The 144,179-nt window shown below is 39.1% G+C and overlaps 2 protein-coding genes and 1 long non-coding RNA gene across 10 annotated transcripts in view; all 3 read left to right on the top strand.

Annotated features, from left to right (window-relative positions):
* The first annotated feature begins 5,258 nt into the window (after positions 1-5,258).
* RGS12 (regulator of G protein signaling 12) lies at positions 5,259-91,219 on the top strand. 7 transcript variants are annotated; one of them, XM_064710247.1, is made up of 18 exons: positions 5,261-5,408; positions 10,987-12,935; positions 27,692-27,811; positions 47,987-48,008; positions 56,237-56,406; positions 59,448-59,540; positions 60,654-60,797; positions 64,400-64,579; positions 65,806-65,959; positions 67,232-67,308; positions 69,040-69,240; positions 70,056-70,129; positions 72,287-72,413; positions 73,358-73,454; positions 74,939-75,003; positions 75,528-75,681; positions 78,277-78,888; positions 90,587-91,219. In XM_064710247.1, the coding sequence occupies exons 2-18, from the start codon at positions 11,079-11,081 to the stop codon at positions 90,946-90,948; spliced, it is 4,509 nt and encodes a 1,502-aa protein (XP_064566317.1). In that variant the 5' UTR covers positions 5,261-5,408; positions 10,987-11,078; the 3' UTR covers positions 90,949-91,219. The 7 variants fall into 7 exon arrangements, with proteins under 7 accessions (XP_064566312.1, XP_064566313.1, XP_064566314.1 ...); XM_064710242.1 differs by lacking the exons at positions 78,277-78,888; positions 90,587-91,219 and adding an exon at positions 76,767-78,130 and having other exon boundaries at positions 5,259-5,408; XM_064710241.1 differs by lacking the exon at positions 90,587-91,219 and having other exon boundaries at positions 5,262-5,408; positions 78,277-80,416.
* A 1,144-nt stretch (positions 91,220-92,363) lies between these two features.
* LOC135447240 (uncharacterized) lies at positions 92,364-98,297 on the top strand. 2 transcript variants are annotated; one of them, XR_010440029.1, is made up of 3 exons: positions 92,364-92,575; positions 96,424-96,467; positions 97,760-98,297. It is a non-coding gene; the product is annotated as an uncharacterized LOC135447240 (long non-coding RNA). The 2 variants fall into 2 exon arrangements; XR_010440030.1 differs by lacking the exon at positions 97,760-98,297 and adding an exon at positions 97,535-97,655 and having other exon boundaries at positions 92,393-92,575.
* Positions 98,298-106,181: 7,884 nt separating this feature from the next.
* Positions 106,182-144,179, top strand: part of HGFAC (HGF activator) — a 39,619-nt gene continuing 1,621 nt past the window's right edge. The window contains exons 1-13 of the mRNA XM_064712161.1: positions 106,182-106,349; positions 107,904-107,958; positions 109,771-109,867; positions 114,841-115,106; positions 119,458-119,583; positions 120,231-120,362; positions 121,689-121,799; positions 133,390-133,564; positions 135,887-135,972; positions 136,423-136,663; positions 139,137-139,276; positions 141,395-141,535; positions 142,551-142,699. Of these exons, the coding sequence (XP_064568231.1) occupies positions 106,284-106,349; positions 107,904-107,958; positions 109,771-109,867; positions 114,841-115,106; positions 119,458-119,583; positions 120,231-120,362; positions 121,689-121,799; positions 133,390-133,564; positions 135,887-135,972; positions 136,423-136,663; positions 139,137-139,276; positions 141,395-141,535; positions 142,551-142,699 (1,785 nt within the window). The 5' untranslated portion in view covers positions 106,182-106,283. The remainder of the gene's footprint in view (positions 106,350-107,903; positions 107,959-109,770; positions 109,868-114,840; positions 115,107-119,457; positions 119,584-120,230; positions 120,363-121,688; positions 121,800-133,389; positions 133,565-135,886; positions 135,973-136,422; positions 136,664-139,136; positions 139,277-141,394; positions 141,536-142,550; positions 142,700-144,179) is intronic.

Below are 144,179 nucleotides of genomic sequence, written 5' to 3' on the forward strand. Positions count from 1 at the left end.
GTGCTGAGATCCCACAGTGGTGGTGGAAGTCAGTCTGAGCTAAAGCAGATTTGAGTGCCAGAGCAGAATCCTGTCATTCTGTGTTGTTAGGAACGGCCGCTGTTTGTGCCAAAAGCACCTTGGTGGCACTGCAGCCATGCCATGCCCTGTCAGCTGAACTTCAGGAGAAGAGATAACCACAAGCACAGCTGCATCTCTGGCAGGTATCATACAGACAGACTGAACTTGGTCCAACAAGACTTTCTGTCCTCTCCAAAGTTTGGAGGTAAAGAGCTTAGATGAGGAAATGGAAAAATGTTTGGACTTAACTTTGCCACATACTGACTAGAGCAAGGTAAAATGATTCTTGGGTTAGCTGCTGAGAGTAGAGGATTCCTTCTCCTCACTTTAATGCTACATAGTCTGTTCTACAGCTAGGGTCCTTTATGTTAAATGTGGAGGAATTATGTTAAATAGGAACATGCAAAGTTGATTTCTCTATCACTCGTGTCTCCTCTGCAGTGCCTCAGGCTCTTGTTTTCCCTCAGTTTATTTTCCTGTAGTCATATATCACTATGGAGAACTCTCAGCATGTTTTTCCCGAGGTTTAGGGATACGAGGGGCATTTTTGTACTGGCATTTGTCCCTCATCATTAGGACATGAGCTTAGTGATACCTCAGCCAGCAGAGTCCTGATGTATCACCCTTGCATGGTGCATGAACCTGTGAGTCACACTGGAAATGGCTCCAAAGAGAAAAAAAGAGGGAGACAGGAGCAGAACACTGCAGGATATCATGCATGATCCCAATTTAACTTGCTGTTTAGGTGCCAGGATAGAGCTTGCTTCCTCTGTGAGTATTGCAGAATAAGACAACAATGACTTTTTTTGCATGGTACTTAGAACCACGAGGAATAACTCCCTGAGATATCCCTTTCCCTCACAGAACCAAAAATACACAGTAGTTCTTCAGAACATGTGAATTCAGCTGCTGGATGATATACATTTTTAAGCCCAATGGAACTGAAGACACTCAGTTTACATGAGCTCAAAGGGACAAGAGACACAGCTTTAATGGAGCCACAAAGCCAGGTTAATTAGGCAATTTTGAATTAAACCATTAAAGCTTCAAGGCTTAAAGATCAAATAAACAAACAAAACAAACAATCCCTTTAAAGAAAAAAACACCACCAGAATTTTTTTTACATTTTGGTGTATGTGTTTTAACAATATTAGAAGGTGTCCATGACACATTATGAAATGAAAAATGTACACTCATTTAGACTCAGCAAGGCATTTATCAGGAACTGAGGAATTTTGGGCATAAACTCATTGCCCACAAGAAATAGTGGTGTAGAAGTTTCTGTGCTTTCACTGATACCAAGTAAGGTCAAACTCAATTCTTGGGTTTCCAGTTCTTGACAGAAGTGCATTAAGTGTTCTTGTGTCCTTGAAGTTGATATTTTAGCAGATGTTTTGGTTCTATATATTAGGGTTGCTCATCTCAGCACTGCAGGTTTAACATGACATCACCTTTAACAACATGTAGCTATACTTAAGGAAAGAAAAATTGACATCAGTGAGCACTACTCTGTGCTTTCAGTTTTTGACTACAGCAAAATGTTTCATTTGAACTCTGTTAGTGACTTTGGGAAAATAAATACAGCACATTCTATTGTAGGGGAATTAATTTACTTAGGCTATTAAAAATTATATTTATATTGTGGTGCTTTCCAAAGGCACAGTCAGGACCAGGGCCTGGCTGTGCCTATTTTCAGACACAAAAAATTGTTCCAGACAGTTTACCATTTGAACCTTCAATTTTGCCAGTGGCACCATTCATATATTTAAATGCACAAAAGAACCTTTCCACACAAAATCTATTTAACGATATTTTAATGTTTAATTAAGTATCATAGTAGGTAAGGACACAAGTACAAAGCCAAGTAGATGCACAAGGACCAATCCTTTTAACATTAAATAGAATTTGGGAGGACATGTCCTCTATTGGCCAGTCAAGATTCAACAGGAGCAGTATCCATCCCCCTTTATTCCTACTATTTCACAGCTCCCTGTAGTAAGTGTTTTTGTACATCAGCATGCATGGATGGGAAACACTATCATCCAAACCAAAATACATTTATACAAAAATATTTTCTTCCATTTCCCACTGCCAGGAGCGTCTCATACCAGGTAGAAAACTATGTTCAAAATAAAAGGAAAAGTTAGATGAACTAGTAGACCAAGGTAGATCCTGATGGCTGTGTGTTCATACAGTCCTCAATGTACAAAACATGATCTTTGCTTTGGAATTTAAAAAATAAGTTCTTTAACAATGACTTTGCTCCCAGCTGTGTATTAACTGGCCAAGCTAACTACACTGTATATGACACATAGTCTTCCCTGCTGTTCAGAACAAAATCAAGCTAGGAAAGTTGGAATCACATTTGTAAACTGAACAAGCATTTGACACTGATCATGTACATTTTTATTATTTTAAAAAGGTTGAAAACATTAAATGATAAAAGTGATATTTATGTGAGGATTTTTCTGTATATCCAAAAACCTTTTTGGAACAACCAACACTTCCATTCCTTTAACTAAGGTAATTAAACAATGGTAATTCAAACCACAGACTTTGTGTCAGATGCTGGACTATGTTTATTTTCTGCCTTCTCATCTGGTGCTTGTGACAGCAATGATCACAGTCCATTACAGGATGCATTGTAAACCTCTCCAGATGAAGCCTGACAGGCTGTTTGGTGACAGCCACCCCTGGTGTGATTGAGATGTCTCTATGCCCAACATTAAGCTACTTAGCCTCACAAGCCAAAGCTTTTCCAGCCCCAAAGCCACAAATCCTTATCACTTTGTTTCACACTTGCTTCCTTTATTGTCTCCAACAGTGGAGAAAACAGTAAGTTACAGCTGAGACCTTGTGTGGATTTCTGAGGGGCCATTAATCACCTTGTTCCAGATTATAACATGAAGTCTTAATCACCATTTCCAAAAGTACTGAAGCAAAGCACCAAATTCGTTCTGGATGAGTTGGATTTTTCTGACTGCAAGCAGGGTGTGTGAGCACACCTGTGGGCACGTCAGCCCTCAGCTCTCACTGCTTCCTTCCTGAGTATGACTTAAATAGGAAATTCTGCTGTGGTACAAAACGACCTTGTGTGAGGCCAGACTAATTACATGCTCCTGTGCTATTACAAAGTGCAAACAATTCTGTTAATTATCACAAATACAACAGGTTCAGGTATTTGGAAGGAGTAATCTGACACGGACATGGAGTAATTAGTTTAGAGTTAGCAGATTCTGATGACACATTTTAGCATCCCTCCTCTTCGAAAGGATACCTGTGTATCAACTCCATAAAGATTCAGTGGGAGACCTGCAGTTACCTCTGTGGGATACTTACCATTCCACTTGTCACTTTCCAAAAGATTTCCTTCAGTTTCTTCAGCTGTTTACAAGGTCAGACTGAAATACATTGATCAATTTCCCATTCTATAGGCAAGGAGGTTGTGCAAGCCAGTCCTAGATCGGTTGGGGTAACACAGCAACAGAGACAGTGGCAAAAGATATAAAGTCTTGACAACCTCCTGTGGCAGCTGGAAATAATTGGGCTCTTAAGGGATGGCAACCCAAACCAACACCTTGGATTTGTGGAACACAATTCTCTACCTGTGACATCTTCCCAGCCAAAAGGATAAAGGATTATAGCTTCTTTGGGCCAACTTAAATCACTGGAGTATTTTTAAAAATTACTGTACCTCACCTGAAAGAATCAACTGTGAGGTTTAAAGTCAACACTCAACTTTCTTCCTTGAGTTTTGAATTTTTAGCCTCCCTAAGGACTTAATAATTACTTATATGAGACAGAGTACATCTGAAGAAGTTTGGAAATCTGTTACACTGATCTGCCAGGATATCTTCTGTGAGGATGAGAAAAAGACGTAACGCTTATTTGATTATTTTTTCTTTTCAGAAGCTTTTCGCATAAAACTGGATAAGAGAGATAACAAAACTGGTATCTAGGTCGATCTGAAATGTCTCAGATTGGTAGAAACCTCCTTGGGATGGACTGACAAAGAAAAAAACCAGCAGAATGAGAAGGTGAAGGCCAGAGTAGAGGAGCAGGATCCTCTGTTTTTCCAAAGAGCCTTTTCCTTTGCCCTGTGTTTTTGTTTTTCCTGAAGACTCTGGTATCCTGTAAGCACTTCAGCTCAGGATGGAATTATTAAGAAACAATTTCCTAGACTGGGTAAGAATTAGACAAATGACTGAAGTTAAACCATTAAGCCACAGTATTCCAATTTAGATGCTATCTTACAGACATAATGGCTGTGGGATAGATATACAGCTCTGGAGACTGGGGAAAAAAACCAAAAATCCCCAGAAAAAGGTAAGAATTCTCCTTGAACTTGTGCCTGGTAAGTTCAGTGTCAGGTTTCCTGTGCATAGAGAAAAAAAATTAAATACCCCACATACAAAGGATTGCTACAAGTACATGTTAACAATGAAAGATTACATTCTTCTGCTAAGATCACAAAATGCTTTCAGGTTCTGCGGGAAAGTCAAAGAGATTTGGTTAATTCTACCCTTTCTCTGACTCTTACATTCTTTACGAGTTTCTTAACTGACGTTAACTTTTTTCCCCCCCTCTTCCTATTTCTCCTATTTAAAATAAGAGCTGTCCCCGGTGTATTTTGAGCACCTGCTGCCTGTGCCCAGCTCCACCGGGCGGTGAAGCTCCCCCCTGGCACACACCTTTGTCCTTTAGGCGTTAGTGACCCCTCAGTGCCCGCTCCGCCTCAGGCTGCCGGTGCAGGCAGCGCCCGCCGCTCCCTCACCCCGCGCTCCGTCTCGCTTTATTCCCGCCCTTCAAAGGCGCGGCACACCTGGCTGAGGCGGCTCCCAGCCCCACCTGCGCTCCGAGCCGCGGGCTGTCGGTCCCTCCCCTCACACGGTCCGGAGCACGGGCTGCGCTCTGTGTCTCGGGTCCGCCGCGCCCGAGGTGCGAGTGCGAGCCTGAGCCCGGCTCCCGCTCCCGGCCCCGTTCGAACGGCCGCCGCCAGCCCGCGCCTGCGCACTGCCTGCCCCGCCGGAGCCCAGGGCGAGGCGAGGCGGCTCGGGGAGACCAGAGAACTACGCGCCCCGTCATGCCCCGCGCGGCCAGCTCCCCACAGCCGGAGCGAGCGGGCCGCTCGCAAGGCACGCCGGGAGCTGTAGTCCTCCGGCGCGGGGTATTGTCTCTCCCCTTTCTCTGTCCGGGAACCCGACCGCCACCCCGCCGGGCGAGCGCGGTGACTGACAGCGCCGGACAGCCAGTCGCCGCAGCGCCGTGCGGCCGAGCCCGGCGCCGTCTCCCCGGTGACCGGGACAGCCGCTGCCTCGACGGAGTAGCCGGAGTCCCGGGGGACAGAGGTGAGTGGGTCCGAGCGGGGCAGCGCCCACCGCAGCCCGCCCGGCTCTCCCATCCCCCTCGCCGCCGAGCGCCCGGCCCGGGACCCCGCTGGGATGCGGCGGGAGGAGCGGGGACGGCAGATGGACGGCGGGAGGGGGGACGGGGGGAGGGGAGCGCGGCGGCGGGGGCCGAGGGGAGGCAGGGGGCAGCCGGGAGCCTTGGCCGCCCCTGTGCGCGCCCCTCGGGCAGCGGCGCTGCCCGCGACCCCCGGAGCGCAGCGCGGAGGGGGCGCCGGTTCCCCCGCCGTGGGGGGGGGGGGGGGGCGCGGGTGCTCCGTGCCCTCCTGTCTTTTACCGCTTGATTTTTCAAATCGTCCCTGCGGGCTCAGGTGCCGCTTCTCCCCTCCCCGCAGCTCCACCCCCCGGGAAGCGGCTGCCCCGGGAGCCGGGCAGTTAATGGGTAACCCGCGGGGCGCTGCTCCGGACCCGGACCCGCCGCCCGCTCCGCCGTCCCCCGGGTCGCCACCGGTGCCCGCGGGACGGCCCCGCACCCGCCGAGGGCAGCGCCGGGAGCGTCGCCGGGAGCGGGGCAGCGGCGGCGGGGCCGTGCGAGCGGCTGTGCAGAGCCCGCCGGGCCCGTCCCGGTGTCCCCGTCCCGCCCAGGTGTCGCTGCTGCCGCCCCCAGTGCCGCCCCTCTGAGCGGCGTCCCAACAGTTCTGGAACGAATTTGCAAGAAAAGCAGCGGGGAAAATGCCTAACTGCGAACAAAACCTTTCCACCTTCTTGAATACGGCAGATAAATTAGTCTGAGTTGTCGGCGCATGACTGTCTCTGCTTTAGGAAACTGGGTCCTTGCTCACATGAGTCTTGTCAGACAAAACAGCGAATGTCCTGTTTGTGTTCCTTACACTTCGTACACTGTCTGCAGTGGGAGAAGAGTTTTTATTATCAACAACTTTTTAGCCTGCTGTTACTAACTGCAGTCAGTGTTTTTTGAATTATCACACTTAGATACACCTAAAGGAAACATAATGGTCTGTCTTGCCAATTGTGGAATGCTGATGAGATTTTTTTATTAAAACATTGTCCTGCCCAAGTTTTCAAACAACTGGTAGCTGTCTTCTACAGGTTGTGCTGTTACATTTCTTGTGTAACTTGTCTATAAACATGTACCACATTTGAATAGTTAGTGGAATTCAAATGTGACAGCTTCATTTGAAGTTTGTAGGGACTTGGCATCAGCTCTGCCTCAACAACTGGCACCCATGCTGAAGAGTCTTTTGCATTACTTCAAGACCTGTGTGAGAGATGAGGGAACAGTCCCTCTCCTCTGTGCACTTCCACTTTGCATACTTTATTCTCTTGCAGTCCTACTATGAAAAACAAAATAAAGCCAGACAGAATGAAGCCAGACAGTGTCTCTGCACATTAACATGGATCCTGCAGTGCTGAGCAGCAGCTCATTTCCAGAGGCTTTTTGGGAGGTGGTGGTGGTCAGTCATGTACTCCTGATCTCCAGGGGCTGCCCCGTGCCCTCTGCGCTGCTCAGTTACAGTTTAACATGGGCTGCAGCAGGAGCGTGCCTCCTGTTTCTGTTCTCTTTGTTGCTATGAGATAACAAGAGCAGGAGCAGGAAACAAACCACCTCTCTCCCTTGGAAGTAAGCAAATACATGTTATTTTCTTTGGAGCAGAGGGTTTGAAAATGACATGAAAAGCTAACATGGATATGTAGCAGCGTTCCATACAGAAATGCAGTGTTTGTGGGATGCAGTACTTTTCAACTAACTGGTATTTTTGCTGTATTATACCCCACAAAGAATTGATCCAAATGGTAGACCAGAATGCTGAAATCTTGAATGCTTTGTTTTGTTTTGCAGTTTTGTGTCAAAGCTGACGTGTATGGACAAATTATGTTATTTCAGATACTTGAACAACTCTTAATGTGCACATATTAGTGTTTTTGCCAGAAATGTTCTGTGTAATATTTTGTAGTTATAAAGCTACAAAGCTTTATATCAGTGCAAGTGAATTGGTGTTTTTGTTTCACTGGATATGCTATATGTTTTATAATTTATTACAGGAAAAAAATATTCAGACAAGTTTACTTTAGAATTGTGGAAGTTTGTGCCACTTCTGTGACATATCTCTTCAGCTCCAGGTTTCAAGTCTGCAGAGAAATTAGGAGAAAAGTTAGCAATTAGATAACTTGATAATTTAGTTTTGAACTAGTCTGTTAACAATTTGACAATCAACTAATCTCTGCTTAGGGAAAACATTATTTTCATAATTGTTCTATTTGCCTGTCATGCCATTATTGCAGTAAAACATACTTGAAATGCTGAGGGTTCTTGCAGAAGAGATATATTTGTCCTTCGTCTTGAAGTTTCCTAGATTAAATTTAATGAGATGTTGTTTGTCCTGGGTGTAATTAGCATAAAAATTGCACAGTAATATTCAGGTACTGAGGGAGGGAAGAGGTGATCTAGTGAAGTAATACATTTTGTCTTTGGTTGGTATATTTTTGTTTTGGGTTTTTTAGATTCTAGACACATTAATAGCAAAAACCCTGTAATGCTGAATTAGTTCCTAATTTTGCACCTACAAAATTTCACAAATATATTAATAGCTGAAAGTCTTCATATCTCTGGAACATCAGTATTAGAGGAAAGTAACATGTTAGCAGCCTGCTGTTTTGTTTTTATAATTGTCAGGTTTTTGAATGACATTTCATTGTCAGTAGTTATCATCTACAATAAATGCTGGATGTGTAAGGGTCATAGGTTAGGAAGGAAAATGGGTAAATTGACTTGTGAACAGAGTTGAAAGGAAAACCTCTCTTAGCAAATGCAGAATTGTGATGTAAGACAATGTTGGGGTTTGCCTCTTCCCAAGAGCAGCCTAACTCTATTTTCATTGTGTGTTTTTATAGTGGCATTTAAGATATTTTTTATAGATTGGAGAGCTGTATAGATTAGCTGTAAAAAAACCTGTTTTTCTTATCAACCACTTCAACATTATATATTGAATCTCAAGTTTTTTAGTAACAACTGTTTTTTATTATATTTTTAAAAGGAGATTATTTATAATCTCATGCTCTCTTAATGGTTTCCTTTGCTCTTGGAAGCTAGTAGCACAGTTTTAGGTGCCAGATACTACTGGGCTTTGTGGTGACCAGGTTAACAGCACAGATTCAGAGGGTACCCAGGGGTCACATTAGGCTATTCTCCACACAGCTGAAAACAGAAATATTCACTGTAAGGCAAATTGGAACATTGAACATCGGAACATATGTATTCATGCTCCTAGATAGAAGGTTTCTATTTACCGTTGGGCATTTGTTAGTTCTGTGTTTATTTTTTTTGAAAACTATATTTTGAAATATTTAATGGCCATTCTCAAAAAGTAATAGACCTAATTAGAGATAGCTGAATGAACAGTGACCTCTTGATTCCCAAGTTTAGCTCCATCAGGAAAGGGTCAAACAACATTTAAGAAATGAGACAGGATGCCAATTGATGGGGCTTTCTTACAGCAATGTAAGAGTTAAGTTTGGTAAAATGTTTGCAAAGCACTTCTTATGTTATAGTTTCCATTTAAAGGTTAGGTGTGAAGTTTCATTACTTCTTAAAGCCAGAGTGGGTTTTTTTTGTCTCAAATTATAGGAAAAGTATTGTTAATGAAGCTGGATAATTACTATATTAAAACAATTTGCAAAAATCATTCTACAGTGAATAGTCACAGCTGCACCATGGAGACATAAAACCCTGATGTCTCTTTGTTAAAAAGAACCCCAAAAAAGTAAACCTCAAAAAGTGTATCTTGAAATCTATCCTATTTTAGGTTTGGAAGGATCCTGTAGAATTACATCCTTCAGTTGAGTATCTAGCACAATATTTGAGAAACAGCAGTGGTTTCTTAAATTTGGTAATCAAGGAGTTCAAATGTAGATAAGTAATTAAGACTATAATTCTACATTGTATTTAAGGTTTGGTTTGGTTTTTAATTGGTAAAACTTGTGAAGTAATTGCCTTGTTTGTTCTAAGCCAGGCAGAAATACAGTGAAAGTAGTGTGCTGTGGATCTAATCACATTCTGAGTGTGGGTTTTTTATTTTTTCTGTAGCTGAGAGCAATGTCAGTAGGATTTCTTGGTCATTTTGACCATGCAAGTAGTGAGTGGGACACCACTAATTTACCACTTTAGATATCATAAAGAAATGTGTTGTCTCTGAGTGTATGTGTATTTATATCTTTCTGTGAATGTATTTATCTAAAATGTTGCCTGCATTTTGCCCAAATATGCAAGATTCTTGCTTTCAAGTATGTTATACACTTTAAGTATGTTACGATGTGACTGAGTAAAGGATAAGCCTGTGGACCAACTCAGAGTAATTACTGTCAGATTAGTTCTCACTTGCTCAGATGGAGTTTATTGCAATTTCATGTAGCTGTAGTCCCATGGGTTTTTCTGTCAGTCATCCTCCAGACCCTGGAAATGAGGATTCATATAGTGCAACAAGGAGATAGTTTCAAAAGTTGAACAAGTTGTCATTTCTTTTATTTGTATTAGTCATTTTAACCTGCTTAGTGGAGGAAACCTCTCCAAAACAATGGAATTTGCTCAAGTATATTTAGAACAAGACATCCAGACTTCAGTGCTGACACTCAAATGTAGTGAAATATTCTACTTCTTGCTGTTCATACAAAGCTGTTATATGTTAATTGCAAAGTCATGTCTAGATTAATGCTGGCAGCATGTGTCTTTTTCACTCTTTTTTTTTTTCTTTTATTTTTGAATGTTTAAGCTAAACTAAAACACATGGGTGTTGGAATGATGGCCTGAAGTGCATTTTTACAGTGTTTGCTATCTGACAAATTGTTTTGAGTAGATTAATTGATGGGTGTAACAGTAAATCTGATCTTGGATCCCTTTGGTCTGATACATGAGTGAATGCCCACTTGTCATTGCATATGTAAGTGAAATGTATGTAAGGAAGTTGGTCAGATACTTATTTTGAGCTGCCTTTACAGTCAGTGGAGAGATACAGGCAACTCTAGGGGTAATTAATCCCTTTTACATGATACATGTGGTACCTGTTTCTGTATGCTGCGTAAAGGGGGTGAGGTACAGCTGAGTAGATGAGCATGAGCTCTCATTTTTGTTTTGCTGGGAAAGGATGTATGAGCTTAAATAAGGATTTTCTCTATGCTGTAAAATGCAGTGGTAGTATAATGGTGCAGTAAGCCAGAAGGAAATTGAATAATAAGCAATGGGGGGGAGTTGGGGAAGACATAACATGCTTAGTATAAAAAACACTGACTGTACATCAAAAGACTTGGATCCTGTTCTTTGCCATTCTGTCATGTTGTCATCTTGGACAGCCACTTTATTTACATTTGCAACTCCTTTCTTATCACTAAAATGAGCACCGTGGTACCTGTTCTTTTCAAACTGTTCTGAGTGTTTTGTTAATTCTCTGGCAATAGTTTTTGGTTAGTTCACTAGCAATCTTTTCTCAACAGTAAAAGAAATACTTGGTGCTAAAAAACCTGAAATATGATGAGAATTAAAATGTCTTCTCTTTCTTTCTTTCTTTAGATCTTCATCAGATGGAGTGGTACTCTTGAAACATGACAAAAAACTGGACTAAATAAAAGTTTTCCTATTTTAGGAAAAAAAAAAAGTCCAAAATGTACAGACCAGGAGAGACGGTCAAACGTCGGCTCAACATGCATGCTCCTCCACGGATAAGAAGCGTGGAAGTTGCTCGAGGAAGAGCAGGTTATGGCTTTACCCTTTCTGGACAAGCCCCTTGTGTTCTTAGTTGTGTGATGAAAGGAAGCCCTGCAGATTATGTTGGACTTAAAGCAGGAGACCAGATATTTGCAGTTAATGAAATCAATGTGAAAAAAGCCTCTCATGAAGATGTAGTGAAACTTATAGGGAAATGTTCTGGAGTCCTACACATGGTCATTGCTGAAGGGATGAGTCATTTGGATTCATGTTCAAGCGATGAAGAAGTTGGTTTTTATGATGGGAAGGGGTGGCTGAAACCCAAACCTGACTCCAAAGCTCTGGGTATAAACAGAGCTGAGAAAGTTGTCGAAGAAATGCAGTCTGGTGGCATTTTCAACATGATTTTTGAGAATCCTGCTCTTTGTGCTGGAAACTCAGATAATTCTGCACCAAAACAAAGATCATTTCCAGTTTCTGCTGCTATGAAATTTGAAACTGGCAATGAGAATGTAAGCAATCCAAATATACTGTCAAAGGAAGAAATAGCCAAAGTTCTGAATGATGATTCAGTTTTTAGAATCGGACTGGAGAGTGCAGAAGACTTTGGGTTAGATGCAAGCATTTTGAATGTTGCCATGATTGTAGGTTACTTAGGCTCCATCGAACTTCCTTCGACAACTGCAAATTTGGAAACAGAGAGTTTGCAGGCCATTCGTGGGTGCATGAGACGCCTGCGGGCAGAGCAGAAAATCCATTCCCTGGTGATGATGAAGATAATGCATGACTGTATTCAGCTCTGCAGTGACAAATCAGGTGTTGTGGCAGAATATCCTGCAGAGAAACTGGCATTCAGTGCTGTTTGCCCGGATGATAGAAGATTCTTTGGCCTAGTTACAATGCAGACAAATGATGATGCAAGCTTGGCTCAGGAGGATGAAGGGGTCCTGAGGACATCTTGCCATGTTTTTATGGTGGATCCTGAATTATTTCATCACAAAATTCACCAGGGTATAGCGAGACGTTTTGGACTGGAATGTACAGCAGATCCAGATACCAATGGCTGTCTGGAGTTTCCAACATCCTCTCTCCCTGTCCTGCAGTTTATTTCTGTCCTGTACAGGGATATGGGGGAGCTGATAGAGGGAATGCGTGCAAGGGCTTTCCTCGATGGTGATGCAGATGCTCATCAGAATAATAGTACCAGCAGTAACAGTGACAGTGGGATTGGAAATTTCAACCAAGAAGAAAAGAATAATAGAGTTCTGGTGGTTGATTTAGGAACCAATCCAAGTAAACACATTCCTAGCAGCATATGGGAGAATCCAGTAGGAAGGGGACAAAATCAGCCTGCTTCCCATTGGAATGGCTTCTACCACGAGCAGGAGGGAAACATCCCTTTGGAAGTAATTCAGAACGATAAGTCCCAAAATGTAAGCAAGCACTTGAGCCCTTCTGCTCGTATTGAAGTTCCATTGGTTTCCTCCCGAAATTCAGTGCCCCCGTCCAAGAAAAACGCTGCAGGCCTGGGCAATCAGAGGTGGCTGCCTGTGCACGTTTTGCAGGAGTGGCAGCATGGCAATGCCAGCGACCAGGAGTCCTACACCGACTCCACAGATGGCTGGTCCAGTGTGAACTGTGGCACCCTTCCTCCCCCAATGAGTAAGATTCCAGCTGACAGATACAGGGTCGATGGCAGCTTTGGTCAGCCACAGCTAAAATCTCACAAAAGTGAATGGTCCAAGAAGATGTTCTGCATTCAGAACAAATTTGGCCCTCCACACAGTATCAGGAAATCTAAAGAAGATAAAAAGGTAAGAACATGCTGGTGTTGGTTCTTAACAGTATCAAAAAACCCCACACCCAAACCCATCTGCCTATGGTACTTTTGCACAGTAATATTTGCATATTAAAATTGAAAGGTGTATTATATAATTTACAAAATTTCAGATGAAGAAAATAGTACATTCTGCTCTCGTCTGCAGAGGCGTTTCATATTCCTCTTAAATTGAGTGCAGCTCTGGAATTGTACTTCTGCTGGAAGTGTTGTCTGTTAGGGCTTTCTCACTTTTCTTCTTGCCTCTTCATTGTTTCCAAATGTCTCAGTGGCACTGAAATGAAAAGGAGACATGACATTTTAGCAACTTCAGTTTCTTCTGACCTTCAAGCTGCAAAAGAATGGAAAGAGTCTGCATCTTTAGTCTGGTTCCTTTTTGTAGAAGGCTGGCTTGCAACTGTTGTTATTTTACTGCCATCTATTTTTATAGAAATGTAGTCTAATCATTAGTCAGAAACCTGGATTATATACTTTTAAGTGAATAAGACTGTTTTATTACAAACTTCAGTCCAGCAAACCTCTCAATACAAGTAGCATTAAAAACCGACATAAAAAATGGGTAGTGGTAGGTGACAAATCTAACATTCTGCCAGCAAGCCTCTAATTCAAATTTTATTCCAAAATACTGTTTCTTCTTGTTTTGTCTACTATTAGACAAAATGAGGAGACTTAAAAAACAAAACAAGGTGTGGGAAGAGTATTCAGGATGATTACATACCCTTTGTGACACACACATTTTGCTGCTGAGGGAGCTAATCTCAGGGGAGTCTGTTGTTGATAACTGGAATTCTGGTAAAGTGGAGGCCATTGTTCTGATACTGAAAGGATCAGCAGCAGTTTTGTATCTGAAATGTTTGCTGACTCCAGGGAAATACAGAATCTTATACTCCAAATTAGCCTTCAGGAAGCTTTGTCATTCCAGGCTTAGTGTTCACCTTAACAACACACCAGTGTATAACTATTATATCTACTAGTTTGTTTGTTTTTATTTTCAGCACAAAAAGCATAAAAAAGAGTGTATGTGAAAGTTTTGTGTATTGCTGGTATTATTGTTTCAGATGTCCATTATGCTATCCAAATCTGTTTTGAAAAAAAATGTGGTTTTTCCTCACTTCATTAAAAATATACAACCACTGATCAAGTGGATGACAGTGGAGGTTCATTAGTTGTTTCATACTGTAAGAAACAAAACCTTTCTGGGGATTAGGTTGCAGAATTTAGAAGCATTTTGAGTTTGGTGTGGAAAGAGAGAATATTTTTTATTGCTTTTCCTGCACTGTAAAGCAGGCAGCTTTTGTGTATGTTCTATTGTATGCTTTTTGTGCTGAAAAGAAAAAGAAATAAATTAGTATGTATAATAGTTATACACTAGTGTATTGTTAAGGTAAATGCTGCTACAGGCAGCAATGTTTTCCAGAGCCACAATAAAATTAAATTTCAAGTGTTCTTAAATTCAAGGTGATTCACACTTTCAAAAAGTGTGAATCAAAAGCTAAACAGAAACACTAAATTTGTAAACACTGCCCACCCAAACCACTTAAGACTTAATTCTATCTGCTGCCCTGAAGTCTTTGCTGATGGACCAAGGAAAAGTCCTCTTTATGTGCAGCCCCTGGTGCAGGTGCATGGTGGATGTTGGTCCCAAGTGCTGCATTGGATGCTGCTGAAATTCCTTCAAGGTCTCTGTAAAAAGTTTGTGTCTGCAGTGTTGTCCACTACAGTAATATGGATTAGATGTTTTTCAGAAACACTTATTTCATGGAAGTCAAGATTATACTAATTAAAATCTCATAGCAAATTTTACGCTTTGAGATGAAAGATGCTCTACATGTGGCTAAAGAGTAATAATATTTCACCTACTGTATCATTCAGATCATCATAAACCAATACTAAGTATGTCAGTCTTCCCTTTTGAGTCTATCTGATAATAAAATAGGCATTCTGTTCTTTGATTAATGACAAATTTTTTTGCAAGACACATTTAAAATGTTCCTACATGGCTTTAGCATTTAATCTCTTCATTAAAGTTACAGACCCTCTTTTGCATTTTAATTTTATTTTTCAGTATTATTGAAGGCTGTTGAAACTGATGAGAAAAGCTCATAAAGAATATTTGGAGTAATTCACAGAGATGAAGTTGTACAATGTTCTCATCTTAAATCTTTCATGTAAATAATCAGAGGATGTTATTACTGATTATCATACCTCTGTTCTTCAGGTGCTGCAGAAATAGGGAAAATCTGTATTTGCATCTTAGAGCCCTAGTTCATTTTCATAAGAGAGAAATTCAGACTTTTTTATTATTCTGTGTCAAGGGATGAGGTGAAACTGCCCATTCCAAACCTTTATTCAGGTGGGTTAGCTCCTGTGTTCCAGAAAATTACATGTTCTCAACTTCCTGTGACCTTTTTAAGTGGTAAGGATTTATTTTACACAGCTTGCTCAGACTCATTCCAGTCACAGAATAAAGTGTATAAAGTGGCCACATAGGATTACATTAATGTTTTTACAACCTGGTGGCTGAGTCTAAGTCTTCATTTGGCAGAACAGCACTTTAATTGCTTTTGTCTTTTACATCAATACTGAAGGTAAAACATCCTATGACTGGGAATGTAGGAGCCACTAGAGGGAGAAAAGGTTAGCAGAGGTAGAGATTCTTGTGATGGACTCTGATTCCATATGAAACACTGTCTTCTTCGGAATTTTCATCACACATGAGTTGCTGGATGCAATTCTGCTCTAGCAGAGCTGCTGTGCAGGTAAACAGTGATGATCACAGCATGTAATTCTGAAAAATATGCTGCACTGTACAATGCTAGTGGGGGGTAAGATGGGCATAAACTGCTTCCAGATTTTATGGCTGCACTTACAAAACATTTGTGAATTGTACAGCACGCAAGAGCAGATGTGAGAAAGTGTAAGTGAACATATCTATTTAAAATTGCACTTTCAGAACTGAGCCTGGGAAGTGCTTCTTGTGAGTAGGAATAGAAATGGCATTTCAGACCTCTGTTGCAAGCAAGTAAGCACATTCTTTGAGCTGTGTTTCCCCTCTAGTGATGATGTTTTCAGCTCACAGACTAGAATTGTGATTAATTTTATGATAATTGGCAAACCCACTTTTAAAATACTAATTTTCTCTATATGGCATTTTAAAATTCAATATAAGTGTGAATCGTAGAAAATAGTTAAAAAGTCCTAATTTTGTTGTTAGTGGACAGCATGAGGTTTCTTGTTTTCTTTAAAATGTTGTAATTATGAATTATCGCCAAGTTACTGAACACATGCTTTCACAATTGCTGTATTTAGTTTTTTTTTCTAAAACCTTTTAAAAAGGTTTCTGTGCATGGCAAGAGAAGAACTAAACCAGGGATATTTGGTTCTAGTCCACCTCTTTTGACTGAGACCTACCAGAAGATATCTCTGGCCCTGTGCACCTCTCATATTGTTCCCTGTACTGAACTTCACGTTTCTTGAAAGTGTCATGTGAACAGATTTCTGTTGAAGAAATTAGACAAGGAGAATTTCTGTTGAAGAAATGAGACCATCAGTATTCTAATGAGAATTTTTTGGTGGCGTCCATGTCTTCTGTAGGTCTTAGATGAAACAAGCAAGGAGAGGCCTGATGATGTTGCTGAAAAGGCAAATCATGGAAGGCAAGGTGTCTTTTAATCTGAGAACAATTGAGGAAGATTTCTGGTGACAATGAGCTTCTAAATTGCTCTAAGATTGATGCTGGGTAGGGGCTGGGTATGCTCTGCTGAGGTCTGTGAGACAATATGAGCAGCCTGGTTATGGTTTAAATTGAAATGGAATAATTCCTGCTTTTTTGTTTGCAATTCCAGCTGCACTGTCCTGCCTTTGCTGTTGCATTGCTCTTTGCACCTTCTTTAGCATCCCACTAAGTTCCAGTCACTCACCTACTCGCTCCTGTGCATGATTTTTGGGTGACACAAGTGAAAAGCACCATAAGCAATCTGAAAACATCAGGGGATGTTGGAATTGGCAGGGGACTTGAGAAATTGCTGAGCAGGGAAGCATTCCTTTCCCTCTAGACTAAATTAATATAAATATGTTTGATTTTGTTCAACCCTCACTCTCTGTTTTCAGGCTAGTGCCTGGCCAAAAATATGTCTACCCATTACTGTTTTAAATTAAGTTCTACTGGGAAAATACTCCCTTTTCCACTGGAAAGCTTTATAACAGTCAGTTTAGTCCTTGAGTTCTCTCTCCATAAGGGCAGAATCCTAGGCATTGACCTCTCACCATTCTCTTTTTAAAAAAACAAAGTCTGTTTTAATAGTGTGGAGTGAGTATAACATTGAGATCAAAAGAGGTTTTACAACTTGAGCCTGATAACTGGCATTTGGGTCCTAGGTTTATTCCAAGTGAATTTAACAAATGTATTGAAATGTAATTAAAAAGCTTTTTAAAATTTTGGTTATTAGGTATTTGGGTATTGGGTATTGGCTTTTAGAAATCCTTTACTGTTTCACACTTACTATACTTCTGTCTCAATCACATTATTGTTTGTGCTGATGAAAAGTGTGAATTTGTAGTTGGAGCCTATTTGTAGGTCTTAGAAGAAGACAATATAGAAAATCTTATTTCATGAGACTCACTGGACAATAGTATTGCAGATGTGTGGGGTTTTTTAAAGTTGATACATATATATATATAAAATATTTCAAGTGCTTGGTAACCTTCATAATTTCAGCTCCTGAAAATATTGTTAAAATGTAGAAGAGAGAAGATAGGCAAGCTGTACTATGGAGTTCACTAAGGCATCTTTCCCTGCTAATCTAGTTCATGGGCAACTATTTTTATTCCTCTGTTCTGTTCAGAAGTTTAACTGTAACTACTTTAGAGTTGTCTTTGTTTCCAAAGCAAGTGTTACTGAAAAAGATATGCTGTTCAAGTTAAAAATGATTTTTCTTTTTGGTGATGAAAATCTGTAATTTGCTTCAGGTCCAAGAGTTGCAGTTTTTTACTGTTGGTAACTGGTTGGTGAACTGACTGCAAAGCAGATATTTTAGATGCAGAGACAATGTTGGCAAAGCTTTGTGGTTCCCATATTTGTTTTTTTGTTGTATAATTACATGTTTTTTTCTCTTTCCTTTAGAATTCTGTTTGCTCACTAGCTTAAATTGTTCCACCACAGCTGTTTTTGAAGCAGAATTAATGGCAGCTGGATTGCTATTCTTATGCAGTACAATTTAATGTTAACTTTTGGATTTATAGGCTTTGATCTGATTTGAGATCTACCTCTATACCTTAAAGAGAACTCAAGAAAAATCCCAAACAGCAAGCTAGATCTGAGAATGTGCTCATGTGAATTAATCTGCAAAGAGGCATCTGTAGGAAATAGGTCCTCTGCATTTTGCTTAGAGAAAATGAAAAACAATTAAATATTTAGTAATTCCATGCTGCCTTTTCATATGAATTGTAATATTCTAAAATGATTTTAAAAATGGTTCTAGGATTTTCAAAGTGTATTAAAAACCCAAATAATGCTGGCTGTGTTTCTTTGAAAAAGAAATTAGATAAAATCTGGACAGTAAATATCAGAGCGATGCTGACTTTTGTGAAATGTCCTCATTTCAAATTTATGCACTAGAAATAAAATGGCATGTAAAATAACATTTAGCACAGAATAAATTCAAATAATGAAAAATGGCTTAATATCTGTGTTTTAAACATAAAAGCTTTGAGATGGGAAATTATTAAGTTATTGTCTGTACTAAGAAGGATCTGAATTCCTTGCAGTTGAGAAGATTTAGAGGAGACAAGGAGTTGCAAAATACCTGTTTTTCACTAGACAAGAAATGGGGCCATATAGAATAAAGATCTTTAATTAATAAATATAAATATGGAATTGCTAAAACTTATGTGAACTTGTACTTTTGGCATTCTTGGTATCACTTGACTTATATATTCTGCAGTTTAATTAGTGTGGAAAGAAAACACCACATAATTGTACTTTCTGTGTAGTTTCATTTCATACCTGCTAATATTTATCCTGAGAAATACTAGCAGTCTTTCTCTCTACTTTCTCTTAGTGATATCATTTTTGTTTTAAGACTTAATCATCAGTTCCTTACTTTCCAATCAGAAGTCAGCTCAGTCTTATCCTTTCCAAAAGTTTTTTCATAATTTTAATATAATTGGTTGCTGTAATTTTATTTTTGAGATGGGTTACCAGAGTTATAAGCAGTTTAAAAAATGTGTGGACAGACTATGTATTCATAAGGCTTATTTCTTGTTTGTTTGATCTTTAATTTTTTTTTCTTTTATGGTGATTCCTGGTCAGAATTTTGATTGTTAATGATTATTTGGCTATACTGAATTAATGTTCCCAGCTAATGGCTACCTAATGTTCAAGATTATTTGAAACTAGTTGTTATGTCCTTTTTGTGTATTTTTCTTCTCATTTTCCCCTAGTATAGTAAGGTCTTTCTGTGCTTCCGCAATTTCCAACTACCAACTTCCAACTTCTTGAAGATACTTTTATCTAGTTTTACTGAGAAAATGATCTTACTTTTTCATATGCCTAAATAACATCAACATTTGTGGGTTTTTTTTTTTGTTTTTTTTTGTTTTTTTTTTATTGAAAAGGGATGAGGATGGTACTGAAGTGTAGATGGGTCAATGTTTTATGCCTAATATCCTTAGTACAGGAGACAAGCATTCAATTTCATTTACTTGGATGTTCATGTCAGGACAGTCTCTTTTCCGTGTCTTCCTGGAGTCCCTATAGATCTTATTTGAAATCTTGCAACATTCTTCATTGTATCATGGGCCTAACTGGCATTTAAAATGCCACTGTAATGATTAGAAGGGAGTGAAATGTGTTATTATCATCTGATCAGCAAAGAAGTATTCTTAAAAGTAATCAAATCTGTTGATCAGCACTGGAGAATGTGGCATTGGAATTCTTTGTCGTCCTGGTGTACCGCAATCGAAAAAAAAAAAAAGGTAATTAGAGTGTAATTAAAGCCTGCAGAAAAGCTGACACTAAAGTTTGAATGATGATAGATCCATTTAATTAACCCTCTGTCATCTAACTGGGTTTTGTGAGGTGCTGTCCCTCCGTGATGGTGACACAAGTGCAGGGCAGCCTGAAGGGTGTCCCTTCATTCTGGCTTTGTCCACAGCACCTGGAGCCCTCTCTGTGAGCACAGACACACCTGGAGCTCTGTGTGTGAGCACAGACACACCTGGAGCTCTGTGTGTGTGAGCACAGACACACCTGGGGCCCTCTGTGTGAGCACAGACACACCTGGAGCTCTGTGTGTGTGAGCACAGACACACCTGGAGCCCTCTGTGTGAGCACAGACACACCTGGAGCCCTCTGTGTGAGCACAGACACACCTAGAGCCCTGTGTGTGAGCACAGACACACCTGGGGCCCTGTGTGTGAGCACAGACACACCTGGAGCTCTGTGTGTGAGCACAGACACACCTGGAGCTCTCTCTGTGAGCACAGACACACCTGGGGCCCTGTGTGTGAGCACAGACACACCTGGAGCCCTCTCTGTGAGCACAGACACACCTGGGGCCCTGTGTGTGAGCACAGACACACCTGGAGCTCTCTGTGTGAGCACAGACACACCTGGAGCTCTCTCTGTGAGCACAGACACACCTGGAGCCCTCTGTGTGAGCACAGACACACCTGGAGCTCTGTGTGTGACCACTGACACACCTGGGGCCCTGTGTGTGAGCACAGACACACCTGGAGCTCTGTGTGTGAGCACAGACACACCTGGAGCTCTGTGTGTGAGCACAGACACACCTGGGGCCCTGTGTGTGAGAGCACAGACACACCTGGAGCCCTCTGTGTGAGCACAGACACACCTGGAGCTCTCTCTGTGAGCACAGACACACCTGGAGCTCTCTGTGTGTGAGCACAGACACACCTGGAGCTCTGTGTGAGAGCACAGACACACCTGGGGCCCTGTGTGTGAGCACAGACACACCTGGAGCTCTCTGTGTGAGCACAGACACACCTGGAGCCCTGTGTGTGAGCACAGACACACCTGGAGCCCTGTGCTCACCGCTTGTTGCTTCCTGGAGAGCCCAGGGGATGGGGTCACAGCCAGCTCTGTTCCCAGCTCCCCCCAGATTCCTTTATCTCTTTCAGAACCCAAGAAATCCTTACCCAGCATCTCCCATATTTCAGTCTCTCCTGTTCTCAGACCCTCCTTTTACAGAACTCTGAGTTTCAGTGTCAGTTTGGGTGGGGGGCACGTGGTGCTGCCAGATTAGGGGCAAGGGGGGGTCAGGGCCTGCTCTGCTCCAGAGGGACACTCAGTCAGGGGAGTGGATGCTGAGGATGGGAATGGACAGGAGAGGAGCACAATGCCACACAGTCCAGATCAGCATTGGAGACTACTACAGATGGCAGAATAATATTTATATCAGCTGCTTTTTTTTTTTTTCCCTGTGATCCTGTCATTAATTTTTGCAATTTTGTGTGCATCCCTGTTTCCCATCCCTTTTCAGAAAGGTCTAAATCAGGAACTTTCTTTCTGAACTCTTAAACCTGCATTCTTTATAAAGATGAACTGCCAGTCCAGACTGACCTTCTGCTGAGGGGCTCAACAGCCAGGATTAAATTCAGTAAATTTTGAATATCCATAGAAGTTTCAAATTATATGGTCAGTGTATCTGGGCTCCAAACTGTTATGCACTTCACCACACAAAGTCACAGAATCAAACCTAAAAACAGTGGCAGTTTTTAAAAGCTTCAAGAGCTGGAAATAGGACACATTAAAATTTGGTGATTTTATGGTTAGTATGATTAAGTTCTGTGACACATAGAACATACCAAATTCTGTTGAGCTCCTTAAATTGAGGCAAGCAGTTCTGTGTGACCATTCTAGCATGTGCATGGTCCTTTGTATTCTCTTAAATGGCCAGGACATAGGGTAGTGTACTTATTCTACCTGAACTGGAGGAAAAACATTTTCCATGAAAAGTAGTGCACACTGGTAATGATGCTTTTGTCTTAGAGCTCCCAGAACTTTCTTCATCACATTAAATTACTTTCTTATGTTTTTTTAAATAATTTAAACTTTTATAACTATTTTGCTCAATCTTGTGAGATTAACTTTTTGTTGTGAAACAGTTTTGAAAGCATAGTTCTATAAATGTAGATGATCAGGCTTTTTACACTTTTTTGATTAGCTTCCCTTCTTATATTTTACCTTTCCTTCTTGCTGCTCTTCCATTGAGCAGGCAAAACCTCTGTCCCATCAGATTTAGTCCCTTTTAGTTTCCTAAACTTAAATTTAGTTTCCTCTCACGATCACAGAGCATAATGTGTTTTCCATGAAAAGCTGTAAATTTGCTGGAAGCTGGCCTAAAGCCTCACAGTTTTTCTTTCTCCTTTTCTCCCCTTTCTGGATTCCTGCTGCCAGCTCACTGTATTTTTTTGTTGTCAGGGATGCCAGAACTCCTAACAAAAATTCCCCCCTTCCTGAGTCTCTTGTACTCCAATAGCTGCCTGTATCCTCCCTTGCTAACCCTTCCTGCACCTCCAGCTTTAGAACTGGTACCAGAGGAGAGGAAATCTATTAGTGATACCCTGGCAATAACTGCAGAGAGGCACAAAGATTATTTAGCACAAAATGGAAATTTCAGATTCTTGCATTTGTTGCAAAGTTATAATACTGGATAAATGCATTTGCTGGGAGATGAAGGAGCACAGCACAGCTTGTGCTATAGCTGGTAATTCCTTTAAGCTAATTGAAGATGTTTTCTGAAGGGGTTTTTGGTTTCTTTGTGTTCTGAATAATTGATCAAGTTTCATCAACTTTCTTCTGTGCACTCAGGCTCCAGGTTACGGCCACATACTGGCTGTCATAGTTTCACGTTGCATTTCTTTGGTAGTTCCAGCTTGAAAGAGTTCCTGTGGTGCTCAGGCCAGAGTTGGCAGTGAATATCATGAGTTATGCTGGCATGACTGTCTGTGGATCTGCCTTAGGAACAGGATTATTTAATCTTGTAAACTCTAGTTTACTGTTAGTGGAGATGAGGGCACAGCCTGCTGAATTTGTGAGCTTGCAGGAGAGGTCAGGGGTGCATGCAAAACCCTTAAGCTGCCAAAAATCTTATATGGAACTGCTGCCTAACTTGTTTATCTGTTAAAAATACTTTTAAGAGCCTATCCTTTTTTTTGTTCTATCTTTAAATAATTAGAGTTGTGCAAATCATCTTATATTGGAACCTTTTTATTCTTTCTGTCCGTCTGTTTGCAGTCACACGAGTCACATCCTTCTTCACTCCCTCTGCCTTGCTAATAATGAAGTACAATGTTTTCTCTTTTTTCATTTGTACTTTTCTTGTACACCATTCTTGTTCTCAGAAAGAAACCATTCTCACTTGGACACTTCACAAAATGCTGCTATATCAGTCCTCCCCTGGTGACCTGTTTTCAGTGCTCTCCTTGTCCTATTTGCACTTGCCATTTCCTGTTTTCCTAAAAAAAGAGTAATCTAGTAATTTATTAGAAAAAAATAAAGGACTCAGACACCATTTAATTGTCCTTATTTTCTTATGATTGTACATTTCACTGGTATTTCAATCCATTCTAGTTTTTACTTTTTTATAAGAGTAGAAAAAGGAATGTATTTTTTTAGAGCATCAGTACCTTAATTCCTTTAATCCTTTGTTGTTTTTCCTCTCCATCTGCCAAATGATAACAGGATAAAGGCTTTTAGAGATATGTTCTTTTATACTTTCACCATGATGGATAGTAGTGGCAGGGTGGCAAGTATCTGCATTGCAAATAGGAGAGGATGTATTGCTGTAGCACATGCTTTTCACTGATCAACTTGTTTTCACAAATTTCTGTGCTTTTTGGTTGGCTTCTGGATTTCTGAAAGTTCTAAGGTGAAGGCACTTAGTAAAATGTCAGGTGAACTTCAGTTTCTAATTCTGTTCTCTGATAGAATTTCTTAGGTTTTCTTGACTATTTAGATATGTTTAGAGTTTCACAGATTTAGCAACACTGTTTTTGGAAGAGAATATTTAAGGTAGCATAATAAACAGTTCTAGGGCTTATAGTCAGTCTCTGTTAAAAAAAAAAAAAACCCAAACAACCCTGCAGCCTAATGTTCATGCAGCAAATGTCAGTGTTTTATCTTGGCAGCTAACAGAGAATGTAGGAGCATATTTTTCATAGAGTGGTTTGGGTTGGGAGGGACCTTAAGATCATCATGTTCCAAGCCCCATGCCACAGCCAGGGACACCTTTCACTGGACCAGGTTGCTCCAAACTGGCCGTGTTTTTGGTCATACATGTATTGTTCTGAAATGATTGTGAATAATTTAGTGGGTTTTAATATCTGTTTAATAGTGTAATAAAGGCTTTTAGAAGTACAAAGATTTCTTTATGTCTAACAGACTGCAGAAATGACATTAATATCAGTCATTGCACTAACAATCTCTCTGTGCTCAAATACAGTGGATTTCTTTAGCTGTGCTGGTTAGTACATTCTAGAAGTTTCAATGGCTGTTTTCTGTTCAAGTCATGGATGCTTTTATTTCCAGCTCTTCACAGTCCCATGATGGTGCCAAAATGGTGCTGTTTGCTTAAGATACGTGATTCTTTCCTTCTTTGTGTACATGTGTGTATGCACAGTCATTCTTTTAATTGATCTGGAGAAGGAGGTCAGCCTTCATAGTCTGAGTGTCTGGAATAGAGTCAAGAAAAGATGAAAAGAGAGACTTCCCAGGAAATTAAATACTTGTGAATTGCAGTCTTTTTTGGTTTTTTAGTAATGCCCTCCTTAATTTCTTAGATGATTAATTTGATTTTTCAGAGCAAGGAAGAGTTTTTTGTCAGTTGAAAATATTTTCTTAATTGCAATTCTTATCCAGATGGGTTGGGGAAATAGTTAGCTCAGTGCATTTTTCTATTTTGTAATCATTGCTTAAGCATTGTTTTATTCCCAGGGTCTCTTTTTTTCTTAACCTGTTGTTATCTTTACTGTTCCACCCAGGGCTCGATAGTCAGTTTTGCATAACAATATAAAAAAACCATTAATAAAAAATTTGATTGGATACTAATTTACTCTCTCTTTTCTAATATCACACAATTTACAAGTTGGTTTTTTTTGCTCTCTCTCTTTCTCTTTGTTATGCTTCTGACCACAAATAGGTAAGCAGCATTTATTTCCAAAATGGGACATCTGGTGATAATTAATCTTATCTAGAATCTGCTTCTAAAGTGGAATCTTTAGGCAGTTGGTTCCTGTTCCTTCAGTTTGTAGTGTTAATGTTTCAAAAAATTTTTGAGTGCATGTTCTTAATCTCCCAGCATCACATATGGCAGTGTCTATATTTAAATAAATACTGGACAATTTATATTCTTTTTTGGGGATGAAACAGAATGAATAGTGAAAGTGTATTTGTTATTCTGAATAGATATGTCTGCTACTGATAGTTTTTCCATATTTTTCCTTTCACCCTTTCATTTTCAATGAAAGCTGAAGTTCTCTCAGGGCATCCATCTACTTTTTAAGAAACACATCAAAGACCATTAAGCATCCTTACCATGTAACTGTTTCATTAGTTTCCAAGTACCAATTAATGATACCATTAATTTGCTGAGTTGTTGGTAGTCTGATAGTTTTATCACTAATTCTCAGATTAAAAATGAAAAAAAATTAAAAAATCACAGAACTAGTGTCGTCACACTTGACTAGCGGTGAAATTGAGTAGATGTAGATGTACACTCATGTTGTTCTAACAGAAAAATTTATGCAGGAGGAGCCTTGTTGATGTTTTGATCAGCAGTGCAGCAGCAGTAATGGATACAGCAGAATTTAGTCAGGGGTTGGGGTGAAGTTCAGTGTGTGGCACAGATTAGGTGTAAGCTTTCCGTCCACACAGGAAGGGCTGGTGTGGCTGTAGGGGATGAGGCAGGTGTGAACCACCTCAGCAGCACCTGCCTGGATGAGCAGATGATTTTAAAAGTTGCTCAAAAAGATGCTCAAAAAGACAGGAACTGTCTTCATTCCACTGGGTGTTGCTTGTTAACATTTACAGAGAGCAATTTTCTTCTCTTCACATTTATTTGATCATTTAGCAAAAGCCACCTAAGCTTGTTTATACTGCACATGTAAATGCTCTCTTAAAACCTTGGAAGCTAATATCCAGCTGCTAGATTTCCAGGCTGCTGTGGCAGAACCTACCCAATTTACTTCTCAGCCAATAAAAAAAACCAACCAAACCAAACCCTTAGTAAATAGAAAATTGGGAGGGAAAGAGAGTTCATAGAAAAAGGGATCACTTTTAATACTGAATGAAGTTGATCTCTCAAGCTTGTTGAGGGGATGAACCCTGCTGCATACTTTGGATCCAGCAAAGTTTTGTCTTGACAATTCTTTGAGCTCATAAACAGAGTCTGTTGAGAGCACTGGTGATGGCCAGAGCCCATTGCTGTAAAACAGTGATGTCTCCATGGGAATTAGCAAACAGGCAGACACCTCTGAGGCTGTACAATGCTCTGGATGCTCTTCTCTGCTTTGTATGAGTGGTTGTTGGCATGAGGCTGTGAGGATGTGAAATGTGTGCTTGTTCTTTTGATTAATGTGATGTGTATAGACTTCCCAATGAGTGATCAAAGGGGGACCAAAATATTTCAGGACTCGGAGCACAGAAACTTGCCCAAAGGAAGAAATGAACACAAATAGAAAATTTATTAAATATTACAAATCTGCCAAATGCAGAGCAATTATAAAAGTACTAGTAAATATATTTTTAAGCTTACTATAATGAAGAAAGATGCTGACATGAAACAGAAGGGAATTTGCTCTGATTTAAAGTCTTTTATTTTCTAAAGCAAAAAAGCGCCAGTAGACAGGGAGGAATTTTCCCCACATTGAATGTAACAGTGAAAGGAATCCAAAATTTCAGGCACATAATCACAAGGTTTTGTAATGTAGTGAGTTTATGTACATCTGCTTAGCACCACTCACCAACTGTGCCTAATTTTAGGTTCAAGCTTACACTTTGCCATTTGGAATAAACTTGATATGTATATGCTGAGTAGCTTAACAGACATCTGGTAACTTTTTAGGGAGAAAGAGTATGATTATAGACATGAGAGAAAGCAGATTTAATTATTGCAGCACCAGTTCTAGTAATGGAACATCCAAGTGAGGGAGTTGCTTTCCTCAGAACAAAAGTTCCTGCAATTTTGTACTGTTGTGATTTCAAAAGTTGGACTTTGCAGTAGCAAGGCTTTTAAAAAAAGAGTAGTGAAAATAAGATTTTTAAAAATGTGGGGAAACATTTCAAGAGAAGCTGGGTGAGATGATTTCTGGGATAGTAATTTCCTATAGAAAACACAAATATTTTGTAATTAAATGTTTTTCAGTTAAGACAGGAAAGAGCCAGGATCATCTTGCATTTATTATTGACATGTCTCGTGTGCATTTTAGCAACCTAACCGATGACTCATGTTAATACAGTAAATTAATGTGGAATGTTTAAGATATTTGACTTGAGATGGGAAAGTCAACTTTAATAAATTTAAGTATTTGATTTTACAGGGGCATGGCAAATGACCAGCTTGTTTTGAAATTGTGGTCCTGTCACATTTCCTTACAATTCAGATCTCACTATGATCAGCAATGTACTAAAAAGAAATAAATTAATATATATTTTCTGAAAGGAAAATACATATTAAAGAAATAAATTAATATATATTTTCTGGTTTTTTTTAGGGTGCAAAATTTGGACATTCAGTGGGATTAAATCAGGCTCCTCCTCCACGTTCCTCTGCTCGAAGATCATTTGGAAGATCGAAGCGATTTAGCATTACTCGCTCTCTGGATGACCTCGAGGTAATTAACTTTCACTTAAAATTTAGAAGTGAGTCTTAGAGAACTTATAGTATAGATAATGCTGATAATTGCTGAAAGAAAGTTAGTAATGTATTAGTTTAATAAAGTTATTTGCTATCATATGACATTTTTGTGAGGGGAATACAGATTTCAGGTATCAACCTTTTTCAATATTTCTTTAATAGGCTACATCATGGCCATTCTTTCTGTGGAAAATTCTGACTTTATTTTTCATATCATATTTGGTCCTGTGTAAATCCAAACAACACACTTTTGTTGATCAAAATGTTCATAATGTCTCAGAAATGAATGTATCATGATATATAGAAAAATCAAATGTTCATCATATTCTGGTTTTTGTTCAGCTGATGAATTTTGACAGCAGTTGACAAAAGGGAATTCCTAATCAACTTGGTGATTTTGACTCCTTTTAAGAGTAATATTATGCTCTTTTACATCTGGTTTAGCATCAGCTGTTGTCTGGCTCTCAAAACCATACTGGCATTGGAGAAAACAAGGAATGAAAAGCCATCCCTGTTCTCCTGTAGGAATATGGCTTCATTATATCTTCACTCCTAGTGTGCCTCCTCAGGAAAACCTGAGCCACAGTGATGTGAAGGTGAATGCAGAGATTCTTCCCTTGCCCTTTACCACGCTTACTTGGGGGAAGGCTGGTGACTGGGGAGAAACAAAAATGTGTGCAGAGCTCTTGGCACAGGAGCCATGCAATGCATTCTGCACCACCTCAGCAAGGGAGGGAGTGTGGCACACTGAGCCCTCCAAATGGGAAGGAGGTGTTTAAACAGCATTTGAGATGGGAGGAGGGAAGAAGGAGACACTCTGAGTTTTCTGCTGTGGGAAAATGTAGGAAGAACAGCATTTCACTCTGAACTGAAGGAGAGGGGAGCTCAGTGCAGGGGATGTTTAGGGAGCAGAATATATGGAGGAGCTTCTGGCATGCTTAGGGAATGCAGGTAGGAACTGTAATTACTTATTTCTCAGATGTTTTTCTATTTTTCTGTTTTTCATGGTGGTCTATATTCACTGAACCTTTTAGAACCTTTTAAGTGTCTTGCTTTTTTTCTAGTTATAGAAAATATGTGATTTCTTTGCACTCATAACTTTAATACAGTAACTGCATAACTTCAACACAACAAGAACTTCTGGATAAAAGTGTTTGGGAACCATCCAGCTACATCTTTCTTAATCAGAAAATGGTGATACTTCTAATTTGAAAAAGTTTGCTGTTACATATATCCAGTTTTGACAGAATTTCTGATTGCAGTAAGAGTGAATTCTCTCAGAATACCAAAGAATCTAGTGCTAGCAATTCACATGCAACAGGAAAAACATGGTTCTTTCCTCTTTCCACAGTCTTACAGATCAAAATTTCATGCAGGTTTTTTGCACATCTCATGTTTTGAGTGTTTTAAACATCAAAAATAAAATTTAATTTCTGTTGTTGGAGCTGTTACACATTGTGTAAATATTCATTAAAACAAGCAGTTGGGACTTTCCATTAATTTCAGAAAGATATGATAGTTACTGGCCTAAAAAGTCACTTTTTTCCCCTCATATTCTAGCTGGTATTCATTAGTGAATGTAAACAGAGTAGCACCAACGGGAGGGATTGGGTCAATCTGTGTCCCAATGTTCGCATCATTACTGAGTTACTTTGGAAGGGGAAAATTTCATTCTAGGTCACACGATGAGCTGGACAAAGGAATGGTCTGAATTCAAATCTGTATTTGGATGAATGCCCTTACTACATGTAGCTGTGTGGGTGTGGACTGTTCTCTGTCCAGCTACTTCTTTGCACTTTGAAATCTTTCTTTTGCTGTGCATGCTGTAGAAGAATGATATCTCAGATATCCCAGCCACCAGGAGAGACAGCAATCCAGAGAAGAGTTTAAAGAGCTTTGTATGTCAAAATAAAATAATGTTGGGGTGTTTTAATTTTGGTTCAAACTTCAACACTGCTGCTTCAGCACTTGTCCCAAGTACTCTTACACTATGTGGGGTAGAACATAATGTTGTTAATACATGTTTAGTTTATTTCAGGCCATCTATTTAGGGGTGGTGGAAGAGGAAATAACAATAGCAGGAAATTCTTAGAGACTCCACCTTTGGAATAATGACCATGAGTGTATTGTATAGGCTGTTTGCTTGCTTTTGTGTTCTTTTCAGTTGTCTTGGCAGACTGGATAAGGTAGTAATCCAAACATGAAATTTGGAAGTTAGTATGCTTCTCTGAGCTTATGGGTTTGATTCCTGCTGGCATCCAAATTAATTCTAAATTGAGCAGTGTAAGTAGGTTCCATGGAGTTTCTTTTATGGGCATTTGATGAACACTGTTCATTGCTTACAGGTCTAAAAAGGCTGTGTTTGGATTTTTTGTTGAAGTATGAGCAGTGTGTGAAACAGCAGCTGTCAGTGTTGCTGACTGCTGCCATAAGGTGGCGTGATTTCTTTGAAATTTGTTATTTATTTATTTTTAAAAGTATCTGTCAAAGAATACAGCGTATTCATAGATATTTTAATAAATAAAAACATGATTTCATGAGAAAATGTCACTTTTTCTTTTAACTTGTTAGATTACTTCTGGCTATATGTGCACAGACAGAATTCTTGTAAGATTAGAATTAATGGTATAGTTGCCCCTCCTGAAATATTTTCCTCTTAACTGCAGAAGCTGTATTTTACATAGAAAAAAACAGACAAGTTTGTAGGATTAACATCTTGGTTCTGTTTTTACTGATAGAAACTGTATACAAGATTTTTTTAAAAATGCAAGGATCAAGATGGGATGAGAGGGGAAAATTAATGGTGCATTTGTGCTATAATTGCGGTAAGGATAATGTCTCACAAAACAGAAAATGCACAATTTTATTTCTGAACTGTGGAAATTGTGCTTGTTCACAGCAGGTCTGATTATGATTAATTAGTCTTTAAATTGGAACTGAATTCAGAAAATGAGCATGTCTAGTATGTGCCCTAGTTATGTTGTTTTCACAAGAAATGTATTTAGAAAATTTTCTTTATTAAATTACAAGAAACCTGGTTTTGTTAAGAACAGATTTATCTTTTATCTAGCAATCAATTTTTCTATGTGAACAATTTGTTGTTATGAAGAAGTGTCTATTAAAAACCATGTTAACATTCTGTGATTTGTACCAATTTTACTCTTTAGCATATTTGCTGATTCATATTTTCAAGGTGTAACTTAAGCTAAAAGTACCTTATGATTATTTAATATTTGGCTTAATGAGAGGGTGTGATCCTGTCTTTCTTCCCACTTTTCTTTCCTGTAGATAAATGCCACTACTCTCATCCTCTTGCACAATTCTGTTCTGGAAAAGATGTTTATAAATTTATAAACAAATTAAAGGTGTCTCTGTGAGACTGCAGACAGTAGAACACTACCTATGTAAAAATTTACCTTAAGCACAGTAATTGTAATTCTTCTATTCATCGCCAGTTTTGGTAACACTTTCAGCTGTAGCCATTCCACTCATCTTTTATTTTTTGTTGAAGTCTGTAAAAATGGGGGAACCTTGCAGTATTTTCTTGAAGTCAAAAAATTTAGGTTCCTCCTCACCAAGAAGAACATTCAAAGCTGTTTTTTCCTGAAAATAATTTTGGTACTTGTACTTTTTGCATTTCTCTGTGGTTAAAAATAGGGCAGAGTAGTATAATGAGAGACATAATCTCTTAGGGAAACAAGTGTCAAATTCTGTAAGTATTGTTAATTAATCATTTAATGCAGAGATATTTTTAAAATTAAAGATGATTTAATTCTTTGAACTAAGTATCACTACAAGAAAAGATGGCTGTTGCAGCTTTTCTTCTTGTTCTCATCCTGTTTAGGAAAGCTTAAAGCTATGTTTTATATTATAAACAACATTTGTTGTATCAAATTTCTAGAGTTTAGTAATGTTTTCAAAGTTGAAATGTATCATGTATTCCTTTTAAAAATCAGTGGGAGGGCTTTTGTTAGAATGTTCCATCTTAATTATAGCCATTAATAATGTAGTATTATTAGGTGTTATTATAGGTAATAATGCTTGAATTTTTTTTCTGTTTTGTTAATTCTACTGGATCAACTACTTTTTGCATTTCATCTGCTATTTGAAAGCATACAGCACATCTCTTTGGTATGAGATTTTATACTAATGGATGACATGTCTCTGCTGGATATTAGCTTTGGCATCTGTGGGTGGCAAAACTCCCCCTAAATGCTCATTTGACTTAATAAGGAGTTTTTAAGTGGGTACCTGTTTTTGTTTGACTGATTTAAATAATCAGACAAAGCTTACACAGGGAGATAATAGCTTATATTAGACCTACTAGGTATACTATGAAAATCAGACAAGAAGATCTAAACATGCCCCAAACTTTTCCCACCCTCTCATATGATCTAATAGAAAGTATTAACTCTCCCTGCAGAGGTTGATTTATTGATGTTCTTAGATCATCACCTTGGCCACAATGCCACCACTATGGCAAGTGTAAGTATATGTTTTAAATAAAGAAACCTCTTCATTCACAGCTTTTCACAGTGAATTCAAAATTTGAAAATAATTCAAAATTTGAAAAGAATGTATAGTTTAATTTTACCTCTTGGTTAAAAATATGTTCTACTGCGTACCCCCTTTAAGAACGGCATCTTTGGCAATATTTTGTCCAAATTTTTGCATAAGATACAACCAATCGGCAGTTTTGCTGTCAGCTTTCATGGAAGGGGGAGGAAAGGCCAATTGTGAAATAGCAGTGCACACATGAGAAAATCTCCATTCTTGTATGTAAAAGGCAGTATTGTATTTTCAGCATGCTGATAATGAGCTCCTAAAGGTTTAATCCAGTCTCACGTGTGGGTACTCTGCAGTCTGAGTGCTAACACTGAGCAGCCCCTGAGGCTGCTGTGTTGGAAGCTTCATGGATCTGTGCCCACAGATGAGGTTCTTGTTTCTCTTCCCCCTTTGCACTGCTTCTGGAGCAGGGAGAGGTGTGCTTAGTGATTTCAGACTCCCTCACTAAACTGGCCCAAACCCTCCTGCCGGCCATGATGTCTGGCTGTAAATAGTGCAACTCAGTCATGGCATTTAAACATTGATGGTTTTACCTTGAATTACTGCTGTGCTCATGGAGCTGATCAGTGAGACTTTGAAAACATCCAGTGGTTTGTGCCAGGCATTCCTCTGCTTTGTTCAGGCCCTGTGCTGAGCAGTCCTGGCTGGAGCTGTTCACCTGCTGGGCTGCACAGTGGCCACCCAGCTGTGCTGCTCAGTGAAACACTGCCAGGACCTGGGGATTGCACTGTCGGGGCTGCCATGCTGTCCAGCGCCATTTGGTTTCACATTTGCTTCTCTAGACTGCTCTATTTAGAATTTCAGACTCCCTAGAGGACCATACTCAGGCTTTTACTTTGGTATGTGGGATCTTATCAGGTAGTTTATTTATATCTCTTTAAGGAAGGAAACATCATGCTAGTAGTATACATTTTATTTTTCTTCACAGATTGTGGTCTAGCATTACTGTTAGGTTTTTGCTGGTATTTTATACTATACCATAATTTTAAAAAGATTTTCACCATCTGCTCTTAAGTTTACATTTATAGACTTTTTCATGGAAAGTTGTTGTGCTCCTGACACTGTTTTGTAGTATCTGACAAAGATGGGTTGGTCAACAGATCAACACAGTTGTGTGCAACCTCTTAATTGTGAATTTGAGGTACTTATTTCTCTATATAGTCCAGAATGTTAAACTGTGGGGTTTTTTTTTCCCAGACACTGAGAATAATGGGATTTATTTTCTGTTACTTCAATTCGTGAAATTATCATCCTTCAATAATGTTACTGTTTACTGTTTTCTCTTGCTTTTGTGTTATTTTCTTTACTTCAGATTCTGGAGAAATTTGCCATTTAAATTTGCATGTAGGAAGCAGAATAGCCAGAGAATGTGCTGAGAGCTGGATCTCATCTCTGTGATTTTTGTGAGGTGCATGAGAGCAGTGCTCATCACAGCAGTGCTCACCCCATGCTGTGGTGCTTGAGAAGAAACCAACAGTATTGCCTAGGATGGATTCCTTAGGGAATGAGGTCCCCATCTGTGCAAAGGCAGTTGGGACAGTACAAAGAGATTTTTTCTTGAGGAGGCAATCAGTAGATTGTCTGACCCTGCGATTCAAGTGCTTGTCACTGTCATATTTGCTGAAAAATCCCTTTGCCCAGAATTTTTCTCCTGGGAAGCTAAGAAGCCTCAGAGAAAAAGGAAAACAATATTATCTCCTTTGCTTCTCCTGTGTTTTGCTGCTTTGGAATGTGGTTGGAGATTGTTTATGCAACATGTGAATTGTTTTTGGCTTAATGACCAATCACGGTCAGGCTGTGTCGGGACTCTGGAGAGAGTCACGAGTTTTTCTTTAGTATCTTCTAGCCTTCTGTAGGTATCCTTTCTCTATTCTTTAGTATAGTTTTGTATAGTATTCTTTTATATAATATAGATCATAAAAGAATAAATTAGCCTTTTAAGAACATGGAGTCAGATTCATCTTTCCTCCCTTCCACAGGGGTCACAGAAAATAGCACAAGTGCTGTCCCAGCCTTATTGCCTCCAGGCTTGGCTCTCCAGCACAAGCCCATTTCTGCCACAGAGCCAGAGACACAATATGTGCTTTCAGGCACTAGAGATAGACTTGTATTCTGTATAAATTAATTTCCTTGTAGTATCCAGTACTGCCATTCTCAAGATGTGTGTTTAAAGGGACACAGGTGAATTCACAGGCTGTAAATACCTCTGCAGTTTGTGGAACTACAAGAATCAGACAGGATGAGCAAGTTCAAGTAACCACCTGCAGCTACAGAGGGGTTGCATTCCTTAGCTCAGCAGTGTAAGATACTGGGATTTGGCTTTGGCTCTGTTATTTTGGTTCTGGTTTCCTTGAGTAGTGACAGAACTGTCAATGCGCACACAAATGGAGCTCTTGTTAGGTTGGCAATCTCTCAGGCGTGTCTTTCTCCCCAACCTAGCGTTCTTCAAAAATGTGGCTTACTCTCTTTGAACTGAAACTGTTCCCTCTTCTGGGTCTGAGGCATGTGACATTAAGGCAGAACAGTACTACTGTTTACTGCACTGATTCTGAAATGCAGAACTATTTGCTGCTTAAGGTTGATCCTTACTGCAGCTTCTTATATTACATTTGTTGATTCAAGGGCATCTTTTAAGGCTCCTCCCAAGAAGGTGAGCAGTGAGGTGATGTTACTCCAGGTAATGAGGATGAGAGCAGTCTCTGAAGATGAGACCAGGCTGCTTTTAGAAGTCTGAATGACTGGGCAACAAAATGGCAGATGAAAATGTATGCAGATAAATGTAAAGTAAAACAAATGAGGCAAAATAGCTCTAGCTTCATATAACAAATGATATATATGTTTCTCAGCAGACTGTTTCTTCTCAGAAGGGAGGTCTTTGAGTTATAAGGGAGAGTTGCATGTAAACAACAGCTCAGTACAGTAGCAATGAAGCAAAATCCTGTATTACACATTATTACAGAAGGAATAGATGATTCCATTGCATACAACTGTGGTTTGTTTTTCCATACCTGGTCTCTTTATTTTAAAATGTTCTGATATATTGAGAGAAGAAAAGATTTAGAAAAGTGTAAGGAAGAGTGGAAAATCATGGGTGGCATAGGAAAAGTAGTTGGGATTGATTGCTCATCTCTCCTTTGGGACAAGAAGTCGACACCATTAATTAAAGATAGCTGGAGCCAGGAGCAAAACAAACAGGAGAACACGACTGTTCATGTGGGAGGTGAGCTGGTCTGTGGGATGCCTCACCACTGAGTGCTGTGGATGCAAGAAATTTGCATGTCCTGGAGGGAAAGTGGACAAGTATTTGGAAAAGAGAGCCACTGGGGGTTATTAAGGAGACAAGCCACACCAGGCTGAGGAAATCTCTTGAACTAAAAATACCTGGAGTCTGCGAGAATGTCATCAGGGAAGTGTCTGATATGTTGCCCTGTGCTGCTCGTTGGTAGACTTCCATGTGTGGCCACTACTGGAAACATAATCCTGGCTTTGATAAACCCATGTTCTGACCTGATTGTGTGCAGAGATGTGAGGGTGGGCAGTGCCTTTCCCTGCCTGTGGGACTCTCGGCACAGGAGCTGTGCTGCCTTTCCCTTGCTGGGAGGTTGTTGTGCCGGGCTGCAGGACCTGCAGGTGCTGGTGCTGGTGCTGGTGCCTGCCCTGGGCACTGGGAGCATTCCCATTTGTGCTGCAGTGCTGTGGGGATGGCTCTGGCCCCTGCCCTGCCCAGAGCTGCTGCTGCTGCTGGGATTGTCCAGGCAGCTCCTGGGACGAGGGGGAATGAGGAACTGCCTGACTGGTTTGGCGCCGTCCCTGCCCTCCCTCGCTGCTCTTCCTGTTACCTGCTGTGTCTTTTGACATGACAAAATAATAACTAAGGAGGGGTTTTTGCTCTATGATGAGACCTGGTTGATGTTTTTAAGGCTTTACTGAGTGAACTGGATTGGTTTTTCTAGAGCATAATCACAGAATAGATACAGCGCATATTGATAGCATCTGCAAATTGTTTCTGATTCTCTCTCATGCTTAAACTGCTGGGATTTTGGGTAGGAGTTTGTACCACCTAATTTTCACTGTCCTCATGCATTTATCTGTACAGTGAAACTACAGAAACAAAAAGGAGTCAGCTAGAACTTTTACTAGAAGCTTTTTATTTACTTACTAGTATTTCTTATTCATTATTAAATCATTAAAACATTTCACTAGTACTTCTAAAACTTAAAATATACAGCAAAAAACCCCTCCGCAACTTCCCTCTGGACAAAGGAATTGCTGAAGGATAATGTTTAAGGATTATTTTTGGGCAGAAGGTGCATGAATTTTTTTTCAGAAAATGCACAGATATTGCAGGTCTGTCTGGAGAGTAGGTGTGGTATTGAAAATTATGAGAGTAATGTTTCACTTGGAACATGATCCTCGTAAATGCCAATGCTCTGCTTACTCACAAGAACACGGAGAGTTGTGGTAGGATGAGATAGATTGCACAATCTGCATACATGTGATTGTAATCACTCCAAGACACGTACCTACATGCCAGAAACTGCAAGAAGTTTGCTGTGAGTCTTACGTGTTTTAACAGTGTATTTTTAAAAGTATTTTTAGATTACATTTTAATTATTTTTAGTAGAGATTGGTGACTCTGTTCATCCAGGTAATATGCTCATCAAAGGGGAATGTATTAAAAAAGGGACTACTTTGGATGAGAAAGCGATGTTGACTCAATGCTGAAACAAGTTTGGACAAACCTTTAGGACAGAGTCCTGTTGGCCCTCATTGAATGCATTTTACATTAGCAGATTCCTCAGCAGGGCTGTTGTCTTTACAGAAGCTTTATTGTTACGCAGGACCTGCCTAAACACCATTTTGAAAGCTGCCTGTTCCTTTTGATGAGAAGATACAGAACCAGTGCTGAGGGCGGGGAATGTGCTGGGGAGGGAGGAGAATGGGAGAGGTGTTGATAGGGCAGCAGGCAGAGAAGCCTCATTTTTTTACTGGACTCTGGAAGAAGTAAATATGTGTTCAGAAAGAGCGTAATAATAAAGTTGAAGGGGCTGTTTCTTAACAATGAGATATTAAACCATTTATACATGGAGAAAACTTTTACTGATAGTCAAGTGTCTGTAAGTATAAAGTTTTGTTTGTCTAAAGCGAGCAGAAAACAGGAATATGGTTTAATGAGTAGCCTTCCGAGCTAAGAAATCTTGCAGTGAAATATGATAAATTATGCTTCTCAGGATTCAATGAGGTTTTAAAGAGACAAAGTTCGTAAGTATAAGTATTTAAGTTGACTTTCTATATAAGCTGTTATAAAATTAAGAATACACCATTTTTCTAGCCATGTTTAAAATTCTTTTGCATTGTATTGTTTTTAAAGTGAGTGTAGTAGATAAACTGATATTTCTCTTAAGTTTTTTTAGAAATCTTTCACTTAATTTTTATTATTCTTGCACGTGTTTCCGTAAAACAAAAATGTCTTTACAGATATGTTACCTTGTAATTGTTACACTGCTTTTTTATAAGTTCTGCAGCTAAAGGGATTTTTCTTCTTCCATCTGGAATTTTATCCAATAAAACAGAATCCAGATGGTGTGAGTTATTAGAATAACTGAAAATAAATGAAAGTTATTTATAGAATACAAAATTTCTGAGGTGTAGAGACTTAGATCAGTTTTGGCTTGTTGTTGCTCAGAAAACATTTATTTTGCAAGTAAACATACTAACTGTGTTATCAAATTTTGACATTATAGTCTTATTCTTTCTGTCTATATATCTCAGTATAAAATTGTCTTAAATGCTAAAAGTATGGCAGCAAAATTTTCATATTTTAAAATCAGGAGGGAAATAAATAATTGCAAAGCATGGGCAAAATATTATATGCATTATTTACTTATAATATAGTAATTTTCATTCTAACTTTTACATTGATTTCCTCAAAATCTATTATTTTTTTGGGCTACATCAGTAGTAGGAAATTCAGAACTGACTAAATGTGTTTCAGTGATCTGTCACTTAATCATATCCTCTTTAATATGCAGTTTAAATTTAGTTTACTGTTGGACTGCAAGTTACCTTCCATTTGGATGTGCAAGTGACGCTGTTTCTGCATGTTTTTATTATTGGAGAGAATTCAGTTGTCTTAAAATGTTGATTAACAGAAGGGGAAAATAAACCCAGGAATTGTTCACAAACATTTTTGCAAAAGTATATTTTTAAAATTTTCATTTAGCAGTCCTGGAGAATTATTTTTCCAACTTTGAAATATGGATCATAGAACCAGATTTTTTTTTTTTTAGAGTGGATTTCTGGATGGCAAACCTTGAACTTAGTACATGAGAACGTGCACAGGAGTGTGAGCAGTGTGGCAGACAGCAGAGGGCACTGGAGCAGTGGTTTGCATCATTGCTTTGCAGGATTTACTGTGGGGGAAGTCTCAGTGTCTGACAAGGCAGCTTGTACTTCACTTATTTATACACCAGCAAGTTCCAGCTAGTTCAGCTTCAAAATATTTTTGTTAATATTGCATTGGAATAGGAAGGGCTCTTATTTCAAAATTCATAGAGGGAATCCACAATGCTGTAAATGAGAGAATCTTTCCTCTTCTCATCAGTAGCACATATGGGGTCTGTTTATTGTTGAGTAGCTGGCAAATCGTTGACAAAAATATATTTGGACATATTACAGAAAATTTGGAGAATTAGGGGAAAAAACATTTTATTTTATGGCAGAGTTTTCTTAATTTAAGTGTAGGCTTTTTGATGCTTCTGCTTTTTATTTCAGTAACTGGGATCAGTGAGCTAAATCATATTCTTAAAATGTGGCTGTCGCGCAAGTAGTTGTTACTTTAATATGACATTAAAAAATCAATACTTGATGAGATTTAAGATTTTTGGTGGTTCATTCTGCCAGTGTCTCATTTAATTTAGTACTCTGTGTGATAAGGAGCTGGTCCAGGGGATCGCCTCTTTCTGGTTGCCTGGTGGTTTTTGTGCCTATTTTCTTCTTTTAGGAGTCAGGGATATAATAAATCCCATTAATCTTCTGACAAGTTAAAACTTATCCAGGCTCCCTGTCATTCGGTCTTTCTCTTCAGCTTTTTCTGCTCTGAAAACAAATGTACAAAAGCAAATATGAACAGGAAGTGGAGGGAGGGTAGGAGAGAAAAACAGATCAACCTTATCTGGGGTCGCTCCCCCTTCCCACAGTTTAGCTCCTAAGCAGATGGATGTGGGTTTACAAATGTCGTCTTTGGTGGAGCTGAATAAGGCTTTTAAAGCTGTTGTACCATATTTTAACACTTCCCATTAATAGCTTTGCAAATTAGCACTCCTTCTGCTTTTGACCTTTGACCTCTGAGTTGCCTGCCCAATTTACAAATATGCTACTCAAAATCACAAGATTTTATATCTGTAGCTGCTGAAATAAGCTGTGAAAATGTAGAGGGATATGAATTTTTTAAAGGGCTTTCAGTGCCACATGACACTTCATAGCCATGATCATTAAGTGCTGCTGCCTAATTGCTAGAGCTTATTTTTCAGTGTTGGTAGAGCTGCTGTATGGAAAAAATGGGGATGTGTAATGCTTAGTTTCAGTGAAACAAAATCAACAATTCTTCGTGTCTGTTTAAAGGAAGGGATTATGAGGTTTACGGTGCCTAGAACGTGTAAAACATTGCCCACCCACAGTGTTCCCAACAGTGTTCACTGCAGTGGCTCCAGTGAGCTGCTGGTCTTGCAGCTGCATCCCACTGTTGCATGAGGGGTCAGTTTCCTCTTATTCCTTTTTGTGGGTAACATTCTCTCCTGTTAAAATTGTACAAGTACTTTTGGTCTTTCCAGATGATTCCTAGAGGATTTAGCTTGGGTATTAAGTGTAAGTGCTATTGATAAAGTCCTATTTTGTGTTACCCCAAAGGGATGTTCACAGGAAAGTTCTTCAAGCGCTTCTGATTGTGATTATTATGCACCTGATTATTTGTAATATTGTTGCTATTTGATTAAAGTATTGACAATGAAAATATATTCTGCATCCCACTTGGTTTAGTGTCAAACAAAATGCAGTATTTAAGCAGCTCTGGCATTTTTTCTTTATGAAGTTGCACATTTTTAATACTTTTCCACACACAGTAAAACTGTTCTGTGCAACAACCATAGGGCACTTGCTTCTGAAATCCTAGAATAATGGAGGGTGTAATTTGTAGTTTTTAAAAGACATTTCTTCCTGTCTACTCACCCATTTGTTTCCATTGCATTTGTCATGGTATTAAATGCTTGGAGGAGCATTCCAAACTGCAGTGGTGTGCCTATTCAAACAAGTAATCAATCAAAAAATTAACTTTCCGTCACAGCAATTGGCTTATGTCTCTAAAATTCTAGTTAGAATAGGCTTCATCTGCAAGGAAATTAAATTTCTTCCCTGATCACTCTAAATTAAATGGAGAAGATTAAGTTTTTCTGTTAATCAAGTCTCTTCATCCTAAGTGCAAAATGAAAAGATGTGCAGGCTTTTACATATTGGATGTAGCAAGTCAGTCTCACCATGAAATATTGAGTAAAGGCTCTTCTCTTTCTTGTTTTCTCTCTTTGTAAGTTCCAAGTAGCATTTGCCTTTTTCACAGGGTGGTTTCTGTATTAGGGGCTCAACCTGGGAGCTGCATGGCTGTGGGGGGTTCCACATGCTGTACTGAACAAGGGAGAAAGTTCCTCTTTCCTAAATGCACGTCCACCTCGGGCTTAAGGACATCCCACTGGCGTAAAAATGCCCAATAATCTCTCCCGGATTGCCATTCTGGTGTTTATTTTTAGCAGAAAATTGTGTTCTGATTGCTTTAAAAATAACAGCAGTGAATGATTTAGGTACTGTCAGTGTTGTGGACAGCAGCAAACTTCCTGAAATGCTGTACTTTCCATATAGAGTCTCTTGAAGACACCGCTGTCACAGGCAAGTGAATTGCACTTCCCTCTTTCATTACAAGGAGCCTCTTTTGCTCTCTGTTCCTCAGGCTCTGTGCACAGAACTCTCTTGACATCAGCTGAGCACAGGTTCAGGTCCTGAGGGAGGAAGGGCAGAATAGAAGTTGGTTTCTGCAAGAAGAATTTTGTCTTTAGTGACAAGAGGCTACTCCTAGGTTTAATGAAATGTGCCAAGTCTCCTTGTATAGCAGATTTTTATGTGCAGCGTTAAGCACTGAAAAGTTAAGCAGAATGGACTATTTGAGGTCCTATTTTGTTCTGGCTTGCATTATGTAAACCTCTGAAAATAGTGATTTACTATGTAAATGTTTCTCTAACTAATGTTAGGGTGATTAACTAGTGTTTTTTTGGAAACTGTCTTGGAAATCTGTTTTATTGAATACAGGACTACCATAGGGTTCAGCGTCGTTTTATTTTCCTGATTTGTTATAGGAAACGTTCTCAAATACAATCAGCATGATTTATATAAAATGATCGAGCTTTTCTGGTGAGAGATAATTGAGATCTAATCTGAATCCCTGACGAACCACAGCTTCCTGCATTGGCCTGTTGCTATTGGTAACATAAAGGGAGTAAAATAGAACTTCATACGAAATGCCTTTAAACTTTACTGGCATGTACAGGCATGGAACAGCGTTGAATTTTTGAGTTTAATCTTTGAGAAGCCGACGTGTTAAGGAAATGCTTTTTCCATATTAAGTGAAGATGAATTTAGGAAGAGTGCTGCTAGGAAAAATAACTGCTGTTTCTTATGAGGAGCGGGTAAGTGATATGAATTATATTTAGCTAAAGCAAGGCATTGTTGTAGTGAGAAATTAGAATAGGCTATTGTTATTGGCAAGAAATTAGAGAAGAATGGGATCAGCTTCAGAATGCTTTTTGCTTATCCTTTCAGGTTTTTTACTTTAAAGTATTTGAGTTAAAATTCCTTTGTAAATGCAAACACTGGGTTTTATTCTCAGAGAAAAGTAATATTGTTATACCAACTAACACTGAGATTTTAATTTGTGTTTATGAACTACGCACAGTATGTATAAAGCTAAAATCCCAGTATGTTTATAATGTGTGCCTATTATTTAATTATGTACAATATATTTTGTATATACTTTCTGTACCATTATATCAATATTATATCTTTAGGTAAGGCTGTATATATTTTGTATATATCTTTATAAAAATAATTTTAGGGATGGATTTGGCACTTAAGGTGCTGTGTTTATATGTGATAAGATTGGTTTTGTTTGGGGTAAAAAGTTGAACATGTATTTCTTAAAGGAATTCCAAATGTCACATCATTTATTCTTCATATGTTGTTTTTATAGATTCAAATATTTGACAAAATTATATGGAATGTATTCAGTAAAGTTATTCTACAGTAGTTGTACAGTATGTTTTTCTTCAGAACTCTTACATATAGAATGCTTTTGTGTTAACTGTTCTAAATGCAATTTGGTGGTAGAGAATTGTAAAGTGAAATTGTGTAATAGTCCTCCTTTAAGTGGCATTCTGAAGGGGCACTCTTCTCAAAGAATTCTAAATCATTACATTAATTGCAATAACATTATGAAATGGGGATAAAAAGCCTGTAATGTTATGCTACTTTTTAGGTGAGAAGTGCATTTGAGATTTTTTATTAGAAGGAAAAACTAGCAATAGTTGATGAGTAATGTGGCTTTATTTTTTTATTTAAAATGTTAGAATTGTATATACCATATTTTGAGGCACGATCTCCCTCCCCATCGAGAGTCCACTGGAGTTCATGGCATGAACTATATTGATGCTGTAATATATCTGAAAATACATATATCTCATGTAAATCCTGGAGTGATGTGACTGAACACCTGGGGATCTGCTTATAATTCATACCTTGGCAAAAGGAGAAGTTGATTCAGGTGATTTAAGAAGTACTTTGAACAAAGCTAGATGCAAGCAAATGGTGAGCTGAGTGATAGGCTTTCCCTGAGATAAGTGACAGAATGGTTGAAAGTTGGCTCTTTGTATTCAGCCTGTAAATCTTCAGATCCCACCAGATTTCCTAGCATTATCCTCTATGCTGAAATCATATGAGAAAATTAGTATAGAAGATTGGTGGAGCTGGGTGTGCTGTTCTAACCTGAAAGGCTTATTTACAGTAGAGACTTTATAAAATAGTGTGTGAAGTGATGTTGTGCTGGGTAAGTAACAGATCCTGGCAGCACTCAGAGAATTCTTTGGATGCAGCAAGAAGTCGATGCCTGCATTGCAAGAAAGTGTGCTTTGGAAAGGCAACAGAGAGCTCATTTTTAGTCCCTTTTATTCCAAATCTTTCTGGATGCCCAGGAAAAGAATAGATATTTCTGTTTAGTCTGTGATTCTGTCATTGTTAGAATAGGAGAGAGAAATAACATCTTCACTCTCCTTACAGATTTCACCCTGTGTGTCTCAGGAGGAGTGGGAAACAGAGATGTTTCTTGGCTCAGGAAGGCACTCACCCCCACTGTAATGGCACAGATCATTTCATGTTGCTCCATTTTATTGCTAAGGCCTGGCATTTCCCAGTATGTGTCACCCCTCAGTATCCCCCTCTTTCCCTTTGTTCTACTCCAGTATTTGAGCATGACTTCGACTTGAGTAACAAATCTTGAGGTGGAGAAGAAGGAAATTTTTGTATTCTGTTACCTGAGTAGTTGTGCACATGGATTTATGTGCTCAATATAATCTCTGGGCTATAGGTGGGGTATTTTTTGGTTTCTGCAGGATGTTGTTATGGCAGAATTGGACAGCACCAAGTCACTTCTCTGGGACCTGATCCATGTAAAATGGAACATTTAAGATGGAACTAAGTGGATGGGAGTTTCTGTCACCTAAAGATGTCAGCAGACAAGCTTCATGCAGGGGTGCACACATCTAGCAGGTTATAGGCCATGAAAGCTAAAAGATACAGCCTGTTCCAACCTTATGAACTTTCAGCCTTATGAATTATTCTCTTCTATGCCCTCTCTCCCTTTGTACCTTGTTGTTGGTGCAGGGTACTATGTTGTCTACTTCTGTTCCGGGAGAAAAATTAGGCACTCACAAAGTAGTTTTCTCCCTGATAATTACTGTAAGCTTAAACTATTTTAGATTTGTTGCTAGCAGATCCTGAACACAACATCAAAAGCTCTCAGGCCCTTCTGGTTTTTCCACCTAGCCAAGAGAGATGATGCCAAGGGAAATGTAACATGTTTTCTCTTATTCAGAACTTTGTGCTATCAAATATATGCTGCAGCATTTGCCAGTTTAGAGAGACCAAGAGCATCTTTTATGCTGAATGGTAACTGGGAAGCCACTTTTCAGCTTGCTGGCCCTGCCACTGAGCTTCCCTCTCAAATCCTGCCCTGAAGTCCCTGGAGCAGAGTTGCATCCCCCAACTTTGTGGGGTGTGTGTCTGTAAAACTCAGCTGCTAATCCAGCTAGATGAGTGAGCAGAGTTCCCATTAAGGGATATACTGGAAGGCATTTTAGCTTTCCTAAATTAGATTTTGTTAAATTTTGGTAATTTTTTGCCATCAGATTGCTGGCATATACCATGGGCTTCTTCCTAAACCAATTTGGTAACTGGGGTAATTGGAAGAACCAATTTCAGTTCTTATCTGGTTGTGAAAGATTTGATGGTTTCATACAATTAGATTTTATCTCTGGATGATAGCTCATAGGTACATTCACAACATATATGTCCTGGCATTTGGAATTAAATGCTTAAATACTTTTTAAAAAAATCCTCACATTAGCCCTCGCTGGCACAGAGTCATGCCCTGCCCTTCCCCCTCTTTCAGAAATGGCTGCCTACAGGAGTAATTAAATTTTATAGCTTTCTCATACATATGTTTTTCAACAGGTAGTTCTTAATATGTGTGCAGTGTTACATTTCATCAAATAATCAAACTTTTTTGTGTAGCACATCAAATTTTGTCCTGAAGAGCCTCCAGTGGTGGGAAACGTGAGTGCTGAAGAATGAATAAAAGACCCCAACATAAACTGTATTTTTAAAATGAGATCATCATAGTATTTAAAAAAATCTGGTCTTGCAACTTATACCTTTCAAAGACAAATCTAGACAAGTTTCAGCTGAACAGTTTAGAAGAGAAACTTCTTTGTCTGAATGTGGACTGCATGCAATTTCTGACAGGTTTAAACTGAGATTTCTGAGTACTCACAAACGTAGTTTGAACATATTACTGTGAATTCTTGCACAGTAATTACAAGCTTTAGTTTCTAGGCTTTATTGAATTAGGTGGATTTAGTTACACAGATGAATTGAAGGAAATGTTCTTAAGATATATTTTATTCTGTGATCTATAGAAATAAACGGATAATGCCTGGAACACGATAGGTATATTTACTGACTCCGTAATGCAAAATATATTCATCCTATAGGTGCTTTTCTAAAATGGTCTGACATAAAAATTACTAAGGCCCTGCTTGGAGAGATTTTAAGATGCTGATATATGTAATGTAACAAGGCATTTAAAATAAAGAAGCAAAACCAACCTGTGGTGTGTCGAAAGTTCACTGCATTAACTTATGCTAAATGGATTGAGATAAAACTCTCAGTGTCCATTCGTGATTGAGCTTTTCTATGTAATTGCACCATTTTCTCTTGAACATTATTTTTTATAATTCTTAACTTCCCAGTTTTGACAGAAGTATTATGAATATTCTTTCTGCTGTCATGAAAATCCTAATAATTTTGCTTCATACCTTTCAAAACCATGAAGAATTTTACTTAGTGTTTGAATCTAGGTTAATGAAAGCTAACAAAGTATATGAACATTCCTAAAATATAGATATTTTGAAAGGACTTTGGGTTTTTTTTCTGTCTAATGTGTAAACTGATACTGTTACTTTACTTTGAGTCATCATTTTCTTTGTGCTTTTAGAAATGACATTGAAGTTGTTTATTCATTAACTGTACTGTACAGTGCTGTACTGAGAAATTAAAAGCAATCACATTTATAAACCAGATTTCAGTAATGCAAATTAAATTTTCTAAATTACCAACATTAATTAAATTATGGCTTCTGAATTTATAACATGATCACTAGGCTTATGTGCAAAATAGAAGTAGAAAAGATGTCCTAAGCCCCACTGAAGGATTGTAACCAGAACCATATTTTTGATACCTGAAACAAAGCTACTAAAGGGAGATGCTTGGAGATACTTTTTTGTTGTATTATTATTCTTCACAGATCCAGAAGCATTTATGTAGTTATTTTTTAATTTATTTCCATTTTTTCAATTTTTTCTTTTTAAATTTTTTTTTCCTTTTTTTCATTTAAAAAATCATTTTCATGAGAGGCGTATTTGTGTTTATCTGAGCTAGCACCAGGGGAATGATGCCAACAGAGGTTAGTTTAGACTTTGAAAGTCCCAGAATAGCTCAGATCCTCTCCTGGTGATGGGAATGGTGAGGCCACTGCACTTGGTAACAAATTCTTCAGAGAGTGTTAACAGCAGGGTGAGAGCCTGCAGTGAAAGAGAGAAAGGAGAAGATATTACTAAAGGTTTTGTGGATTTTGAGGAAGAGTGGGAGTGTTTATTGCCAAGGCTGAAAAATGCAAACTATGGAGAGGTAGCTGTTAGCTTGAATTGTGTTTATATTTGTGCTTTTCTTCTTGTGTGTGTTTCTGACCTTGAAGAAGTTTTAGATACTGTAAGGCTTTTTAATGAGCAGTACAAGTGAAGAGAATATTTTTTAAATATTTAGAAGGTTTTCTAAAGGTTCAAGGATGCTTTCAATGACCAAGAAAAGATTGGCCAAACTAAAATAAAAATACTTTCTATTAGTCATTAAAAAATCAATGCAAACTTAAATCTTAAAAATCATTTGTCCTCCAGACTTCACTCAGCTGAAGCTGAATCCAAGCATTGGAGTACCTAATTGGGAAACGGTCAGTACTTGGATTTAATGAGGTATCAGATGCCTTGAGGCCATTTATGATGAAAGTTGGGAAGTTTAGGGTAGATAAGCATATAAACTTCAACATTTCACTAGAATACTAATTGTCCTTGAAAATCTGATGTACAATAGGTAGAGGTGGTGAGGAGTTCTTACTTATTCCAAGTTTAGTTGAGTTCTTACTTATTCCAAGTTAAGTTCTAGCTTGGTTCTGTGACAGTCAGAAGTGACTGACAGGGAAAGTTTTCAGTCACCTGACTGACAAAACACTGAATTTTCATTTTAATGCCACATATTTCCAAATACTACAGCAAATTAAAAATTTAATTCATATTGTTTTCCAGTCTTTGCAGGTCAGTTTTAGGTATCTTCCTTGTCACAAGTACCAACTGATTGTCTCTGCCCCTCTAAGAGGGACTTTTGGGAGCAGTGTAATTACCACAGTAGGAAATGCTTCTTCCAGTGAATATTGGTGGGATCAAGTCCTTGGACAATAGTGGTTTAAAGGGATGAATTTCATGCTGGGGTAAAAAAGCTGTCAGAAATAACAGCTGGCTTCTGTAGATTTACCTCTCTAATATTATCACTTATTAGTAAGATTACAAAAGTAGCTAACACTGCAAATGCTAAATGCATCTCAGAGATTTCTGGTACTTGCTATGAAACTTCAGTAACACTTTTCTTTTTTTCTTTTTTATTGCAGTCAGCAACTGTTTCTGATGGAGGTAAGCTGAAGCCTGTTTTTACTTTTATAATGAAAAATAATCAATTTTCCACATTGAGCAACATAATATGTGGTAAATTATGTGATATATTACAAGATGTAAGTCCAAGGTGATGCAGAACTCTGTGGCTGCTTTGGGAACTGTGCCAGAGAAAATACTGCAGGCTTGTGTTCACATACTTTCACTGGTTTATTTGCATAATATTTTTTTTGGTACATTTATATGTGCACATTTTTATTATAACTAGGCTTCTTCATTCACAATAATAGAGGCAGAGCTGATAGACTTCTGTGTAATTGGATGGTAGATAAAATCTCATTTTCTGTTTTATTGTCCTTTACATACCTTGTTTGCTTTTAAAGAGGTGCTGTAGCTTCTAAGTTGTAAGCTGTGTTGGTGCATTTGCTGAGGTTGAACTTTGTTAAGTGTGATCCTTTTTGAGAAGGGGGTAAGTAATTTGATATTTGTAAAATCCCAGCATGGAGCTTTTGCACTTCTGGAATATTCTAAGTAAACTCATCTTTATTGTACATAAGCTGGTTTGTTTTGATTTTAACATGCCTTTAATGTTTTGAAGGATGTCCACTCTTTGTTAAACATTAGAAAATGATTTCTCTGAAGCTTTGAAGTTAATTGAAACAGTTTAAAAAGGGTTCCTTAATGGAATAAAGGAATTTGTATAGTGGAGGGTATAAAGGAGATGGCTTTTCTCCTTGTCTTCTCTGGCAGGAGTTGGTTCACTTGATCCTGCAGAAAAACTCATGTATTATTGTGTTTGCTGTACTTTGACAACATTACAAGACAAATTTATTAAATAAAAAGGGCAAAAGGGAACAAGATGTGTTGCTATAATCAGTGCAGTGAAATGGAAAAAAATATTTGGAATGCTACAGATAATTTTTTTATATTACATGCAAATGTAAATGAAAATTAGCAATACTATTTACAAAACTTCTTCATATCCTAATTTCTGATTCCTTGCAAGACTAAAACTGCATTTCAGAAAAACATTGCTGTTTTGGTCCTTTTGCTGGACCCATTTTCCAGTGGCTGACTTGGTCAGGTATTCTCCTTCTCTGTTGCTGACACAGTCTGATGCTTTACTGTACTTCTGTCTGGATGAGAAGTAGACTCTGTGTTGTATCTGTCTTGTCCACAAAGTGATAAAACAGCAAACCAGAAAATAATAGTGCTTATTCTACTTTCTATTTCTAAAACGTAGCCTGTGTTTTTCTGGGAAAAATATGGGGGTTTTTTTCTCCCCACGTGTTACCTTCTTGACATAAAAATCAAAGCAGACCACAGACTTTCTTATTTTGTATGTAGCTGTTGAGGACCAAAAATTTGACGGATCTTTTTTTAGGTAAAATGCAGTGTACTTGTGTCTTGTTTCCACAAGGGGTCTTGTTCTGTGTTGTTGAAAGTTATTTTGTTGCCTATCCAGACTTGGGAATCTCTGTGATAGTACTCATACAATAATTATCCTGCCAGTTGAAAATTTATTTTAAAAATTCCACTTATTTTCAGTTCTTCCAATATGATTTGTGTCTAATTCCAAATCTTTAGGTAGCTGTTATCACAATTAATTCTATACAGTTTTTTTAACTCATGAAATCTAAGGGCAATGTAAAGTCACAGAGGTGAAAAACCAGCCAAGAAATTATGTGCTATTTTCTGCTGAGTTGTATTCCCTGTTTTTTTAGCTAGTTCAGAATTTAACATGAACTCTCTCTTCATTGTTAAATACTATTTAAGAAGGAGTATAATTTGTGCAAAAAGTGGTAGTTGAACTGTAGTGAATAATATCAAATCCATTGAATAATATTGAATCCATGCTTAAATACCCAGATAGCGGGTTGGAAAAATAGGAACCAGAGAGACTGTAACCAGAAAAAGTGAAATTAAATGAATTCCTAATTCATCTTTAGCTGCATTGAGTAAAAAGTTGTGATTCATATGTGAATTATATTTTCTAGCATTTACTTTCATTGAGTATGGAACAGCACAGACATTTTTTCAGTTTTCCTTAATCTCACTAGTACAGAAATAGATCCACAGACTTAGACATTTTAGGGTATGTTTAGTTTAGAGAAATTTTCACCATAACCATTGGTACAGCGCTGCATACTTCCCTTCCTAGACTAAATCTTTGTCATCACAGAATCACAGAATGATTTGGGTTGGAAGGAACTTTAAAGGTCAACTTGTTCCAGCCCTGCTGCCATCCAACCTGCCCTTGACACTTCCAGGGGTGGGACATGTACAGTTTCCCTGGGCAGCCTGTTCCAGTGTTATCATCACTGTCAGAGTGAAAAATTTCTAATATCTAATCTAAATCTACCTTCTTTCAGTTTAAAGCTCTTTGTCTGCTCTTGTCAGAAGTCTCTCTCCAGCTCTCTTGTACCCCCTTTAGGTAATGAAAGGTGCTCTAAGGTCTCTCCTCTTCTGCTTGGTATTATTAATTAATATTATTATTATTTGTACATGTACCTAGATACTAACAATACTATTGTTAAGCTTTAGTTTGGGAAGAAAACTAATGTATAAAAAGCAATTATGTGTTTTTATAAATCTCTTCAGTATGGTGGGAGGCACAACAGTTCTTTGTACATTTTCCTTCCAAAGTCAATGAAGATTTATGTCGTATGGCTTTTATTGTGTTAGAGCCTGGCCCTGGAAACCATCTAGCCCTTTGTGTTTATTTTATATTTTACATCCCAGCTTGTGCAAGGCTGGGATGTTCTTATCAGCCAAAACTCTGCACTTGGGCATTGCAAGATAGCTGATGTGTAAATTAATGTTGTTTCCAGATGTGCTGACCAGTGGCAGCTCTTAGCTGTAATTGATTTGTGTAATGAATTGCAGACAATCAGAATGCAAACTGTAATAATGCTTAAATTCAAGATTACTGCTGTAGATCAACTAATCTGCTGTAGGAGTAGCAGGAGCCATTTGATGTTACTACAGTGACCTGTAATTAGCAGGTTTCTCTTATTTCCCACCTCAGAAGCTGTCCCTGGCTGCTGACTGTGGGAGTGTGTACACAGCACGCAGGCTGTGCCTGATGTTCTGAGCACTGTGCCATCTGAATTGTCACAGGGATGATCAATAGGCCCCTGCTAATGACTGACTTTGCTATTTATACCTGGAAGGCACTTTAGAAAGGAAAAACCTTAAGGTCAAAGGATGGTACAGAAGTACCATCATCATTCATCTCCCAGACAGAGGTGGTGAGGTATCTGAGCTAGGGAGAATGTCTGAGTCAGTTCTCACCTGCTGTTCCCTGCAGAGATCAGTTCCACAAAGCTGAAATACTTCAGCCTAACAGATACTATATGCACACAATTCTTCCTAAGATAGTACTTTGCTGTAGTTTCTGCTGCTTTTTGCTTTTAGTGTTCATCACTTAGAAAGAATTTTCATAAGGAAAAGTCTTCCTAAAGACCTTTCTGAAAGGAATCTGATGTTTGCAGTAATAAATAATGTAAAACTGTGTTTTAAAAAGTAGCTGAAGAAGGTAAGGCAAAAAATTAGCAATGAAGCGCAGAATAAAGCAAAACACTGTTTATGCTTTTTGCACTATAACTACAGATGGATTATTTCCTCTAACAGGTATATGACTTATTTGTCAGTTCTGCTGGTGGTGCATGCTCACTGTAGCTGTGTTCCACTGTAGCATCAATAATTCAAGTTCCTTTAGCAGCAGTGGCAAAAGGTCTTTCCTTTAAATTATTTATGTAGCATTTTATAATGCTTTGTGTTAAGTATACTATTGCTTCCCTCTGCTTGAAGCAGCGAGGGTAAGGAATCAACTTGTTCAGAACAGAAGCTCCCAGGAGTTGCTGTGAGGAACTTTGCTAGCTTCCCTCATCCCAGAATTGCAGAGGAACAAACAATGTGCTGTGCAGTCAGACTAAGCTGCACCCAATGGGTTCCGGGACGTTGCGGCTGAACTTGGTATGGATTCAGAAGGATGGCTTTCAGTGAAGGGCTTGAAGTGTTTCATTAAGTGGCACCACAGTGGTTCTTACCAGCTTTATCCAGGTAAAGTATTTAGTGATTATATGATTCGTGTGCGTTCCTATGATTGTGAGGAATGTGCTTAGCGTCTCACAATAAAAAAAAAAGTATTTGTAGGCTGAAAAATACATACAAATGCATACAGAATAACCTTCATTTATTGTATTCATGCTTATGGCTTTATATTATCTAAACCAAAACTTCTGAAGCCATCCTATCCTGAATGCTTTCAAGACTTAGTTGATTAAATGCCTGTATTTTCTTACATAATGCTGTTTTTGTAAAATAAATAAAACCAAGACCCTCCATGGAATGTGTAACCACAAAACTTGCAAAACATTGTATTTTGAGATTTTTTAGATAGCATTCTGTGTCAGTTCTGTATTTCCAAAAGAGAATAAATTAAACTGAATGAGTTTGAATTCAAAGTAGTTTTTCCTCAGTAGGTATGGTTGCTGTCAAGCAGAACAAAAATGAAGTTAGGTCCCTAGGATTTGAAATGTTTGATCAAGGAGCCTCCTTTTACAGGTAATACAGGATAAGTCGGTGCTTCCAGCAGTGATGACAAAGGAAGGCAGGCATTTAGAAACTTCCCAGCACTGCTGTAGTTCATGTTGTCCATGCAGAGCTGGGATTTTTCACATTAAACTCCTCTGGCATCCTGAGATTCCCAACTGCTCCTTTTATTTTTTAAAATATTTTCAAGGGAGAGGAGGAGGAGTCCACTTTGCACAACAGCTCTGTGGTGACAGCATGTGAGGGTGGGAGTCAGGGCTCTGTGTTTCCTCTGATGACCATCACAGAGGGCTCATTAGATGAAATATGTGACTGGGTTGGAAAGTTTCTCCATTCCTGCTTTCCAAGGTGGGCTGCATGTACCTAGGAATGCATGAGCTGTGAGAGTCAGGAAACCTGATGCTGGAGTCTTTCATTGGAAACATTCCTCTGCAAGGGGAGTGGAGCAGGAATTATGCCTTATACAGTCTTCATTTAAGTGTGATTCGGATAAATTGGGTACTAATGGTAGAATCAGGGAGGTGTTTTTCCTTCTATCTGACTTTCTTTTTCTCCAGTTCTCAATGGTGTATCTGCACTAGGCTGTGACTCTTTTAATTGCAACTGATGATCTGGGTGTTGACTAGAATAACCAAGCCTGTTTTGGCAAACAACCTTTTCTGTATTGTTTTCAGCTTGATGGGTACCACAGCAGAAAACTCTACAGATTTTAAAAGCAAACTGACTGCATTTTTTCATTAAGGGAAACCAAAGCTGTGCCAGGGTTAAGTATAAATTAAATAGTTATTTTTGAAAAAAGTCTGAATTACCTAAATTAAATCTACCAGAACACAGACAGTTTACTGGGAATGAGTAATCCCTTAATGCTATGTTAACATATTGGAGGACCTGTGCTAGTACCTCTTTGGTTGTTGGAAATAGAGTCTTATTTTGGATCGTTTGTTTTCATGGGATCTCCAGAGCTGGGAGTGTATCAGAGGAGGGAGAACCCGGTGCAGTTTAGAGGAGTGTAACTCTGAGGAGCTGGAGAGAGCAGGCAGCTGGTAGCAATTAAAGGTAGTTAGCAGTTCCCCATGGTGTAAACACTGGAGGCTGTAATTGCAGTTGGGTTTCCCGGCTGCCATGGGGAAATTGAACGCCTGCCATGGGAGGGAGGTGATGCTGACTGCCTGATGATGGCTGTGCCTGCCACTTCCCGATCCCTCCCCACTCCTGAGGCACTGTGACTCCAGCATCCAGAGCCGAGCTCTTGGTGTGGCTGCTCCCTAATTCCTCTCTGTCAGCCAAGGAGGTTTCAGGGGCTTGGTATGTGGGATGAGTTTGCCTTTCTGACTTTGCCTGAAAGGAACAGGCAAAGTCAGAAATTTTCATCACTGGGGATTGAACCCTCCAGGAGTGAGGCAGTATCTGAAACTGTTCCAGATCTATCAAGAAGTGGGTGTCTATTTATATCCTGGACTGTAAAATAGAGCACATGCACCTGTGGAGTTAAAGCAAAATACTACAGATAATAAAGTTAGATATCATCCTCTTCAGATTCACATTAACTTCTTTCACAATAGTTTCACTCTGGTGACACATAATCTCTAATGAAGTTAACAGTTGACTTGGTTATGCTCTTTCATATGTCTTAAAGGAAAAAGTGAATAAATATTTGTATAAGAAAATTTGTCATTATTTGCTGACTGTTTGTAATTAGCCTTGATTAATATGGTTGGGCAATCATAATTATTTATATACCTGATTTGTTACTAGTGTCCTTAAAGATTATCATTATTGAAAATACAAAGTTACGTTTTGTTTTTCTCTCATCTAATTTTTTATCTTTGTCTTGTTTTATTTTTGTCGTAAAAAATAGTTTTGCTTACAGAAACTCAGAGTAGTTAACTGTTACATCTCAGTGAATATTTCTGAGCTAAGAATATGTTTTAAAATGAAGTTTTTTACTCTTAATTTTTTTTTTTCTTATCTTTACGACTATCTTTATCACTTTTCCCAATGCTTGTATCTGTTTTTGAATGGTGCATTTTTTCAGAGCTCTTACTTCCAGGGAGGAACAGTAATGTTTTGTAACATGAAGTTTGGAAATGCAGAATGCTTTCAAATACTTCTAACATAAAAGGAGACCTTGGGAGAGCATATAAAGTACCCAGTGTCTTTTTGGTGGAATTACTCATTGCTTTAGTTAGTCTAAGTGATTAACTGAGGAAAATCATAAAAATATCCCCATGAAGCACAGTCCATTTCTGACTGGTTGTGAATTCAGTTTTTTCCAACAGATTGCATTTCTAGTGAGCTGCATACTTGCTTTTCCATTGGAATAAAACTGCTGAATATACCATCTATTTAATTTGAGGGTATTATTTTCTCACATCTGTTACTACAAGTTTTCCAAATAATTGAATGTCTGTGATTTTTTCATCCCTTCATCAAAGAATCTCATTCAGTTTGACATCTCTCTGTGTGCAACCTGTCCTGCTTTGAAGCAGGGAGATCAGACCAGGTAGCTCAGGCTTTAGTTGTGTCTCCACAATGAATTAAACCTCACATCTCCTCTATGAAGTGTACAGCTGTGAGTTCAGCATTACCAGTTTTACATTTGTGTACACTGGGGGGTGGAGGGAACATCCTGTAAAAGGGTATGCAAGAAGTAAATGATGAATCTGTGAATAGAGCCCTGCTGTAAGCAGTTCCCTCTCTTAGAGCAGCCATTTCTTTCCCCTTTCTACTTCTGTGAGCAAATGTCACTTTTACATTTTTTTGTGTGCCTATTTTGATTACTGACATGACAAAGATGATCTGGGGTTAATGCTTGAGATATTTAGCCTGCTACACAAGGGTTTTTTTTTTGTGTTTCTCTGAATTCTCCACGGAGTCTTGTTAATTTGTTTCTCAGAATGAAAAATCACTTCTGTTTTTTCAAAATCTAAAGGATCTGTTAAATTCTCATCTTGGGGTCTCTAGATTATTGCAGTATGTTGCCTGAAGTCTGGAAGGGATCCCTGTTTTTATCAGAAACCGTAATAAATGGAGGATCTATTGTTAGATGTCTAACTTCCTGTGGATGAGGAAACTATCCCTTACTATCTAATTTTCCTAATGTTCTTTTCCACAATTGACTTCTCTCCTAAATTTTCAGTGTGAATGGGAATCTTGTATTTCCATGCAAAATTTCACAGATTGCTTGTCTGCCAATTGTAGTGTATATGAAATTTTGCTGCCCCCTTTCACCTAATAGGTTTTTGCCCACATTCTGATGAATAGTGGGTGCTTGAAGGTCAACTTTCCTTGGATAACCTTCTGAAGGAGTGCAGTCTATAGTGCAAGAAATATAAAGAGGAAAATGTATTTTTTTTCTGGAACAAGAAAAAAGATTTTGTTTTAGACCTGTCCCTTCTGCTTCTGTCAAGGGACTGCTGTTAAGACACTCATTCAGTTTTCTTTGCAGTAGAACAGAAGAAATTTGAGAGGTGTTTGGGGTGGGTTTTTTTCCTATGCAGGTGCTCCTGATAAAAATGGAGAGGGATGTTTAGAAGTCTGCACCACTGCGAGCTTGAGCAGGAGGCGTGATAAACCAAATAAACAATCCTGAAGAGTACAAGTATAATATATATAATATATATATAATAGTACTTAATAATAGTACATATATAATAGTACCTTATTGACAGCTGTGATTTCCTTTACTGCAGAGCTGAACAGCACTGAGTTGAAGGACTGCATCAGTGAGAACAGCCTCAGCAGCAATGCCAGCCTCCCCAGCGTGCAGAGCTGCCGGCGCCTGCGCGAGCGGAGGGTTGCCAGCTGGGCCGTGTCCTTTGAGAGGCTTCTGCAGGACTCTGTTGGTGTTAAATATTTTTCGGTGAGTTTTGAGGGACAGTGAGAGGCTTTCCAAAAGCCTGATACGGCTGCTGTAATTTTCCTGTAATTTTTTTTATTGACACTCTCCTTGCACAGGGCACGAGACGGGAGTTCATTTGTGCTCTGTTGTTACCTGAGCATCTTTCTGAGTTTACACAGGTTCACAGTTGAGTAATAGTAATATTCAGATTGTCATGCATCTCTGCATAGCTTCCATTTTCACCTTAAACTTCTGCTATATTTGGCATTGTCTGGGAACTTCTAGAATGCTTCCCCATTTGTAAAATACTTTTTTTTTTCCTATCTGTAGCCTTTGTACAAGAAGAAGGAAGTACTTTTGGGTTTTTTTTATATCTATCTCCTGAAACATTGGAAGCCACATAGAAGGTGTTTTCAATGATAGAGTGGCTTATTTTCCTGTGAAAAGTTTTTAGAAATACTTTTTGGAAGTAGTTATGGTAGTTAAGAGCACTGGTTAAAATGGCAACTTGAAGGAGTAATGCTGAGTATTTCCAAAGCATAAATACTTCACAATACATAAAAAATGTTCTGCACAGCACATTTATGAGGTAGTAAATACCATCATCTCTATTTTGCAAGGAAACTGAGGGTACACACTTTTGCTTTGTTGCACTGTAGTGTGTTGCTTATTCTGAGTGTGTTACACAGGGACAGTTTGTGCTGCCCAAGTAATTTTCACATTGGGAATATAAAGAAACGTCTGGTACAGGAAAGGTAGATTATTGAAATCTGCAGTAACTCAGAAGACTCTTTTGCTTGATATAAAAGTATTAAGAGATCACAATGGTCAATAAGAGAACTTCCATGTTAACTGGTGGGGGAACCCAAAACCCACATTAACAGTGAACATCTATTTGTGGAAACAGAGAAGAGGAAAGCAAAATAATACATCCTGGATATTGTGTTCCTTATTTTAGCAGAGTAGTCTGAGAGTTAATAGCATTTCTGCTTTCATACTGAGATTGCTTGTCAGACTGGAAAAAAAATTACAGTTCTGATCTAATGTTGGAGTCTATCTAAAAAATGATGCAGTTCATGGGGCTTCTACTGAAAGTTCAGTTGACTTGGTTCTAATTACTTGTAAAACCTCTGGTAAACTTGTGTACACTTAGGAAATTGCTGCATTAAATTCTTTGGCTGCTATGATACTTCAAAACTTACATTATAAATGTAAAAAGTAGCTCGTATAATTTTAATAAATGTTCAGATTAAAAGGTTAAAGGTACACATCATTTCACCAAAAGCCAACCTCAGATATTCTGGAAGTTTTACTTTTTGCTCATATTTTTTTTCTAATTAGAACTTTTTAAAATGAATATTGCAACATTTCAAGTCTTAAAGAAATGCCAACTTTAAAAAACAATTAGGGAATGTTAAAGTTTATTGTGTGCACCACCATTTTCTTGAGGCCCAGGAGATGTCCATAGCCATTGCTTAGATCTGTTAACCTGGTTGCCATAACCCTGTGCAGTTACAGATTGCTGCCAGTATCCATGAACACTGAGGCACCAGCATTTAATTTGGGGTTCCACAGCAAGTGTCTTGGTGCATGTGGGATCCAGCATCTGCCTTTCCTGAGGACAGCTTTGTCACAGAGCAGGAATTGCTCTCTCAGATGGATAGATTTTGCATGTTTTGCAAATAGTCACACTTTGCATAATAGCTGCTGCTTGAAGCAGTCAGCCAGGAGGTGAGAGCTGTTTGCAGGTGCCCCCACAAGGGGTTCAGAGCAGCCTCTGCAGCTTCCCAGCCATGGGTGGCACCTGCCTGGCTGCCTGGTGTTCCAGCTGGGGCACCCTCAGCCTGCTGGAGAAGCTGAGATGTTGGACAGCTGTGCCCAAGCCCTGTGGCCACGAGGAAGCCAGGGGAGATGGACTCTGGGGTCACAGGGAGTGTGCCAAGGGGGAAGTAGGCACTTGTGTTCCGGTTCTTGCTCACTCATTTGGTTCTCTTTAGATATGTAATTGCATGTAAAGTGCAGAAATGTTCCCCTGGCTGCTCTCAGGATTGTCTTTTATGCATTTGGTGTCTCAGCTTATGTATCCGAAGAACTTTAAATTCAGAGCTTGCTTGGGCATTTAGATTCCCTGTATTGTAGTTTATCTCAATTGCTTTCTTACAGCTGGACTCCCTAAACTGTTATGTAAATCTGAAAAGCACAAATAAACTTAAGTTTATTTCTGTGTAGATTCTTCTTACACAGCTTTCTGAGGCTGCTTTGTATGATAAGGAAGCTTCACTGATGATTGAGTGAAGGTTATGGTGGATCAAGTTGTTTTTTTAAATCTTTTTTTTTCCCCTGATGGTTAAAATTCTTTAAAGATGCTGAGAGAATATTGAATTATATAGATTTTAATATGGGACAGTTTGTAATTATAGGGTTTTCCAGCTGAATCAGTACCAGTGTTCATTTGGACTTTCGGATTCTCTAATATCAAGGTCCTGAGTATTCTGTGTTGTACTGGGAGATATTTTATTTTCCTCTCAGTGAGTATTTTCCAAAGAGAAACAATGTGGCCATGTCAAACACAGTGAACAGTGATATATTTTTTTTTTTTATAGTTGCCATGTGATACAAAAATACACTGTAATGAATCCAGGATTGGTTATGGGCACTTCTTGATAAACATCTACTCTGTTATATCGGTAGAACTGCAATTAAAGACATTTACAGTGTCACTTTTAAATCTAGTATATAAACTATTTAAATTTTTATTTAAAGTGTATTCACCAGTTTATGCACTACTTAGCATGACATTTCAAATTTTGTACTTGCAAATGATTTGATTGTAACTTGATGTATTCTTCTAAATGTATATATTAAAAAAAGACAGGAGAAAGAGGGGAGCACCAGGTATGTATTGGACATATATTGATTTTTACTTTAGGAAAAAACTTGATTGTGAGACTGATTGAAAACTTACATTTATGCAAACTTTCCAAGCATTATATATATGTTTTTTAAGCTGACAAGTAACTTTTCTTTGAGATATTTATTTATTTGCTTATTTTTTCCCCTAGGAATTTCTACGGAAAGAATTTAGCGAAGAAAATATTTTATTTTGGCAGGCCTGTGAATATTTTAACCATGTACCTGCACATGATAAAAAAGAGGTAAGTTAGTGTTGTATTTCAATACTTTGTGTTGCTTCTTCAAAAATTATTACTCCTTCAAGATTATTGAAATGAATGGAGCTGTGCTTGGTCTGTGTACTGTGACATCACTAAAATAGGGTGGGATGACCTAAGCTTAAGATGTTGGATATGTTCAAACTGCAGCAAAGTGCAGAGGTAGCTCTGTGAGAATGAGTTAAAGTGTCCTGGATATTGCAGATGGCCAGCAGTGGTAGCCCAGTGCATGGAAGTGCAGAGCGAGTGAATTGTCCATGTCAGGGAGAGGCCTCTTGTACTCTTTGAGCTAAACTGCCTCCACCAACCAAGGCTGTGTTTCTAAATAACTTAATTATCTGCTGCTCCGAGGGCAGGGCTCTCATGTTTGCTCACAAATTATGAGAGTCTCCATCTCATCCTTTTGAGGGAATCCTACATTGGTCAGGCAGTTTGGGTGAATTTTGAACTTTATGTAGGTTGGCAACACTTCTGTCTACACCACAGCCAAACCTGGTCAGGTTTATGTGGTGGAAACAGTTTCACCTTCCAAGTCCCTCTTAGTTCTTTTGTCTACTAATGAGGATTTTTTCTTCTACTTTCTTCTGTCTTCAAACAAAGTATTTTCTGAACACCACCCTTAAGGGCTGTGGGCTCAGCTTGGTGGGTTTTTCATTATTTTCATGATGTGGGTGTTTCAAATAAACAAGTTAAAAATAAGTGGGTTTGACTGTAAATATACTTACCTTTTTCTTACTTCTAGAAATTTAGTCTTAGAGGATGTATTTAAATAGTAACTGTTATGTAAAAGGTCTAAAAATCTAAAAAAAATCTACTCTTCTTTTACAAAAATACTTGCTGTGCTTCACTGCTTGATTATTTTTATTTTTGTTTGGAGGACAACTACTGTTCAAGAAATATTTGATGAATATTTGTACTCATAAAGAAAAAAACCCTATTTATGTGCTTAAAACTCACAAAAACTGATATATGAAAAATACATATATAAAAGATTCAGGAGTGGCTATCTATTTTTGGGTGTAATGTATCAGTGTAAGAAATGCCTAGCTAAAATTATGGTTTTAAAACCAACATACATTTAGCATTTCTTTTCTGTAGCTTTCTTACAGGGCTCGGGAGATCTTCAGTAAGTTCTTGTGTAGCAAAGCTACAACCCCAGTTAATATTGACAGCCAGGCACAGCTGGCAGATGATATTCTCAATTCTCCCCATCCAGATATGTTCAAGGAACAGCAACTTCAGGTAACCATAGTAACCATGAATGCTCTATGTTTATGTCTGTTATCTTTTCCTTTATAATCTATAAAAATAGTTTTACATGCTGTATATTTTAGACTCTGTTAGAAGAATAGAAAAAAGGCTGCTTGGCTGTTTTTCTGTTATGTGGAGAGAAGATTTTCACTTAACTAAAAAATAATCTGAAAAGTACTATTATTGAAATGAGGATTAAGTGCAAGTAAATAATTCCATGTGTTGCAGCACCATTGCATAGAGTGTTTGCATATGGCTGCTTTTCTTTTCTTTAGTGGAGAGCTGAGTACAAAAATAGTGTCTAGTTTTGGTTTTTAAAATGTTACTGTATTAAGGGAGTTCTTCTCTTAGGCTTTAATACTACTGTCAGGCAAAGAGATTTTAGAACTGTTGGAGTCTGAAGACTTCTGAAGTGGATGTATTTTAAATTATTGATAATCACAGCAGCAACAGGATACACTTCACATTTCCTGTAGAATTTAAGTTTCTAGCCTTTTTTCCCTAAGTCATTTCTTTGGTAACTCTTCCACCCTACCAGTTTATTAGTAGAAGTAGTTTTGATATCATAATTTTGGAATCAAGGCCATGGCATTAATGATCCAGGTCACAGTCTTGGGATACAATCTCAGACCATGTGCTTTTGGGCAATCTGAGCAGCAGGGCATAGTGTCACCCTCCTGCAGAGTGCAGATAGAAAGGTAGGTCTGGCTGCTGCTCTGGTAGCTCCCAGCTTTACAGATACTCCTTCTGCACCTCCCAAGCCTGAGCCTTCTGTGGGAATTACCAGTCACCACATTCCCAGACGTTTTTTCATGCATTTGTCATCCTGGTGTTGTGGAGACTGTGCCTGAATTCCTCCTTATCCTCTCCCATTTTTTTTGGTGGAGTACAGAGTGTCCTGATGAGTCAGGTGACAGGGTTGATGCAGGTTTTGTCCCTTTGAAAATGCTGTATCCTTGGTAGGAGGGCTCATAACGGGGGAGAAAATGCTCATGGGAAGTGCTGCTGTGGCTCCAGTCCCAGCCACAAGGCCTCTCTGTACCTGACCTCTTATCTCAAGTTGTCAGTGCCTCAGTGAGACCCCTCAGTCAGACCCAGTCCTTTCACTGAAAAATGGAGTGAGGCAGGATGAGAGCTCCTTCTGCTGCAGGACATGGCCTTGGAGCCTGGCTGAGGTGCTGTGGTGTGCTGCAGGGCTGGGGGCAGGCTGGGCAATCAGCTGCCTGGTGGCCCTTCATTCCTTGGTTTCAGGGAGTGCTTCTGCAGGCCAGCTTGTGGTCTTGGTGGATGGCACCGTGTGATAACACACAGCTGTGGGTTGTGTAGTTACTGCAACACACCCACAAAGTTCAGCTCATGGTGGTGATGCAACCTTAATAAAGTGAAAGCTCTGCATTTGTGGTCTTTCACAAGATTTTTTAGATTTGAGCACTGACCACAGAGTGGGTGCTGCTCTGTGGTGGTTGTTGAATGAGTGTGGTGCTGGGGAATGGGGAGTGTTGCTGTAAGGCTGCAGAGGAGTGGCAGAAGTGTGTGGGAAAGTGCCTTGGAAACACTTTCAAACCATCCTCTTTCAAGCACTGTCTCTTGGGAATACCCCTGGAAGTTGCTTTCTGTCCATGTCCTGACAAATTTGTCCATGATCTTGTTGTTAGAGGTTGTAATGGCAGTGTGGATGCAGCCAAAGTACCTAGTTAGGACGTTGTTCCTTTTTGTAAATTGAATAAGGACAAGCATTTTCAGTGTTTCTGGATGGAGGACAGTGCAGGTCACTTGAACATATTAAAATAAGAATAACATAGCATGTACTTCATGAAGATTTGATAATGGATGTAAGTTTTTCTGCTCTTGTTTATCTGAAAATTTCAAATGATGCTTTTAAAATAGATGTTTCTCATTTGTAAGTACAAGAACTAGCATCTTGCTAGCCTTTTCCCAATAAGCGGAAATCATTAAGATATGTAAATATGATAATAATTATAAATATAGGAAATCATAGATGTAGTGTGGGCTAGAAACATGGGGCAGATGATAATCAGCTCAAGGTAAGTTAGTTACCCTCACATGGCTCTGTCCTGCAAAGTTAGAAGGTAGTAATTTTTTTGCTATATTAAGTATGTTTAATTTGCAGACTGTCAAAGCTGGCATATACAGAAGTATTTTTCCATAGCTTACCATGTGGAAAACAGTGCATTAAAAGGCAGCACCTAAGCAGGAAGGGGAATATACAGAGGAGAAAGTCAAAAACATGGAAGTTTGCATTCAGTTTGAGTTGGGTTTCTGTGACTCTGCAGGATCAAGTTCTCTCTGCTCTGTCTTGCTGTTTACAGGATAGGTTTTGGGCTAAAGCCTGTTGGGAAGGGTGTGTCTGCACAGTCTGAAGCATGGTTTCCATCTGCAAATGGGCCACTCAGTCTCAGTGATGGACTTTCCTTTACACCCTTGGGAGTGCCATAACCTGCTCATGGTTCCTACCTTCCTTTGCTTGTGGGGAATTTGTCATGTCCAAAGAAGTAGCCATTCATACTGTTTTTTCAGATGAACTGAATCATGGGAGAAGATATAGAGCTAAAAGTATGGATTCACTTAAAACAGCAAATTTGCAAAAATGGAACAAAACCTTTAAACCTTATTTAGCAGTTAAGAAAAACTTGTTTTCACTTTCATAAAATTAGCTTTGTTTAAATTTGCAAAAATGGAACAAAAACTTTAAACATTATTTAGCATTTAAGAAAAAGCTCTTTTTTACTTTCTTAAATTTACCTTTGGTTAAATCAGCCTCAGATGTTTGCTCCAGGCCTGGTATAGAGCTGCTTTCTTCCTCTGTGGTTAAAGATAAATGTTGATCGTTTAATGTAAACTGTTCTCTTTTGAGATCTATAGCACCTTGATTATTGAATTGCCCAGAGATACTGATGGGTTTTTTCCTTATCAGTGGATACATGACTGTAGTTTACTGTTAACACTTGTCAGTTTTGGGTTAATGATGTGATGATCTTAGAGGTCTTTTCCAGCCTAAATGATTCTGTGACTCTGTGAACATTTTATATGATGCAAAGAACTCTCAGCTTCTCCTCACATCAGCAATTAACATTGTGTGTCTTGTATCATTGTGTTATTGCATATTGTGTTATTGCATATTGTGATTATATCATATTTCTGTGTTTTAGAACATAAACTTTTCTTGTTCACAGCTACCTTAAAACATACCCGCATAACTTAATGCTGTCACATACAGTGCCAGTGTAATAACCTTTAAAATGTTTTAAATGGCCAGATTGCTGCATGCTCCACACAGAAAGGCATCAACACATTAAAAAAGGATAGTGTTGTCAAGACTCTACATCATCTCAGCTTGCAGTTTGCACAAATCATAACTTTTTTTCTGAACCTGTAATAAGGGAATAGATCAAATTATATTTCACTTTAAAATGGGTGCAGTGGATTTAGCCAGGTCTAAACAGTGTCATACCTATGCTGCTTACAGCCTGATATCCTAAATTTTGTGGGAGTTTCCTGTTGCAAAGCAGCTTCATTTTCTTGATGTGCTGCTGGAATGTATGTACCCATTATCCGTTGTGGTTTAATTTCAGATATTTAACCTGATGAAGTTTGATAGCTATACTCGCTTCCTCAAGTCCCCCCTCTACCAAGAGTGCATCTTAGCTGAAGTGGAAGGACGCCCTCTTCCTGATCCTCAGCGTGTTCCCAGCAGCCCCACCTCCAAACACAGCGTCAGTTCAGACAAGTCCAACATGTCCACACCAAAAAAGGTGACTTTTGCATTGTTGTTATCACAAAACTGTGGTTTTAAATAATGTTTTTCAAGTTCTTTGGAAAATCAAAGATAACCTATAAAATAAAATGTGTGGTTAGAGGTGTTGGCAAATACAATTGCAAAATTTTATGTACTCAGGAATATACTTTGAATCAGTTTTCTAGATATTGAATTGCTGAATATAATTTAAAATCTTCATTATTATTTAACTGTATGTGTACAAATAAAAAGTAAGTTTTATTTTGTTAATACACCAGTTCAGAAGCTTATTTTGGTTGAATATGGGAATTAAGATGTGATAATTTAACCTTTGCTGAAAGGAGACATTTTATCAGAAGTTTTGGAGAAGGCTTAACCTAAACTAGCTCATTTTGGCAAAGGGTAGTTTTTAATTTCTTAGCTCCTACTAAACTAAGATAATTCTGTGTTAAATAAGTACAGTTGCTTAAAAATTAGACCAGTAGTCTTACTGACTGATCCCTTGACATTATTTAGGATTTATTTTTTCTTCTTGTAGATAATACCATCATGGCATTACATAACTGTATGGGTAAATTATAACTTCTCATTTTTCATGTCAATCACTACAGATTACCCCATCTGCCATTATGTATTCTTATGACTAGGAACCTTTAAAAAGTAGCATTTCAAGGAATATTCTAATAATCTAACAAGAATACTAGCTTGTTAAAAGCAAGTTTAGTTTAATATCAAACATCCCTGACATTTGTATTCTTCAACTCTAATAAATACTTGATTATACTTGTAAATGTTAAACAGTACTTTGTCATTGTCTTTGAAAGCTGTTCATGTTCAAGCCTAGCCTAGGAAAAATACCAAAGTGAAATTCAGTGTTTTGAAAGCAAGGCAAATGGCCTTTCCACAGTAACTTAGGCATTACTGGTGAGCTGGGGACAGTTCTTTCATATTTGATGGAGCTCTCCATGGCTCATTTCCAGCTACTGTTTCGTACTCCCTACCAAGCAGCACATTTCCATCTCTGTATTTCTTTCTGTTGCCACTGGTGAGGTTTTTTTGGGTTTTTTTTTTTTTGATTGCTGCTGAGAGGAATGCTGGCACAGACACTTGTGCGTGGGGTAAGGAAGGCAGCTAACCTGGCCATCACACTCTTGTTTTGGGAAGAAGTGTGGGGAGGTTTATTTTAGACAATATACTCACACCTGTGATCAAACCAGTGATTTAATTGTGTTTTGGTGATAGCTAAGTGGTAAGTCAAAGTCTGGAAGATCTTTAAATGAAGAGTCAGGAGAGGAGGACACTGAGAAGAAAAAGAGGGGAACATTCTTCTCATGGTCAAGAAGCAAGAGTTTGGGAAAATCACAGAAGAGAAGAGAAAATGGTGATTATCCAAACGGTGAGTATCACATTCTGCTTTGTTTCGAGGTTGTTTCAGCAATAGATATGACTAATCTCACCATGATTAGTTGCTGTCTAAGTGCATTCTTGGGAGTGACAGAGGAAAGGAGCTGTCAAGTCAGAAGGCCAGAGTGTGGCTAGTGTTGCTGCAGTTTTGTGGAAGATGTACAAGTAAATAGATAAAAACATGACAATATTTAAATTTGTTTTTACTAACTTCCACAAGACTTTTTTTTTTTAACGTTTTGGAACATTCTGCCTTCCTGTGTGCTGGTAATTGCCTTTTCAAGCGGAGAGCTGCTATTTTTATAGAAAGATAATTTCAAATCTTTACAGAAAAGTCCAGGATCAGTACAGCAAATAGTGCTGTAGTTATAGCTATTTAAAAATTCCTCCATCTGTGTTATCCTACTTTTCTTTCTTTTATCAGTAACACACAGGTATGTTCACTTTTGAACAGTCACCATCTGTTTTCACCTTCCCTGACTAAAATGAAAAAGGAGAGTCAGAGGTGTGAAAGCCCTTGTAACCTGCTGTTTTGTTACTTAATTGTGTTTGAGAGTTTAAGGAAGAGTTCCCTTATGAAAGCACCTGTTCATGGCCTCTGGAGAAGATGAAAGTTTTGCAGTAAATTATGCTGTTGAATTAAAAATGATGAAAAAATTCCAGCAAAGCACCAAGTTTGGTCCATATTTGGTCCATATTTGGTCCATATTTGATAATGCAGTTTTTGCTTCTGATAAATTCCCAGACCTACAAGATACCTTTGCTCATATGGATAATTTGGGTGTTCTTAGTATATTCATATGTGAAAAGACATCAGTGGCATTTGCTGTGATCATGGACATTTCCTTCTGAAAGTGACTAGTAATTGTCTTAGATTTTAGTGTTCTAACACCATACTTGCACTTTTAAAAGTATTTATCTGCCTTGAGAGTATCTGAAGAGGTAGAATAATTTTTTAAGATGAAATATTGAAATCATGTTGCATCTAGTTAACAAAACTAATATTTTTTTTAAATATTTTTCCCCTTTTTTGATGTAAAACAAATGGCTTTATTCTGGGGTTACATAACCAAGAAGCACTTGACCAAAAGTTACTTTGGTTTCCATGCTTCTGTGCACAGTATGAAGATTTGGTGGTTTCTTTCCTTTTAATGAAAAAAGAAAAATTTGTGACCCAACAAGCTGATATTTGAAATAGTTGTCTGTATTAGCATAAATAATGAAATCAGCCTCTTTACTGATTGCTGGTTGTTTGCACAAACAGATTCTTTTCAGTCCAATGGATTGTCCTACAGACGGGAATCTCAAGGCTCCATGTCATCCACTGCAAGTCTCGACCTGGTAATGGCTGCCTCTTGCCCATGGGCCACTGGGGGAGCAGATGAAACAGTGAAATACTGATTTTCTAAGTGGTGTGATGTAGCTTGTTTGATGTAATGCCTTGGGAAAGGGGTTTCAAGTGATGCAGCTGCGGCACAAGATGTAATATTAGGCAATTTCAGAGTGTTAGAAATGCAAGAGAGGTTGTGTTCATATATTATTTCTTGTGCTGTCCTTGGATGTGCTGCTTTGCATCTTGTCTGTCTTAACATCAGGCACCAGTGAACTACAGAATAAAGTTTCCCTTTTAAAGACTGTAGCTATTTAAAACTAGTTTGTTCTACCTGCAAGGATGAGAATCTGTTTTAAACAACCACAAGTTAAAGCTTTTCCTCTTCTTGGCCTCTGCAGTAAGGGGGATGCAATTTGCATTAGGTTGATTTTTGTTGTGCCAGTGTCTGTCTTGCTTCTTCTCTGTTTTCTTTAAAGCTGTGTGTTTTTGTCATTATGACTTAATTTGGTCCTAAAATCCTGAGAGGTTTGCTGTGGACACTTTGTCATGCTAAGAAATTAACAAGTGAAGACACTGTGATTTCTAACCACCAAGTTTTGCCTTCACAGTGTAAAACTAATGAGGGGCAAATTTAAAACAGTATTAATAAAACATAGATGTAATACTTTATTTATCTATGTTGATATGGAGGAAGACTCTAAAAAAAGGAAATTTTAGTTTTTTTGTGCTGTTGGTGTCCCTCTGATAGAATAGATTCTGTGTAATTAACCATCAACTAATAACTGTGTAAATTTATCTATGCTAAAAATATTGATCAGGGAAACAAGCAGGGTGAAGTCATGTTTATTTCTGTTGCAAAAAAGTCTTGTCTTAAAAAATAGAAAATGCAAAGGCTTCCTAAAGCAACAACCCCTCATTTCTTTCCCACTCCCACATGATTTCTATCAGAAAGTTACTGTGATTTGAATGAGAAGCACCATGTTAAAGAAGAGAGAAAAAGCATGATGAGTACACTAAAAGGCTGTCAAAACCAGTATTTTTTAGTGTCCTTTTAAATTATAAGTGAGCTTTTTGTTAAATTTTCAAAGATACTTTTGATATTTAGTGGTAGTGTTACTATTCTGCTGTTACTCTAGAATAAAGGTTAGTGCCTAGTCCATAGCATTGTAGTTCTAATTCTCTTTAATAAAAACAATTAATGGTCATGAAGCAAATAATTTAAAAATTTTAATTTCTCTGTGGTGTATTTGTGCATAGAATTTGTATTATGTTGAAAGAAGAGGAAATTTTGTGAGGAAAGATTGAGCAACCTGATATTTAAAGGCATTCCTCTTCACTTAAATGTTGATTCATAGGGTGCCAATGGTAATTTTTACATCAGCAGGACATTATTGAGCACAGACATTTAACTATTTGGATGCTTAATGAGATTTAATTTACTTTTATAGTTTTTACTTAGGAGTCCTTTAGTAAATCTTATAACTGTTTTACACACTTAGTGTGTAAAACTTCATCTGTTCTTGAAATAAACTTAGATTTGTGATTTAGATTTATGATCTTTATCTAAATTTTTTCCCCCGAGATTTGAATGTATCTAATATTTGTGGTATTTGGAAGGATTTCTAAAGCATGGTAGAAACTATGGTTGTTGGCTTGGTTTGATCTGGGTGGGCTCTAATAATTTATACCCAGTCCTCATTTTCCCATTGGTCACTGACCTTTCTTTTTTACCTTTCAAGTCTGAAACCTCAAGATTGCCTGCATTTGTGCCAGATAAAGACAAATCCCCCAAGTACTGCTGTGTAAACCTTCCGGATGGCTCATCCAGCAAAATGGCTGTGAAGTCAGGGTTCTCCATCAAGGAGGTGCTCGCTGGGGTCTGTGAGAAACATGGCATCAACATAGCTGCAGTGGACCTGTTCCTCGTTGGAGGTGATAAGGTACTGCATATTCCTGGGCTTTTTTGGAGGTGTTTTCCTCCCCATTTCACAGATAAGGAATTCTGTTCTCTCCATGCTGACACACATCTCCTGGTTCTGCCCATAGCTTTACATTGGCAGTGCTGGTTAATTGAAGGAGAATTGAATTATCCATGAAGAAAGCAAATGTCTGGTAGTAGATGCTACTGCATTAAAGCCCTAAAACATAGTAACATTCAGTTGCTCAAAGATGAATGAGATGCATTAATGGTAGAAATGAGGTACAGGTTTTAATATTGAGGAAAATTTCCAAGACAGCAATCTGTGGGGATGATGTAGTGTGTGTGAGATGGCTCTTAGTCAACAGAAATGTTCTCCAATTCAAAGGGAAGTTGTGGACATGAAGTATTTATTCTCTTAAATTCATGCTTTTGATCCATCTAGATGATTGCAATGACAAAACTCAATGAATGTTCATAGTTATGGGCTTTTTCTTTTAAATCTTTTAAGGACTGTTAGCTGGCTGTATTTTCTAATGCATTATTCTGTGTTATTTATATAAGTTGAAGAATCTAGGTTTATTTTAACAACCAAGTTCCTGAACACCTGCTGACTCCAGTGGAAATTGAATTTTGATCATTGTTTCACACCTAGCCAAAAGAAAACATGCTTTAATCATGTTCCATACTGTAAAGGAGCAGTCACTGGAATGAGTGCAGCCTATATTAATAATATTCTGAGTTACTTTAAGAAAAATTTAACAACACAGCTGCTCTTTTTTACATAGTTTAGAATTAATTTGCTCTCTCTTCTTTTATCCCTGACGTGTTCTGCAGCCCCTGGTGTTGCACCAGGACAGCAGCATCCTGGAGTCTCGGGACCTGCGCTTGGAAAAACGCACTTTATTTAGGTAAGAGTCAAAAATAAAGCCTTCCTCTGGCCTTTCCCTCCCTGCTTCCCAGTTTGCTTTTTGTAAGTGCAATAAAGGAGATGTTGCCAGTTCCCTGTGCAGTGAAAGGGGAGGCTGTGCAGCTGCAGGAGGGGGCTTCCTGGATTGCTCTTAGGATACAAGTGACATTTTGATGCCAGTGTTCCAGTTTAGGGACATGTAAATATTATTGTGATGTCAAAATGCTCAAGCTGAGGCAGCTCTGAAAGCATTGGACAGATCTGTGGGTCCAGAGGGACCTTCCACATCAGAAAGACGTGTTTAGTAGGTTGGAGTAGCACAAGAAAGATATAGAAATTGAACTGTAAGTCTCCTAGCCTTAAACTAAATGGATGTATTTATTGATGACCTGTTCCCATTCAGTTTTATCTGTATATATTTGCCCACCTGGAAAATTACAGTAAGACTAATTGTATAAATAAAAATCCTCTGATGAACCCTGAATCTTAAAGTCAATGTTAAATTATGAGTATGGATATAATATAATGCAGTACATTATACATTTAGTTTTATGTAATATATTTGGTAGCATGTGTTTTTTTCAAAATAACATTTGTAATTTTTTCCAAAATGAATCCAAACTAATGCTATGAAAACTGAAATAATTATTTCAGGAAAAAGTATTGAAGCAAAATGTATTACATTACTGACCTGGACTTTTGAAGTGAATGAAGTTTATTTTGTGAGGCATTCCTTATTTTGGCTCTATATTACTTTTCCTTAGGAAGCTAGGCTAGTTTCTATTTAAAGGTACTTCAGGTTAATAAATACTGCATGGTATATTCAATTTTTAGATTGAGATTGAGCAGTCTTTTATTAGGTGTGAGCTTGTTGAGTCTCCAAGTTAAAAAGGAACTTGAAGTAGGCAGTACCATATGTTATTTGTGTGTTAATTAAAATGTAGAAATGTTCTGCATTATTCCATTCTCTGGGTAGATACTATGTAAGCAAATATAGTCAAATATTTGGAACATTTTCAGACAAAGGAGAAATACTATGTGGGTATACTTAGTTACTTCAGTGTTTGCCACTTTTGTATCAATTACCAGCTAATTATTAAAATTGAAAATTTCAATTTAGTAACTGTTGAATTCAAAGAAAATATAAAAGACAATGTTTCAGTTATTCTGGCTTCTTGAGAAAGAGAAAAGTCAACATGACTTACCATCTTGTGTTTAATTTTTGTGAGATAATAATATCTGATGATGATGTACATTTCTTCTGATTGTTTTGTTAGTAATAAGCTTGTCCTTGATTTCATACTATAGTACCATTGCAATTAAATGAGGTTTATGGAGGATTCAGGGCATAGATGGAGAGCATTTAAAAAAAAAAATAAGCCAAAACCAAATCAAAGCTGGGCACAGTTCTGTGCAGGGACATAGATGCTAATGAAAGTTGTTTGGGTTTAATTTTGTAAAAAAAAAATTGTATTTAATTATTCTTTTACTGTTTTAATAATGCAAAATTGTAAAATATGCTCTGAAAAGAACTGTCTTTAGCCTGTAAATTCTAAGTTAATTACTTTTACACCTTTGGTATATAGGTTTCTCTTATACCAATATTTCATTGTATGGTGGCACCAACCCAAAGAAGTAGCACTGGAATTCCACAGTGTTAGTCTGCTTAAAAATTAAAATATTTGTCCAAATCCATCTCATGTAATTGCATAACAAGTTGTGAGTCTGTCTTGTGGAACTGAGAAGAAATATTTTTCTTGCATCCAAGTCTATAGTTGAGGCATGGAGTCACTTGGGAAGGACTCCTGGACCAAACTGGTCAGAGAAATCTCCCTGTAAATATGGAAGTGCTGTGGAATGCTTTTCCTTGGTCTGAAATAGACTGCCTCAGGCCTTCACTCAGTTCTGGCAAGCGAAACAGTAGAATTTTTATTTGTGTTAAATAGACGTAATAATAAATAAAATATAATAATAAAGAAATAAAAATAAAATAATAGATTCGTTGTTGCTTCAGTTAACGTACATTCATGCTACTGCAGTTCCAGCTAGCTACTAGCTGTAAATTGTTACAACTATGTTGTAGATTTGATTTGACATATTTCTGTTCACTTTATTTACTATTTATTTCACACTTGATGTTGCAATTGCTGTGTTGCAGGCTGGATCTTGTTCCTATCAACCGGTCAGTTGGTCTGAAGGCAAAACCCACCAAACCAGTAACAGAGGTCTTAAGGCCTGTTGTTGCAAAATATGGTTTAAATCTTAATGAACTTGTGGCAAGACTAGTAAGTATTCTTTGATGTAATTCAAGCAGCAATATTTTCTGTCTGCAGAAGATCATATGATAGTCCCTGGAATGATTCCTCTCCTGAGAATTAGGCATTTAAATATCTTCAGCTACATTTTGAGATAAAATGCATTGTAATTATAACCATTATGCTTAGTAGTAGTTACCTCAAATATTTAGTCTACATCTGTTTTATATTCTCTTCATAATAAACCCAACATCCAAAATAAGCAAGCCTGAACTTTGCTTCTTCCAGAGCTCAACTCCCATTATTAGCCAGGGAAAGTTGGTTGGATTAAAGCTTTTGTTCCATTGTCCTGGGAATCATGAAAGTTGCCACAAATCCCCTTGCAGAAATATTTTGTTAAAGCAGACTGATTCAACTTCTCTACTACTGAACTCTTGGCTGGCATGTTCTCCTTTCTTTTGTGCTGGAATACCTAGGAATGTAAAGTTAATTTTGTGGTATTTCTAGTATGTAAGCTGTCTTGGCTGAACCAGTCCAAGTTTTTAAGATAACTGAAAAGCATGTTGGTATAAAGATAACTTCATTTAATGAAATTACAAAACTAATGAAATAATACAATCAGTTTAGAATAAAAAAATAATCTAAAGAGTTCTCTGAAAAACATGACTTGCTGAGCATACACACACTAATGGTGCTAGAGTATTTGAGCACACTCACAAATTGGATGATTTTTTTTTCTCCATGTATCATTTTCCCAAATTCCATTCTTCTCACAGAATAGGGTTACACTGATTGAAATCAAGGTAGTTTTACACCACTTGAATAAACATTTTTATAACGGTAGAAGGATAGACTGAAGCTACTCTGAAGCATAAAAATGCCTTGCTTGTTTTCTTTCAAAAATGTCAGACTGCATAAATTTGTTCTGAAAACAGCTTTTTCTCTATTACATACAAACTGTGATCCGACTTTAGAGTGGTGAGCAGGAGCCCCTTGATCTTGGTGTCCCTATATCTAATCTGGATGGCCAGCGGGTTGTTCTAGATGAAAAAGAACCATCAAAGGGTAGAGGTAAGTTTGTAGAAAAGCTTTTGTTTGTAGTTCCAAATCAGTTTTACAAACCCTGACTATGGTTAGTTTTTCCTGTAGCTGTGAAGGTGAGGTAAATATGAATAAATTTGTATCTATCACATATAGCATATATTCTTTTTAACTAAAAAGCAGTGCAGTTTCTGAAGATTGAAGACTAATGTAATCTGTGATAGCAGGTACTTTTACTGTTGCTGTAAGAAATTTTGCAGTAGTAATGTTTGAATTTTTTGCTTGCACTGAGCCACAGATGCACCCACAAACGTAGGAACATAGCACCCAGTAATAATAATGAGAATCAAGTGCCAAATATCTTCGGTGCACTTGGCAATTATTCAGCAAGGAACATTCTGTGTAAGGAAAAAAGATGCAGTTTGTACAGCAGCTGCATATGCTGCTATCATAATATCCTTCTCAAAATAAGAAAGTTCCAGAGCCTACTTCTCCAGTTTTAAGTGATGATTTTTGAAAATAACACCAAAAAGGATAAAAACTCATGACCCTAGGCAACATAATCGGAAAAATAAAAATTTATCAGCTAAACAGTTGACAATCTCTTGGCACAATTAACACTCTAGATTAATGTAAGCAGCCTTATGAGTAAAGGTTTGGTTTCATTAGGAGACCTTTTTAGAGATATCAAACACTTATTTTCAAAAACTAAATTAGATATGGTTAAATTAAATAGACTTAGAGCAGAGATCCTCTTCAAGGAAGAGCTGGGATTATAAAGATGGAGGTATATATTGAGGAGAATCAGATTTGTCATTTTCCTAACCAACAGAACCAATTGTTATTTTGAAAAACAGTTTCAATCTAAATACTTTCACACATAATTAGGTTAAGGATTACAAGTAAAGCCTAAATCCAGTGTGCTGCCAGCATCTGTAAAAGCCTAAATCATAGAGGATCATTCTGGCAGTGGTTCTGTGGCAATGTACCAGTGAAAGGGGGCAATGATTCTGTGTTACTAAATTTGCTGTAGGCAGATTTAATTTGATGGAAGCTTTTGATTACTTAGACAATGGCAAGGAGCATACAGCAGAAATACAAAATAATTGATGTGTGAAACAGGATGGAAAAGATTTAACATGTCCTTTCAATGGTCTTTTCTGCTGATTTTCTTTTTCATTTTTAAATTATATTGTTGAGAATTGCAAACTGAATGATCAGATTTTACGATTATTTGTTCTAAATCAACTGAAAATTTAGTGTGTAAATGAAACTTCAGCATCCTTTAAAAATAATGGCAATGTGAGGAAAATCTGAAAATGAGAGGCATATTCTGGTGGGTTTTTACTGAAAGATATCAGGGTTATCAACTGTGCTCACTATTTTCTGAGTACTCATTAGAGTGATTTTAAAGCAAAAATCTGTTGTGTCCATCCTTGTCCCTTAAGTCTTGCTTCTTTAGGGCATTATAAATCGGTAGTTACAGAAGATATATTTATGTTCAATGTTTACAGAGAAACAAAGAGGCGTGTTAGTAAAACAGACTGCAACTGTATCTTCAAGAAGTCAAGGATCTACTGTAAGTCTTCTGCAACGATTTTTCTCCATTAGATCATCTTCTGTTTCCTTCTAGAATTCTGTATCAAAGGCTGCATTCACACATGATTTTGAATCGGCCAAATTCTGTAACTAGATTGAATATAGCTGTTATCTGTCTCATAGTTTTCCACTGTCAACAGCATTTATTTGTGAAGAACTTTGTCTTCATAATGAATCAGTTAACTCTTTCATTGTGTTGTGTTTGTTGTTTTGTGTCTCATTGGCTTATCCGTGTTTGAAAATAACTGAGCTACTCTGTAGTTCAAAGGCCATTTCTGTCACGTGAATTCTTCAGAGTAAACAATATTATATTTATTTCTACATTTTTTTTGGGAACTGCTATGGCAAATGTTCTTTGCCATAATCAAGACTAAACTAAAGCATTTATTGTGATGTTAGAGAAATGTGTTTCCAAAATAACTTTCCTCATTCCTTTAGGCCATATTATGTATACAATGATAGAGCCTGAATGTAAGTAGTACCTTAACTTTCCTTCTAATGCAGGGAGAGGGAAGAACTCTAGGAAAGTCTAATTCTATCAAAATGAAAGGCGAAAATGGAAAAAATGCTAGGGAAGTCCGGCTGTCAAAGAGAGAAGACTCTATTGCAAAGATTGGGAAAAAAAAAAGTCACAAAATAAATTTGGATGAAGCAGAGGGTATGTGAACTTTATAGCTTACATATTAACATAAGTAGTCTTAGAAAAAATTTGTGTCTGTGTAGATACCACGTGTTTAATACTGTGTTGTGAAAATCATAGTCATGACCATTATATTTTTGTTTGGTGTGTTTGAATTGTCAAGTTTTTATAAGTTGAAAATTTTAAAATACCTGAACACTGATGTAGGTGTCCAGTGGGATTTTCAAAAGTGAGGGGTACCTAATTCCTGTAAAAACCAAGGGGATTAGTTACTCCACTGCAGTTGAACATCCCATTTGATACTCTCTGTAAGCTGTGTAGAAGCTTGGCTTTCTGTTCACCTCTATATAAGTGTTTGACAGGCACTGCACAGTAGTGTAGACCCAAATGTACTCAGGTAAGAATTTTTGTAAGTTTTCTGCTGAACTCTGTAACAGCCAGGGCAGGGCAGTCAGATTGTGGGGGAGATGTGATGGGCAACAGAAAAATTTGCATTCAGCAAAAGTTGTTTAGAAGTAGAAATAAGCAAAGAGGTTATTGGTAATCTTGCATTTCCTGAGTCCCATTTTTACCTTTTTTACATCCTAATAGTTCTGGTGATATCATTGGAAAAAAAAACTCATGAGAGAATTTGCTTTCTTATAGAAAGACGTCCATGGGCAAAAGAGAAATAAAAGTTATGTAGCACTAGAAATTTTGGCATAACATCCTGTGCCCTAGGACGTGAACTGAAGTGGTGACCTGTCTGTCAGCCCTACACGCTCCTCCCTATTTTCCCATGTAGAAAAACAAACCTCAAAGGACCATATTTGACCCACAGATTAAAATTTACTGCTGAAGTTACCCCGTATGCATATCCAAAACCTGGTTATGCACATTTATACAGCAAATGAATGTTTACGTTTGAATGTTCATCTGTGAATAAATATCCACTGACTAGAACTGAAAAAAAAATGCTATGGCTAAAACTTCTACTGCAAAATATATGGTTTTTTTCATATAAGTGTTATTACAATATATTAGTGCATTTTAAATTATTTTCTGTTTCTTACTCTTTTGTTAACTTGTTTTCCACATTTTAATACTTTCATTTTTTTTCCTAGGACTGAGTAAAACATTAACATAATTTGAAAACTTCAGAATTCGAGGCTTTCACATTTTATTTTGAGTTTTGTGATATTTGTCAAAGTTTGAAAAATGCATACCAAATGTTGTAGACTGTTTTTTAATGCAAAAACAAACAACTGTTCTATGAACTTTGAAATTTCAGAAACATTTTTGTATGACACATCTTAGAAATGTTGCATGTTTTAATATGCCTACCGCCATTTTGCAAAACTTTGGCAATAAGAAGCATTTTGAAGCTTCCATCTTGGCTACATTCAGATTTTACAGCATTTGAAAAAGCATGTTAAAAAGTCATTTTTATGAATACATTGCAAAGCCTGCCAAGTATGAGTAGAGGATTTAGGAATAAGGTCATACAAGTGCAAGTGTACGACTTCATATTATGCTAAGTTAAAATGATACTAATGTTCTGTTGCTTTATTCCTTAATGGCTTTTGCTTCAAACAGTATTTATAAGCTGGGTTGGAACTGTTGATTTTATTTAATTTGTTGGAGATGGCCTTTTAAAGCATCTTTTAATATTCTGTAGTTAAAGTGCTTTCTTCTTGAAAAATTAGGACATGCAGAGACCCTATATTAAGAATTACATATTTTTTTATGTCTATGTTTTGTACCAAAGAGTTTGTTTATTGTTGCAATGCTTCTTTTTTGAGGAGTGGTATAATTCTTGGCTTACAGTTGATAAGTTTCTTGTTGCCAAGTTTTGAAACTTTTTAGAACAGTGTTGATCTATTATGAGTATTATTTATAGAAACATATTAAACCATTGGATATCATTAGGGACATGATCAGAAAATCACTTCTAATTGTGTTAAAGCCTCTTTAAAAAGCTGCCCCATCGCTTTTGGTAATGGCTCCTTGGATGGTTACTGACTATCTGTAAGCTACTGATTCATTGCAGCTCCAAATAAAATGGGGTTACTTAAATCATCATCTGATCATACCCTGTGATGATAACATCCTGGTTTAAAACTATGCCATGAATTGAATTGAAACTGTGATAAAATATAATTATTCTGAGAGAAAGTCAATATAACGAGGAAGTTTGCAACATTCTGAATCTTTGAATGTTCAAATGGCATGCTATTTTTGAGTTAAGATGGGTAAAACCCATCCAGAATATAAAAATGTGCACCCATTGTCTGTAAGACTAGAGCCTTGTTTTGTATAAAGAATTAAAAAATCCTGCATGTGTGTACAGATTTATTAACTGCGTAAAATTGAAGACGTGTTCAAGGCTCAGTGAATTGCAGCTGTTCTAAACTGCAAAACTCTTACAATAGCAATGCTGATGGTCTTAATTATAGTGATGCTAGTGAACATTGCTGCAATTGAAAAAGTTCCTAATTAACATGGGATCTTATTTCAAGGCAGCATTGAAAGAATTGAAGATCTTCATGGAAAATAAATGTGCTGAAAATGTACGTTTTAATAGCATTGCACTTTCTGACAAAAACTTGTCAATTTTGGGTTTTTCCCCAATAGAATTTTTTGAACTCATATCCAAAGCACAAAGTAACAGAGCAGATGACCAACGTGGACTGCTAAGGAAAGAAGACCTTATTCTTCCTGACTTTCTTCGTTTACCACCCACTGGACCAGAACCATCCTCATCTACACCCGCATGTTCTAAAGGCAAGCGAGTTTCAAAAAGCGATGGCAGTGATGGATGTACATCACCCAGTGGAAAACAGGAGTCCCTGCAAAACTCTAATGAAAATTCAGTAAAGAAAGTGGGTTACTCAGAAAACAAACATAAGTCTGCTTTGGCAGCGCTCCACAGCCAGAAGACTTTCAGTGTCCCTTTCAGCCCTCCGTTGTCTCCGATTCCGCACGCCCCGGAGAGCAACGCCGCGGTGTGGAAAAGGCAGTCCAGAGAGCTGCAGGCTGAAGGCATTCAGATGGTAGATGATGAGAATGTGGCAGACTTGACTCTTGTGGCTGAAGGAGATATTAGCAGCCCTAACAGCACTTTGCTACCACCGCCACCACCAACGCCACTGTCAGACATCAGTAAACTCACGGAAGCCAACTATCCGCCCCCAACTCCTTTTGCAGGTAATCAGGAAAAATCTGGATTTCAAAGATCCAATTCAGGTATTTCTAGATTTTAATAGTCTTTCCTTTTGTGTAAAACTACTTTTCCTTGGCACTGTTAATCAGTATTTGGCACCCGTTAAAACAGCAAAGAAAATTCTCTCTGCACCTTAATTTTTATTTTTTTTCAACCAAAAAAAGTAGGAAAAAGATTTTAATTGCCTTAGTCTGTTCTAACTGTTATACTTCTGGTTGCCTTTAACAATGTACTTTTGTTTGGATTTGGCATGTAACCATAAGTGGCCACATGCAGACAAACCTTTGAAATACATCCACATGCTGTAATTATCTCATTCACCCTCAGAGTACAAAACAGGATATCAGCATTTTGAGCTCCATAGCACTGTTGTGTTCCAGATTTTCTGATCCATTTCTCATAATGAGATACATGATTAGGATTTGGAAGTTTAAGTACTTTAACAAAACCCCTAATTATTGAAAATTGCAGTATTGTTTATGATTAAAATTTTAAATGGATAAGCCTCAACTTAGGATATATTTCACTAATAAATTTGATATTTGTGACAAAAATAAAAATGTTATTTTTTTTAACCCATACTTTGCTACACAGAGAAATAGATTGCATCTATCACACTTTCTCCCAGAATATTCACATATCAAGTAGCTTTCTAATAGACAATTTTAAAGAAAATATGTAACTTTTTTAGGAAGTAAGTTTCATGGTCTAGCAATATCACAGAGCAATATTAGCCCAAGGCTGAAGTATGGAATTTCTTTATAAACATGGACTCTACTAATAATTGCTGTTACCAGAAACAGGATTTTGAAGACAATGGGTGTCGTGACATTGACATTTACAGTCATTGTACTGTGCATTTTAATGTAAAATATAAGAAGAGGTATCTATGTGCTACATTTATTTTTGATGTTTCACAAACATATGGTGCCATATTTGTATGATCACATTTCTTTGTGATGTGGGAATATACATTTTAATTATTTATCTTTTTACACAGAGTATTTGATACTGTTCTTTATCTGTATGGTTGATGATTTGTAAATACTTCTTTGGTTGTTGGATGCTTATACATGGCAATGCAAATTATTTCATCCTCTTGGCATTTTAAAAGCCAATTCCTTTATTAGTAGTATCTGAGAAATGTTCTATTAGCGCTATCACTTAATTTCTGAAACTGAGTATTAGACGGACTTGTAACCAGTGCCTATGAATAACAGAACCACAAAATGTACTTCAGACATATTGATGTATATATGCATAGATTTGTGTTGGTGTCTTTCTGATAATATGTCAAGTGTACAACATAGGTATCAATTTGCATATTTTTCAGTGAGAACTGTTTAAAAAAAACCATTTGCACTTAAAAAAAACTTCATGAATTTACAATATTTTAATGCATGCCATAAGTTTCTGTGTAACCACTGAGCTGTAGCTTTCCCTTTTCCCACTTTCTACTTTTTACTTTGTAGAAATCTTTGTGTAGTTTTCACATGTATTTTGTATCCTTGTTCTCTCAGGAGTAATAAATTCTAGCTCTAGTTACGCAAACTGGTTTTAAGCTTTCATTTTATTCATGATTTTAAAAATTCTTTCAGTCCCGGATTAAGAATTCTTATTGAAATTACCTTCTTATGACAAACAGATAAATAGACATGAACAAGCAATTACCATGAGACAAAGCTGATAAACATTAGATTTATTAATAATTTAGACATCCAAGGGCAAATGCTGTCTTGAGATGCTGATGGGTCACATGTGAAAACCATAGCATTGGCATGTGCTCCAGAAGGCAGATAAGACAGGAGATTTCTTTGGAATTAGTCATAACAGGAACTCCTGAAAGGAGAATTTCTTCTGTCTTTGGGTTCTTGGGCTAAACTTTTTATTCATTACTTTCCTTCTTATTTTAAACTAAAGCAACTCTTCCCTGGTCTTTAAGAAGTGGTGAGCTGGAGATCTCAGCTCGTTTGATGTGGAATAACCAAAGTAACCACCTCTTTATTTGGTAGACTTGGGTAAGAAATGAGGGGTTGGTTGGGTGCTGGAGACCACACTACTCTTTTCACTCTTTGAGATGGGTCCTACATAACAGCACTGTGAAGCCTAATTAAAAAAGAACAATTCTGCAGAGAGGCGTGTCGTGCTGTTAACTAGGTCTCATTGTGTTCTGGGGAATGAAAATCCAGTTTTTCCAAAAGTCACTGTGTTCTCACATATTTGTGGGCCTCCAAGAAAAAAAATAAAGCAGTTGAAAGTCCTGTGGCAGTTCCCCTTCTAAAATGATTCAGACTTTTTCACAACAAATAAGTAATACCATTCATATTTAATTTATTTTTTTAAATTAATTTTAATTAGCATGTAATTCAACTAGTGTTCTATACTTTCAGTGGTGATTGCGCCTTATTATTTTGTCATAGTCACCCATGAGTAAGTAATCTAACTAATTTTGCAAAACTGAAAATCTAAATTTCTTTCTCTTTCTGACAAACCAGATTTTTTTTTTAGATATAACAAAAATTTTTAAAAAATATATGAAAAAACTTCCTTTTTTGCTACAATCTTATTGCATATATTAGCTGCATTCTACACTCCTCACACACTACTATTTAATGGGAACTGTATTCTATAAAAGAACGGTGATTTTATGGAAAAAATGTGGGGTGAATCAAAACTTTTCTATTTTCATGATCGGAGTTTGCATGGAAAGGCAGTTTGATGATGTACATAATTATAATAAAGACTTCTGGAAACTCTCTCCAGTCAAGAATTGAAATCTCAAAGGACTAAATCATTAATAATGGTTGCTTTTTTAAGTGCTTTAATGGTTGTTCATTCATAACCCCCATCAATGGAAATTGCATTTCTGATTGGTTTATTCAATTAAAATGTTGGGATATAAAGACAAATAATGACTTCATAATTTGCAGAGGTCTCTGGTCTTGCTTCCAAATTGGCCTAAAGACAAATGACGTGTGTGCTTACCCTGCACATTTTGGGCTTATAAATGCTGGGAAAAGGACTGGGAGGAGTGAAGGGTCCCTCATGTTCTGCAGGGGGCAATTTGCTGGTGTAGCAAAGCCAGGCCAATGTCCATCCCTCTAATGGGTAACACTTGGGTTTTTTTTCACTTGATGATCTAGAAAGGAAAATATGAACAATGGAAGTCAGCAAAATAAGGTTTGCATCACTCAGAGCTATTGAGAACACATTTTCAAGCTCAGTTCTTAACTTTCTGAAATAATTGAAATGTTTTTATAATGTATTAATACTTAGCTATGAAGTAAATAGCAAATAAATTAGCAACACAAGAATCATTACTGATTCTAGTTGCATTACTCGTCAAGAGAAAATGTCTTCATTTTGAATAAGCCTGCTAGTTCTGGCAAATTTCCCACTTTAAAAACCAGAGGTTGCTAGAATCTGAAGACATTCTTTCATGTCTCTGCATATAATGGTGGTCCCATCTGTGGAAGAAATAATTACTGTGTGGTGTGATTGGCTTGAAGTGATGCATTCATTTTTGAAAGCGTCAAAACGCTGATTGAATCCCCTTGGCTTTTATTTTGTTTTATTTTTTTTTTTTTAATTGCCTGGTATAGTCTGGGTACTTTGAACATTGCCCAGTTTTTCCCAAAAGGCTGGACACACGTGTTACCCATGGGGAAAGGCAGCCTCCCACACCTGTAGACTCCTCAAGAGCTGTATTAAGCCACAGGCCTTGCACTGAATTGTTTATTTGCAATATTCCACTGGTCTGAGTTGTTCATGATGGTTTTTGCCTCTACTACAAAGTAGGTTGGCATTTTGTCTTGATAGCAACTGGGCTGTTTCACTAAATACCATTTCAGCCTGAGATAGGACAGTTTGCAGCAATCCAGACTGAAGTGCACAGACTGTAGGTTTGAGTCCATCAAATTGTTCTTCTTTCTCTTAAAAAAAGACACCCGTTCTTTTTGGGGCATTGTTTTTCAGCTAGAATGAGAATTATTCTCAAAACGACTGTAACTAGAGTTACAGTCAGTGGAATTGTCTGCCAAGTATGAAGGTCTTTTTTTTTTTAAGGAGATGTATAGACTGGATCCAGCACTGCAACTGAAAAGTTTATTCAAAACCATCTTTTAGCAAGCCTATGGTGCCATTGGTTGAGATAGAAAGCCAGCTAGGGGAAATAAAAGCATGGTAAACTCTCTGTAATATTGCATAGTAGAATGTCTATGGAAGTTAAAGAATTAATTTAGTCTAAAGTTATATAGCTTTTTTTAAAAGAAACTGCTGTTTTTCTGAAATAGATTTGTATCCTCGAAATAAACTTGCTTACTTTCTTATTGGAAAGAAATCTTTCAAAAATGGAATAGTTAGTACCAGTGCTAGGATGTTTTTGTTGTGAAAGATAAATTATGCAGAAATAAAAAGCAGAATAGTCTCTCAGAGTCTTGTATAGGCTATGGTTCCAAAAGCCCCCCAAAAAAATCCCCAGCTGATCTTTTTTATTATTCACAAAAAGGATGCAGTACCCCACAGCTGAAGAATAGAGATCAGATAATTAGAGCAGAGATCAGTGGTATTTCTGTGACTTTTGCTTTTCTGGCTACTAAATATTTCAATTCTAATGGTAATGAATTCCAAGTGGAAAAAAGTTTGTGGTAGTTAAGGAGATTAAGAGGTCATTAAGAGAAATCACATTTCTATCTTCAAAAGTTGAAAATAAAGGTTTTTTTTGTAATAAATGATACAATATTTATGTAACTAATATTTTATATAATCTCTTAATTCATGTGGCATATTTTACAGACAGTCCAGTGGTGTTCCCTATGTAAATCAGGATAACCACATGAATGAAAACATAAATAAAAAATCAAGAAGAGGGGGTGATTATGATGTAAAAGATGTAAGAATAATTTAAGTCATTATTTTTTACAAAGGCTGTTTTCATGTGGTAACTTATATCCTTTACTGGTTCTGTGTAAATTTATAGAAGATAATTGGATTCTGGATCAATATAAAGAAGTACCCATGAGAATCCAGAAACACTAAGGCTGGGATGTGTTAATCCTCTTTGAATCAGAGCATGATTCAATGAGAGAATTACATGTAGTACATGACTGTGATCCACAACAAACTGAGGAGAAGGGGAGTTCAGAGTAGACAAATGGGAAGCAAGGAAGACCTTGGGGGATGATTATTTGAAATGTAAACTTATTTTGATCAAGCAACAGGATAAACATTTTAGAAAGAATTGCAAATTTTATCACTGACTGGATGAAATGTTAGAGAAATGACAGCTGCCCTTTGAACCAAATGCATGTGGGCCAAACCCAGATCTGTTCAACCCATGGCAGCATTTGGATGATGAAATGAACTTTGCTGAATTATTGGTGAAATGTACCCAGTAGCCCAGTGAAACCACATTTTAGACATTTGTAATTGAAAAATAACTTAATGAGTGGCAGATTAAATTAAAATGGATTCAAGTAATTCAATCCACTATCTCCCAACATAGGACTCTGCAATAATTAAACCTGCTGTTACCGACCACTGATGGAAAACCAAAACAATAAATGCTGGAAGATCACACTGAAGGCTGAGTATGTGCAGGCTGCTGGAGTGTTGTTTTATCATATCTACTGCTTGAAAAGTAGTCAAAAATGTTTCAGGTTTAGCAGTGGAGAAATGGAAAGTTTGAACAAACTGGACAGTGTTATTGAGGGCACACATGTCTGCCTGGATCAAAATTCAGAACTTTTGAATTTATTTGTGGAGTGCTCCTGGATTTTAAATGGCATTGTGTGCAGTTCCCTTCAGCTGCTGTTGTAGCTGTGCACATGAAGGGTCCCTGCCTTCAGCAAACACAGATTCCAGTGCTCCCTCTTTTGCATATGTATGCCAGTGGTGAGCTCCCTCTTCCATGTGATATTTCAAATTTGTCCTTCTGAATAATGTTTGGTGCTTTGTTCTTCTTGTGAATGCTTTGGAGATGAGTGCAATGAAAGAATTTTCATCTGCCCATTTCTAAACTTAATGCTGCAAATGTACTCACAAAATTCCCAGGAAAAAAGTAAATAAACTGGTAATGTAGAATATTGCTGCTTTGTAGCACAACCCATTTCCTGGCTCAATGCCTTCATTTTACTGAGTCAGATTTCAAGGCACTGAGCATATGCTGCAGTTGCTGTTTCATCATGCAAGTGAAATTCAGCATACAAAGTCAAATTTCCTTTGAAAAGATTTAGCATAAACTGTAGGTAGGAATCTTTTATTAAGTCTGCTTTCTCCTTGGTGCTGTATCAATTACGAGATAAAAAGAAGGAAACTGCCAAAGAAAATTTAACCTCTGGTATTCTAAAGCTTTGATGTAAAGTATCCTTTTCCCTTCAGAAGCATAAATCACTGTACAAACTTAAAAAAAAAAAAAGATTCCTGCAGTAGTAACAGTATGTCAGCCAGTGTGGAAGTCATTCATCCACCACTTAAAAGAATCCATGTGTGGGAGGGCTAATATGTAGAAGTAGCATTTCCTAACAGTTTAGGACAGAAAGGGATAGGTGTCTGTCTGAGAGTGAAACTGACAGATAATGTCCATGTTAAGGAGAAGTTATTTATATTGATGTATTTCCAGGACCCTGAAATAGAAGTGACTATCTATTCACCCACTACAGAAGTGACCACCAAAGGGCTCCTTTTCTCAGTCTCATGTAAGAAAATGCTCTCTCAGGCAGTGTGGCACCGCCTTGGGGCAGGCTCCTGGAGTCAGAGATTGGAGCAGTGCCTGCCCAGGCTCCTGTGTCACAGCACACCCCGAGCTGCCTGGGAGACTGATTGCATCTGGGCATGGAACAAGTCTGTAAATCTCCAGTCCCAGGAACTGCCCCTGAAAACTTCAGGCTTCTTTTCACAAGTTATATTCTAAGTTTTATGAAATACTTCAAACAGATTTTTATCTGCTCTAAGTCAGTACAAAATCATTAATCTGGAGCTCCTTTCCTTTAACTGAGATCAGATCCTCTCAGGCATTAGAAGTCAAATGCCTGGGATCCATGGTATGAAAAGCAGGATATTCTTGTTATCTTTCAGTAGGACTTAGAGCCATCTAAATAGTTAATGATTTTCACAAGAACAGTAGAATTTTAGCAAAAGTAGAATGATGAGTGAAACACTCAATTTACATGAAAGAGATTTTATTGAAAATTGTAACTAAAATTTAGCACATTGAAGATAAATGCATTTATTAATTATGGTATAGAAACAATATAATTGCAAGGTAGTGTGAGCAGGCCTTTAAATCGCCAAGAATCTGCATTAGACTTAGAGTTATATGATCCTTTCATCTACATTTTGCTGTTAATGTTGCTCCTGAAATTTCCAGGTGTTTTGTGGAATTCCCTGTGTGGAATTTGGCCACATGCTCCCTTATTGCTAAACTACCTGGAAGACAGTGTCTTGTGATCTTTTGCTTAGATCTTAAAGTTGGAGGATTGTTTAATACAGAAGAAGATTTCCCTTTGTCTTTATAAATATAGTTCTCCATAATGACCATATTAAATTTAGAGTGCTTGAGAATAATACAAAAAATCCAAATATCACAAAAAGAGAAATATTGGTAACAGAAACCAGGAGATCAGCCAAAACAGTGCCTGATTGTAGTCACCTTTGGAAAAATGCAGGTGGGTGCAGTTAAGCCTTCTAAGCAGTTATTTGGCTGTGAGTCTGTAACACAGCAGATCTCTGGTTTAAAGAAAAAGGATGGCCTCCATCTTCCCATCTTTAAACCAGCTGGAACATATCAACAAGATCAGATGCACAAGAAAATTTCTCAAGAGCTGTGTGGAATGCTTAGCAAGGGAGGAGATTACCAATAGGGATGAAACAGGCTGGAAATTCACCTGTGTGGCTGCTGCCCTAAGCCGTGTCTTCCTTTCTCTACTGAAGTTAGGTAGGACGTCTGAGAGATTAGACTTGGGAATGTAATAACATTCCTGACATGCTCCATACATGGCAAAGCATCTGCAGAGTGTTCCATGGAGGTATTCATCACTTCAGTCAAGAAAATGTGAAGAGAAGTTTTCCCTGTGAAGGCCCTCTGCACCTTAGATGGTGCCCTGCACAGCTGAGTGTCTTCAGGCATTTGTTACTCAGAAAACATGAGAAGGAGACCAGTGTAAGAGTGTTACAAACTGCATTGAAACCTCATTATAAAGCTCCACTAAGTACATGCAAGTCTTGAGTCTACTTAAAAACTTGTGCTATACATTTATGCACAAGCTGGTTTGGCAGATCTCACCTACTATTTGTGTTAAATAGCCTTGCTCCATAAAAGATTTTTCTTAAAAAAGTGAGGAAAAAAATTACATTGAAATATTTTTTCTGTGTAGTGCTACTCTTGAAATCATCTTCCTATTTGGTGAAGATGAGCTAAGATATTTTCTACCCGGACAGGAAAAGTGAAATCATCTTCACAGTATCCTCCCTTAGGAATTCCACATTCTTTTGAACTGGTATTTTAGACAAGATGTTCTCTATTACTGCCCTGCCTCTAGTAGTAATTTATTTGATGCTGCAGAGAGATTGCTCCTAAAAAGGACATTAATGGAAAAATATGTCTATAATGTGGATATGTTCTTGTTCAGATGAGCTTATGTCTTGTGAAGCCTGGGAGCAAACATTGACCTTATTTCTGCTGTGTTCCCATTGGGCAGCTTGCACACCCAGTTGCTTTGTGTGCTGACTCAGTGACACCATAATTCCAAGACTTAATGGCATTTCTTATTTTTAACTGTAGAAGGGCTTAGCACCCAAATAAATTCAGCAATACTTGCACCTTCCATAGTGTTCTTCAACAAGAGTTTCCAGCTCTTTCATCTCTTGTGCCCTGTTAATGCAGGCTGTGTCTTTTGGCTGTGGAAAGTGTTTCAACCTAGTCCAAGTCAACAGATATGAGACCTTCCACCTCAATCAAAGATGTTCCTTTGCATGACATTTCATAGGAGGATGTGTTCTGAGTGCTAGGACAGCTGGGTGACTCATGCTCTGTCAATGCCATGTATTTGTGGGAATTTGTCATTAGTAGGCATTTCAGCAATTTGTAGCGCTTCTAAAGCAACTTGAAAGGAGAGTCACAGGTCTTCCTCAAAGGGTGTAGAATAGTAGATTAAAGAGATCAAGAGAACAATTCAGTACACTCATGTTAAGATAAACGTTCCAGAACAGAATAATAGCATTTTGCAGCCCAGCCAGGCAAGCAGCAGTTAAAATTAAGGCAACATTTAGTTTCAGTAGGGAGATTTAAACACAAAGTCTAATACAGTCCCATTAAATGTTAGCTGCAATTTAGTAGGCTGAAGTCATGCTGGGCTAGCAGGGCTGGGAGCTTTCTGCCTCTCTGCTCAGCTGATTTGTTTGGAGTTTGATCTAATTCCTCTGAAAACACAGCAAGCATTACTGATGCAAAATACTCACATTACTCATGTGGGCTTCACTGCAGCTAAAACACTAAGCATTGCACTACTGAGGATTTTAACTTATTTTTCTTAAATAGAAAGCTTTAAGCCTCAAGAAGACCCTGGAGTGATTTGATTGAAAGTGTGTGAAAGTGCTTTTTTGGTCTTTTTCATTTGCATTTCCTCCATTCTCCATATCAAAAAGTTCTTGATTACGCTGATTATACATGGAAATTTCTTTTCCTTGCATAAAACTGTACCAATCACTTCATGGAATAAACACAAATAAAATATTTGTGGGTTTTAAAAATATTTATGGGATTTAACCACACCAGTCTCATGGGATTTGTGTGGCTAAACATGCTGGTCAGGCACTTGCATGTACTGTGGCACAAAATTTGAGAATGCTTTGGGTAAAGAATGTCAGATAAGATGGTATATTTTAAAAGATGGATAAGAAGATATATGGAAAAAGGGAATTAGATATGAAATTGAAGTCTCTACTCAGGCCTGCTTTTGTGCCTTGAAAGTTTCTCTTTTTTTTTTTTTTTTGTTGGCTCTCAGTTGGATCTAATGAAAGCAGTTCTCTGTATCTGAAAATGTTGTCCCTCTTTATATCATTATGGGGGGAGCCTCAGTTCCAGAAACCATGTTGCTAACTGTGGTGTGAATCCTGAAATCAGCTCCTTCATCCTTCCCTTCTTGCTGCTGTTGACACAGGCAAACCAGCTTCTGTACATTTGCTTTCAGAAGCTCCTTGTACTTTGCAGGGTCACACCTAACACAAAACTGGCTTGTGGGAGCTCGAGGGTTTGAACTACAGCTGTCTTAGGATAGTGATGACTTTGTGTGAATAGGCCTGAATCTTGGCAACTGTGATTTTAGATGTAACTCAGGTGTTCCTTGAGTGTTTAAAGCCCTCAGACCTCAGAGGGTTGTGCAGCCCTTCAGAAGGATCTCAATAGGCTGGAGAGGTGGGCAGAGAGGAACTTTCTGAAGTTCAGCCAGGACAAATGCAGGGTGCTGCTCCTGGGCAGGAACAAGCCCACGGAGCAGCCCAGGCTGGGGCTGACCTGCTGGGGGGCAGCTCTGCAGAGAAGGGCCTGGGGGCCTGGTGGACACAAGGTGTCCATGGGCCAGCAGCGTGTCCTTGTGCCTGACAGGGCCAATGGAGCCCTGGGGTGGGTTAGGAGGAGCAATGGTGCCAGCAGGTCAGGGGAGGGGATCCTGCCCCTCTGCTCAGCCCTGGTGGGACACATCTGGAGTGCTGTGTCCAGTTCTGGGCTCCTCAGGACAAGGAACTCCTAGAGTAGGTCCAGCAAAGTACCACTAAGTTGGTCAAGGGTCTGGAGGATCTCTTTTAGGAGGAAAGAATTGGAGAGCTGAGCCTGGTCAGCTTTGAGAAGAAACAACTGAGAGGAACCTCAGCAATGTTTATAAATATCTGCAGGGAGGGTGACAGAGGATGGAGTCAGGCTCTGCTCAATGGTGCTGAGCCACAGAACACAAGGAAATGGGCAGAAATTGATGCACAGGAAGTTCCACCTGGATAAGGAAGCACATCTTCACTGTTCTGAGCACTGGAACAGATTGCACAGAGAGGGTGTGGGGTCTCCCTCACTGGAGATATTCCAGAACCATCTGGACAGAATCCTGGGCCATGTGCCCTGGGATGATCCTGCTTTAGCAGGCAGGTGGGACCAGATGCCCCACTGGACTCCTTCCAACTTGAAGCAACCTGTGATTCTGTGAAGTTGTTTCTTTTATTCTTGTCCTGTGGCTCATAACTGCTCTGTTGCAGTTCAGGACAGTGACCTGCAACTTCAAATAATCCCTTACTAGTCTGCTAGAGAATTAAGCCCTAGCAAAGTAAAAATACTATCTCAGCAGGGTCTTGAAGACCAGTTCAACTGAAGGAACAGCTCCTATTCTGCCCAAGTGGAAGGTCCTTCTTCTCCTCCACCCTTGGGTTTGCTGCTGTAAGAATTTTTTTGTTCTAGAGGTGTACAAAATTATACTAATTAGTTATTTTTAATGGAGCATTTTCAAGAACTCTGAAAAATGCTACATTAAGACAGATACATATTAGTATTTCACATTTATCTTTGAGATCCAGTGTTTAGCTAAATTTCCATCAGTAAGTCTCTTTGGTGGATGAATATCCCAGCTGACTACCTTTGGGGCCTCAGAGAAGGCTGCAATATTGAAAACTGCTAAAACCAGAAGATACATAATTCTCTTGTTCTGTGTTTTTTTTTTTGTTTGTTTTTAATTCTTCTGTTAGGTGCAAACAGAAAGAAAAATGATTCACAAGGGACTTCAGGAAACTCCTATGAGCAGACCTCTCACAAAGCCAAGGCCAGCAGAAACTTTAATCCTCCTGCTGTGAGAGGGAACCCTGGAATGGAGCTCCCTGTGAACAGGATAATTGATGTGGATGGGGTCAAGCTGGAGGACTCTGGGACACGTTCCTGTGATGATTCTGAAGGGAACCTCAGCTTTGAAGGTTACATCTCTGAACTGAGATCTTGCCAAGGGAGGATGAGGACTGGAGTTTACCGGACGTCAGACCTTCCCTCTCTGATAACTGTAAAGAGTGAGAAGAATAAGGCCACTGAGAATCAGTACAAAGCTACTTTTGTTTAAATCTCTGCTTTTAATTAAATTTTCTGGTATTTTGCTTGGCATCAGCAACAATGGAGATATGTATTAGAGACATGTTTCTGCAAGATGTAAGTGGTTTTTAATATCCACTTGCCTTCAAAGAGCTGGCTAGAGACCATCACTTCTGATATGAGTTGGAAGTCCTAGAATGAAAAAATAGTATTCCAATGAAAGTATTGAGCTATTTGGTTTTGCTTTTTTCCATTTCTGTATTATTTTCCCTGGGATGATTCCATTGAACGGTGCAATTAAAATAATTATTTTGACCCCTACCCTTCTTGTCTTTATTCAAGGCAAACTCACTTTAAATTCCCCCATCCAAACGTTTTATTTTAGATAATTTCAGTTTAATCTTCTAATAGTATTCCCTGTGTTTTAGTAGATTTTTGAAATGTAAGTAAAATCAGTTACTGCTGTAAAAAAGATTAGGATATTTTCTTAATGTCTTCCTGTCTGTCTCATAACACTTGGGAAGAGGTCCAAGTGGAATTCAGTGTTGTCTAATGCATTGCCTGGTTGTATGCAATAAGACATTGCTATACAAGCAGCAAGAAGCAAACAACAACAAACCAACAAAACCAACAACAGCAAAAAACCCTACCCCATCCAACAACAACAAAAAAACCCAAAATAAACCAAAATTGTGAATTTCCTGTGCTGGGAATAGTAGCTGCTTTAATAGCCAACACTGGTGATGTTTCCATACCAGAGATATTTATCTAATTACACAGTGGTGTGATGATCATTGGGTCCCTCCTCACCGCTGGTCTCAGTGCCTTTTTACTTTGGGGAAAGGCAATTTGGTTATTGCCCTTTCAATAAGGGTTCAGTGCCTCTCCTTGTCTATTTTCATCTCAGTTACTCTTCTAGCCCTAGGTGGAGTTCTGAAAAGGAAAAGATATTCAAGACTGCTGAACATGTTGGTTTTGCCACCTTCTCCTTTTCCTGTGTTACCATTTCTTCAGGAGAGGTTATAAGCCTGGACATGCAAAAGAGTGCACAAAGAATTGAGAGTGTTGGAAATCTGCTCATCGTACTGAGTGGATATAGAGAGGCTTCTGGGGGGTCACTGGTTTGAAATGATTGTGAGAATTAAAAAGTCATGCTGCATCTCTCCTGGACTGCAGAATCCACACAGGTTTAAAGCATCAAGGTAAATATTGATTAATTCCTCTTTCTCTGCTCCTAAAGCATACCAAGAATAACCAATATTCTGAATAGTTGAGTGTAGGGGGATACAGTATGGGTAAATGAAGGTGGTATAAAATGTAATCTTATCCCCTAAAGAGTTGCAGCTGAGCCAATTACTAAGGCTTAGGAGCAGCCCTGATGTTAACAGGCCACAGCTGTAGCCAGTCAGAAGAGTGTTATAAAAGAGTGGATTGGTTGGATGGGGGAGCTGGAGCTGGTTGTCTACTGCAAGGACAAGGAAGAGTCAGTGCCTGGAGAAGCTGCCTACGAGAAACATCAAGGAAGAACAAAACTCTGGCAATGTGGAACCCTTGCCATGTACCGACAATAGAACTCTTGCACCATAATGACAACAGTTGAGAGTACTGGACGCTGTCACTGAGTTTCTTATACTCAAATGTGTAAGGTGGGAAAGAAGGTATGTATGATTTTGTAATAACAAATTAAGATTCCTGAAGCTTAATGTTTAAGTGTTACATCAAATACTCCAGTGAGTGTAAGGGATACAACACCCATTAGCTTTAATACTTTATATTTTTCTACTGGTAAGTGATTTTGCCTTTGATATTGAGGAAAAAATCTTTGTTGACATTAGACTCGACTCAGTGTGGGCCCGAATGAAGGTATAAGCTGTGAAAATAGCTGTACTTTTTAAAACTTTCAAGCTTTAAACTAATTTTAGAGTCATGATAAAATCGTGGTGGCGTAATACTACTAGAGAGTTGGGAAACACAGCAGGCAGAACACAGCTCAGTGATGTGAAAATACTTCAATATTTATGTATTTTTAAAGAGTTTATTTTTTTTTTTTTTTAAATAGTATTTTGCTAATAGTTGCCCTTAAGCAGATATTTCATTGCACAGATAAATGGCCATAATTTTTTTGGAAAATCTTATCTTCTAGAAAATTCTTAGCTTTGTTCTAATCAAAACTAAAATAACAGCAGTCAAACTCAAGAGAGGACTTTTTGACCTGGGTTATGCTTTGCACTGCTTTTGTGTCTTGGAAAATAAAGTCCTAGCATCTGACAGATAAAAACTTGAAATTCAAATGCAGTCATTACAGTCTTTATTAATCTCTGATCAATGTATTAGATGAAACAAGGTTGCTTATCTTAAATTGTGCAAGGGCAGTCAAATGACTGGGAGTGAGCAATGCAGAATTCTTCATCTGGAAAAAGGGACAGCTGAGGGGAGATGCAAGAACAGCTGAAAAACCTCGAGTGCCATGGAGAGGGAGTTGACTTTCACACTCCTTTGTAATGCAAGGATTAGGGGCCATCAGATGAAACTAAGAAAAGCCAGGTGTAAATCAAAGAGCTCTTTCTCCACCCTCTCCTGTTTCCTATCCCTGAGCTGCTGTGCTCAGAGAAACAAGCAAATGGAAGTTCATAAATTCTGAGTGCAACAAAATGGGTTTTATTGTATCAAGGATTCAATTGGATTTTGACAGCATGGGAGTCAAGTTGTGTGCAGGGAAATGAAGGATGTGGAAGAATGGAGTTTTCTTTAACATAGAGAAAAGCTTTGGCATAATGCCTGGAAATCCTGTAAACAAAGGGACATGGGAAAAGCTGTTTCTCCCCATGCTATGCTGTCATGCCAATCAATAGCAGATTGTTTGCAAGAATGAGTTCTTAGCTAGAACTAATAGAAATTAATTCCTTAGACCTAGAAGTCATTAATGATGTCAGCTTTCCTTTCAATATCTGGCAGAATATAAAAGAATCAGGAGTTACTAGAAAGGAATGTGGGCAGCCTGTCTGGCTGATGGTTTCCAATATTTTACTAGGGATGTGGTCTAGTTTTTATTACTGTGTAACTTCAGCATTATGATATGATTTGAAGTTGCCTCCTCATACTGTGATTTACACTACTAATCAAATCTACTTACAGTTAGAAATCAGCCTAATTGAAGCCCTGCTTGATAACTTGATCCTTTATCTTGCCAGCTTGTTCCTGAAGATAATTGAATTCTAACTGGCTTTATTTCTCTTCTAGTTTTCCTGGTTTTTTCCATGTGGAAGCTCCACTTGTGCAGAGTTACTCTCTTCTTTTCCTAATCCCATGATGATAAATAAAAAGTGTCTTTTCATCCTTTTAGGTGGAAGAGCGAGGTCTACTGACCTGTGTCAGTACTCAAACCTGAAACTGTAACAACCAGCAATGTAAAAAACCTCCAATCCCAACACTCAGAAAATCCTGCAGCATTCTGAATCTCATTTAATGTAGCAGTTGTCTTATATTTCACTTGTTGTCATGGTATCTGATTTTCAATTGTAGTTGTTTCAGCCTCAATGGTTCCACAAGTCACAGTTTTGTTGTGGTTTAATTTTAAAGGCTTTGTGAAGAATAGAAAGTATAAATCCAGGCAAACTTGCAATGAGACTTCTCCCATAGGATTACTGCAGTTTTGTGCCTTGTCAACAAGTTTGTGATATAACACACATGCAAAATAAATCACTGCACAGTTTAGCTCTGGGGAGCTGTGTGACAAAGAATAAGGGGTTATGAAGACACAAAAACAGGCTTTGCAAAGAGACTTTGCAAGAGCTTTACTGCTCCGTGGGAAGGAGCCAGTACCTGGCTGTGTTGTCCTTTCTCATGCCCCTGGAAGTCTTCTGGGGCTATTTAATGTCCTTCAAAGATGCTGTGTCCTCCTGGCACTACTTTTCTGCCTGCAAGTTTTGGTTTTCCTTGTGCCTTTGCTGTAGCCTGAACTGCATTATTCCTGTTTCTGCTCTGATGCTGGAATTTAATGTTCTTAACAGGAAACTTCTAGAAGATGTGGCTCAGCTGGCAGCCTCCTTGTCTCATTTGTAGCAGAGATAACCAGGATTTATGAGCATATTTTTATTTTTTGGAAGTAGCTTGATTTTCACCACAAAACTGAAATCCTTGCCAGTAGTTGTCTCTCAGCAGCAGCGCTGCTGCTCACCCCAGCCCTCTCCAACACAGATTCGACAGCAAATACTGCAAATACTGTCATTTCAAATGGCCTCTCCCAAGGTAGCTGGGAGACAAGGGAGAGTGTGTGTGGTAGTGTGATGCAAACACCTGGAGGCATCTTTTCACAATTTCTCAGAGATTTTGAAAAGTTTCCAAAGGCTCAGTTGGCCAGCAGCAAGTCCTTACTGAGGGGTGTGAGAAGCCAAAACAGGTCTGAGGCACCTCCCAGCTCCCAACCACAGCTCGGTGACTTGTGTTTAGAAATGCCCCTATTTTCTGCACCAACAGGCAGATTTCCAAGCCTTGTGGGATTGTAGCAAAGCTGTGTGACAACAGAGTTGCTCTGTGGGCAGTGTGGGTGTTCACCCTGCGGCAAAACAAGGGGCACATCCAGGTGCTTCTCTCTGTGCTCTTGGAATAGCATCCCAGGTTTAGCATTGTGGAGTGATGGAGAACTGTGTGATTTGTGACCCCTAATCCAATGCCAGTTAAAATATAGAAAAGGATTTCATTGATCTTACCAAAATGCTTCCTCTCTGTAGACCAACTGTCACTTTTAGCCAGGTTACTATTGATTTTTTCAGAAGAAAAAAATTGTTGGGAAGTGCTGGGTGATCACATCTGCAAATCTTGCCTGTATTACTCAAAATATTAGCAAATCCAAGATGTTGCACATGAACCAACTTTCTGAACTGTTTGTGTGAAAGATAAAAAATTGTTTATATTTTTGTCCCAATTGATAAATCTGTTGTATAGTCTAAAATGCTGCTGTACAGAATTTTATTTTTATCCTTATTTTATTTGTGGTTTTTCTTTAAATATCTATATGATTAGTTTCTAATATGAAAATGCACATTGGTTTTCTTCCTCATCCCTTATCTCCCCAAAGTATTAAGAAATCCTGTGCTGCACAATAATGTTTATAGAATCTTAAGTGTGTCAAACTCATTAAAATGGTAATTGTGTATGTAGTAAGTAAATAATTTATACCACTAGAGCTGATAATGCTTAATGGATATTTAATTTCAATGTTGGGAAAAAATGTGAAAAATATTTTTCAGTTATTCTGGGACCTGTTGCCATTTAGATATTGCAGTTTAAATGGAAGTATGAGACAACATAAAACTCACATGCATTTTATTAGGTTCTGCAAAAATATCTTCTTAACCCTAGCCTACATAAAGAAATTCCTTTAAAAGGGGATCATTAAGAATTCTTGCCAAATATTTATATACCTTAAAAATAGCTCATCCTCAGGAATTTAATAATAGTAGGGTATGTTTTTAGCCTTTAATTATTTCCTTTTGCTCTATTCTAGCAACACAAAGGGATTGCAAGCCTGAATAGCCAAATGTTTTCCAGGTACAGTGTAATCCTCCTCTGGCTTCTTGTCTGCACAGTCTTGGTGTTGTCTGGCTTTGTGTGGTGATCTGAGGGGACCAGTGCATCAGAGCTGCTCTTGCTGCTAACACTGCTAAAATATACAGATGCTCTATCTGCCAGAGAGAGATAGCGAGATGGATGGAAGGCAGGTTGGTTACAGGGGTTCAATGCCTGTGTAAACTAAGGTGTATCAGTGACACAAGAGTGCTTCAATCCTCCAATGACTCCCCTTTCCTCCACATCCCTCTCTGTGCTTGGAACAATCTGTGCCAGAGCAAGAGGAATACAGAAGTTTAAGTACCAATAGTGGAGAATAATGTCTGATGGGAGTGGGATGAAACCTCTCTTCCAGGTCCATGCTAGCACTGTATTGCTGTCTGTGATAATCTCATCCCAGTTTCCAGGTAAATGTGAATCCCACCCCTGCACGTCCACAGAGCTGCAAAGCCACTGGAACATGTCCATGGGTGCCCAGAGCCTGTAACAAGTGTCAGGGTGGGTGCTGTAAGGACATTCACCCACCTCCCTGGAGAAGGTCCTGGAGTCCAAGTTTGGGAAGTGTATTCTTAAATGCCTTGTGTCTGCCTTGCCAGGGAGCACCAACCTGTTCCTCATTTGCATTCTTTGCTCGCAAAGATTTGCTCACAATCTCAAGATAGTCTTGAGACCAGTTATTGTGCAGATTCACACCTCAGTTCCAGAGCAGGCTGATAAACAAAAAAAGGCCGGCTAGAAGTTCATCTGAATAAAGCTAATCCTTCTTGGAGTGGCACATTCTTAGGCCAGGGCACAAAAATGAAATTAATGCTTTTCCCCATTCCTGAAAGAGGTAACTTGGGTCTTTCTTAATGCTTTGAGTATTTTCTGGAAAGATGAAACAATGTGATTAGGAGAAATTTAATTACCATTACTTTAGTTATTATTCTCCCTCATTTATAGATTTGCTCATGCATCCTTTTCAGTAGCTATTTGCCATTATTTACCAATATACCAAGAGCATGCACTCTCTCAACAGCTACATAACCTCCACCTTTTCCATGATTTAGAAATTTCCAGAGGCAGTGCTGTGTGCAGGATGAAGCAATGCCTGGCTGAGATCAGCCCTCTGTATGCGGAGCAGTTAGCTGAAACTTGTTTGCAAGTAGGAGATAATCCATGGAGATAATCCTGGTGGGAGCATATCTCTGATATTGACCTTGCTTATTGGAGTGTTGACTAAAGTTTGTGTGTTAGAAAATCCAGAGTCACACATGCTGCAATTTCATTCCCAGGTGAGTTTGTGAAGGGAGGCAGATGTTCATCTCCTGTGGGAAGGTCTGGATGGTGATGCTCTGCTGGTCTTGCACAGCCTCCATCCCCTGGAAAAAGCTGCTTTTCCCATTGCATCTTGCCTGTTTGTTTTATGCTCTTGTGAGAAAGGACTGATGCAGATGTATGAGATTCTGCTGCCATTCACTGCAATGACATCAGCTTGTGCTATTAAAACACCCACTCTGTGATGTCATAAGAGGTATTTTTTTCTTGCTTTACACTCTGTAGTCAACAGGATTCAGCCTCCTGTTTGCAAAAGAAAGTCCAGTTTAATTCAAAGTACACTTAGCAGAGCTGATATGAAAGACATGATTTCTCTTTTAGGAGAACCCAGTTGGGATCTTGCCTAACTTTAGGTGTCTGCTCCAAAGCTGCCTTTGTATTCTAAGTGCTTTATGTATTTGTTAGGGATGGAATTAATACTGTCTGGGGATATAAAGAATTGTTTGTTTAATACCTTCCATGTATATAAAGAATGATTTGTTTCATCCTTGAGCTGAAACATGCTTTTGCACAGGTGACTCATACCTTAAATTTAACAGTTCTATATTTCAAGGTCTCCACTGCCTAATCTGTGAGCCTTGATAGCTGCCTCAGATGTAAATGCATATTCAGGAGGCCCCTGAAGCTAGGTGGGGTGACTCTCATCTGCCAGTTCCTCCTGATCTCTGAACAATGTAAGTCAATGACAGCTCAGATTGTTTCAGCAGCAATTACACAGAGCAGCAATTACATTTCTGCAGCAATTACAAGGAGTGGCACTGGAAGTACAGGAAAATGAGGGGGGAAAAAGAGAGAGAAGGAAATACAGCAGGGATATTGACCATGTTGTGAAATCTTTAGCCTAAGCCTGTTCTTGAGCCTGTGAGTTGTACACAGTCACTTCTGAAGTGAGGATTTAGGCAATGGGGAGAGGGCTGCTCTCCTTCCTGGGGCATCTCTGCCTGCCTTATCTTTAGGAGTGCAGGAAAAATGGCCTGGGAATTTTGCCAGGGATAGAATCCCTATTGATTTGGTGAAAAAAGCGTGCATCAGTGCCCAGCAGGATGAGACCATGGACTGGCAAGAGCAGAGGGAGATAAGAGGCATCAGTAGTGGGGTTTTTGTATGCCCTGAGAGGGCAGCCCTGCTGGGAACACTGTGTCCCTGCTTCCAGGAGGCAGCTTTATCTCTCTGCCTCCTTGATACATCACCAGCTCTCCCAAACGTACCCCAGGGCATGGGACTGAGATCCAAGGGTCCTTTTCCTGCATAGGAACACGACCTTGGCATCAGGGAGACTGAAGGGAGAAGCTTGAAGAGTCCCTTACAGATTTTCCCCTCAATTTGGGATAGAAAAACCCCAGGGAAAGCTGAGACAAACACTGTGCTAGATCAACAAACTAGGATGAGTGTCCTTACAATTATATTGAAAAATGCAGTGTCCAAGCAGTTCTGCTGGCCCCGGGCAGCTGCCTCAGTGACCCAGAGGGATGGGAGCACTCCCTGCACAGGTTTAGCAGAGGGCACCTCTTTGTCTGGCTTCCCCTGGTCACTGTGGCCAAAAGGCTGATCAGCTGGTGACAGCTGGCTCTTCAGCCCTTGGCATAGGAGCAGCTTGCAGAGCAGAAAAAACATCTGGTTTATACACAAAAACACACACACACATATATATGTATATATACACACATACATCAAAAGCATACAGAAAATGTAGATATATCTTTATATACATCTACAGGTTTCCATACAGGATATTATTAGGCCTGCAATCAGAATATTTGGAGCATTACTTATTGAACTCTGTTCTCCATCCTACCATAGGGGATCACCCCAAAGTCAAGGCAGGCTCTGGGGCTGGCATCCTTCCCACGAGGTTGTCCCTTCCTTGTTAGTGCTCTTTCCCCTTCCAAAGGGAAGACTTCAGCTGCCTTCAGCTGCACCAGTGGAGCCACTTCCCTCACACATGCCTGACTTTAGACCATTTTAAAGTATGCCATGGGGGCGTCTAATATGCTAATGAAGAAAGTGGGTGGAATTGCAGGAATTTGAGCACAGCTAAAAATGTAAGTGCCTAACAATTGCAAATCAGCCTGTGCTCAAGTTACCTAAATGTGTTGGCATCGGTGGAAGGTGGGTGCCTCCACACCTCTTCTTGTCAGTTTGCAGTGAGTACACAGCTAAAAAAAACCCCACACGCCTCTGTATATGGGCCTACTGTTTCAGCCAGGGTTATCAGCAAAGGTTTATACCAAAGTCCTTGAGAAATACAGTTACCTGCTTTCCACCCTTATTCATGCAGTGGGAGGAAGAGTCTCTTCATGCAAACGCACCCTAGGCTGGCTGCAGGCATGGTATTTCAGATAAACCATGTCATCTGGCTGGAACAGAACTAAGTGCTATCCTGAAATGGACTTCTAAAAGTTTGTTTAGATCTGGGTTTGGGATGTATAAATTAAAGTTCTGCATATTGTGGATCGTAGCAGAGCTTTAAATGACTCACAGATTGGTGTGGTTAGGAGTGTAAAAGCACAGCTTGGTTTTGTTTCTGCAGCTGAAGCCCTGCTCTTCCATTGCTATATCAATATAATTTGTTTTTTTTATAGCAGAACTGAAGGTTTTTTGGCTGCATCAATAAAAACATTCATAAGCACAGCTGCAGGTAAAGACATTAAAAAGATGTACCTGCAATATAGAAATGCAACTGCAGGGGCTGTATCTGGCCAAAAGTGAGATTTCACAGGGAAGTACACATGAAAAGAAGTAGTACAGAGAAGTACACATTACAAAAATGGCCCAGGGTGCTGGGCTGTGGAGGGCCCTGTGCCTGCTCCTGTGTGATGCAGGCAATGAGGACATGGAGGCTGCGCAGCACTGGACTGGGGAGGAGGTGACACCTCTGGAGAGGGCTGGAGAGGGACTCATGGTCTGATCCTTTTAGCTGAGGGGTGGCACATCTCTGAGCGCAGGCCTAGAGGTGTGGGAAGAGAAGGTGCTGGTGCAGAGCAAGATCAAAGAGGCCATGGCTGAGGGGCAGCAGTGTCAGAGAAACACCAGGGTGTGGGGTTTAAACAGAAACATGCCAAGGCCAGCTGGAGGAACCACGTGGAGAACATCCAGGAGAAGATCCATCTGGAGATGTGATGGAAAGGGGAAGGCCTGCAGAACTGCCAGAGGAGGTCCCAAGAAGGCAGTGGCAGCAGGGACACCCAATAACACCCCGAGCCCATCCTGTGCACAGAGGGATGGCATTCCCTCTGCTGTCCTCCTCTCTGAGGGGTTGGAGGCTGCTGGGAGATCATGGGCCAGGATGGGACATCACAGCCAACACGTCTGAGGGGAGGAGAGTGAGGGAGATGAAAGAAATAACATGATAGATCTGAGCACTGCTTCAGTCCCTGGAGAGAAGAGAAAGGAAATCAGTGCAGAAAACCCCAGAGCTGTGAGCTGGTGGGTGAGGGAAGCCAGGAGAGCTGCTAGAGATCCTGGGGGAGTGTGGGAGGTGAGAGGAGTGAGGAGGAGAAAACATTTGGCTGAAGACATATATTTCAGTCCCAGGATTATCTGCGAAGTGCTGCAGCACCCAATCCATGCTTGCTGGATGCCAGCTGCTCAGCAGCAGCACTGGCAGCTGTGCTTTTCACAGCCTGGTGAAAGAGTTTGTTTGGCAGAGATTGTCCCCAGTTTGGGGACAGCAAATTCTGGTGCAAGAGAGGACAGACTGGGACTCCAGTTCTTCCTGAGAGCCAAAACCATGGCATTTTTTTCCCTTTGGGCTTCTGAAGCTCCCAGGGAAACAAGAGGGATGACACACAGAGATGTTCATGGTCACAATGTAGCTGGATTTTATCCTAAGGCCCACAAAAATAACAATTTAGTTTGATTTATTTTTTTCTTGCTGAAATAAGCAAACAAGCAAAATTATTTCAGCTTTCTGTCTTTGCTCTAGCAAAAGAAACACAATGGCTACAATGGCTTCTCTCAAGGCACCACTCCAGGAGACATAAGGGAAGGTGGAGGCTCACTTGTCACGCAGGGGCGAAGGTGCTGGTTTTGGGTGTGAGTGACAAGACTGAGGTTGCACCATTTGCTGAGACAGGTGTGACCTGTGCCCTGCTGTGCTGGGACAGCTGAGGAGTTTGAAGGACAAAAGAGTAAGCACTCACAGTGCTGCTGTGTTACCTTATTTATTTAAAAAAAGTCACTATGCTTTTAGCCATGAGTGTTCACCTCAGTTCTGGTGATTTGAGTATTCATTAAATTTCAGAGACTCAAAGTCTATTATTATGAGTTTTGGTAATGGTTCCCAGGATGATGGGAATGATATCAAGCAGCAGAGATGAAGGAAATCCCATCTGGCAGGGATAACAAAGTCTCTAGTGTGGTTTGAAGGACCCAGAGAAGAAAAAAAAAGGGAGTTAGTTGGGTTTGTTCATCAGTTTCATGTTAGCACTGAGTCCCTTGTTAGTACACCAGGAACAGAACTGCCACATGTGGTTGCTTGCATTCTACACATTCCTGAAAGATAAATCAAAAGTTGTATTTTTAATACCAGAAATAGTTCTAATTACTTCCTGTTCACATGTACTCACCAGGTTGTACAAAGGTCCTGGACAGAGCACACTTGCAGAGGCTTTAGATCCTGCACCAGTTCCTTGTGCTACCCATGCTCCTGCAAGTGTCTCCTTATCTGGGAAGCTGGGTCTGGCCTGTGTAGCAATAACGTCAACTAAAGTCATGAAATCAGATCATCTCAGGCGACAACACTATCCCATTAGTTTGGGTTACTTTATCAATGTGAAAAAGCTTAGAAATTTGCAAAAATAGAGGGGGAATCAGTCATGAGAAGAGTTTGTAGATTTTTTTTCAGTTCTGCAGTAGCTGAGTCTCAGAAACATTTACAATGGTCAGAAAATAATGAAAAATGGAGAACAGATGAATGTGCAGTTACCAGACAGCCCTCTCACTACCTTGGTAGCTGGTACAGAGGAATGAATACAAATGGATGTGTGTGTGTGTGTGTGTCTAGGCTTGTCTTTTCCACTTATGTCTAGTCGACTCATTGATTAAAAAACCCTCTGCAATTTCATTATTTCATATTGATGGCTGACTCAGTTAATTTATGTTTTGCAGATATTTAATGATTTAGGGTAGTTGTTAATATTGTTTCATTATTATTATTAAGTAGTTCAAAGGCTGGGCTCAGTCTGAGCTTTTATTAATTATTTTTAAATTTTAAGTAATAAAAAACATTGCAGTGTGGGAAATAAGGAAAAGGCAAATGTATGAGGCAGCATTATCAGTATCTGGTATACAGCCACAGCAAGAGTTCTGTCTCTTTCTCCTCATTTATTGTGTGTTTATTTGCCTTTGCTTTTTCTCACGATGTCAGTATAAAGAGGAAAATGACTGCTGAAATGGATGGATTTCAGCCTTTGATACAGAAGGATTAGTCTGCAAATATGAAAAAGAATTCCTACTCTTATTTTGAAACTTATTGTCTTTAGTAGTAGCAGAATATGGCTTCAAATACATTTGGGTTCTGTGTTCTGCAGGAAATGTTCAAAATTATGTACAGCAAAATTGAGAATCAGAATGTGCCTTTCTTAAAAGGAAAATGGAATTTTCTTTGAAAACAAGAACCAGACTCTAGCTGGAATTTTACTGATGGGATGAGTTGCAATGCTCCAGGCCTTATAGCTGCCAAATATTTTATCACCCCAAAGCCAGGTTTTCCTCTAGCTTATTTGTACAGATTTTCTCTCTCTCTTTTTTATATTTATGTATATGTATACACACATATATTTATTTCCCTTTAGTATTTTACAGAGCCTCATTTGAAATGGGGACTAGATGAAATCTAAAACCTAATGTCAGGGAATGTATCTTGAATTCCATATGGATTGTTTCTATAGCTTTGTTATTTTTCTCATGGTTGTTAAGTTATTAGCTCTATAGACACCTGATTCTTATTTCCCTGTATACAAAGTTTCCATCACCAGACTGGAAATAGTGAGTCACAGATGAAAAGACTTGAGAAGGTGGTGGAGAGCAGCTCTGCAGGCTCCTCAGCCTGACCCATGGGACAATGCTTTTGCACAGAAATTATTCTTTGCACCTATGAACTCCCAAAGGCCCAGAGCCCTGTGAAGTTTATAAGAATTCAGTATCAAAACTGAGTCTAGTTTTCTGACTAGTTTCCTGCCAATAAGATAAAATGTTTCTCAAAAACACCCCAAACATTTTAACAATTGTACAAAATGCTTGAAAGAGGCAGACAGAGTTTCTTCTGTTTATAAACGGCTGAAAGATTCACTGATCATTTAACATAATTGACCAAAAAACCACACCTCAAATCCTGCCTTTTTGCAATGGCTGTAAGACCTGTTCAGACACCTCTCTGCTGAACAAAGGCAGCACATGGAACACTTGGGGATTTCAGTGATTCAGATCCATCTGAACCCTAAAATCACTGTCCAGGCCTTACTCAGGGATAATTCCCATTTTATGGTGGGGCTTCTCTGGCAGCTGTTGCAACTCCTGGGTTTGATGACTTTTCCTTTTACTTTGTGCCAGCCCCATCCTATCAGCTGAAGTGGCTCCTGATGTTGGTATTTATTCCCTTTATCATGTTAAGGAATCAGTTTGAGCCAAAAGCTTGGAGTTGCGAGTCCCCAGAAGGACACACTGCAGCTCTTAGTGGAGATCTACAACATGAACTGCAGCAGCTGGGAGTAGACAACACCAACAATAGATTGCATTCTTGCTTTTCTTCTCTGTTACTTTTAGGCATGGAAAAATGCTTCTCTACAACACACACGTTGGTCACCACAGAAACACAGTGTTTCTGGTCCTGGAAGTGGATGATTTTTATTCTGGAAGTGGGTGAAAGAGGGTGTTTCCACAGCCTTAAAGAAGTATCTTCCTTCTCTCCTCACTCCCCTGCTTCTCCATTTCTACAAAACTTTTGGGAACTCTGGAGTGCAATAGCAGGTAATGGCTTTTTTTCCCACTTTCTTCGCAAAATTTCAGTAACCTTGATGGTAAACAGATGTCTGCAAGCCATTGAATAGGCATTATTGATTTGAAACCTGATGGCCAGAATGAAGAATGAGGAGAGGAAGTGGAAATCTATGTTTCAGCTTTGCTAGGTGTTCTCAGGCAGATCAGACTGTCTGTACATCCTATTTCCAGATTTGAACTGAGTGAAAATAAGATAGATCTATTCTGAAGCTTTATTTACTTCAAGTCTTTAGCAACAAGCAATGCACAGAGGCAAAAATTTTTCTTCTGCCTGTTTGCTGGATTTTGGGAAGGAAATGCCAGCTTTTCCTGCTTCCTGCTGTTCCAAGCCTTGCTCACAGTAGCAAAGTTTATTCCATAAACCTATATAGGCCTAGTTGAACTAACAGGAGTTATTGCTGTGATGAAAGGCAGAGCAGTGTGCCAATTCCCTGCACCATGATAAACCATCATGTCAAAACTGTGCAGAGATAGCTCTGCTTCACCACTGGGCCCTACTGCCATGGCTTTGTTGGGTCAAAAAAATGAAAAAGAATCATTTCCCTTCCATAGCTGTGCTGGTGAAACTTCAAAGGGCAGCACACAACTTGAGCAAGGACTATGGTATTGTTTCTGTTGTTGTGGCTCTGGGGATTTTGGGTGTGAGGAGGTGTGGTCTCTGATTGACAGAACATGGCAAAAGCCTCAAGCACAGACACTGTTGCACCAGCCAAACCTGTGGATTTTGGTTGTGGGGCAAGGTGGGGCTGCAATAGACTGCTCTGGTGAAATCTCAGTTTTAGCAATATCCTCTGCATCTGTAGGAGACATGATTCTGCAGTGCACCTATCTCAGACACTTACAAAACAGAGATGGCTTTGCTCAGGTGGTGGCAGAAGGGAGCTTTTTAGTACACAAAATGTGTTATCAGAGTAATGTGTATTTTCTTTCTTTTAACTTTCCCAGTCTGTTGCTGGATGGCTGCTGTTACAAGTCACAGCTGGGCAGGTAACCATCTGTTAATGAGTAATCCTTGGTGTTGGCATTGATCTGGTCCACATTTTGCAATGTGATGCCATCTCCTGAGTGGGCTTGCTTGGAGCTCTTTGCTGTTGCTATACCATGCTTTTAATCAGCTCATGAAGAGAAAGAAGGGAAACATCCAGCTCTAGTTATAAGCAATGTTGGATCAGCCTCTCTGGAGCTGCCCTTCAGTGCTTGCTGATGACACCAGGGACCATCTCCAAGGGTCAGGCACTTTATAAACTCTTCATTCCTGGTGTTTTAGGGAGAGTCTCTCCCTCTGGGACATTCCCTTCTACTCCCAAAGACATTAATGATTAACAATGATAACAGCTCTGCTTACTTAGAAAACTAAAATACATTAAAGTCAAGGAAATCACAGTCCCTTGTGAAAGCTTGTTCCTGATTCACCCTCCTGCTTCAGCCCAGCCCTGGAAGTTTTCCTCTGCCAGGCAAAACCTTCATGAGAGGAGAGCAAGGATGAGAGTCTGTGCTCCTCTCACTGTTGTCTTGGCTCTGAGTCTGAGCAGTGACTGTACAGGGATGGTAAGTGATTCCTCTCTTTCTGAGTGATGGATCAGCTGTGGGATACCTGGCAGGACCAGGCTGCCTTGGGGCTGGATGAGTGAAGCCACTGAACAGACCCAGAGAAAGGGAGATTCAAAGGGAACACAGCAGGGATGAGCCAGATGAAGGCTGACAGATTATAAGAAGTTTATAAGACAGTTTATGAGGTCCTCACTTGTGGGGGGACTGTGGGACAGCTGGTGCTACACTTTTCTCTGTTTGAAGCATTTGCTTACACCCATGCCTTGCTATGGAGGAGGAATGGGCAGTGAGGAAGGACTGCAAAAATGGAAATCCCTAAAAAATACATCTCAGAAAAGTGTTGACACAGGCAGGTACCTGCAGGAGCATGGAGGGAGAGTGCTCCACTGCCAGACACTGCTGCTGTGTCTGTAACTGAGCAGGCCTGCTTAGGTGGCTGTCTTCTTCTTTTCAGACTTGTTTCCATGCCAAACCCCTCAGTGGTTTGCATTATGTATCTTGTGCCTTTTTTGGGGGTATATCTGCCAAGCACATGAAGCACTGCTGAGCAGGCTGTGATGGTCTGAATTTGCTTAAACCCCACCACAGCCTGGCATCTACCATGGGCTAGCAGGGTAGTTAGCTCACTGCTGCCTTATGGTCAGCACTGGGGCCTTAAGATCAGCCTTATTTCTCTAGCTGGGTTAAAACTAGCTCAGATATACTTGGATGGTGCTATAATCCTAACTATTTTAGCAAATTACAAAAGTATGTCCTCAGATATTACATGAGGGAGCAGAGAGGAATGCTCATGCTCAAGGTAAAGGTCATCCCTGGCTGGAGCCCTCGCTTGGTGGTGGCAGTCTGTGTAGAGTGCAAAAACTGTTCTTTCCTCACAACTGTTCAAGCCTTCTCTATATATCTTAGCAACAGCTTTTTCTTAACCCTCACTTTTATGACCCCTGTCCAGTTCTGTGTTCATGATATGTGCATCTTTGGCTGCTTTTGTGATTTTTTTTTTTTGCTATAGTTCAATTGCCAGCACCTTTGGTGGCAGCAGCACTTTATGTGTATTATTCTCTTTTTATTATTTCCTGTGGCTTAAAATCAGCTCAGCCTAGTGCTCTTTGCTTGCTGTTTGGCAAACCCAAATACAGTTAGAAGTTGCTTTTGTTACTAATGCCCTGGGGAGATACAGTTAAATAGCAGGAAAAGGCAAATGTTGGGATAATTTGTAACTGTGAACTGGCCCCAGAATGCATGTATTCTTCCTGCTGAGAGAAATAGGAGATGTGTCCCTTGGCAATAGAAAGATAAAATGGAGCAGAGCTTTGCCTTTGTTGTGTTGTGCTGGGTTTTCCTGGTTTAGCTGGCACTTTCAAGAGTCAACATGTATCTCCCCTCCTTCGCCAGATTGTGCCCCACCAAAAATCAAAAGAAAATAATAAGATTTTCTCAGAAGCATGGGAGAAACACAAGTTCAGGGCACCCTGGAAAGTAGTTTTTGACCAGTAGTATGGTTCCCAGAGTGAATTTGTGTCTCCAATCCACATTCTCTTTTTCTCTTTGTAGCACTACAGATCTGGGGCAGAAAGAGGCTCAAGGCATGGGTTCCCTCGCTCACAAGGTACCAAGTCAAATCCAGTAGGTTTCATGACAGTAAGAATGGTCTGCCTGTCTGTGTCCGTGCTGTGCAAGCTGGTAGGAAGCCTGTATTTGTTTCAACATGAATAAGGATTATAGAATGGTTATGCCAATATTAATTTCTGTTTAAAGGGGAATTTTAGATTAGCTCAGGAATCTCAGGTAATTTTCCTTCAGGTGAAGATTAATGGGAAGGTGCTGATGGGATTTGAGTTGTCTGAGCTGGCATGGCTTTATATTATTGCACAAGGTGGTGTGGCTGAAGATGTGCAACAACCTTTAATCAGAGCTGCAGCTGCCCTGTAACTTTCAAGCACATTAACTCTTTGTATGTACAGGTTCAGTTTCTACCCTGGCCCTTGATCTCTCTGTGGGAGAAGGGTTTGAGTTGCATGCAGCTTTCTGGTTTGCATTTGTTCTAGTGGCACCCCAATGATCAGACATCCTGGCTGTGGAAGAGCGTTGCAGTTTCCATTTCAAAGCTTTTATTGTCCTGTACCTTTGTTGTTAAAGATTACATGCATTGGGCTTTATAGGTTATAACAGTCTTCAGTGGCCTTTGGGATGCAATATATCTTCTGGATGGGGATGTATTCTCACAACTCTCCTGCCTGTTGTACTGGAAGGCATCAGACAGAGAAAGTTGCTATTTGCAACATTTGCTGAATTAGTTCAGAGAATGAAAACTGGGGTTGACAAGGGGGTGGCAGTGGCTATTTCCTGTTGATAGAGAAGGAGGCAGTTAGGGCAGATGGAGTGACAATAATCCCAACTGATTAACAAGGGGTTGGACCACAGGGATAGGTTATTTTTTCTGTAATGCCAATAACTGACCTCAGCAGCTCTTTGGGATGTCTGGGCTGATGGGAGTTAACAGATATTGTAAGAGTGTGCAGGAGCCCCAGCCATCATGGGAGGGGTAAGCTCAGGACAAGGAGCAGTCACACATTGTCTCTGAGAAATGGAAATGTGCTGTACTGCCAGTTTGGTTGGACGACCCATTTCTCTCTTGCAGCACTGGTTGGCTTCCCATTCAGATTTGGGATTTCAAAACAGATTACTTTTAGTTTAATGGTTAAATAAGCTCTGACAGTTTTTCATTGTCTTTTTTGTCTTCAGGCTCTCTCATTATCAAGACTCCTCTTGAAAGATTTTTTCCTGATAGACTCCCACTAGCCTTCCTTAAACTCCCACCACCCTTCCTTAGATTGCCATCACTCATGTGGCAAATAGAAAACTTGCCCTTTTTAGACACTGGTCCCATCAGTTTCTCCCCTCTTGTAGGGAATCTGCTTATCCCAAAGGGAAGGTGTTGTGATCAAATTCTCTCTCTACCCTCAACCTTTAAAACTTCTTCCTCCTGACTCTTCTATTTCAGTTTGTACTGTCTGGTTCCTTAATTATTTTAAACAGATATTACAATATGATATAGAGCCTGAAAGGATACAACTTCAGAAATTACTTTAATATGCAACTACAATACTACATAATTAGAAATTATAATTGCAATTAATGACTATAATTGGCATTTGCTGTACCAGAAATGGCAGTATATTTTGAACTGAAATGATCTGAGATCTTTGTTCCACTGCAGAGTCCATTAATCTTTGTTGATTCAGTAATTATCAAAGTTTTAAGCTTCTTCTTATGCCCTAGACATTGCAGAGACACAGAGTCCAGAGTACAGCTGAAAAACTTGCAGATATCTATCTTCATAATTTCATATAATAGTATATAATATAATTTGTGGTTTGGTTTTCAGCTGCATTATGAGCTTTTTATATTTGTATTTCAGTGTTTACAGAGGATGGACATTTATGCAAATTTCCTTTCCGGTTTGGTGGAAGGCTTTATCACACGTGTTTATCAAATTTATTTTCCAGAAAGAAATGGTGAGTTGACATAAATGAAAACAGCATTCAAATGAAATGTCATCCTTTTAGTGCTTTAATCTTGCTTTTGGAGTAACTAAGATGAGCTGGAAGTCGTGCCCAAGGTGCAGTTCTGCTGCTGATGGCCGTGGCCCTCGGCTCAGGGTGTGCTCAGGGGAAGGGAGCCCTGGCACTGGGTTTGCACAGCCACAGGAGCCTCAGGAACTGCAGAAATGCTTCCTTGCTGCCCTGCCTATGGAACTGCAATTTACATGGGTGGCAAGAGCTTGTACAGAAACAGCAGGACTGATGGAATGGGCCTGGGAGAGACCCTCTGCTGAGGGAGAAAGGGGCACTGACACCTGCAAGAGAGGACACTTGGTTAAGGGATTGTTTGATTTGTGCAGGCTGTACTTTTGCTGCAGCAGAGACCATCTGATTTTTGAGGAAAGCAGTTTTCTCCCCACCCCCATCTCTCTAATTTCTATCCAGATTGGCACCAGAACCCCTTTGGACAGTGCAGTCCTAAGAAGTGAGGTATTACTCCTGTTTGTTGGTTAATGATTTATTCTACTAGTGTGTTTAAGGCCATTTTGCCTTCTTTTGGGCAAAGGTTACTCTTTTACTTTTGCAGAAGCTGTTAGGAGTATTCATGATCCATTTTTGGGGTAGGAGCAGTCAGGGGGGAACCCTACTGAATTAAAGCATTGAATAAAAAAGATGAATTTTGCAGACAAGCTCATTTGATAGGCATATATTAACTGAAATCAAAGGCAACAAAGCAGAGAATATGTGGGTACCAGTAATATGAAAATTATGCCCAGATGAGCCATGTGAAAGGCAAACATTTGCCTGTTTTCAGGGCAGAGATGATATTTTAGAGTTTATTTTACTTGCCAGGGCAGGGCAGAACTCTCATTTTTCATACTGGACTGTCTCATTTTTTCATGATCTGTTGGAGTCTTTCTGATGACACATCTGTTTCAAGTGTAAGTGCTGGTGTAATGTAAACAACACAAAACAAACCTGTTTGCACAAATAGACACTGAGCTTCAGGCTAGGAAACCACTTCAGAATTTCCCCAATATCCACTGATACAACCCAGCTAATAAAAGCCTCCAGGAAACAAGAATTTGAGACTATCTTAACTAAAGAAAGGGAACTGGAATACTTTACCAGTTTGAATCCTGTCTTTGATGAACTTTAGCCACAAAGAGTTTGACCTTAGTACACACTTAATTTCATGCAATGCTTAAGAGGGATCCTGTTAATACATGACACTGTGTATTTGTTTTTAGCCAGTTAGGGCACAGAAATGGAAAAACCTGTCAATGGATGTGGTCCAAGGTTAGAGCACACTTTAGAGCTGACCTTGAACAACTTGCTCCTATGCTTCTGACTTTTTAAAAGCCATTTACAAGCAGGGAGACAAGGAGGAGGACAGCTGGAGTTATTTGGATTTGACAGACCATTTCACCCTATGGGTGACCTTCTGACCAGTGTTTGCTCATCACTCATAAGCTAAAAGCAACTTAATGTGTGACTTCAGGCACAGAGATGCCAGGAAAAGGGCCCTGAATAGCAGTTGGGAAACCTGCACTGCGCACTTTTTGTGTGACTTGGCACAGTCCCAGGCTGGACTTACACTGAATAACTGATCCCAGGGCACCTGCAAGGCTCCAGGTGAGGGCAAGGCTCGTGCCCTTCCTGCTCCTGCCTCCTGCAAGCTGCTAGGAAGGGATGATGGGAGGCTGGGTCCAAACTAATTCTGAATTCCAGGAAACCCCACCAGGAGAGCCCTGACTTGAGTGTTTAAGTTCATGTCCTCAGTCTTCAAGTCATATTTTGGGTCAGGACTACAGGCAGGACTTTACAGTGCAGGCTAAACCCCACTCAAATTTGCTTTAGATTTATGTTTTCTCATACTACATATGACACAGATACTGTGTTTCAACATAAATCTGCTCCTGACCACAGAAAGCTCTCTCTACTTTGAGAGCAACAAACAAGCTGTATCTTTATAAATATTTATTGAAAATACAGGAAAGAAGACAGAATAATTACATTATTTAAATAACAGACTTCCTTTAACAGCATCCTGTATGGCTTTTCCCCTTAATTATAATCTGTTTTTACAGATTAATTTCCATTTAGTGGCCTATTACTAAGTCTTACATGATATCTTGCTAAGGATATAGTGTAAATTTTCCTTTTGTGCTGAGGAGAAAAAAAAAATAGCTGGAATTTCTTCTGAGTTTCATTGGTACCTCCAGAGAGACAAAGCAGTGTAGGGACAGACAGAATGGGGGTGCAGTGAACACTGGTGAGAGCAAAAGGGGAGGGTGGTCTCAGCTGGACCAAGCATCCCAGGGTGGGATGGGTTCCTCAGATTCTGCTCTAGGGGAATGGCAGGAGCAGACCTTGCCTGAGATTTTGGCTATAAATGGGAAGGTGTTGACTCATGCCCTGCAGAAGCCTCATCCTGTGCTTGAGTCCTGCAGGGGCAGGGCCACTGGGCCAGGGTGAGCTTGGGTCTGTGTAGGAAGGACATGATCTTATCATCTTCCTTGGAAACAAGAAGACAACTTTTGATATCAGACTGGCCACAGACTGCAAACAGTGCAGAGGAAGCTTTTTGGCCAGCTAGATTACAGGATGGGGAGTTTCTGACAGTCCTGGAAAGGAGAAATACCTGTGGGCTGAGCTGGGAGATGTCAGGCATCAGGTTCTGAATTTTCCTGGAGCTGCCAGTGGTTGGTCTGGTGTTGTCAGAGTCTGTCAAGCCATGTCTCATGGTCAGGACAACACCTAAAAAAGTCTCAGGCAACCTCTAATTCTCAAACATAGTGCCAACACCAGGTGTGATGGCAAAGCTCTTCAGGCCTGGGGCTTTGCTTGTTCTCCAAAACATCCTATTGTTAGGGCTCCCTCTACTCCTGATGGGAAAAACAGCCTACTTTCCATTGATCCTGCCTGCCAGTTAGGCCTCATCTTCTGTTTGCCCATTCCCATGCTCTTTACCATCTATGGGTTTAAAATGTTATTTAAATCAGTCCCTTGTAGTGGACTTTTCTGATATAATTAATTCAGTATCTCTGTCCTTATGTTTTCACTTTCATATTAGCAATTTTATATGACAAGCTGATGTAAAGATGCTTGCTATCCCGTAAATTTTGAGTGTGGGTGCATTTGCAAATAGCATAAAGTTATAATAAAGCCACTGGGTTGGTTTGGCTGCTGGAGGTAACATTCCAGAAGACTGAAAAGTCACCATTTCATTTTTGGTAAGCCTCCAATCAGACAAAACACTTTTAAAAGAAAAGGAGGGAGATCTCACAGGAAGTGAGATCTTTGGTGGAAAATATAAAAGGATTATGTCACTGTGCAAGAAGCTTGGTACCAAGGAGGCAACTTGGCATCACTAGGGGGGGATCAATCTCACTGTAGTCACTGCAAGGCAATAGGGAAGGACTGGCTGGGCAGAGCATCAAGTGAGAGGACCAGTGGTTTATGGAGAGCTGGTAGAAGAAGCCTCTGTCAGGGTCTCTGATGACAAAAAATACTTTTAAGATGGAAAAATTTGAGATTCCCCTTTGCTTAGAACTTGGCTGCTGCTGAACAGTGACATGAGCAGTGCTGAGGACACTTTTATCTTATTTCTCATCTTCATTCTTGTGCACACTAGACCACCCTTTAAAGAAAGCACAATGCACTTCCCACAGAAGGATCTTTGAGGAATTTCCATCAGCTCCCAGGACTTTCACTAGCCTTAATTCCTGTGAGAGAACAGCTCTTTAAGCATGTGCCACCTTAATCTGCACCAGACTACCAAGCACCTCTTTTAGTGCACCTTTTATAATTGAGGTCACCCAACTTAATGTACATGGCCTATCCAGGTGCTCCATAGGAATGATGCATTTTAAATACCACATAGCATCTAATTAAGAAGGAAAATAGGGCAGTTAAAATGTAGACATGTGCTGCAATAAAATTTCTGTCTTGCTTGTGACATCCTGGGACGAAAAATTTGATCACACAACTGCTGAAGGAATTATAAAACCAGGCATAATGGAAGTAGATCATCAGGCACATTAAATAAACTCCAGTGCCTTCTAATGTCATGTGGCTGATACCTATTATTCTGCATTATAACTGGCTAGGGAGAATGCTTTGGTGGACAAGACATGGATCTCCAAGGTACAACCTCAGTTCAGCCATGTGCTCCCTGTGTGTCCTCAGGGAAGCCTCCAAATCTGCTCCTGCAAAAGAGGAATAGCAGCTCTGTGCTCCTTGGGGTGCTCTGAGCCTGAGATAGCAGACTCAGATAACAGACCAGCAGTGAGGGTGGGCAGGACTCTGTCCCCTGCTCTCAGAAAAGGAGAGGTTTTGTCTGTGCCTTTGGAAATCACCCCCGTGTCAGTTATTTCCTCATTTCATCTTGCAAGTTCCAAAACAAGAATGCTTTAAAGGAACTGAGTGTGAAAAGAGTGAAACATGCTTGTCACTGAAAGTCAGGGAAAAGTCCCTTTGTGGACAGTCTCCTGCCTCTACAGATTACTACAGTAACTGTCAGGCATCAAAAATGGGCTGGGTCTGTTTTGCTTGTTTTGTAATAAGTAAAGAAAACATTATTTGTCTTTGGTTTTGTTTTTATTCCTCTCTTTCTTTTTCTAATCCCAGAAATAGGAAGAATGTTGGGTTTTTCTGAAGGATTCATTGAAAATCTCAGGTCCTGCATTTACATCTTATTTTTAATATGTTTTTAATGTGATACAAGTGGAGCAAAGCAACTTTAACAAAAGAAAGCATATTTTTTCCTCTGCTCTTACAGCAATTTGAATGAAACTGATGCTAATTAGAAAAAAAAACAAGCATGAATTTCCAGGCCACCAGAGTGTGAAGGCCCTGTAGTTTCAGTGCAGACATCCAGGTTGTTTAAATATGAACTAAGGCAATTTAAAGATGCACTAAGCTGCACCTTTGATTCTTTTCAGGTGTTCAACAACACATAACTTTGACCGGGACAGGAGATGGGGACACTGTGATTTGCTTCCTGGAGACCACCTGCCCAGGGACCACCTGCTCAGGGACCACCTGCTCAGGGACCACCTGCCCAGGGACCATCTGCCCAGGGGCCACCTGCTCAGGGACCACCTGCCCAGGGACCACCTGCTCAGGGACCATCTGCCCTGGGGCCACCTGCCCAGAGAGCATCTGCCCAGGGGCCGTCCCAGAGAGCACTCGCCCAGAGAGCACTCAGGTAAGGCCATGGCTGAGCTGCTCCAGGTGCCTGGCTCCTACTTTGCCACCAGCAGGAAGGAGGGAGAGTGCCTTCAGTGCAACTTTTATTTGTGCATTTATTTTGAAGCAAACCTTCACATCAGCTGTTTCCATAATCTCTTTGTGACGCTGCACAGCCAGAGCATTAGACTGTGAATATCACACAGTCTTTAATTCACTCTCTGTTAGAGACTAACTCTAAGTCATGGAGAGAAATTATGGTAATGCCAGCATGGAAATCTAAACTCCTGCTGGAGACAAACACGAAGGTGATCATCTTCTCCTCCCTCATGGCTTGGACGTGCCTTTTAGCTTTCCCTAAATTACACAGCTGCATTTTCTGTCTGTTTGACCAGTTAATTTCCTTAGAAGGCACAGAAACGTTTGACACCCTGTACAACATACAGCCATCACTTCCAGCTTTCCTTTCTTGAGATCTCATGGGAAAGAGCAGTTCTCAAACCCAGACTTCCTTGAGCTCTGGGCTGTGTCAGAGAAGACAAGAGGCCAGACATGTTCATTGCAGGAGTCCTGAGGGATAATGAAAGGATTACTTGGCTGAACAGCTCTGTGTCTTCCTGTGGTCACCATACTCCAGTGCTACAATTACCTCATTGCGAGAGTCTGTCTGAAAGGGGAAGTCAAGGTCTGTGGCAAAGTCACCTTTATATAATAAAGTCACTTTAATTGACACATTGGGTGAAAGTTCACCTGGGAATATGCATCCCTGTCCTCAGCAGTCCCTCAGTGACTGGCTTTGCTTGTCTCTGTATCACTGGCTCCATGAGCTGGATGTTGGGGAATCCCATTTTATAAATAATACATATATATGTGTGTGTGTATGTATGTGTATATATACATATATGTGTATATATATACATTCTCATTTCATACAGCCACCGACCAGCTTGAAAAATCAGGTATTGAACTGGTCAAACTTGATGCCCCTGAGGCTTTTTTTGGGATCTCTGTCCAATTCTGTTCATGTTCCTCTTTTTGCCGTCTCACAATTTTCAAACGAGACATGTTTAGTCTGCAGGATATGACCAATAGCCTTAGATATTCACTTCCCACTTTCAAATGAAGGGCTTTTTCTACCAACCCCTTTCAGGGAGCTCTCCACAGTGTCAGGAGTCTCATTGCCAAGCTGATTGCAATCTACCAGAGCACTTGAAAAGCCAAATTAGCTGAATCATGCTCACAGTCTAGAATTAAGCCATGCACAGCATCACCTTTTTAAATGTAGCTACTTTAAATTATTTTCCAGCCTGGCTTTAAAACAGATTAACAGTAGATCAGAGGCCAGTGACCTAGCCCCAAAACAAGCAGCAATGTATACAACTTTGTAATGCAAGTGTGCCAGACATGAACATAGACTTTATGGGCAGCTCATGCTTACAAGAGTCAGGTTGTGAGGGCTGCACTTACTCATCAGTGGCTTCCCAGAGCTTAAAATACAAAAAAAAAAAAAAAAAAAAAAAAAAAAAAAAAAAAAAGAGTTACATGTGCGAGAAAGGAAAGGAAAGAGAAAAAAAGAAGGGGTAGCTAGAAGAGATCACCACTGGCTGTTGCAAAATAAAAGATAACCCTTTATTTCTGGAAGCATTTAGAATTTGAAAAAAGTAAAGGCAAGGGTTTTTGGCTGTTATTTTATTTATAAACATAAGTCTACTTAGGTTTTTTTTTTTTTAAGCAGCAGTTTTTGGATTTGAGAAATGTTTAACAGATCATTAACCATAGCTTAAAGTGAGCAGGTCTATGATGAGGTTGAAAGGAAAAGCAATTTAATGGATGAAGGGAATTTGAAGCCAAAGAAGGAAAGTTTGCCTGGAAGAAATAAGCAGTCAAGCTGAACACTGCTTATCTCTAAAACGTGTAAAATAATATTTTTAAAAAATTCCACTAATGTATTAAATCTTTGAATGTTTTTTCTTGAAAAACAAGAAAAATGTTGAATTTCAGGGAGGGAGTATCCTTTGTCCATAAGAGCTTGGTGAGCAGTGTATCCATTGGCATGGAGAAGGAGCTTCTTTAGAGCAAAGGCTGAAGCACAGACTCTCTCCAGGCCAAGATTACCACATGCATGTGACAAGTCAGCTTCAAAATGATGAAGGTGCTTACAAACCAATGTTAAGCAAGCACTGAAAGCTTTGATCCAGAAAAATACACCTGCCAAATTCGAAGGGAAGTTTAACCAGGAGGCCTTTAGCTCTAGGATGAAGAGAAGCCTGGGTCGGAAGTTTCTGCTAGAGGGAACTGTTAGTACTGCACACACGTGGGCTGTGCAGGCATAGCTCACATATATGTACAAATGTCCATCAATGTGAAATGCCCCTATAGGTGGGAATTCCAGATTTTGGGCAGGCTGGTAGGACTACTTCTCTGAATGTCTGGAAATCTTGGACAAGTGGCCAAACCCCCAGGGAGACCCAAACATGGGGGAGAAAATTGCCAGACAGTATTTTTAAGATCCCTTTGGACTGATATGGAAAGAAATAGTAGAGTGGTTTGGGCTGGGCAGGCAAGAGGAAGAGGCATCATCCTAGGAGGAGCTCTGAGGAAAGTGGGTGGCAGAAACAGAAAGTTTTTGTTGGGAAATATGGGCAGAAAGGTGAGACAAGGCTACTGCTCAATCAGCAGAGACTCGGAGAGGTGAAGCTGCAGTCAAGATGAGAGCTAGCAAGCATGGAGTGTTTTATCCATGAGGATGCTTTAGACAGTGCTGAGAAAGTGTGGACTTGGCAATCCCCAGTTAATGGATAGTTAATTGTGGGCAGGATTCCCCACTGGGAACTGAGATGTGTCCATCTGCTTATGAGCAGAAGTTGTTCCTGGATTCCAGGAAAGATGTGGAGCAACACAGAACATGCCTGGAAGGTCAGACTGGAGTGGTGGGTGGGATGTAGTGAGGAACAGATTGAGAAAGAAATAAATGAGTGGAAGTTCTTCTTGCAGATTTAACAAGGGTACAAAAAATTTCTTGAACATTTGTTACAGCAGAAGATGGCTTGGAGATCAGATCATGGCTTGGATGTAGTGGGAATAGGAAATACAGGATTTTCCCTTGAGGAAACATTACGGCACTAGAAGTTTCATAACCTTCAACAGCAGGAAGAGTAGGAATGTCACTGACTTCACTTGCTTTCCCTTGATGTTATCCTGGATTGAAACTCCCAGTGAATACACCCAGACCTGCTATCTGATAGGAATTACATCACTCTCTTCTGAAGTAAATATTTTGATCCCTGCAGGGGAAGCTCAGATTTACCCTGCTGTAGCAAATTCAGGATGCACCCTTTGAGCTTCACCTCAGCCCTGCTCATGTGTGCCTGTGCCTCTGCATGTTGCACCTCATGCTCAGGACACACAGTCTGGCTGAAGGAGCACCTGGATTGAGTAACCCTGGAGATGGCGTAGCAGAGTTTGACTAGCATTAAAAAGGAAGATTTGAATGCAGACAAGCTGTTGGGCCAACTCTGGAGCAGGTGTAAACTTGTCGTTGGTTAACTTCAGTGGAGATCCATCCCTTGGCCCTGCCTGAAATCAGAAACACTGCCTGACCAGCAAGACTCTTACTCCTTTTACATTGCACATTGCCAAGTAAAGCTTCTATTGCACGAGCTGTCGTGGCACCTAACTCCTCTCCCACCACATTTTCCTATCATTCAGATAATTCCCCAGTAAATGGAAATATGCTGGACTGGTCCAGTTTTCATCTTTCTTGGTGTGATTTACTTGGATGTGTAAATGAGGATACAAGCATCATCATGTCACCCCAGGACAATGTGCTTTGTGGTTTTCTTTATAATTTTTCCCTTGGTTCCAGCTGTCCATTCATTTTAGACATAATCCAAAATCCCATGGCAAATCCTTCTGTCGAGGGCTGTCCTTTGAGCAGTTTGAAAGCGATGCGCGATCCCGGCGGTGGCAGAGGCCGGGCAGCGCTGCAGCCTTCCTCCTTGCAGCCTTCCTCCCTGCAGCCTTCCTCCCCGCCCAGTGTAAAGGCACAGCTCCACCTTGTGGGCACCTGGCCCGTCTTCTTCCTCGCCACAGGGCCAGCTCTGGGGACTCCAGGTGTGCCGGGACCTACCCCCTTCAGACAACTTAGTCTTGGGGCGTGAAGGTTCAGCTCAGAACCACATGGCTCAGATCTGCCACATGGTTTTTAAAAGCTGGGCAAATATGTTTCCATATTCCCCAAACCCGCTGTCAATTGGTTGGACAAACTTAGTTTTACATTAGTAGATGGTATTAAACCCACTGAGCATGGTTCATGGAGCCAAAAGGACAAAGCATGACTTATACCATACTTATTAACAACAATTTCTTAGTGGCCTCTCCAGATCACTGCGCAGACAACCCCTGCCAAAATGGAGGGACCTGTTCTCTCACTCACAGCCACAGGATGTACCACTGTACCTGTCCTGAGGAATTCACAGGCGAGGACTGTCAGCTGAGTAAGTATCTTCTGCCACCAGTGTTACAACATGAAATATGAATAGTAAGTAGAGCTCATTAATGTTTGCTTAATGAAAAGGTAGTGCTGTTGTGATGGGAGAGACCACTGCAGCATGAATGTTTGTGTAGGTGGATTTCCAAATGGTTATGACAGACAATCCATTCCTGACAGGACAACTGAAAATAACTTGACTCTGCAATTATAAATCCAAGTATGCTCTGAGCATGGGAAACACAAAAAGCCTCTTCTCCTTCCTTTGCTGTTTTTAAGATTTAAATATCCCTTACATGTTTGGAAATTACTAATGTTGCACTAGGCAGTGCACAGAGATGTGAAAAAACAGCACAATTTCAGGTGATGCCATGTTCCTTATGTACATGCACATGCTGGGGACAGTGATGCTGTCCTGCCTACAGGGTTTTACGAGAAAGCCACCTCTGCCCTGAGGTTCCTGGAGCTGCTGCTCTACTGGCTCAGTGCCTCCACACTATGGAGGCTGGCTAGCTTGAGAAGAGCTGTCAACAAACATGGATCTGCTCAACAGGAAAAAAGGGATGAGCAGGGAATGATAATAGAGATTGTGGTGCCATTTCTTGCACGAAATAACATCTGAAAGCTTGTGTTGTTTGTAAAACTTAATTTCAGAGAAATGTTTTGACAACAGCCTCTATGAATTCTTTGATGTGGAAGTGAGCTGGTCAAGAGTCCAAGGAGGAGCAGTGGAGCAGTGCACGTGTGTGCATGGCCAGATGCAGTGTGAGCGCGTGGAACACGAGAGTAAGGCTCTGTTTTGTACCACAGCTGTAGCTCTGCATGGAGGGGGGATAAAGGGCAGTGAGGGTATCAAAGCCTGAGAGGTGTTACACACCCTAATGCTGCCCTTACAGCTCTCTAAAAGACAACATTTTAGCTTTCCTTTCCAAGAGTGAGCAGTTATACTGACCCAGGAAATCCCTTCAATGTGTCCATCCTTATTTGAGGAAGCAACTATTTTAGGAGGAATTTTAGGGACACACATTGTTTTCTTACAGAGGAAAAAAATATATAAGAATATACAACAGGTTATATAGTAGAAGTGGTAAAATTCTTTCTCCAAAACTATGACCTGCCTGAGAGGTGAAATCTGCACACCAACAATCACTTCATATTGCTGTTTTGCCTCTGTTTCTTCCCAAGTCCATCTCACTCTTGAATTAGCAGCATGTAAATTTTACCTGCCTCCAAGATCCCGTAAGGCCTGCATTGGCTCCAGGGTCCCCATGATTTTTGGCCCATTCCTGGCAGGTATGATGCTTACATTATGAAGCCTCCTCCTTTTTTAAGGGGCTGCCAGGAGCCCAACACCCTGGCCAGCCAGCACTGGATATGCACTTTGGGTTGTCACCCATCTGATGAAGCCAGCACGGCTCCTTTCATTTGGAGGAGAGATGTTAGGAAGCAAATCATGTGCTTCACCTACACATGTGCTCTGGTATGGCTATTCTGTTCGTCTGGCTAACTTTTATCTTGCCCAGATTCACAAGTAAGTCACTGTACAAATTAGTTTCATAAAAGCCCTTTGGAATGTGTAGGTGCCTTTATTCCCTTATGTAATTGGAAATTAAAGTATGGAGAGTCAGTGGCTTTCTAGGACATTGAGAGTCCATGTGAGAGTTGGAAAATTTGATAGACTGAATACTTCCCAATCACAGATCTTAAATATTTAACTGAGCTCCCTACTAGATATGTTATTATAAATTCTAATAGAGCTTAGTGGCAAGTCTAGAATTGGCAGAACCCTCTATAGAGGAAGAAATGTTAATACCATCTCCACTAGTAATAATAATCACCACCCCCATTTTACCTATTGTTCACTGATAATATCTTTCAATAGCTGAAATTATCCAATAGCAGGGAAAACAATAGACAGACCTCAGTGGGCAGAAATCATTTGAGTTTCCTTTTCTTTAACTTATCACAAGTGTAGGTCTGACATAAACAAAGAAGAAAAACTTCCCCCAAATGCATATGCACAGAGGAGGTGCACTAGAGTAAGTTAAAAAGGGCTGATTCTCTTGAGTAATTTGTACCTTTGGTTTGACCATTGGTTGTGTTTCCTTGCAGGTTGTGTTCATAATCCTTGCATGAATGGTGGAGAGTGCAAGATGGTTGTCTCTACTGGGAACATAGTATGTGATTGCAAAGAAAATTATGCAGGAAAGTATTGCAATATTGGTGAGTATAACAACCTACAGGCAGACAGAATTAGGAGTTTTCATCTGGGTGTAAGGCTGGTGGGTTTGGCTCTGTTGTGTTCTGCATTTGAGGACATTTCTTGTACCAGCTGAAGAGTCACACAGAACAAGGGTTTAATGTATTTCTCCAGTGTAAAATATAACACACACTTCACCACTGAGACTCAGCTTCTAAAAATATTTTTTCACGCCCTTTACTTTATAGAAAATCAAACAGAAATTTCAATCCAATTACACATGCCTATAAAATAAGTGCATGCTTCTATTTTGCAGAATCAGTCACAGAGTTCTACTATAGAGCTACTGCCTCCCTACACATCCACACATCCCCTATAAAGCAGGGATTTACATCTGACAAAATCTAGCAGCCATTCTTTGGTAGCACTCAATGACTGTGGGACAGAGAAAATGCTCACCCTTTGGGTTACTGGCCATTTTAAGTTAATAGCACATTTAGCCCAGTACAGGTTATACGAAATCCCTTCCTTTCTCTGGTGGGTCAGAGAAATCTGTTTTTTGGTATCCATGTGTAAGTCCTGTTTTGTATTTTAGATGCTACATAGTTTTGATACAACTTTCCTCCAGAAGACTTAACATTTATCCCGGCAGGGGTTAAATCTTGCTTGCATGCTATATCTGCAAGTCGTGCCAGTGGCTACTTTTTAAATAAATGCACGTTTTAGGCATAAATTTTAATAGACCTTCAGCCACACAATCCTGTGACCCCATCAATTCACTGGCTGTGTCTTTCTGGGTGCATAAATCCCATGGCTCATCAAAACTGAGGACATGACTTCCAGTGGCTCTGGTGGGCACTTTCTTAATCCAAATGGGTGGTGGGGTAAACAACCTCTTAATGAACACTGCCATTTATATCTGGCATTCTTTTTGTTACTTGGATAGGTAACAAATGGTGTAGTCAACTATTCTAGCTGGGGAAAAAAAAAATCCATTTGGGAGACCAGCAGTACAGCTGGAAAAGCAAATAGCAGGAGTGAGTGGGTAAATTGGACAATGTATGAGCTGGTCCTGGACTCACCAGGTATCTGATGAATCATGAGAAATGGCTTTGGGACTCTATAAATCCTTCATAAGGAGCACTATTTTAGCTCAGTTGCTCTGTCCTTTAGTTACCCTGGGGAGATTGTTCCAGGCTTTGGGAATGCTGCTGCAGGGATCTGGGTGAGGGGCTGCACAGCACACACTGTGTGACCTGGAGCCTGGGGCAGGGCTGCCCTCTGCTCATTTTCACATTAAACTGCTTTTCCAGTTCCTGTTTTATTATCAGCTTCCCCTGCCCCAGGCAGCAACGGTGCAAACAGAGACATCCACCCAGCAGGGCTGGATCATCAACACCAGAAAGGCAGCTTTACATCTGTCATACAGGTTTCTGACTAGCTTAGAACAAGAAATAAGCAGGTGCTCTTTGATTGCTTGAAAATAATAAAGCAAACATTTGGTTTACTAAACAAGTGGCTTTGGATGCTTACAATCCGTGTTCAGCTTCCTAACACCCCTACACAGAATGGGAACTGAAGGATTGTGTTTGTGTGTCAGGGCCTTGCAAAAAGTCTAAAAAAAGAAAAAACTCTTTGTCAAGATGCAGTCATTCTAAATTAATGCAAATAAATTAATCTTCAGGTCTACACACCTGGTACTATCACCACAGTAGGGCAATGGCATTCTGGTGAAAGTGCCTTGTATTCTCTGAGCGCTCAGAAATTATTTTTAAATATTTGTTGGATTAACTTTTTCTTTAACACTTTAATTTGATGCAGTGAACAGAAATGGCTTTTTTCCTTTGTTTCCTTTTTACTGTCTTGTACAGTTTCCCTTGTCTAACAGGATGTACTTGTGAGGTTACCCTTTAGTTGGAATAGCTGGTGGCTACAATGCTTGATTCAGAGAAAGTGTTACAGTATTTCCTTTCCAAAGTGCACTTTATTCTGAATTATCAGTTAAAGAGGCAACCTTAAAGCTAAGGTGTGATGCAAAAATGTTTTCTTAGATTTTTTTTTTAAGCAGAAACCAATTTAATAAACAGGAAGTCTCCCAGACTGTTATTGAGATGTAATATGTTTGAGGTATCCTCTGCCCTTGACTTACACAGAGAATAACCAGCCTTCATATGAATCTAATGAAAAACCAGCAAATTTATCTTAACATTTTATGCAAAAATATTAAACATTATACTCAAAAATATTAATAAATGAAGTACCATCCTTCATCCATCAGATCACAAGCTTTAGTGCTGTTGTGCCTCAAGCACTGGTACAGTAGACTGAGGAGCAAAACCAGGAGAAAAGTACTGAAAACACCTCTTGGTTGAGGATATACTTAGCAGATGCTTGGACCATCATATCTGTCAGACCTTTACCTGTTTTCCATGAATTTGTCTAAATTCTTCAGTATTCCATTATGCTTTCCCCTTTCACAGCATTCCATGTCAAGAAGTCCCAGATTATAAATAGATGTGATGAAAAGAACTATTTTCTATTGTTAACAAAAAACCTACTGCCTGGTAATTTTATTCTTCCCCTTTGAAGAGTGAGTAACAGAATAATCATAACTTTGTGTGATTTTAAAGATACCTATTTATCTGTCCATTACTTTTTGGACTATAATGTCCCTACCAGTACTCAAAACTCATCTTTGATCTTAAAATTCTCTTGCAAACAATCATCATATATGTGTGTGTGCGTGTATATATGTGTATGTATATATATATTGCTAGACTATTATCATAAATGACCATATAGCTACTGGAAAATCATGAGCTGACTTAAAATAAAAAAGAGAGATGATAAAAGTAACAGAGGAGATATCCATCACAAAGGAGATTGATATACAAAAGACAGTTTCTAATATAGATTTCTATTCTTTGTGGCAATACATTATTTTCTTCTTAAAGAAGAAACTTGCAGTACTTAAGAAAGAACTGCCATTTAAAAAAGTGTTCTGAGACAGTTTATATGCATAGGATTTCAGTGAAGTTTAATTTTGAAGGAAATTAGAGGCATCACCAACAAATCTCTCCCCAAAGAGATGCTGTTTAAAATTGTTCAAGGAACCATGTTTAATTAAGTTCAATTCATAATAACTGTCCTTAAATATGCACCTGTTTTCAGAAATAAGGATTTTGTGCTAAAAGAGTGACTGCATTCTCTTTGAAAGCAGAAATAAGGATTTTGTGCTAAAAGAGTAGCTGCATTCTCTTTGGAAACAGCTCTTGCTGGGACAGCTCTGAATCCAGGCTCTAGGGGAAGATTCAGAATCAATTGCCCAGTCATGAGTAGCAATGGTTGTCTCACTGAACACAGAAATTTATCAAAAGGGCCCAAATCCAACCACTTTAGCAGTGGCAAATGTGGGCAAGAAGTGAAACCTGAGAAAGATGGGAGTGGAATATTTTATCTCTAGCCCAGGCTGGCATTGGAAATGGAGAGCGGATTTATTTGTAGATAATTAACTTTGTAAATATTTAGCTTTACTGGAGGTGATAATTGATGACAAACAGTTATAAATATGTAATTGTAAAATTACTTTGACATTTTATGTTTCTTTGAACAGATAGGAGCCATAGTGGAGATGTTGGATATAGAGGAGGAGTTATCTGGCCAGAGGACAGATAATTCATTATAATATGCATTTATGGAGAAGTTAAAGGGAATTTAAGGGTAAAGGAAGGAGATGTAGAAATATTTTTTTTCAGGGGGTTAGTGCCTTCAGGTTTCTGTGGTTGAAACCCCACCATTGCATTCACAGTTTTTGCTTTAGTTTATGGAATGTGAATGGAAATGAATATATATTTTGCCAGATTTCCATGTAAAAGCACTTCCTTTCTCTTACCACAGCTTTGTTACTGTTGGTTGGATGTCAGTTGTTATTACATTTGGGGTGCTTATTTGTATTTTAAATTCATTCTTGATGTATTATTATTTATGCTTTATTTATATTCTGATATGTTAGTGGGGTATATTTACTCTCTTAGTCACCAAGTCTTTTCCTGAAGCATTTGCTCACTGTGGTTGTGGGTTGCACTGGGTTTGAGTGCATTGGGAGCACTGCACAGAGGATTAAACATTTTGAGTTTATGGATTTGATAATATTTTGATAATGGTTTTGATAATATTTTGGTCATGAAAAGTGAAGTTGGTGAAGGTATTTCTCAAAACTCTGCTTTGTAGTGTTTGGGGGTATTTTCCTCATTAGGCTGTGGATAATTGAATTAGAGGGGTACCATATCTTTAAAGATAGCATGGGTTGGAATTCTAATTGTGGAAAGCTTCTGGTTATGTAAGGAGATGTGGTGTATGTCAGAAGTAGGCTGAGGATTTTCAGAAAAGGAAGATGATAGAATAGCTGAATATATAATGACCTACAGGAAAAAAACCCCAAAACTTCTTGGCCACATCTTTAGGGGTTAAACTGGAGGAGTTTGAGGTAATAGAATTAGCAAAAAATGACAGCAAACCCACCTTTTTAGTGGTTCATTTACTGAAATAGTGTGTTGGCAGTTTTCTACTAAAAAAGCTACTTTAGTAAAGGAAATTCAGCTCTGGAGGCTGGCAGGAAAGTTTTAAATATTTTTTGTTTTCTGAAGAAGACATAAGATAATGAATTTTAACTTTCTGCTTTATATTTACCCTGTAGTAGAATGCTTTTGGATTAGTGTTTGATTTTTTACTTTCTAGAAATGCAGAGGGAAACAGGGTGAAGTATAATAACAAGGTCCCTTGGCTGACAACGATAAATGAGCATTTAACTGGTCAGTCAGTCCCCCACTGAACTTGGACAAGTGGATCTGTAAGTAAGGCTTGAAAAGGGTTTCTAAGTGAGGCTGGGATGATGCTTGTTGCTTGCTTGTGTGAAGCACTGAGCTTAATAATGTGACTAGGCTGGAAAATAATAAAGTCGTTCTTTCTCCGCAGTTGTGGAAAAATAGGTGGAGCAGCAGATAAAAAAGCAACATTATGTATTAATACATATTATTTATTAATATGGCTTGTAGAGGTGATTATGTATTTGCACAGGACAAGTTTTAGAGGTCACCATGGAATTTGAATGAGGGGAAGGCATGGGTTAATAATGCAAGGATAATGAAGAGAAAGCCTAGGGTGCCACTGCAGAAATAGTAATGGTGGGTTGGATTTTTATCAGATTTTGAATTATTAAAATAAAATTCTACAATGCTGGAGTTATAAGGATAAAACTATGCCCAGTGGACTGTTGCCTGCAATGATCAGTGGAAGGAGGCCCTGGAAGATGAAGAGATGGGTGAGCATGGCATTGTCCACTAAGCCCCTACCTGTGATTCATTGCACTGAGACAGTGCCACTCCAGGGGATGGTGAACAGGAGACCAGAGACAGCTGTGGCTTTGCAAAACAACCATTCCATGTCATTTACGGAGGTGACAGATGTGAGCAATGACAGGCTCTTCTTATCTCCCAGCCTTCTTTATAATTTTAGGGCCATAATAAAGCTTTTGGCTAATATGGAGAAAAACAAAAATGAAGGAAATACTGTTTGCATTGGGGTTATGGATTAGTAATTTGTGTTTGACACCTTGGCAAATGTGGGCTAGAGATGAGAGCTAATGAGCTGTGCTGGTAGCAGCATGGCATACAGCAAGGACTGTCTCTGTAAGGATTGGAAGATAAGGCAGATAACAAAGAAGAGGAAAAGATTTCTCAGAGATAGAAGTAGGTTCAAGATCCACAAATTACTTCTTTATTTTTACATAGATGTGCACTTCCAGATGCTGGTGGGCACTAAGTTTTCTGTGTTTTGCCCTCTATTCCTACAGTGTTGCCTTTTTAGATGACAAGTCTTTGTTCTAATCCTAGTATAAACTAATATGATTAATATCAGCAGCCTCCAATATGAAGCAGCTGCTTAGTCCTTAGTCTTGTGAGAGTGCCTGACTTGGCAGCAGTGCTACTGGGTGCTGGTTAATTAAAAGCCATTAGTGTGTTTTTAGTCCTATTTGTGATGTGTTTGGGATGTGACAGTGGTTTCAGTTCATTATGCTACAGAGGGCACATCTTCTCTTGCAGTGCAAGAGGACTGACATCTCTTAACCCATGCAGACTGTTGTCCTGTGTAATTGTCAGGAAGGTGGTTGAAAGGAAGATGTGGAAGATGCAGCTCATCCTTGGATTACTGCATTGTTTGTTTCTTCAATCTTCTGCTTTCTCAGCCTACTCTGGATGCTCTGGGGGCTCAAGAGACCCCCATCTCTCATTAAAGTCTCTCCACAGAGCAGCTGCTCCTCTGCTGACCATCATTCACTGCTACACAGTCTGTTCCTTTTCCTGCACAGTGAGTTATTTTGGCTCAGTCTCTAAGCACATCAGAACCTACAGGTATATTCAAAAGAATGAAAGCTTTCACTATGAATTAGGCACTCAGATATTCTTCAAAATCCTGTATGGCAGGCTGTGTAACTGTCAGAGTAATATAGCACCAATATTGGCTTGTTGTTGCCAGAATTTCTTTCCCCTAGCTCTTGACAGCCTTTTCCTAAATATATTGCTCCTATTAGCTTTATATACCTACCTATTGGATTGCATTTATGTCTCTGTAAATCTTAACTATTGTACTAGAATTGAACATAATAAATAGAAAAATGAAATGGAAAAAAAGCCACTCCTTCCTCTTATGTAGGATATTACTTTTCTAAGCTATAAGAAAGTACTGGCAGAGTTTATAGATTTCTGGATTTAAACTTTTATATTAAAGAATTCAACTTATTGAGAAGTTAGCTTTGTACATTACCTTTTATAACAGATATAAATCTCTTCAGTTTTACCTCAGATGATCTAAGCATTGGCAAGTATGAAGGGACAAAGAGACTTTAAAGAAGAAATATATTAAAAAATGTCTAGTTTCAGTAAATGTAATGTGCCATCCTCATGTCAGCACGCAACTTTAAGAGGTTTTGTGCATATAAATCACTTTTTTTCCCCCAGTCTTAAATCCATCCTTGTTTTACATGTTAATTTTCTGCTAGATTAATTAATTACAAAAAGATGCCAATTTTCCCACCTTTCTGCCCAGCTTTTAGCTCAGACAGATTGGTTGTGCCATAATCAGGCTGCAGTTTCAGCAGGCATTCATTCCAGTGTTAGGTGCTGTCAGTCCAGAGGTTGTACTGCTATTCAACAACTAGAAAGTGACACAATTATTTGAATCAATTATTTGTTATATATATGTTCAATCTGCTGTTCATGACCCCAAAAAGAAATATTGAAATATAGCTATATATTGTAAGAGTATGATTGAATTATATTGAAATATAGATACATAGGTCCCCTTACATTTCACTTGTGGTAAGTGTTCATTAATTTCTAAACTCTGAAAGCCACAGTGGGTGCTATTACGGCTCACATTCACAGAAAGGCAGGAAAATGTGAAGCAATTTGCTTCAAGCCAGGAACAGTCCAGGTGCTGCTGCCATGCAATCCTCTGCCTCATGTCATCAGAATTCACATTCTCATCATTAATGAGTGAAAAAGGGCAACTGGTTTCTTCAGTGGAGCCTGCTCCCTAGATATTTACAGCAATTTTCAGTGGCATAGGAACACACTGGAAGATAAGTCAAATCTTCCTTTGGAAGCAGTACTGGGTGGATGTATTTTAAAGATCTCTTCATGGTGTTTGTTTCATTTAGCACAGGAATATTTGCCTTATTGCTCTCAGAACACCTGGCAGGGTGTGTGTGTCTGTGTGTGCTGTGTTTCAGTGCACAATTTGATGGGATGAGATGCCTGGAAGAGCAATCTCCGTAAGTACCAGACTCCTTTCTCTCACACATTTACTGCCAGCCCAGAGTAGTCATTGTCTGCCTGTGCAGCAGGGGAAGTGCAGCTCCCTCAAATCAAAGGCTTTCACACCTTTCATCTCTGAGGGCAGCTCACAGCTACCCGGGAAGGGAGATCAGGGAACTTCTGGCTGAATGAAGAAAGGACCAACCCTTCTGCAGGCAGCCCATGAGTCTGAACTCATGGAAAAAGGAAATTTGGCTTATACCCTTGTAAAGGATGGCTTGAAGGGCAGCACATCCTGTAATGTTGAGGTTGTGTAAGCAATAAGTTAATGCAGGGGTGTAGAACATCATTGTTCAGTGCTGATCATCTTGAGGAAACAGCATCAAGCTGAGTCAGGGGAGGTTTAGGTTGGATACGTTCTTTTCCTCTTCCCCCTTCTCTGTTCCTGCCATCAGCTTACATAGAACGATGCAAAAAATTAACATTGTACTTCATAAAAGAATTACATGTTGGTCAGGGATAAATCAAAGCATTGCTGAATGAAAGGGTTATTTAAACCATCCTGTCCCAGAATCAGAACCATTGGTGGAAAAACATATTTTTATAAATAGAATGAAACAGCTGATGTGTATCTGGAAAAAAACCAAAAAACATTCCAAGCTCAAAAACATCAGGAAAATTGATGGTGAGGTGTTTTGGGGAAAAGGAAACATGAAAGATTCATTGTTTTCTGCAGAGAGTTTCAAAAGAAACTCCCAGAAATGTTCAGGTATGTAACTACAAGACTTGAAACAAGATCTGGAGACATAAAAGTCTTGTGAAATGCTTTCAGAAAGTTAGCAATTAGAACTGCTATTTCAGGTTGCTGTTAATTTTAAGACCCAAACCTGTTTTATTGGAAAAGGCAGAGATTTGCTGTGACTTGCTTATAAAATACAAAATCTTAACATGTGTAATATTTTACATGAGCTATTGAAATACCTTAAATTGAAAAAATAAAACACAACAAAAACTTATTTATAATTTTAAATTTAATATTTTTTCTGAAAATAAGCTAACAGGGGTGATAGTGGCATAGGACTGTAGAGTAAGTTGAATCTGCATTTGCATCAAAACTTCCATAATCTGAAAATTTAGGCCATTTCTGTTCTTAGCAGTGATTTGTGGTAGTACAGTGAAGTGAATGAACAAGAAAACACATATCACATCCTCTATTAATTTCTTCCACTTAAAAAAATAAATATGTTTCAGAGTTGTGAGACATTGTGGAAGCTATGTGGATCTGGGACTGAACAGTTCCCAGTCAGAGCAATCCATTAAGAACTGCTGAAAGCAGACCACCTACGCACTATTTCTGACAAAGGGGGAAAAAGAGAGTTTTTCAGTGCTGTAACAGTTCAAAAAAAGAGAATTAGAGGCAAAGGTCTACATGACTGCAATAATTGCAGAGATATTTTTAAAAACTGTTTTTCCTGAATTATAGGTGATAAAATGTACAAAGCATTGCAGGTACTTCGCATGGCCTTACTGGGTACCATGGTGCTGCTGCCAACCAGTCAGGTAAAGGAGTCTGGAGTGGAGCACAGACCAATGGAAAGCTGCTAATGAATGTTAATTTTTCACCTCAGAAGCCTTTCCACAGGTTGCAAATTAACTCAAGTTATGCCTGTTTCCAAAATACTCCTCATAAGACAAAAAAGAAACTAAAAACTTCTTGAGAGATATCACAGTTCCCCTCAACAAGTGCAAGATGTAATCTAAACATCTTAGCTACAGGAGGAGAACGTGAGGGATGATACAGAAAGAGGCCAAATTCTTCCAGTTAAAATATGCTGGCAGCTTTAGCAATGACTGGCAGACCTGATGAAATCTGTTGGATTTTAAGCCTGACAAGGATAAGCACAAATTGTAAACACCATCTGCAAGACATCCAAACCACAGGTATTGCAGAATATGGCCCTGGGTCTGTGCTGAAATGCAACCCCTTGTTTGGTTCTCATAAAAGTAGCCACTCTAAATTGTTTCTGAATGAATAAATACAGCACAAGTAAACACAGCACCTGCATAAATGAAAAAACTTAGCATCCAGCATGATTGTGGTATTTTCATGACACTGTTTCAGACAAACAAAGCAGGGTAACTTGCAACTTCCTGGAAAATTAAATGGCAGGTTTGCCAAGACATGGTTACTCTTGCTAACAATACAAATGATAGGCAAGTTATTTTCTGTGAGTTCCTAGATTATGGTTTTTAAAACATGAGTTTGATTTAATGTTATTTTTATAGTCATTGAATAAAGGGAATTTGATTCAGGTTGTGGGTGGGAGAAATTGTGATCTCAGCATGTCAGAAGTGTCTGCCAGGCCAAGGTAGAGTGCATTTAGCTAGGTGTTTGCATACTAACTAATGTTCTTCCACCTAACTTCTTGACCTTCACCTCCCAAATTTATGCCATATGCTTGCTTGTGGTTTTGAGGTCTGTCACTCCACTGATGACTTGGCAGGGTAATTAACAGCAGCAGTTCAGCACTGTGGTTCATTATTTCAGCCCTGGTTATGTGCCCTGGTTCATGTGTCACCTTATTCTGTCAAAATAAACTGGTCTTTGGCAATAGCTGTCTGCACTGTGTGGTGTGATGGATCATCCTCAGAGGGTGTTTTTCAACAGTTGGTCAATGATGTTATATCTTTAAGTATGCCTATAAGTTTAGAAGGAGATTCCACCAGTCTTGTGACATGTCAAGGACATGTCACGTTGACATGGCTGGGACGAGAAATCCTCTGAGGCTCGGTCACAATTAATCCTTTTTGTGCATTAGATGGTTTTGTGTTTCCTTTGGGATGCTCTTAGCTGTGTTTTGAGGTGTAGGCTTTCTGCTCAGTGTAGCTATTTGTATACAAATACATCCCCATATGTTTTTCAGCCATAATGCTGGTATGTGCTGTTGATAGATCTTGGCAGCTGAGTATACAGGTCATAGAGTATGTATGTGTCAGATCTAGCTGAAGAAATAGCCCTTATGCAGGTGATAAAGATGTGGGTTTTGAATAAGAAAATTCAGCCTACTAGTTAGAATTTTGCAAAATTGATGTATCTGCAACATGTAGCTACACATTTGTAATATACATGAGTATAGTGTCTGTATATATATATATATATATATGGGTACATATGAGGCCATTAAAAGAATTATTTACAAAAATCAGGCCCTTGAAGCACTTGCAGAGCAGTGCTATGTTATTTTCAGTACTTTTTTTCTGTTTGAGCTGGTTGCCTTAAGCACCCTAAATTTTCAATGGAGATTCATTCAATGTGGACAGGAGTTTATGGTGTTTACCTCATCTTAAGAAAGTTACCTCAAACAGGCTGCATCAGTTTGGTACTAGAAATCTCTGTTTCTCTTAATTAACTAAAAGGGAGCCTCCAGAGATGAGCTCGGTTGTGTCTAAAATTAGACAGAGGAATCCCAGCCATATTGCTGACTTTGCTGCAGACTGCTGACTGAAATCTTCCATATCCAGTACAAAATTTAGGTCTAATTTTCTGTTATTCTGTCTGTTGATTAGTTACTTGCTCCTGTGTAAAATGAGGTTAACTTACTACAAATTTTAAGCAGAGGTTTTAACTTCTTGGGTTCCTTTTTTCTTTATTAAAAAATTCTTTGGTGCATTCAGGTCCTGTTTAAAGAGAAAGGCATTACAAAGTTGGGCTCTCATTTCAAACCTCAGCTGTGAAGTGAGTATTTAACAGGCATTTAGCATTGATTCCTGATTCCTGACCAGTCTCTTCCTCTGCCAGTCCCGAGCCAACGGTGCTACGTCGGCAATGGCACGGATTACAGAGGGACAGCCAACACAACCATCTCTGGACACAGCTGCTTGCCTTGGAATTCTGACCTGCTTTACCAAGAGCTTCATGTTGACAGCATTAGGAAAGCAGTGGAGCTTGGCGTGGGACCCTTCCCTTACTGCCGGTGAGGAAAGTTCTTGTTTGTCCTGCGTTTGTACATCCAGAGATGGATGTGATGTGGAAATGAGAAGGGCCAGGGATCTCAAAGCAGGGTTCCCCTGTCTGAGGGAAGCTAGACTGACTTCAGTAATCAGTCAGCCTGACAAGAGTGATTGCACAGAAGACAAGATCTGGTAGATAGGCTCAATCAATAGCTGCTGAGAGAAGCTCAGACACAAAATAATGTTGGAAATTCCAGGTCCTTTTCTTTTCCCCTGAGTAATGAAGTGTTATTCCCAAATGAAACCATAATGCAAAAATTTTGACATTGTTCATTAATGCTTATCCAAAAAGAGAAATCAATGCACTAGCTAAATTGAAATGGCTAAATTTGACTTTTTATTCTTTGCTTGTGAAAGACATACCATAAAGAAATATTTTCAAAAGAGAAAAGTTATTTGAAAATGAAAAATCAAAGCACTATATTTAAATAAGGTTGAAGTGGGATGTGAAATTTGTTTTTTGATTTCTTACAAAGGAAAACTATTGCCAAAGAAGATGTCCCAGTGTTTCAATTTTGACTGCACCACATAGTGATAAACTACATTTCTGCTGAAGTTTTCTATATGCACTTAAGCTATAATGAAAATAGCTTGTGCTATGTAGGTTTGTGCCTTCTCCTCAGTCACCTTATGTTCTTCCCCCTGTTTCTGAGGTATCCATGAGCTCAATGGATATCCACAAATAAAGGAAATGTTTTTGTTTAGAAAGAATATTTCTCATCCTGGAGATGAGTAAATGCTAAACCTGCCAAACTATAGATGATTCTCCATAAATTACTGGTTGATGCCTTTTGTTTGTTTGCTTGATTGCTTGATTGAAGATTTTGTTTGTTTGCTTGATTGCTTATTTTTATGTATGTGTGTGTGTGTGTGGTTTTTTTTTTTGTTTTAATGGAACTTAGACCAGTAGTTCAGGAAAATCAGAATCTATTGCACTTCTTAATTTGTTTGGTGATAAAAAGCATGCATGAATGCTGAAAGTAGCCCTTCTCTATGTAACACAAACCAACAGTAAACAATTCCTACCCCATCCTTTAAACCCTCCCACCTTGATTTCCAGGGCTTGCTCCTCATGCAAACATTTCAATATTTGATTTATGGTGTCCCAGCACAGTGTGGCAATTTACCTGGCACAGATTTTGTGCTTTGATGAAACTTGAGCCCTTTGATATACATCATTTATGCCCAATATTCACTTCCAGATTTGAAATGCAGAGAACAAAATGGTGTAGGAGCTGATGTGTTCATGTTCTGTAGAGCTGAGAAAAAAGCTTTTCACTTTTTTGTCAGCTTGTTACAATTTCTGGGGATATCTCTGCTGTACTATATAATCCTGCAGATATCTTCTTCTTCAAATAGTCTAATTTAGAAACATTGTTGGCGGAAGATGACTCAACCTGTGTTGCTTATTCAGTTCTGAGAATTTGAAAGTGCTCTTATCTTTTTCTGAAGAGCAGTCAGATTGAAAAAGAAAAAATAATCAAAGATAGCACTTGTGCTAAATCCAACTGAAATTAGAATTACTGCTTACCTGGAGCTCTGAACTACCTTGTCTATTCTTCTTGGTCTAATAAAGTCTCCCTATATTCTTGGAGGTGTAAACTGGACAGATTTCTGGTCACTTAAAATGCGCTGATAAAGACAGGCTGTACCACAGAGAAACCCTAATGGAGTCAAACCAAAATCTGTTTAACACCAAGGTAATAAAGAGCAAAATGGTTTCCATTACTCCGTTGTCTTTTCCCAACCTTTCTGAGGAATACAATATTTTCTTGAAATAGTCTTTCATTTCCTCAGACTCTCCAGGGAATGTGAACCTGAGATTTGCAAATTCATTTTTGCTAGCTATTCTTGTTATGGATTTTCTATGATTCTACCTGTGTTGGAATCTCCTTGCCTAAAAAATAACCTAAACCAGGAATCTCTCCTATGGGATTTAGTTCTGAAAATAGCTGAGCTGATACCTGTGAAAGCACTTCAGTGTGGGCTGTAGTTAAATGCTGTGAATGTGCTCGTGCATCCAAATACTTGTAGGCAAGTTTCACATGTGTTCAGTCATGTCAGTATTTCATGTCCTAGAGAGCCTTAGTCTTGGTTAGTTTTAAGATGAATAATTATGTTGAAAAGCTGCTCACCCTTGTGGGTGAGTACTTTGTCAGACGGCTCAAAATCTGAGAGCCCTGACAATGCTGTGCATGGTGCAAGAGAAAAAAGAAAACATTTGGGAAGCTTGGAACAACACTGTGGTTAATGCTTGTAATTCCCTCTTCCCCTGAATTAACCAGAAATCCAGATGATGATGATAAGCCCTGGTGTTACATCATGAAGGACAGCAGTTTGTCTTGGGAGTATTGTGACATTCCAAGTTGTGGTATGTAAAGGCTTTCGTAAAATCCATGTTATGAATGAATAAAGATTTATTGATACTACAACAAGGTTTCACTGTATAATTTTGTATGCTCTGCTGCTCCCAGAAGTGTTGAATATGTTACTGTTTCCAGTGAACAACAGGATTCCTTTGCATTTTTGGAGTTGTGATACAGTCTGTGATTCTTGTCCTGAAATAGCAGCAGTGTCATACTACTGTTTTGGTCACAACCATCCCAATATCACCAAACCTTCTGCTAGAGCATGCAAGGTGCCAGAAATTACTGATGTTTTGGTAAAAATTTTCATCAACCTGTGAATTACAGGCCCAGAAAAGGGAGTGGACCTGTGTGAGCAATGAGAGGTCTACATCCTGAAGATGTATGACACAGGGTGTTTAATTCCAAAACATAAAGATTCTGGTAGTCTGAAGCCATATCCCTTTTTATCTCAGCAAGCAGGGAAAGGAGGCCACTAGTTCCAGCCACAGTAGATAGTTCTGCAATCACCAAAAGACCATGTGGAAGAAGACATAAAAAAAGAAGTTTTGTGAGACCTAGGATTATTGGGGGATCTTCATCTCTGCCTGGATCTCACCCCTGGACAGCAGCTATATATATTGGAGAGAGTTTCTGTGGTGGCAGCCTGGTTCAGACCTGCTGGGTTGTGTCTGCAGCACACTGCTTTGCTCACAGGTAAGCTCACTCCTTAGTGTGACAGTAGCTCCTCACAACAAACCTGAACTGAAACAAGAAAAAAGATGAGATTATAAAAGACCAATGTGTCAAAAGGATTTTCTGCCAATTTGAATACTCTTCATGATCTGAAAAATGGCTTGGACTACTATAATCCCATAAGCTCTTATCTTGTTCCTTAAGGAGTCTCAAAGAGTCTAAATACCCTGACTAAAGGAATAAGGTAGGGTGAAACAGCACATAGAATGGGGCATTGCATGTGCAAGAACCTGCAGGGGAGCAGAAGTATTTATCTTCTTCTTGGTTACCTTTCTGAATGTTTATGCCTGTTTTGAGATATAACAGAGATGACTGTGCTCTCTGCTGTGTTTTGTTCAGAAAGGCTGGGACAGCCAAGCAATGATTTATTGGAGACGATAAATTACTGTTGGTTGACACAAATAGAGTGGGCTGAGCTTAACAAAAAGCCACATGGAAGAGCTAAACAGTCGAACTGCTGAAGCTGATTTTCTTGAGAGAGTTTTTTGTTTTCTCCTGTGGGACACTGGAGAAAATATTGATTATAGAATGCTCTTACTTTATTCTAAATACTTAATTTTCTACAAATGCTCAACACTTTCCCTGATTTCAGTTTGATCACGTTCAAGGGAAAAATATTACATCATTTGATACCCATTGTTCCTTTGCATAGTAAAGAAGCCAAGAGAAACAGAAAACCTTTTGCCAGAATATAGACACTGATAGCTTTTAGAGCTAATAATACCACTGTGAATGCTGTACTGAAGCATTTGGAGCTCAAGCCACAATGCATTTGTTTTTCAAATGTTGTGAAATAGCTACTAACTTTGGCAGCTGTTCAGGACATTTCCACCCACTTCCAGCTGGTCGTTTGGTACGTACAGATTTTCCATAATTACTGCATTGTAATCTGTGCTCTTCTGTTTGTTTAGTACCTCTGGCAGTCACAATTCCAACTGTTTTCCACTAGGCGACAATAGATACCTGTGCAGCTCAATTATTTCTTTTTTCTTTTCTGTAACCCCTCCTGTTTTATTTCTTTTCTTTTTTTCCTGAATGAACCATCTGTAAGTTCTAGTAGAATCATTCAGTGCTTCTAAAATTATTCTAAATACTGTTCCAGAAAGTGAACTTTCCACTGTTTTACAGGCCCAAAATTTGATTTTCAAGGAGGTTGATTTACTACTGCAAAAATACTGAGAAAATCATGGCCTTACATATTAATTGAAGAACATTTTATTGTCTTGTATTTTGATAATACAGAATACACTTTGCCCTTTCCTTTGTTAACCTTAAGCACAATTCTTGTAGCATCTCTCTGCATTGCAATTGCCCAGTCTCTTTTCTCTGAGTCCATGGCTGCTGGTCATTGCTGAGCACTCAGTACTGGGGGAGTACTGGTACTTTTGTACCTGTTGGGCACAGAAATGCAACCAGGGAAACTGCAATGATGCAAACCACTCTGTGTCTGTGCATGATGTGCGACACCAGATATTTCCTTCTCCTGCACTGGGTAACAAAACACAGGAATGCTCCAATGTTGAAGAAACTTGCTAACTTAATTCATTACAGACTTAAGCAGTTTGAATTGGTTTTAGAACAAGAGTGAAATGTGAATTCTGTTGCTTTCAAAGCTAGAGACTGTATTTCCTTTCCTAAATGCTTCCTGATTATTCCCCAATGTCCCTTACTTCCCAGTTGCTATACTTGTTCTTATTAGTTTTCTTTCCTAGGATGCTGGATATCAGAGAACTGTGATCTTAAAGTAAAAAACTGATAGTTGGAAAAGACGGTGTGAATTGCAATTACTGTGTTCTCTGGCTGTAAAGTTTCCCATTAAATCCACGTGCTTTTGGGACTTCACCAGGTTGCTTTTGATTCTGGACAACAGATTTAACACAGATAAGCAAATCTCTTGTGATATCTTTTCAGTGGAAGCTTCCCAGATGTTCCTGAATTGTCAGTGTTCCAGCACCTTTAAATCTTGGCCCATGCCTGTAATTTTTTTCAGGAGACTGTTTTCCTGGAGAAACGAGAGATCCACCACTGACTCATCTTTTGATCCCTCCTTTCTTTCTGAGCAGTTTTTGTATTCATTGGCAAAGCTGAGTTTAAGTTGACTCAGTTGAGTTTCTAGAAGAGGTGTTTACATCCCCCAAAGATTCTTGTTAGCCAAGCAGCAGCTGGGCACAGTGCCTGTGCTGGCCTTTTCCTTCTTTCAAGAAGGAGCAGCCTTTAATTAGGCTAATCAGGACCGACAGAGCCTGGGTTTCACTGTAATATCTTTTTTCTTGTCCTCTGCAGGCAGGAAACCTGGGGAACAGGTAAAGGCATTTGAGAGGGTAAAGAATGGACATAGTGGGAGGCTGAGGTTATAATGGTTCATAGGATACCCAGCCACGGGAAAGCCACCTGCATTTGTCCTAGTAATGCTTGTCTCTCTTTTGCATTACAGTCCACTAAAATCCACCATTCGAGTAGTTCTGGGTCAACAAATATTTAATAAAACAACTGATGTAACACAGACATTTGAGATAGAGAAATACATCTTGCATCCTCAGTATTCCGTGTTCAACCCTACTGACCATGATATTGGTGAGTATTTTTCTTCTGACAGTTTTATTTTCCATTTACTCAACCTAGTTTCAAGTTTAGATGGTCTGTTAGAAACTGCCTTTAGAGTAGAAAAATCATAGATACTAGGAGAGGCTTTTGAATGCTGAGGGTTCTTATTTCTACCAGAGTTATAACAGCATCTGAAGGCTAGACAAATTCAGATGAAAAATAAATTGCAAATTTTAAATAATTATGATAATTAGCCTTTGGAGCAATTTACCTAGCTGTGTGGCAGATTGATCATCACTTCAAGTCTTTGTGAGATTAGGCATTTTTTCAACTGAACCAGAAGCTGTAGGCTTGATGCAGGAATTACTTGGTAAAATTCTATTGTCTGTATTGTATAAAGGATCTGACTAGATGAATGTAATAACCCCATCTGCTCTGAAAACCTGTGGTACTAAGAATCATTTTTTACACTGAGATAGATTTAAAAATCAGCTGTCTTATCACTCAGAAGTTAAATGCCCTTCTGATTGACCTCATAATATTAGTCAGAATGACAATGGAGCAGCAACTTATTTCTTATTTTCTGATCTGCTCTTGTGAAAGTTGTCACGTCACCCCAGGGCATCAAGCTGTGTGAGCACTTTGTGAGATTATTTAATAGCCTGACATTGAGAATATTTTAGGTCAGGCATGTACTAGTTTTTTTTTTTTTTTGGCTCACAGATGGTGAATATTTTCTACTCTATTGCAAAAAGCATTCAAGTTCTGTGTTGGTGTGAGCTCTGTCACAGTGTACAAGGAGATAAACTGGATTTGAGACATTGCTCTGAAATCTCCTGGTGAAAACCACCCATGATGCTTTTTTAATTACTCTGAAATTAGGTAGGCATGCCTCACCAGTGTGCTATGACCAAATCTAGGGAGAGCTGCACATGGAGTACCTAAGACAAGCCCAACTGCAAAAAAAAAAAGAGAAAGCAGAAGCTGTGTTGTGGGGAGAAAGATGCAGGTGCCTGTTCTGTCCAGTCAGTGATTTCTTCTGATGCAACAGAAGAGTTTTGTCCTGCTGAAAATACTTTTCTAAAGGAAACAACTATCACATGAGTGTTTGCTAGGAAATTTGAGGGATTCAGAAGCAGAGTTAGCGGGGAGGAGGAGCAAGGTGAGGAAATGTGGGAGCAAGGTTTGTGTGGGTTTCTCAGGCTGTGAGTTACTGCTTCTATGTTCCACTAAGGCCAAAAACTGTAGCTGGTAGAGAAATAAGACCATTGAGGTCACTTGCTTTCCACACAGCTGTGCTCACAAAACTTTGAGCTTCCTAAAGGCCTAATGAGAAGGTTTAATAGGTGTGTCCACATTACGTCAGCTCTTTGAGTGGTATGGCCAAACCAACATCCTGCCCTTGTTCCACACAGTACAAAGCCCCCTCTGCTGCTTTACAGCCAAATGAAAGAGGGAACCAATTTTTGAAATCTTTCATTATCAATCCCATGATGCTGCACTCATTATCAATCCCATGATGCTGCACAGCTATGTATTTATACTGTTTTCAACCCTATGACTGGTTAGTAAAGACTAGTTAGTTGTGTAAGTTATGTAATATTTTGTAGCTTCAAGAAGCTTGGTTTTGAAATGTCCCAAGGTTTTATTCCTTAATTTTAAAGATCTTGAATTTTGCTGAACTCAGTTATAACAGGACACGAAATACACCAGCTCATGGAGTAATTAATTTTTTTAATGGAATTGGAATTAGGCCAATGGCCAGGCTTTCAGAAGCAGTGAGTATTTGCACATCCCACTTATTCCAGCTGAAAGTTGGGGATATGTCACTGTTATTTAACTATGAGATGGGAGGAGACACATGTATTTTCTATCTTCCCCCTTCTCTACAGAGGCAGTGAAGCAAAATCTGCTCAGTGAGCATAGCATAAAATAAATATTCCCACAAGGGGAGTAGCTGAATGTTTCAGCCTTCAATTTGCTGTGAAATCAGGTGCTGTTGAGATGAGTCTGTCTGTCTTTGATTGAAATATCTTAATTAAGAGAGGCTTAGGGGATAATTAAATTTGTATTTGAGACCCATTACTGCCAATCCCATTACAGAAAGGGAACAGTCACTTTCTTCCTTCTGCATTTTCTGTTCTGCAGCTTTGATTAAGCTGAAGAAGAACGGCCAACGTTGTGCTGTCAAGTCCCAGTTTGTTCAGCCCATCTGCCTGCCAGAAAGTAACACTGTTTTCCCTGACCAGTTGAAATGTCAGATTTCTGGATGGGGACACAAGCATGAGAGTGAGTAAAACGAGCTGATATTTGTATAAAAAAAATGATGATAATAAAAACATAACGCTCAGGTGTATGTTATACAGCTGAGAGTTTGCTAAAATGTTTTGCAAGGGACTTCTGGTGGGATTCTTTATACCTACCTTTGGAGTTTACAACATTTACATCTGAAATAGTCATCCTGAACTTCCTTTATAGGCCTTGGAATTTGGAGTGTGGTTCCTTTGACTAAATGTTTGCACCAATTTCAGGATGGAAGGAGCTATGAGCTAGATAGACCTCACTGGACTGGGAGGGGAGAAAGTAACTCATTGGAGTGCCAACACCTGGAATTTTAGTAAAGTGAATCCTTCCCCTGATTTCTAACTTTCTAACTAAAAATCTAGAGATTTTTAACTTCACCATCAAGAAACTTTGAAAACATTGATAGGAGAAGGCCAGGTAGACTTTGGGCTAAGAAGTGCTTACACCCAGCTTGAGAAAAGTGGAAAAAATCATCCCATCCTTTCAGAGGAGGAATTTCAGGATTATGAGGCTGGACAATGCTCCTTCAGTGTTGAGATAGCAAAGACCTATGTAGATAGATGAGAAGGATTGGGGAGCTAGCTGCCATATTTTTGTGACAGATAAAGTATGAGCAAATATCCCAGTCTAAATGTGTAGTCTAAAGATAAAAAGAAGTAATAGAGCCTTTGAAAAATGGATTATTTATTATCACATCTGGATAGAAGTGAGGACAGGAATGCTGGGGTACTGTTGCTGAGTCTCTAGAAAATGAGAGAAGCCAAAATGTATCAATGACTGGACATTGCAATACAGTTATTTTATGGAGTCTGACTGGAGGATCAGAAAGTGATCACTACACAAATTATTTTATTTTGACGGTGTCCATAACATGAATACTACTGAGAGGTGTTAAATGTGTTTATTGTGTGTTAAATGTGTTGTGCTTTGTGTTTTCCTGTTACACTCTTGACATTCTATAAAAATGACTTTCTTTTCCTTTTTGGGACATTTTTTAAAGATATATCTGGTTATTCAGATGTCCTGCAAGAAACACTGGTTCCACTTATTTCGGAGGAGAAGTGCAGAAGTCCTGAAATTTATGGAACAGAACTCACAGAAAATATGTTCTGTGCTGGCTACTTTGATAGCAAATCTGATGCTTGTCAGGTAATGCTGGATCATCTCTAGGCAGGTGATAGAAAAATGTATTTGGGTCGTAAATGTTGCAGTGTTCCAATTCTTACTTTTGATTTTATAGCTTTCCTAAAGAAAAGAAATATTCCTAAAGAAAAGAACCTTATATGACTGCTTCCACCTTCATTTTTTATCATGTTCAATGTCAATTAAGCTCTACAGAAGGGCTACAGGGTATTACATTCCTCCTACCTTGTCATAAGGCAGTGGCTGTGCACTGGAGGGTGTGTTGCTCCAGTCCTGGCTGAGCCTGCAGGTGGTGGCAATGGATTTCTGCCCAGCTGGCAGGGATGTGCCAGCAGGAAAACCAGCATGAACCTGAGTGGGGACAAATCCCAGAGCTGCTGCCTCTTGACTGAGGGAAAATAAGGACACCTGGGTAGGAGGTGAGGAGCAGTGGTGAGGCTTGGAGGAAGGAGCTGAGGTTTCTATAGTGGATGTGACTGAATGGTGTAGAATGTCAGTCAATAGGAAACTGTGTTATGCAACCTCAGTCTTTCATGGAATGACCTCGTGCTCTCACTACTTTCAGTTATGTCACACCTCGGCTCTGAATAAGGATGCAGAATTGTTGTGGTGATAGATGAGTCTTCTTAAAATGAAGGATCAGATTATTCCTTACATAAAACTTCAGATTTCATCTACAGCTCATTTTGAAGGAGGAGGGTTTTTCTCTATTAACATAAGTTCGTGAAAAGGCAGCACATAGCTAATAGCTGGCAGTGTAAGTGCAGGCAAGAATGTCATGTATACTGTGTGCTGGAAGGCCCATAGAGGTCATGAACATATCCAAAGAAAGGTGGCAAGAGTGAAATGGCAGCAGCCAGCAGTGGCTCAAGGCCAGGGCTGAGACTGAGGCTGCAAGGGGTCACAGAGCCAGAGGGATGGAAATGACCCTGCCTGCCCAGCTCCCCTTGCCTTTCTTAGGAAGTGCAAATAAGAGACAGCATTACAGCTGATTCTCTCTACCTGCCCTGGAAAAACAGAAATCAGGAATGCGAAGGAGAAAAGAAAGTGGAGGGAAGGAGAAAGGAGTTGTACAAAGACATGTGGTCTGGAGAAAATTCTGAGAAACAGCGATTTTGAGTCACAGATATTGCTGAAGAACAGTGCTCATGACATGAAGTCATTATTAGTGAATCAATAATTCATTTTTCCCTATTATCAGACTTGTAGTGGGGTCTGAGGAGAAATACTGTAGACCTCTTAATGTAACAACAGAAGTGGCCGACCTCTGCATTTTCTTAATGTACACTTAGGATATTAACCTGTAAATAATCTGTTATGTATAAAAAATATTCCAAGACCAAGAAACTTCAAACAGACTATGTGTTTCCCTTGATTATTTTAAAAATATTTTCTTGGAAACTTTTGTCATTTAATTAGTGCACTGATGCCAAAACTGCAATCAATTAGACTAATTGTGAAAAATATACAAATAAGACTTCATCTG

This window comes from Zonotrichia leucophrys, chromosome 4 (genome assembly GCF_028769735.1).
Source record: "Zonotrichia leucophrys gambelii isolate GWCS_2022_RI chromosome 4, RI_Zleu_2.0, whole genome shotgun sequence".
NCBI classification, from domain to species: Eukaryota; Metazoa; Chordata; class Aves; order Passeriformes; family Passerellidae; genus Zonotrichia; species Zonotrichia leucophrys.

Excerpts from the sequence above, each read along its gene's own strand:
- RGS12 (XM_064710247.1), top strand. The coding sequence starts at position 11,079 with ATGTACAGACCAGGAGAGACGGTCAAACGTCGGCTCAACATGCATGCT. Across the intron at positions 67,309-69,039 it reads CCACTGCAAGTCTCGACCTG|TCTGAAACCTCAAGATTGCC; the intron begins GTAATGGCTGCC and ends TTACCTTTCAAG. Across the intron at positions 72,414-73,357 it reads ATGAACTTGTGGCAAGACTA|AGTGGTGAGCAGGAGCCCCT; the intron begins GTAAGTATTCTT and ends ATCCGACTTTAG.